Source organism: Solenopsis invicta, chromosome 13 (assembly GCF_016802725.1).
Source record: "Solenopsis invicta isolate M01_SB chromosome 13, UNIL_Sinv_3.0, whole genome shotgun sequence".
Classification (NCBI taxonomy): Eukaryota; Metazoa; Arthropoda; class Insecta; order Hymenoptera; family Formicidae; genus Solenopsis; species Solenopsis invicta.
The window spans coordinates 7,204,160-7,318,418 of NC_052676.1; the positions used below are offsets into that span (position 1 = coordinate 7,204,160).

At 30.1% G+C, this 114,259-nt stretch overlaps 7 protein-coding genes, 1 long non-coding RNA gene, 1 other non-coding gene and 1 pseudogene across 18 annotated transcripts; 6 read left to right on the forward strand and 4 right to left on the reverse strand.

Moving 5' to 3' along the window:
* Window positions 1-25,928: 25,928 nt before the first annotated feature.
* On the forward strand, window positions 25,929-27,947 carry LOC120359459 (3,4-dihydroxyphenylacetaldehyde synthase-like). Its single transcript, XM_039456949.1, has 3 exons — window positions 25,929-26,138; window positions 27,020-27,272; window positions 27,602-27,947. Exons 2-3 carry the CDS (start codon window positions 27,183-27,185, stop codon window positions 27,767-27,769), a joined length of 258 nt encoding a protein of 85 aa, XP_039312883.1. The 5' UTR covers window positions 25,929-26,138; window positions 27,020-27,182; the 3' UTR covers window positions 27,770-27,947.
* Window positions 27,948-33,586: 5,639 nt separating this feature from the next.
* On the forward strand, window positions 33,587-36,478 carry LOC105193412 (annotated as a pseudogene).
* On the reverse strand, window positions 34,415-34,486 carry Trnap-agg. The gene has a single exon. It is a non-coding gene; the product is annotated as a tRNA-Pro (tRNA).
* Window positions 36,479-42,018: 5,540 nt separating the features above from the next.
* On the reverse strand, window positions 42,019-45,146 carry LOC105199157. The gene is made up of 5 exons (XM_011166116.3): window positions 45,023-45,146; window positions 42,859-42,940; window positions 42,640-42,731; window positions 42,455-42,557; window positions 42,019-42,318 (listed from the first exon to the last, which is right to left on the reverse strand). Exons 1-5 carry the CDS (start codon window positions 45,137-45,139, stop codon window positions 42,248-42,250), a joined length of 465 nt encoding a protein of 154 aa, XP_011164418.2. The 5' UTR covers window positions 45,140-45,146; the 3' UTR covers window positions 42,019-42,247.
* A 2,888-nt stretch (window positions 45,147-48,034) lies between these two features.
* LOC120359443 lies at window positions 48,035-50,299 on the forward strand. The gene is made up of 5 exons (XM_039456916.1): window positions 48,035-48,055; window positions 48,202-48,446; window positions 49,402-49,723; window positions 49,808-49,954; window positions 50,069-50,299. Exons 1-5 carry the CDS (start codon window positions 48,035-48,037, stop codon window positions 50,297-50,299), a joined length of 966 nt encoding a protein of 321 aa, XP_039312850.1.
* Window positions 50,300-50,387: 88 nt separating this feature from the next.
* On the forward strand, window positions 50,388-50,743 carry LOC120359444 (the record flags this gene model as incomplete). The annotated part of the gene is made up of 2 exons (XM_039456917.1): window positions 50,388-50,544; window positions 50,613-50,743. Coding segments are annotated over 2 exons (288 nt in total), but the record flags the coding sequence as incomplete, so codon positions are not given.
* A 4,090-nt stretch (window positions 50,744-54,833) lies between these two features.
* LOC105199158 lies at window positions 54,834-64,574 on the reverse strand. Of its 9 annotated transcripts, none has more exons than XM_039456570.1 (7): window positions 64,264-64,574; window positions 61,620-62,084; window positions 59,780-60,084; window positions 58,273-58,572; window positions 56,929-57,112; window positions 55,974-56,330; window positions 54,834-55,177 (listed from the first exon to the last, which is right to left on the reverse strand). In XM_039456570.1, exons 2-7 carry the CDS (start codon window positions 61,977-61,979, stop codon window positions 54,977-54,979), a joined length of 1,707 nt encoding a protein of 568 aa, XP_039312504.1. In that variant the 5' UTR covers window positions 61,980-62,084; window positions 64,264-64,574; the 3' UTR covers window positions 54,834-54,976. The 9 variants fall into 9 exon arrangements, with proteins under 9 accessions (XP_039312504.1, XP_039312502.1, XP_011164423.2 ...); XM_039456568.1 differs by having other exon boundaries at window positions 61,620-62,169; XM_011166121.3 differs by having other exon boundaries at window positions 64,152-64,574.
* A 2,364-nt stretch (window positions 64,575-66,938) lies between these two features.
* On the forward strand, window positions 66,939-69,313 carry LOC120359429. Its single transcript, XR_005576201.1, has 3 exons — window positions 66,939-67,197; window positions 67,342-67,662; window positions 68,035-69,313. It is a non-coding gene; the product is annotated as an uncharacterized LOC120359429 (long non-coding RNA).
* Window positions 69,314-70,206: 893 nt separating this feature from the next.
* Window positions 70,207-80,516, forward strand: LOC105199159. Of its 2 annotated transcripts, none has more exons than XM_011166122.3 (8): window positions 70,207-70,443; window positions 73,902-74,171; window positions 75,060-75,244; window positions 76,120-76,382; window positions 76,573-76,623; window positions 77,318-77,439; window positions 77,737-77,924; window positions 78,624-80,516. In XM_011166122.3, the coding sequence occupies exons 2-8, from the start codon at window positions 73,983-73,985 to the stop codon at window positions 78,715-78,717; spliced, it is 1,092 nt and encodes a 363-aa protein (XP_011164424.1). In that variant the 5' UTR covers window positions 70,207-70,443; window positions 73,902-73,982; the 3' UTR covers window positions 78,718-80,516. The 2 variants fall into 2 exon arrangements, with proteins under 2 accessions (XP_011164424.1, XP_011164425.1); XM_011166123.3 differs by having other exon boundaries at window positions 70,209-70,443; window positions 75,060-75,226.
* A 2,337-nt stretch (window positions 80,517-82,853) lies between these two features.
* On the reverse strand, window positions 82,854-106,360 carry LOC105199160 (protein 60A). Its single transcript, XM_011166124.3, has 6 exons — window positions 104,505-106,360; window positions 100,325-100,511; window positions 96,518-96,672; window positions 89,566-89,754; window positions 88,340-88,413; window positions 82,854-88,151 (listed from the first exon to the last, which is right to left on the reverse strand). The coding sequence occupies exons 1-6, from the start codon at window positions 104,908-104,910 to the stop codon at window positions 87,891-87,893; spliced, it is 1,272 nt and encodes a 423-aa protein (XP_011164426.1). The 5' UTR covers window positions 104,911-106,360; the 3' UTR covers window positions 82,854-87,890.
* Between the last annotated feature and the right edge of the window lie 7,899 nt (window positions 106,361-114,259).

Here is a 114,259-nt window from a genome sequence, read left to right on the forward strand (position 1 = left end):
ATAAGAGTACGAACTTTTATCATAATAGATCGAATCGCTAAAGTTCAAGACGAAAGAGTTATATCAGTCAAAGTTCGAAATTTTTGAGTAAAATTGGTTTTTTTCCGAATTTCTCCAATATCTCTGTGTTCTGATAGCCCACAGAAAAGTTGTAACTTTTATCACGATGTATCGAATTGTTGAAGTGAAAAAGGGAAGACTTATATCAGTCAAATTGCGAAATTTTGAGTAAAATTTTTTTTGCGAATTTCCTTAATATCTCTATGTTTTTATAGCCCGCAGAAGAGTTCTAACTTTTATCATAATAGATCGAATCGCTAAAGTGCAAGACGAAAGAGTTATATCAGTCAAATTTCGAAATTTTTGAGTAAAATTGGTTTTTTACCTAATTTCTCCAATATCTCTGTGTTCTGATAGCCCTCAGAAGAGTTGTAACTTTTATCACGATGCATCGAATTGATCAAGTGAAAAAGGGAAGACTTATATCAGTCAAATTGCGAAATTTATGAGTATAATTTTTTTTGCGAATTTCCTTAATATCTCTGTGTTTTTATAGCACCCATAAGAGTACGAACTTTTATCATAATAGATCGAATCGCTAAAGTTCAAGACGAAAGAGTTATATCAGTCAAAGTTCGAAATTTTTGAGTAAAATTGGTTTTTTTCCGAATTTCTCCAATATCTCTGTGTTCTGATAGCCCACAGAAGAGTTGTAACTTTTATCACGATGTATCGAATTGTTGAAGTGAAAAAGGGAAGACTTATATCAGTCAAATTGCGAAATTTTGAGTAAAATTTTTTTTGCGAATTTCCTTAATATCTCTGTGTTTTTATAGCCCCCAGAAGAGTTCTAACTTTTATCATAATAGATCGAATCGCTAAAGTGCAAGACGAAAGAGTTATATCAGTCAAAGTTCGAAATTTTTGAGTAAAATTGGTTTTTTTCCGAATTTCTCCAATATCTCTGTGTTCTGATAGCCCACAGAAGAGTTGTAACTTTTATCACGATGTATCGAATTGTTGAAGTGAAAAAGGGAAGACTTATATCAGTCAAATTGCGAAATTTTTGAGTAAAATTTTTTTTGCGTATTTCCTTAATATCTCTGTGTTTTTATAGCCCCCAGAAGAGTACTAACTTTTATCATAATAGATCGAATCGCTAAAGTTCAATACGAAAGAGTTATATCAGTCAATGTTCGAAATTTTTGAGTAAAATTGGTTTTTTTCCGAATTTCTCCAATATCTCTGTGTTCTGATAGCCCACAGAAGAGTTGTAACTTTTATCACGATGTATCGAATTGTTGAAGTGAAAAAGGGAAGACTTATATCAGTCAAATTGCGAAATTTTTGAGTAAAATTTTTTTTGCGAATTTCCTTAATATCTCTGTGTTTTTATAGCCCCCAGAAGAGTACTAACTTTTATCATAATAGATCGAATCGCTAAAGTTCAATACGAAAGAGTTATATCAGTCAAAATTCGAAATTTTTGAGTAAAATTGGTTTTTTTCCTAATTTCTCCAATATCTCTGTGTTCTGATAGCCCACAGAAGAGTTGTAACTTTTATCACGATGTATCGAATTGTTGAAGTGAAAAAGGGAAGACTTATATCAGTCAAATTGCGAAATTTTTGAGTAAAATTTTTTTTGCGAATTTCCTTAATATCTCTGTGTTTTTATAGCCCCCAGAAGAGTTCTAACTTTTATCATAATAGATCGAATCGCTAAAGTGCAAGACGAAAGAGTTATATCAGTCAAAGTACGAAATTTTTGAGTAAAATTGGTTTTTTTCCGAATTTCTCCAATATCTCTGTGTTCTGATAGCCCACAGAAGAGTTGTAACTTTTATCACGATGTATCGAATTGTTGAAGTGAAAAAGGGAAGACTTATATCAGTCAAATTGCGAAATTTTGAGTAAAATTTTTTTGGCGAATTTCCTTAATATCTCTCTGTTTTTATAGCCCCCAGAAGAGTTCTAACTTTTATCATAATAGATCGAATCGCTAAAGTGCAAGACGAAAGAGTTATATCAGTCAAAGTTCGAAATTTTTGAGTAAAATTGGTTTTTTTCCGAATTTCTCCAATATCTCTGTGTTCTGATAGCCCACAGAAGAGTTGTAACTTTTATCACGATGTATCGAATTGTTGAAGTGAAAAAGGGAAGACTTATATCAGTCAAATTGCGAAATTTTTGAGTAAAATTCTTTTTGCGAATTTCCTTAATATATCTGTGTTTTTAAAACCCCCATAAGAGTACTAACTTTTATCATAATAGATCGAATCGCTAAAGTTCAAGACGAAAGAGTTATATCAGTCAAAGTTCGAAATTTTTTAGTAAAATTGGTTTTTTTCCTAATTTCTCCAATATCTCTGTGTTCTGATAGCCCACAGAAGAGTTGTAACTTTTATCACGATGTATCGAATTGTTGAAGTGAAAAAGGGAAGACTTATATCAGTCAAATTGCGAAATTTTTGAGTAAAATTTTTTTTGCGAATTTCCTCAATATCTCTGTGTTTTTATAGCCCCCAGAAGAGTTATAACTTTTATCATATTAGATCGAATCGCTAAAGTGCAAGACGAAAGAGTTATATCAGTCAAAGTTCGAAATTTTTGATTAAAATAGGTTTTTTTCCGAATTTCTCCAATATCTCTGTGTTCTGATAGCCCACAGAAGAGTTGTAACTTTTATCACGATGTATCGAATTGTTGAAGTGAAAAAGGGAAGACTTATATCAGTCAAATTGCGAAATTTTTGAGTAAAATTTTTTTTGCGAATTTCCTCAATATCTCTGTGTTTTTATAGCCCCCAGAAGAGTTCTAACTTTTATCATAATAGATCGAATCGCTAAAGTGCAAGACGAAAGAGTTATATCAGTCAAAGTTCGAAATTTTTGAGTAAAATTGGTTTTTTTCCGAATTTCTCCAATATCTCTGTGTTCTGATAGCCCACAGAAGAGTTGTAACTTTTATCACGATGTATCGAATTGTTGAAGTGAAAAAGGGAAGACTTATATCAGTCAAATTGCGAAATTTTTGAGTAAAATTCTTTTTGCGAATTTCCTTAATATCTCTGTGTTTTTATAGCCCCCAGAAGAGTTCTAACTTTTATCATAATAGATCGAATCGCTAAAGTGCAAGACGAAAGAGTTATATCAGTAAAGTTCGAAATTTTTGAGTAAAATTGGTTTTTTTCCTAATTTCTCCAATATCTCTGTGTTCTGATAGCCCACAGAAGAGTTGTAACTTTTATCACGATGTTTCGAGTTGTTGAAGTGAAAAAGGGAAGACTTATATCAGTCAAATTGCGAAATATTTGAGTAAAATTTTTTTTGCGAATTTCCTTAATATCTCTGTGTTTTTATAGCCCCCAGAAGAGTTCTAACTTTTATCATAATAGATCGAATCGCTAAAGGGCAAGACGAAAGATTTATATCAGTCAAAGTTCGAAATTTTTGAGTAAAATTAGTTTTTTTCCGTATTTCTCCAATATCTCTGTGTTCTGATAGCCCACAGAAGAGTTGTAACTTTTATCACGATGTATCGAATTGTTGAAGTGAAAAAGGGAAGACTTATATCAGTCAAATTGCTAAATTTTTGAGTAAAATTTTTTTTGCGAATTTCCTTAATATCTCTGTGTTTTTATAGCCCCCAGAAGAGTTCTAACTTTTATCATAATACATCGAATCGCTAAAGTGCAAGACGAAAAAGTTATATCAGTCAAAGTTCGAAATTTTTGAATAAAATTGGTTTTTTTCCGAATTTCTCCAATCTCTCTCTGTTCTGATAGCCCACAGAAGAGTTGTAACTTTTATCACGATGTATCGAATTATTGAAGTGAAAAAGGGAAGACTTATATCAGTCAAATTGCGAAATTTTTGAGTAAAATTTTTTTTGCGAATTTCCTTAATATCTCTGTGTTTTTATAGCCCCCAGAAGAGTTCTAACTTTTATCATAATAGATCGAATCGCTAAAGTGCAAGACGAAAGAGTTATATCAGTCAAAGTTCGAAATTTTTGAGTAAAATTGGTTTTTTTCCGAATTTCTCCAATATCTCTGTGTTCTGATAGCCCACAGAAGAGTTGTAACTTTTATCACGATGTATCGAATTGTTGAAGTGAAAAAGGGAAGACTTATATCAGTCAAATTGCGAAATATTTGAGTAAAATTTTTTTGCGAATTTCCTTAATATCTCTGTGTTTTTATAGCCCCCAGAAGAGTACTAACTTTTATCATAATAGATCGAATCGCTAAAGTTCAAGACGAAAGAGTTATATCAGTCAAAGTTCGAAATTTTTGAGTAAAATTGGTTTTTTTCCTAATTTCTCCAATATCTCTGTGTTCTGATAGCCCACAGAAGAGTTGTATCTTTTATCACGATGTATCGAATTGTTGAAGTGAAAAAGGAAAGACTTATATCAGTCAAATTGCGAAATTTTTGAGTAAAATTTTTTTTGCGAATTTCCTTAATATCTCTGTGTTTTTATAGCCCCCAGAAGAGTTCTAACTTTTATCATAATAGATCGAATCGCTAAAGTGCAAGACGAAAGAGTTATATCAGTCAAAGTTCGAAATTTTTGAGTAAAATTGGTTTTTTTCCTAATTTCTCCAATATCTCTGTGTTCTGATAGCCCACAGAAGAGTTGTAACTTTTATCACGATGTATCGAATTGTTGAAGTGAAAAAGGGAAGACTTATATCAGTCAAATTGCGAAATATTTGAGTAAAATTTTTTTTGCGAATTTCCTTATTATCTCTGTGTTTTTATAGCCCCCAGAAGAGTTCTAACTTTTATCATAATAGATCGAATCGCTAAAGTGCAAGACGAATTATTTATATCAGTCAAAGTTCGAAATTTTTGAGTAAAATTGGTTTTTTTCCGAATTTCTCCAATATCTCTGTGTTCTGATAGCCCACAGAAGAGTTGTAACTTTTATCACGATGTATCGAATTGTTGAAGTGAAAAAGGGAAGACTTATATCAGTCAAATTGCGAAATTTTTGAGTAAAATTTTTTTTGCGAATTTCCTTAATATCTCTGTGTTTTTATAGCCCCCAGAAGAGTACTAACTTTTATCATAATAGATCGAATCGCTAAAGTGCAAGACGAAAGAGTTATATCAGTCAAAGTACGAAATTTTTGAGTAAAATTGGTTTTTTTCCGAATTTTTCCAATATCTCTGTGTTCTGATAGACCACAGAAGAGTTGTAACTTTTATCACGATGTATCGAATTGTTGAAGTGAAAAAGGGAAGACTTATATCAGTCAAATTGCGAAATATTTGAGTAAAATTTTTTTGCGAATTTCCTTAATATCTCTGTGTTTTTATAGCACCCAGAAGAGTACTAACTTTTATCATAATAGATCGAATCGCTAAAGTTCAAGACGAAAGAGTTATATCAGTCAAAGTTCGAAATTTTTGAGTAAAATTGGTTTTTTTCCTAATTTCTCCAATATCTCTGTGTTCTGATAGCCCACAGAAGAGTTGTAACTTTTATCACGATGTATCGAATTGTTGAAGTGAAAAAGGGAAGACTTATATCAGTCAAATTGCGAAATTTTTGAGTAAAATTTTTTTTGCGAATTTCCTTAATATCTCTGTGTTTTTATAGCCCCCAGAAGAGTTCTAACTTTTATCATAATAGATCGAATCGCTAAAGTGCAAGACGAAAGAGTTATATCAGTCAAAGTTCGAAATTTTTGAGTAAAATTGGTTTTTTTCCGAATTTCTCCAATATCTCTGTGTTCTGATAGCCCACAGAAGAGTTGTAACTTTTATCACGATGTATCGAATTGTTGAAGTGAAAAAGGGAAGACTTATATCAGTCAAATTGCGAAATTTTTGAGTAAAATTTTTTTTGCGAATTTCCTTAATATCTCTGTGTTTTTATAGCACCCAGAAGAGTACTAACTTTTATCATAATAGATCGAATCGCTAAAGTTCAAGACGAAAGAGTTATATCAGTCAAAGTTCGAAATTTTTGAGTAAAATTGGTTTTTTCCTAATTTCTCCAATATCTCTGTGTTCTGATAGCCCACAGAAGAGTTGTAACTTTTATCACGATGTATCGAATTGTTGAAGTGAAAAAGGGAAGACTTATATCAGTCAAATTGCGAAATTTTTGAGTAAAATTTTTTTTGCGAATTTCCTTAATATCTCTGTGTTTTTATAGCCCCCAGAAGAGTTCTAACTTTTATCATAATAGATCGAATCGCTAAAGTGCAAGACGAAAGAGTTATATCAGTCAAATTGCGAAATTTTTGAGTAAAATTGGTTTTTTTCCGAATTTCTCCAATATCTCTGTGTTCTGATAGCCCACAGAAGAGTTGTAACTTTTATCACGATGTATCGAATTGTTGAAGTGAAAAAGGGAAGACTTATATCAGTCAAATTGCGAAATTTTTGAGTAAAATTTTTTTTGCGAATTTCCTTAATATCTCTGTGTTTTTATAGCACCCATAAGAGTACGAACTTTTATCATAATAGATCGAATCGCTAAAGTTCAAGACGAAAGAGTTATCTCAGTCAAAGTTCGAAATTTTTGAGTAAAATTGGTTTTTTTCCGAATTTCTCCAATATCTGTGTTCTGATAGCCCACAGAAGAGTTGTAACTTTTATCACGATGTATCGAATTGTTGAAGTGAAAAAGGGAAGACTTATATCAGTCAAATTGCGAAATTTTGAGTAAAATTTTTTTGGCGAATTTCCTTAATATCTCTCTGTTTTTATAGCCCCCAGAAGAGTTCTAACTTTTATCATAATAGATCGAATCGCTAAAGTGCAAGACGAAAGAGTTATATCAGTCAAAGTTCGAAATTTTTGAGTAAAATTGGTTTTTTTCCGAATTTCTCCAATATCTCTGTGTTCTGATAGCCCACAGAAGAGTTGTAACTTTTATCACGATGTATCGAATTGTTGAAGTGAAAAAGGGAAGACTTATATCAGTCAAATTGCGAAATTTTTGAGTAAAATTTTTTTTGCGAATTTCCTTAATATCTCTGTGTTTTTATAGCCCCCAGAAGAGTACTAACTTTTATCATAATAGATCGAATCGCTAAAGTTCAAGACGAAAGAGTTATATCAGTCAAAGTTCGAAATTTTTGAGTAAAATTGGTTTTTTTCCTAATTTCTCCAATATCTCTGTGTTCTGATAGCCCACAGAAGAGTTGTAACTTTTATCACGATGTATCGAATTGTTGAAGTGAAAAAGGGAAGACTTATATCAGTCAAATTGCGAAATTTTTGAGTAAAATTTTTTTTGCGAATTTCCTTAATATCTCTGTGTTTTTATAGCACCCAGAAGAGTACTAACTTTTATCATAATAGATCGAATCGCTAAAGTTCAAGACGAAAGAGTTATATCATTCAAAGTTCGAAATTTTTGAGTAAAATTGTTTTTTTCCTAATTTCTCCAATATCTCTGTGTTCTGATAGCCCACAGAAGAGTTGTAACTTTTATCACGATGTATCGAATTGTTGAAGTGAAAAAGGGAAGACTTATATCAGTCAAATTGCGAAATTTTTGAGTAAAATTTTTTTTGCGAATTTCCTTAATATCTCTGTGTTTTTATAGCCCCCAGAAGAGTTCTAACTTTTATCATAATAGATCGAATCGCTAAAGTGCAAGACGAAAGAGTTATATCAGTCAAAGTTCGAAATTTTTGAGTAAAATTGGTTTTTTTCCGAATTTCTCCAATATCTCTGTGTTCTGATAGCCCACAGAAGAGTTGTAACTTTTATCACGATGTATCGAATTGTTGAAGTGAAAAAGGGAAGACTTATATCAGTCAAATTGCGAAATTTTTGAGTAAAATTTTTTTTGCGAATTTCCTTAATATCTCTGTGTTTTTATAGCCCCCATAAGAGTACTAACTTTTATCATAATAGATCGAATCGCTAAAGTTCAAGACGAAAGAGTTATATCAGTCAAAGTTCGAAATTTTTGAGTAAAATTGGTTTTTTTCCTAATTTCTCCAATATCTCTGTGTTCTGATAGCCCACAGAAGAGTTGTAACTTTTATCACGATGTATCGAATTGTTGAAGTGAAAAAGGGAAGACTTATATCAGTCAAATTGCGAAATTTTTGAGTAAAATTTTTTTTGCGAATTTACTTAATATCTCTGTGTTTTTATAGCCCCCAGAAGAGTTCTAACTTTTATCATAATAGATCGAATCGCTAAAGTGCAAGACGAAAGAGTTATATCAGTCAAAGTTCGAAATTTTTGAGTAAAATTGGTTTTTTTCCGAATTTCTCCAATATCTCTGTGTTCTGATAGCCCACAGAAGAGTTGTAACTTTTATCACGATGTATCGAATTGTTGAAGTGAAAAAGGGAAGACTTATATCAGTCAAATTGCGAAATTTTTGAGTAAAATTTTTTTGCGAATTTCCTTAATATCTCTGTGTTTTTATAGCCCCCAGAAGAGTTCTAACTTTTATCATAATAGATCGAATCGCTAAAGTGCAAGACGAAAGGGTTATATCAGTCAAAGTTCGAAATTTTTGAGTAAAATTGGTTTTTTTCCGAATTTCTCCAATATCTCTGTGTTCTGATAGCCCACAGAAGAGTTGTAACTTTTATCACGTTGTATCGAATTGTTGAAGTGAAAAAGGGAAGACTTATATCAGTCAAATTGCGAAATTTTTGAGTAAAATTTTTTTTGCGAATTTTCTTAATATCTCTGTGTTTTTATAGCCCCCAGAAGAGTTCTAACTTTTATCATAATAGATCGAATCGCTAAAGTGCAAGACGAAAGAGTTATATCAGTCAAAGTTTGAAATTTTTGAGTAAAATTGGTTTTTTTCCGAATTTCTCCAATATCTCTGTGTTCTGATAGCCCACAGAAGAGTTGTAACTTTTATCACGATGTATCGAATTGTTGAAGTGAAAAAGGGAAGACTTATATCAGTCAAATTGCGAAATTTTGAGTAAAATTTTTTTTGCGAATTTCCTTAATATCTCTGTGTTTTTATAGCCCCCAGAAGAGTTCTAACTTTTATCATAATAGATCGAATCGCTAAAGTGCAAGACGAAAGAGTTATATCAGTCAAAGTTCGAAATTTTTGAGTAAAATTGGTTTTTTTCCGAATTTCTCCAATATCTCTGTGTTCTGATAGCCCACAGAAGAGTTGTAACTTTTATCACGATGTATCGAATTGTTGAAGTGAAAAAGGGAAGACTTATATCAGTCAAATTGCGAAATTTTTGAGTAAAATTTTTTTTGCGAATTTCCTTAATATCTCTGTGTTTTTATAGCACCCATAAGAGTACGAACTTTTATCATAATAGATCGAATCGCTAAAGTTCAAGACGAAAGAGTTATATCAGTCAAAGTTCGAAATTTTTGAGTAAAATTGGTTTTTTTCCTAATTTCTCCAATATCTCTGTGTTCTGATAGCCCACAGAAGAGTTGTAACTTTTATCACGATGTATCGAATTGTTGAAGTGAAAAAGGGAAGACTTATATCAGTCAAATTGCGAAATTTTTGAGTAAAATTTTTTTTGCGAATTTCCTTAATATCTCTGTGTTTTTATAGCCCCCAGAAGAGTTCTAACTTTTATCATAATAGATCGAATCGCTAAAGTGCAAGACGAAAGAGTTATATCAGTCAAATTTCGAAATTTTTGAGTAAAATTGGTTTTTTTCCGAATTTCTCCAATATCTCTGTGTTCTGATAGCCCACAGAAGAGTTGTAACTTTTATCACGATGTATCGAATTGCTGAAGTGAAAAAGGGAAGACTTATATCAGTCAAATTGCGAAATTTTTGAGTAAAATTTTTTTTGCGAATTTCCTTAATATCTCTGTGTTTTTATAGCTCCCATAAGAGTACTAACTTTTATCATAATAGATCGAATCGCTAAAGTTCAAGACGAAAGAGTTATATCAGTCAAGGTTCGAAATTTTTGAGTAAAATTGGTTTTTTTCCGAATTTCTCCAATATCTCTGTGTTCTGATAGCCCACAGAAGAGTTGTAACTTTTATCACGATGTATCGAATTGTTGAAGTGAAAAAGGGAAGACTTATATCAGTCAAATTGCGAAACTTTTGAGTAAAATTTTTTTTGCGAATTTCCTTAATATCTCTGTGTTTTTATAGCCCCCAGAAGAGTTCTAACTTTTATCATAATAGATCGAATCGCTAAAGTGCAAGACGAAAGAGTTATATCAGTCAAAGTTCGAAATTTTTGAGTAAAATTGGTTTTTTTCCGAATTTCTCCAATATCTCTGTGTTCTGATAGCCCACAGAAGAGTTGTAATTTTTATCACGATGTATCGAATTGTTGAAGTGAAAAAGGGAAGACTTATATCAGTCAAATTGCGAAAGTTTTGAGTAAAATTTTTTTTGCGAATTTCCTTAATATCTCTGTGTTTTTATAGCACCCAGAAGAGTACTAACTTTTATCATAATAGATCGAATCGCTAAAGTTCAATACGAAAGAGTTATATCAGTCAAAGTTCGAAATTTTTGAGTAAAATTGGTTTTTTTCCGAATTTCTCCAATATCTCTGTGTTCTGATAGCCCACAGAAGAGTTGTAACTTTTATCACGATGTATCGAATTGTTGAAGTGAAAAAGGGAAGACTTATATCAGTCAAATTGCGAAATTTTTGAGTAAAATTTTTTTTGCGAATTTCCTTAATATCTCTGTGTTTTTATAGCCCCCAGAAGAGTACTAACTTTTATCATAATAGATCGAATCGCTAAAGTTCAAGACGAAAGAGTTATATCAGTCAAAGTTCGAAATTTTTGAGTAAAATTGTTTTTTTTCCTAATTTCTCCAATATCTCTGTGTTCTGATAGCCCACAGAAGAGTTGTAACTTTTATCACGATGTATCGAATTGTTGAAGTGAAAAAGGGAAGACTTATATCAGTCAAATTGCGAAATTTTTGAGTAAAATTTTTTTTGCGAATTTCCTTAATATCTCTGTGTTTTTATAGCCCCCAGAAGAGTTCTAACTTTTATCATAATAGATCGAATCGCTAAAGTGCAAGACGAAAGAGTTATATCAGTCAAAGTTCGAAATTTTTGAGTAAAATTGGTTTTTTTCCGAATTTCTCCAATATCTCTGTGTTCTGATAGCCCACAGAAGAGTTGTAACTTTTATCACGATGTATCGAATTGTTGAAGTGAAAAAGGGAAGACTTATATCAGTAAAATTGCGAAATTTTTGAGTAAAATTTTTTTTGCGAATTTCCTTAATATCTCTGTGTTTTTATAGCCCCCAGAAGAGTTCTAACTTTTATCATAATAGATCGAATCGCTAAAGTGCAAGACGAAAGAGTTATATCAGTCAAAGTTCGAAATTTTTGAGTAAAATTGGTTTTTTTCCGAATTTCTCCAATATCTCTGTGTTCTGATAGCCCACAGAAGAGTTGTAACTTTTATCACGATGTATCGAATTGTTGAAGTGAAAAAGGGAAGACTTATATCAGTCAAATTGCGAAATTTTTGAGTAAAATTTTTATTGCGAATTTCCTTAATATCTCTGTGTTTTTATAGCACCCAGAAGAGTACGAACTTTTATCATAATAGATCGAATCGCTAAAGTTCAAGACGAAAGAGTTATATCGGTCAAAGTTCGAAATTTTTTAGTAAAATTGGTTTTTTTCCTAATTTCTCCAATATCTCTGTGTTCTGATAGCCCACAGAAGAGTTGTAACTTTTATCACGATGTATCGAATTGTTGAAATGAAAAAGGGAAGACTTATATCAGTCAAATTGCGAAATTTTTGAGTAAAATTTTTTTGCGAATTTCCTCAATATCTCTGTGTTTTTATAGCCCCCAGAAGAGTTCTAACTTTTATCATAATAGATCGAATCGCTAAAGTGCAAGACGAAAGAGTTATATCAGTCAAAGTTCGAAATTTTTGAGTAAAATTGGTTTTTTTCCGAATTTCTCCAATATCTCTGTGTTCTGATAGCCCACAGAAGAGTTGTAACTTTTATCACGATGTATCGAATTGTTGAAGTGAAAAAGGGAAGACTTATATCAGTCAAATTGCGAAATTTTTGAGTAAAATTTTTTTGCGAATTTCCTTAATATCTCTGTGTTTTTATAGCCCCCAGAAGAGTTCTAACTTTTATCATAATAGATCGAATCGCTAAAGTGCAAGACGAAAGAGTTATATCAGTCAAAGATCGAAATTTTTGAGTAAAATTGGTTTTTTTCCGAATTTCTCCAATATCTCTGTGTTCTGATAGCCCACAGAAGAGTTGTAACTTTTATCACGATGTATCGAATTGTTGAAGTGAAAAAGGGAAGACTTATATCAGTCAAATTGCGAAATTTTTGAGTAAAATTTTTTTGCGAATTTCCTTAATATCTCTGTGTTTTTATAGCCCCCAGAAGAGTTCTAACTTTTATCATAATAGATCGAATCGCTAAAGTGCAAGACGAAAGATTTATATCAGTCAAAGTACGAAATTTTTGAGTAAAATTGGTTTTTTTCCTAATTTCTCCAATATCTCTGTGTTCTGATAGCCCACAGAAGAGTTGTAACTTTTATCACGATGTATCGAATTGTTGAAGTGAAAAAGGGAAGACTTATATCAGTCAAATTGCGAAATATTTGAGTATAATTTTTTTGCGAATTTCCTTAATATCTCTGTGTTTTTATAGCCCCCAGAAGAGTTCTAACTTTTATCATAATAGATCGAATCGCTAAAGTGCAAGACGAAAGATTTATATCAGTCAAAGTTCGAAATTTTTGAGTAAAATTAGTTTTTTTCCGTATTTCTCCAATATCTCTGTGTTCTGATAGCCCACAGAAGAGTTGTAACTTTTATCACGATGTATCGAATTGTTGAAGTGAAAAAGGGAAGACTTATATCAGTCAAATTGCTAAATTTTTGAGTAAAATTTTTTTTGCGAATTTCCTTAATATCTCTGTGTTTTTATAGCCCCCAGAAGAGTTCTAACTTTTATCATAATAGATCGAATCGCTAAAGTGCAAGACGAAAGAGTTATATCAGTCAAAGTTAAAAATTTTTGTGTAAAATTGGTTTTTTTCCGAATTTCTCCAATATCTCTGTGTTCTGATAGCCCACAGAAGAGTTATAACTTTTATCATGATGTATCGAATCGCTGAAGTGAAAAAGGAAAAACTTATATCAGTCAAAGCTCGAAATATTTGAGTAAAATTTTTTTTCGAATTTCCCCAATATCTCTGTGTTCTGATAGCCCCGAGGATAGTTCTAACTTTTATCAAAATGGATCAAATCGTTAAAGTGAAAAACGAAAGAGTTATATCTGTCAAAGTACGAAATTTTTGAGCAAAACTTTTTTTGCGAATTTCTCAAATATCTCTGCGTTTTGATAGTCCCAGAAGAATTCTAACTATTATCATAATGGATAGAATCGCTAAATTTAAAGACGAAAAAGTTATATTAGTAAAAGTTCGAAATTTTTGAGTAAAATTGGTTTTTTCCGAATTTCTCCAATATCTCTGTGTTCTGATAGCCCACAGAAGAGTTATAACTTTCATCATGATGTATCGAATCGCTGAAGTGAAAAAGGAAAGTCTTGTATCAGTCAAAGTTCGAAATTTTTGAGTAAAATCTTTTTGCGAATTTTCCCAATATCTCTGTGTTCTGATAGCCCCGAGAAGAATTCTAACTTTTATCATAATAGATCAAATCGTTAAAGTGAAAAACGAAAGAGTTATATCAAAGTACGAAATTTTTGAGTAAAACTTTTTTTGCGAATTTCTCAAATATCTCTGCGTTTTGATATCCCCCAGAAGAGTTCTAACTTTTATCGTAATGGATCGAATCGCTAAAGTGAAAACGAAAGAGTTATATCAGTCAAAGTTCGAAATTTTTGGGTAAAATTAATTTTTTTCCGAATTTCTCCAATATCTCTTTTTTCTGATAGCCCACAGAAGAGTTATAACTTTTATCATGATGTATCGAATCGCTGAAGTGAAAAAGGAAAGACTTATATCAGTCAAATTGCGAAATTTTTGAGTAAAATTTTTTTTGCGAATTTCCTCAATATCTCTGTGTTTTTATAGCCCCCAGAAGAGTTCTAACTTTTATAATAATAGATCGAATAGCTAAAGTGCAAGACGAAAGATTTATATCAGTCAAAGTTCGAAATTTTTGAGTAAAATTGGTTTTTTTCCGAATTTCTCCAATATTTCTGTGTTCTGATAACCCACAGAAGAGTTGTAACTTTTATCACGATGTATCGAATTGTTGAAATGAAAAAGGGAAGACTTATATCAGTCAAATTGCGAAATTTTAAAGTAAAATTTGTTTTGCGAATTTCCTTAATATCTCTGTGTTTTTATAGCCCCCAGAAGAGTACTAACTTTTATCATAATAGATCGAATCGCTAAAGTGCAAGACGAAAGAGTTATATCAGTCAAAGTTAAAAATTTTTGTGTAAAATTGGTTTTTTTCCGAATTTCTCCAATATCTCTGTGTTCTGATAGCCCACAGAAGAGTTGTAACTTTTATCACGATGTATCGAATTGTTGAAGTGAAAATGGGAAGACTTATATCAGTCAAATTGCGAAATTTTTGAGTAAAATTTTTTTTGCGAATTTCCTTAATATCTCTGTGTTTTTATAGCCCCCAGAAGAGTTCCAACTTTTATCATAAAAGATCGAATCGCTAAAGTGCAAGACGAAAGAGTCATATCAGTCAAAGTTCGAAATTTTTGAGTAAAATTGGTTTTTTCCGAATTTCTCCAATATCTCTGTGTTCTGATAGCCCACAGAAGAGTTATAACTTTTATCATGATGTATCGAATCGCTGAAGTGAAAAAGGAAAAACTTATATCAGTCAAAGCTCGAAATATTTGAGTAAAATTTTTTTTCGAATTTCCCCAATATCTCTGTGTTCTGATAGCCCCGAGGATAGTTCTAACTTTTATCAAAATGGATCAAATCGTTAAAGTGAAAAACGAAAGAGTTATATCTGTCAAAGTACGAAATTTTTGAGCAAAACTTTTTTTGCGAATTTCTCAAATATCTCTGCGTTTTGATAGTCCCAGAAGAATTCTAACTATTATCATAATGGATAGAATCGCTAAATTTAAAGACGAAAAAGTTATATTAGTAAAAGTTCGAAATTTTTGAGTAAAATTGGTTTTTTCCGAATTTCTCCAATATCTCTGTGTTCTGATAGCCCACAGAAGAGTTATAACTTTCATCATGATGTATCGAATCGCTGAAGTGAAAAAGGAAAGTCTTGTATCAGTCAAAGTTCGAAATTTTTGAGTAAAATCTTTTTGCGAATTTTCCCAATATCTCTGTGTTCTGATAGCCCCGAGAAGAATTCTAACTTTTATCATAATAGATCAAATCGTTAAAGTGAAAAACGAAAGAGTTATATCAAAGTACGAAATTTTTGAGTAAAACTTTTTTTGCGAATTTCTCAAATATCTCTGCGTTTTGATATCCCCCAGAAGAGTTCTAACTTTTATCGTAATGGATCGAATCGCTAAAGTGAAAACGAAAGAGTTATATCAGTCAAAGTTCGAAATTTTTGGGTAAAATTAATTTTTTTCCGAATTTCTCCAATATCTCTTTTTTCTGATAGCCCACAGAAGAGTTATAACTTTTATCATGATGTATCGAATCGCTGAAGTGAAAAAGGAAAGACTTATATCAGTCAAAGTTCGAAATTTCTGAGTAAAATTTTTTTTGCGAATTTCCCCAATATCTCTGTGTTCTGATAGCCCCGAGAAGAGTTCTAACTTTTATCATAATGTATCAAATCGTTAAAGTGAAAAACGAAAGAGTTATATCAGTCAAAGTACGAAATTTTTGAGTAAAACTTTTTTGCGAATTTCTCAAATATCTCTCCGTTTTGATAGTCCCCAGAAGAGTTCTAACTATTATCATAATGGATAGAATCGCTAAAGTGAAAGACGAAAAAGTTATATTAGTCAAAGTTCGAAATTTTTGAGTAAAATTGGTTTTTTCCGAATTTCTCCAATATCTCTGTGTTCTGATAGCCCACAGAAGGGTTATAACTTTTATCATGATGTATCGAATCGCTGAAGTGAAAAAGGAAAGACTTATATCAGTCAAAGTTCGAAATTTTTGAATAAAATTTTTTTTGCGAATTTCCCCAATATCTCTGTGTTCTGATAGCCCCGAGAATAGTTCTAACTTTTATCATATTGGATCAAATCGTTAAAGTGAAAATCGAAAGTGTTATATCAGTTAAAGTTCGAAATTTTTGATTAAAATTGGTTTTTTTCCTAATTTCTCCAATATCTCTGTGTTCTGATAGCCCACAGAAGAGTTCTAACTTTTATCATAATGGATCAAATCGCTAAAGTGAAAGACGAAAGTGTTATATCAGTTAAAGTTCGAAATTTTTGATTAAAATTGGTTTTTTTCCAAATTTCTCCAATATCTCTGTGTTCTGATAGCCCACAGAAGAGTTATAACTTTAATGATAATAGATCGAATCCCTAAAGTGAAAGACAAAAGACTTATATCAGTCAAAGTTCGAAATTTTTGAATAAAATTTTTTTTGCGATTTTCTCCAATATTTCTATGTTCTGATAGCCCCCAGAAAATTTCTAACTTTTATCATGATGGATCGAATCGCTAAAGTGAAAAACGAAAGACTCATATCAGTCAAAGTTCGAAATTTTTGAATAAAATTTTTTTTGCGACTTTCTCCAATATTTCTGTGTTCTGATAGCCCCCAGAAGAGTTCTAACTTTTATCATAATGGATCGAATAGCTAAAGTGAAGAACGTAAGACTTATATCAGTCAAAGTTCGAAATTTTTCAGTAAAATTTTTTTTGCCAATTTCCCCAATATTTCTGTATTCTGATAGCCCCCAGAAGAGTTCTAATTTTTATCATGATTTATCGAATCGCTAAAGTGAAATCGAAAGACTTATATCAGTCAAAGTTACAAATTTTTGAGTAAATCATTTTTTGCGACTTTCTCCAATATCTCTGTGTTTTGATATCCCCCAGAATAGTTCTAACTTTTATCATAATGGATCGAATCGCAAAAGTGAATAACGAAAGTGTTATATCAGTCAAAGTTCCAAATTTTTGAGTAAAATTTTTTTTGTGAATTTCTCCTATATTTCTGTGTTCTGATAGCCCCCGAAGAGTTCTAACTTTTATTATAATGGACCAAATCGCTAAAGTGAAAAACAAAGACTTATATCAGTCAAAGTTCGGAATCTTTGATTAAAATTTTTTTTGTGAATTTCTCCAATATCTCTGCGTTCTGATAGCCACCCGATGAGTTTTAACTTTTATGATAATGGATCGAACCGCTAAAGTGAAAAACGGAAGTGTTATATCAGTCAAAGTACGAAATTTTTGAGAAAAACTATTTTTGCGAATTTCTCTAATATCTCTGTTCTGATAGTCCACCGAAGAGTTCTAACTTTTATCATAATGGATCTGTTGGGTTTAAGTGTTTGTAGAAGGCGATGATAAGTAGTTTTTTGTTAGTTCGTGAGACTATCTAGCGTACTGTTTTGTCTCTATGCACTATGTGTACGGCCGTTCTTCTTCTTCTTTGTCTAACCGTAATCCTGAAAAATCAAAATTTTATACGTGCAAGTGCATAGCAGGTAATATTCTTTTACTTACTAAGTTGCAATATTTTTAGTTTAGTTTGCGAGAAATGAATTACTTGTATTTTTGTTGCAGGCTCTAGCCCATTGAGTGTACATTGAGTATAATTTTAATAAAAGTTCAAGTTGCATTTCTATCTCAATTGGTCCGATTCAAGATTCCCTGATTTTTGCATGGTTCCCTGCACATCAATTGTGTCTCACTATAACGACAGATGGCGATGATGGCGATGATGGTGCTGATGGCGATGATGGAGATGACGGCGATTATGGCGATTATGGCGATGATGGCGATGATGATGGTGATGATGGCGATGATGGAGATGATGGCGATTATGGCGATTGTGGCGATGATGGCGATTATGGCTATGTTGGCGATGATGGCGATGATGGCGATGATGATCGGGCAATCGTATTGTCACTATTATGCCGGCAATGGAAATGGCAATGATAGAAATGGTAACAATAGTGGGAATGGCAACTGTGGCGTTAGTGATAGTCCACTAAATTTCTGCAAAATTAAAAGGAACTTGAAAAAAGATTCACTTCTGACATCTATTCTTGTCAAAAAATTGACCAAAGTTGGACTATCTCTCACCGTTTTTCCGCTGAAGGTTATTCATGTCATTATAGTGGCAAAATATCGGTCACGACGTACGCAAGACTTACGAGCGTTTAATGGGTATCGGAAAATCTCGAGCAAGCCTATCAAAAACATGTTATGTATAATCAGCGTCGGCGTGGTACAGTTTTTGTAGTGGGAGCTCGTTTTGAAGAAATACCACTTCCTATCAAAGTATTACGGCAAAATTGTTACCGAAATTTTATGGACCATTCCGCGTTTTAATAGCCCTTTCGCTTGTCGTATACGAAATGTCAGAAGTTAATTTTTTCCAAGGTTTTTTTTAATTTTGAAAAAATTCATCATTTTTCGTCAAGTTTTTGTCAAAAAATCGACTAAAAGTCTCTGGTCGATTTTCTCACCATTTGTCCGCACTTACTGTTCCACTTAATCCCAAGCAGAACAGTAAGTGAAAATGACATCAAATCTTAATTGATCGAAAAGTAACTTTTAATGATCATTTTGATATTATTTTGATGTAGTGGTGACTCCCTGTTCTGCAGGGTCGACATTTTCGACATTTTCAACATTGCTACCATTTCCATCGTTTCTACTATTGTCATCATTGCCATCATTGTCAACTATGCCATGGCGAAAATGGCGTCATTGCCAATAATGGCAATGATTGTAATGGGATGCCAATGATGGCAAAAATGTCAACGATGACAATGATAGCAATGGTGGAAATAGTGACAATGATGGCGATGTTGGCAAAGATGGCAATTCATCATTTCTGTTCAAGTTTTTCACAAAAAATTGACTAAAATTGGACTATCTCTTACCATTTGGCCGCTAGAGATTAATATAGATGTCAGAAGAATTTTGTCCAAGTTTTTTGTTAATTTTGAAGAAATTTAACATTTTTGGTCAAGTTTTTGTCAAAAAATTGACCAAAGTTGGACTATTTCTCACCGTTTGTCCGCTGAGATTAATCCCAAGCAGAACAGTAAGTCAAAGTGACATCAAATCGTAATTGATCAAAAAGTGACTTAATGATCATTTTGTTATCATTTTGATGTAGTGATGATTCACTGTTCTGCTTGGGATATAGATGTCAGAAGTCAGTTTTTTTCCAATTTTTTTGTTAACTTTGCGGAAATTCATCATTTTTGTTCAAGTTTTTTGCAAAAAATTGACCAAAATTGGACTATGTCAGAAGTGAATTTTTTCCAAGTTTTTTTTAATTTTGCAGAAATTTATTGGACTATCTCCTCACCATTAACAGCAATCCCATTATTGTCATCATTGCCATCATTATCACTAATGCCACTATTGCCATCATTCCCACTATTGCCATCATTTCTATCATTGCCATTTCCATTGCCGTCATTGTCACCATAGCATTCATTACATCATATCCATCCCATTGCCATTACATTTCCATTATTTCCACAATTCCCATCATTGCCAGCAGTCCCATTATTGCCATCATTGCATTCATTTCAATATTGCCATTTCATTGCCATCATTTTCATCATTGCATTTTCTTTGCTACCATTTCCATCATTACTATTAATGCCATTATTGCAATAATTGTTATAATTGCCGTCATTGTCACTTTTATTATTTCCATTTTTGCCATTCCATTGCCATTCTTACACTATCATTGCATTTATTCCATTACTGTCATTGTCACAAATACCACCATTTCCGCCACTGCTATCATTGCCATCTAATTGATATAATTTCCATCATTGCATTCTTTCCATAATTGCATTCTTTCCATCAATGCCATCCAATGGGATGGCCTATTTTTCATCTTTTCCATCATTGTCATTATTGCCATCGTTGCCATCATTGTCATCCCATTTTCATCATTGCCATTATTATTACGCCATTGCCGCCACTGCCAACATTGCTACCATTTTTATTATTGCCATCATTGCCATTCTTTTGATAACATTTCCATCATTGCATTCATTTCATTATGCGATTTTATTTCCATATTGCCATTCCATTGCCATCATTAACATCGAGAACATTGTCATAATTGCCATCATTTCCACCATTGCCGTCATTGCCGTCAGGCTATATATATTGTCATTGTCATCATTTTCATTATTGCCATTCCATTAACATCATTGCATTCATTCCAATATTTCCATCCCATTGCCATCCCATTTCCATCATTTCCACAATTGCCATCGATTAATATCGAGAAGAATTTGATTAAAATCCGTTACTTTACTGATTAACACTTTAATACCTTATATCGTATATTATTATATAATTCTTAATTAATTTTTTTTTGTAAAGTTTTGATTAATCTTTACGTGATATTTCGTAAAAACTGTTGAAAGGTTGTATTAAAATCAGATCAATAATCTTCACGTTTGTAAGTTAGAGAATAAAAATAATACTCAAGTATAGATATATTTCATTGATTTTTATTACATTATTATAATTATTATTATTATGATTATTTATTGTGCCATATTAATCGCGCGTATTGTCATTTGTAAATCATGCGTATGCATGTATATGCCATTGTAACATAATAAAAAAAGAGTGGGCGCTTTCTAGTCTCTCTACGTCCCTGCGCAGAAATCGTCCGAAATCCTCTTTCTGAATTTTACGGCCTAAACGTAGCACGGAAAACGTGTTTGACCGAGAGGGGAGTGAAGAGGAGGGTATCCATAGAGGGCTCCGGAAGCATGCTGGCTCCGGAAGCATGCTGCACGCGTTCCCGGAGCCCCTCAGTCACGGATCAGGGCAGGACACCCGGAGAGGTTTTAGTGGGTATGTCCCCGCCGACACGTCGTCGGCGGGGAAGAGCCCCACATAACCACCAGGCCTCCCCCCGGGGCCTGGGGTATGCGGTAACGCGTTTCCTCTCCGTAAAAAAAAAAAAAAGTATCCATAGAGATAACATCGCCGCTTGCTTCATGTCTATCACCGCGATGCTTTCTCTCTCTAACTGAAGGCCTAAACAATTAAAGGACAATCACGTTAAAAGAAAAAGAGAGAAAGAGTGAGAGAGAGAGAGAGAGAGAGAGAGTTGCGTCAAGATTTAAAAAAATTAAGAAAGCTAATTTTTTCAAAAGCATAATTTGAAAACATTTAAATAATAAAAAATTATGTAAAAATAAAAAGATGGTATATTTATTCCTGGAAAGACATTTATTTCTTCTTCATCATATGATGCGATGTTAATTACAATTATTTTTTAAGTTTTGCGTAAAATGAATGTTTCTTTATTAAAGAACCAAATTCTCTCTGTTACTATTAAACATCTTTTTTAAGTAAAATATGATTGTGCAAAATATGGGCATAAACGTATTGATATGTATTAATATCAATGTTAATGTAAATATTTCAGACTATAATAAATAAAAATTACGCGAAAGTAGACGTAATTATTCATTTGTGCACATTCTCGACCCCTGTTCTGGATGCAACATACGTGATACGCGTCAGATTTTATTTGCAGCAAAATGGATGTTAGCACGGACAACAACCTACATCCATTTCTCGAGAGATGGATGTGGGTTGTTGTCCGTGCTAACATCCACACTGTTTTTAACGGCGGGTTGCAAAATGGATGTGACACGTAGTCTCAGGTTCCTCTCTGGCTTCGATAAGAAGCAATCGATATTGCAGGAATATCGATTTTTTTATCGACTCAACCAACTGTCAACTATATCGATGTCAAATCAACCTTGAATCAAGGTTACCATTTTGACTGGGATACTTTTGACTTGCTTAAAAGCATTAATTTACAAAATAAATACAACTATTAAATAATCAAAATATGAATTTAACTTTTACATTAAAAATGATATACGTAAAGATCAATTGGAAATTATGTGACAAAGCACAAGTATGAGTAATCAATAATAAAAAGATAAACAACAAAAGGCCATGAAACAAATTAAAATGATAAGATTAAAACAATATATAATTGATTTTAAGAAACTCAGCATAATTTTAAACAAAATAAATAAAAAATAGCGTAAAACAATTAATATAAAAGCATAACTCTTAGCTATAATACACTGAGCTTTCATCAGCAATAACTAAAATACATCAGGAACAATTAAAATACAATTGTTAACCAGAATTTAAGATTGTGTAAGACATGTTTAGATTTAAAGTGATATCTCAATTATCACCGCGAATTAGCAGAGTTTACAAGAGCAAGAGTCTAAAGAACAAAGTGATACAAATAAAAAAATAAAAAGTTAAATAAATAAATATATTAATAAAATCTATGTTGTTAAACAATAAAAATAAAAATAGAAATAAATAGATGTTAATTGAAGTCCATAAAAATAAAAAATGATCGGAAAGCTATGATCTTCATTATTCTTTGTTTCTTACCGAAAATGAGTGGAAGTCAAATGGTAAAAAGTCAAGCCGTTATAACGAGATAAAGGTCAAGGAATAGCAGAGATCATGGCCTTCCGATCACTTTCTATTTTTATGGACTTCAATTAACATCTATATCTATTTATTTTTATTTTTTTTTTATTGATTGCCAACATGGATTTTATTAGTAAATTTATTTATTGAATTATTTATTTTTGTATTTGTGTGTCACTTTGTTTCATGGACTCTTGCTCTTGTTTTAACTCTGTAAATTTGCGGTGATAATTGAAATGTCACTTTAAATCTAAACACATAATTTTATCTTTTGTTGCTCTCTCGATCTCTTCTTTGTTTAAAAACAAAGTTATTATTTTATTTTTTATGCAATCTGCGCGTTTCATGCGTGACTCGGAACGCTATTTCAGAGAGCACAGTGATAAAATATTCTTTTCAAATTGTCTTCTTTCTTAAATTATAATTCTTTAGGAATTTATAAACGAATAATCATACAGTACCAAAATTTTTCGAAGATGTCTCAGAAATACTCCAACTAAAAACTGAAACATTTCTGGCCGGAAAAATTCTAACGAAAAATAAAAATACAATATAAAATATTACAAAACAACTTAGAAACAATATTAATGTCAGGCGCGCTCGTATAATAAAAGCGCGAATCCGCTACAGTAGATTCGCAGTTCGTATTTTATGGTCACCATGAGACAATGCGCGCTCGGGCACGTCGCGCGAAAAATGTTATAATTATTACAATTTCTGTTATTTTTATTCGTAAAAAATTTTAATTGACAACAAAATATAGATAAATATAAGTGCAAAATTTCAAATTAATCGTTCATATAGTTTCCGTTAAAAAAATTTATAAAAATAGACATTTTTATGACTCTACAAAAGGTCCTGCCTTTTTAAGTTATTTATGTTTTAGGAAAATGGAAAAATTATTCTACAAATTTGTTTTTTGTAATTTCTAGGTAGTAGTATTGCTAATCAAGCACTTTGAAGAAAAGTGTACTTATTATAATAAAAAATAATAAACTAAAATTTAAAAGAAATATTACATGTAAAAATTTTTATCGCTTTGAAAAAAATGTTGTAACTAGATGTAATCTTACCCAAACAAAAATGGTGGTAAATGACAGTACAAACATAGAGATACTAATTGCACCACGATTCATTTTCTATTTTATGTGTTACACGATGATGTTCTCATTACTGTGACAAATATGTGGTTGACTTTTAGCGTGAGAGTTTCGATTTTTTAAATGAATCTCTGACCCCTGACATTATCAGGAATTCATGTTCCGAAGCCTGTTCCTTCATAAATATGTATAAAATGTTCTATCTTAAAAACAATTTAGTCTCAATTTTCTCTGAATTGTTGAAAATAATCAGTAATAATTAAAGTACAATTGTTAACTGGAATTTAAAATTGTATATAAGACATGTTTAGATTTAGAGTGACATATCAATTATTACCGTGAATTTGCAAAATTTACAAGAGCAAGAGTCCAAGGAATAAAAGACTATTCCTCGTTTCTTGGCGAGAATGGGAGAAAGTCACATGGTAAAAAAGATGTTCGTCAAGCCGTTATAACGAGATAAAGATCAAGGAATAGCAGAAATTATAGCTTCCCGATCACTTTTTATTCTTATGGACTTCAATTAACATTTATACCTATTTATTTCTATTTTTATTTTTATTGATTGATAACATGGATTTTATTAATATATTTATTTACTTAATTATTTATTTTTGTATTTGTGTGTCACTTAATTTAGTTAATTTGTTCCTTGGACTCTTGCTCTTGTAAATTCTGTAAATTCGCGGTGATAATTGAGATGTCACTCTAAATCTAAAACCACAATTTTATCTTTTGTTGCTCTCTCCATCTTTTTTTTTGTGTAAAAATAAAGTAATTATTTCATTTTTCTCTTCAGTGAAAACAGAAAATTCAAATAATTGATTCATTGTGTCCGACTCTACCATGGTTCGTCCGGTATGTAATCGGTAATAAGCGCGTTTCGAATTACGCAACAAACGCAAAGATTGCATCAACGCATGAAACCACACACAAAATACCTCAAGTCAAAAAAGAAGTAGTCCATGCGCTGCTGGGAAAAGTGCTAAGAATTCAGAACGATTAATACAGCCTACGGAATCTTCAGCACTATTAAAGCGCTTTTAATGCGCGCATTAATTAAATCGGACGGACTTTCCATGCAATTTATGCGCTTCATGCGTGACACGGGACACACCCAAATCTAAAGATAAAGGCCATCAATCGAAAAGAATTTCAGTAGAAATCAAAACCGGTTTTGTAGCTTTTATATAAAATTATTTTTATTTTAAAATTTTATTTTGTATGTGTACAGCCACGTTTTAAACGACCGAATAGATACTATCTCAGACAGCACAGTAATAAAATATTCTTTTCAAGTTGTTTCCTTTCCTAAATTACAATTCTTTAGGAATTTATAAAAGAATAATCATGTAGTACTAATATTTTTCGAAGATATTTCAGAAATATTTCAACTAAAAACTGAAACATTTCAGGGGGAAAAAATTTTAAAAAAGAAAATAGAAATATAATATAAAAGATTACAAAATAACTTACAAACGATATTAACGTCAGACTCGTGTAATAAAAGCACGAATCTGCTACAGTAGATTCGCCCGTTTGTATATATGTATTAATAATCAGCGAGCAATCAGTTGACTATTTCTAACAACTGGACTACATAAATGTGCACTGCTGCAAATTAAAGTTGATCAGTTACAAACTGATTTATCAGCCTGTTATCAACCTTTTATCAATTTAGGTCCATTCAAGGCTACATGCTTCGAAACGCTTAATTGACCAATTAAAATAAAGAATTTTACGAATTAACCAATTAAAAAATGCTGGATATTAATTACATTTAATGTTTTTCTTTTTATTAATCTACGCAATTTAATTACCTGATTCTTATTGCTAATATATTCAAAGACTATCACTCATACAATTTTAAATTAAACAAATAACAACAAGGATTCATATTCTTAATTAATTTTTATCGATAAACATGCATACAGTTTACGTTACACAAAATCTCAGAAATAAATGTACTCACTATTGAAAAGTGAGTTGAGAATATAGGCCTGTGTATTTAAAAAATTCATTATGATCGTAAACAATTAGTTAATTATTTTATTTAAAAATTACTTTATTTTATTTATTATTTTTATGTATCATTCGATTAAAATTAAAGAATTTAACAGTTGTTCGATTAAAAGAAGATGTCAGTTAAAGCAAAAGAATGTTTTCAGACCATCAGAAAAGAATTGCTTCCGCGACCATCAAATTTAATGTGATTTCAGAGAAAACAAGTGGAAGGAGTGATGGTATTTAACGTTGGAAAACGGTATTCGACTGAAAAGATTTCCGAATCGTCCATCGGTACGCGCGTCTATCTCGAGTCATACAGATCAGTCAATTAAATTTTTTTCGCATACCATATTGTGCACGATTCAATGGTGACAGCGAAATACGAGTGAAGAATCGTTGGCATATAACGATATTTGTAGTGCATACAAAGTGACATTTTTGCTGTTCCGTGAAGAACACGACTCGTAGCTGATAAAGGTACAGATTCGATAATAGATAAATATTGCATAAATAAAAATAAAATAAAAATAAGTATTTGTCTTGCAAATAGAAAAAAAAACACGAAGCACGATTTTATCGGGATTTATTCTTGTGTTTTGTATGTAGGAAAATCTTTTTCTCTCGCTATCAAGCATTTGCGCGCCTATCTCTTAACAGTTAAATAATTGCTGTTGTAAGAGTATTGCTCATGATATAATAGTGCAGAGCATTTTGTATGCTTGTGTAATATGATAATTTTATTTAAAAATATAAAAATAAAAATTTGTGTATCATACACTCGCGATACTGCATTTCCTTGTAAAGTTCTTGCAATTTAGGATTAAAAGAAATGCTAATGTAATATTAAGTATTCAAGGAATTATTTTGTGTTCAGCAAATTAATAAGTACGAAGTTTAAATCAAGATCATTAATTATAATAATCTTGATAGAATAAAATTTATGTAACGTCCCACACAGCTTTATACAAATACTACTGACTCTTGTTCGAGTGTATATAGTTGTGTTATGACCGAAAGTAACAGCGCGCAGTTTGAGTTGAATCTGAGAAAGAGAGTACCTATATAAAATTACACGAATAAATATAAAGCACTGAGATCTAGCTACAACCGTGGAAGGCCTTCTTGTTTAAATTTATATGTTACATTAATATATTAAATTTGTATGTTAAATTTGTATGTTACGGTCGAATATCTTTCTACTTTAAAATGTTTTTTAATTGTCGAGCAAATAAAACAGTACAATAAATACGTTTATTATATTGATTTTACTTCTCGCAAATTAACTACTTACATCTTTAGGTTGATTCTATTGGATATATGGGATATTTATATAAACATATATTTTTACCAATTTTCAGATCAGTTCAATTCTTCAATGGAGAAGGAATTTTAGGATCAATGCCAATGCGGTTACTATCAGTGGATGATAAGTTCTCTCTACGCGGAGAAACTTTGAAGAAAGCGGTACAGCAAGATTTGGAGAAAGACCTTATACCGTCTTATCGCTACCTTAGGAACTAAATGGCAATCGTGCTTTTGACAATGTCGACAAGATGGGACCAATATGCAAAGAATATAACGTATGGTTGCACATTGACGTTGCTTACGCAGGTGCATATGCTATAATTTATTTCTTCTTTATTAATTTTGCATATCTTAATGGATGTAAAATACATTACTTCAAATAATCGTTATTTATTAATTAGAAAAAAATTAGATTCGTGCTATTTATCTTAATTATGGATTTCTTATCTTTTATCCTTCTATTTATAGATTTCTATTTTAATTAAATAAATTTGTATTTATCTTAAATAATTAAATTATCATTTTTTTATAGAAAATATTAGGCACTTTTTTTATGTTACAATTTTAGTTATAAATTAACTGTATTATATTTTAATGTTTTTAGAATAACAAATTTAATAAATTTCTTTTTTTAGGGTGATAACAGTTTGATAAAGGAACTGTTAGACCGTCTGCAGGCTACAAAACAAATTTATTTCATCGTCAGCAGGTATCAGCATAAACTTGTCGCTAGATTCGTCGTATGCAGGCGATTATGTCGTGAAGAAGATATTGCTTTTTCGTGGAATGAAATAAGGAGTTAGATGACAGAAATTTTGCGGGAAAATTTTCATAAAGAATTGGTCCAAAAGATCATAAAATCAACAGATGATATTGCAACAAGTATAGAAAATTTAAACTGAGAAACAAAGAAAATTTCGCAGAAAATAACATAATTTTTATCTTGATCTGTAAAATTTGCGCGATTGACTTGTGTTAGATGCTCGCATTTCTTTTCGGAACAAAAATTGTAAAACTTTTTATCAAACAGCAAAAATTTTTTAAACTTTGCATATTTAGTTTTACATTAAAATTTTAAATCATACTCATTATTGTGCACTGATGCACATTAAAATCGTCGTATACAAATGGTATACAAATCGTTTAGCTTCAAAATTGCGTAACTCGGTAAAAAAAAATCGTAGAAAAATTTTAAGAAAAGCATTTTGTAGGTAAAATATTGTAGTTTATGATGCTTTACTTGAATTATTCGAAAAAAATTCATTTGTCGAGCTGCAAAGTGCCAAAAATACGAAATTTTAAGGAACAAGACAAGGTGTGCTTTTTTACTGCATAAGACAAGGAAGTTAAAAGAACTTTAAAAATCTGTCGATTCAGCGTTAAAGTTGAAATTTCAAGCTTCAAAATGATTTTTTTATTTTTTGTGTGCGATAATTTTTCGCCGAGCTACAGCCATTTGAAAATAGCCTAATTTTTGATGCTTGGAAAGTGTTTTCTATTTTTTGTTGACAAGTGTATATTATTTTGGAATTGGAACAAATTCGAATCATCTGATTGTGAAGCGCGAAATCAAAAATGTTGAAATAAATTTATTTTTTACCCATTTTAATTCATTTTTGTTTGCTCGGGACTTCTAAGAATTCTCTATACATTAATTTATATTTTGTACAGATGATTCTATGAAAGGAAAAGAAATATGAAGGCTACAATGCTTACTATATTTTGTAAAATGCTCATTTCTGCTTATCTTATAAAATATGAAAGAGTTAATTACTGCAGAACTTAAAACGATATTACACTGTGTTTATACTTTGTTATAACATTTAAGAGAAGACACTTTCTAATTTGTATTTGTTTCTATAGTTTTATTTTTATTAAGAATTATAGTCCAAAAAACAAAGTAAAAGTACGTTGATATTGGTAATCTTCCTCTACTATTAAGGGAAAAGGATAGAAATACTATAATTATATTTCTTAAGTAATAAAATCGATTTTTTTGTGAGTAGCATATTTATGGAGAGTTTACAAGGAAAAAGAGATTTTATTTGGTGCTAAAACAATATGTATATATTTATTTTATTTATTGTCATTTACAAATGTTATTTACAATAGATCTAATTACATTGATTTATTATATTAATCGAGTTTAATAGATATAATAGATGTACAATTAGATTTTTATTATTTTATATATATAAAATATTAATGCCGTTTTGCTCAAAGCATTTAAGTAATTTGTACCTTTCTTCGTAACTCGTACCAGCTGAAACAATATTTTAATATTTTATATTATACTTTTAATGAGAAAAATGTTTGAGAGAATAAAAATTATATAACAGTTCTGTACACGGATTCTGTATACGGATAAAAATCTATCTTTCTTCAACTCTGAGTAATTGAAAATGCGAAGAAAATGCATGGAAAGATAACTGATGATAATGACGAAAACCTTACTTCTTATGACATTTGCCCATTTAAAAAAATGGGATTTGTAAATGACTCGTCCTATTCTAATAATTATATTAAGAAAATATATTAATATATTTTCTTAATATAATCATTAGAATAGGACGAATCACTTACAAATCCCATGTTTTTATATAGACAAATGCCATAAGAAGTAAGGTTTTCGTCATTATCATCAGTTATCTCTCCATGCATTTCCTTCGCATTTTCAATTACTCAGAGTTAAAAAAAGATAGTTTTTTATCCGTATACAGAACTCTGTTATATAATTTTTATTCTCTCAAACATTTTTCTCATTAAAAGTATAATATGAAATATTAAAATATTGTTTCAGCTGGTACGAGTTACGAAAAAAATACAAATTACTTAAATGCTTTGAGCAAAACGGCGTAAATATTTTATATTTATAAAATAATAAAAATCTAATTGTACATCTATTATATCTATTAAACTCGATTAATATAATAGATCAATGTAATCAGATCTATTGTAAATAACATTTGTAAATAAAAATGAATGAAATAAATATATACATATTGTTTTAGCACCAAATAAAATCTCTTTTGATCAGTTATGTTTCCATGCATTTCCTTCGCATTTTCAATTATTCACAGTTGAAGAAAGATAGATTTTTATCCGTATACAGATCTCTGTTTTATATAATTTTTATTCTCTTAAACATTTTTCTCATTAAAAATATAATATGAAATGTTAAAATATTGTTTCAACTGGTACGAGTTATGAAAAAAAAATACGAATTGTTCAAATGCTTCTTGCAAAACAACGTGGATCTTTTATAAAATATATGTGACTTGGAGCTGCAATTAAATATTATAATATTGAGATATTATTAGTATCACACTGTAACGTTATACTTAATAATTAATAAATTAACGCATTTTGAAATATTTGGAATACATATATGTGTGGAACCAGAATGACGATGAAATACATATTAAGCATTTCATATTGCACACAGGACGCGTGCAGGATGCATTCGCGAGAATGCCAAATTTCGTTTAAGCACGAACGTGGCGTTGTGACGAGTTTCAGTTGTTAAGTCGATTGATTGCTATCTAATGTTTAATCAATATTAACTTATTCGTTGCGGACAATTTAAATCTCTTTTAATTATATTTTTGGGTATGCATCAGAATCTTCTCTTGGATTGCCAACATATTTTTTAATCGAAAAAATGTTTTAATATATTCTGTCAAAATTAAATATATCGCAAGAAAAGCAATATGCAAAGAGGAGAGTTCAAACTTTTTTTACATTCTGGTCCGAACCTTTTATCTTATTCCATCTTCGTTTTTTGAACAATCATTAGTCATAATGCACGAATATTTAGAAAAGAGTGGGCGTCTTAAACTTGTCTCGATATTCGTGCAAATTCATGGTTAGGCATTTTTGTCTTATGCACCGGCATAAGTTGACGAAAGGCGAAGAAAAAATAATCCTAATGCAAGCATATTTAGTGTTGAACGGGCGCAAACAACTATTATTTAAATGAAGTAAAATCTGTTTTCCACTACTAAGAGTATCTTTTAATTTTGTTTTAAGAGTAATTTATTTTTTAACGGAGATTATTTATTCTTGGCGCTATTTTAAGCACAAAATATTCTTGAATTAAAGCATATTTGCATTTCTTTAAGAATTTATTTTTTTGTATGCTTAATATTTGTATAATATTTATTGTGTCAATCTTTAATGTGCCTTACTACGTTTACTTTTAACTTTAATTTTACTTTTATGGTTTTTACTTTTACTTTCCTAAAAATGTTTTTATGAACTTCATATTGTATTGTCACTTTCATTTAATTTCATATCGCTAAAGTTATCTAATTAATATAGAGGTAAATTTAAATTATTGTTAAATTTTGTTAAGGATGATTAAGTAAAACTGAAATGTAAATAAACGTTGAATAAACTATTAATTAAGTATGTATAAATATCTGTTGTACGCTCGTTAATTGACCTTTTTTAAATTTTACTTTTGTTACAAAATGTTAGAATCTATCTAAAATTCAAATTTAAAAAATGCTATAATCTACACGAAAATGATAGAATTAGCAAACTTTTGTGAATTTTTGTATTTTCAATTTAGTATTTTTAATTAGGTTTTTTCTTCAAATTTTTTAATAAAATTACATTACATTACAATCAACACCCTGATAAAAAAAAGCAACTTGACTACGGTGAACTACAATCAACATGTATGTACAACTAACATATACTTTCTTCTCAAAAGTGATCATTCATTCAATTATTATATTAGATCAGTATATAACAGCTTTAATTTACACCAGTGCGCACTAACGTACTCCAATTCTTAAAAGTAAAAAAATAGTCAATTGATTGTTTGCTGATTATTAATAATATTATATATATATTTATTAAATTAATTAATAAATTTTATAATATTATTAATAATCAGCGAGCAATCAGTTGACTATTTTTTTTACTTTCTAACAATTGGATTACGCTAATGCGCACTGCTGCAAATTAAAGCTGTTATAAACTGATTTATCAGCTTGTTACCAACCCTTTATCAATTTAGGTCCACTTGACGCTATATGCTTCAAAACATTTAATTGACCAATTAGAATAAAGAATTTTACGAATTTACCAATTGAAAAATGTTGGATATTAATTACATTTAATGTTTTTTTTTATTAATCTTCGCAATTTAATTAACTGATTTTTATTGCTAATATATTTCTTCTTGATTAGATATATCAAAGAGTCTATCACACATACAATTTTAAATTAAGCCAATAACAACAAGAATTCATATTCTTAATTTGTATCTTTAATATTTATCTTTATCGGTAAATATGCATACAGTTTAATTACACAATATCTCAGAAATAAATATACTTACTATTGAAAAGTGAATTGAGAATATGGGCCTATGTATTTAAAAATTCATTATGATTGTAAACAATTAGTTAATTAATTTAATTAAAAATTACTTTATTGTATTTATTATTTTTATGTATCATTTGATTAAAAATAAAAGTTTAATAGTTGTCCGATTAAAAGAAGATGTCAGTTAAAGCAAAGGAATGTTTTAGACCAGAAAAGAATTGCTTCCGCGATCGTCAAATTTAATGTAATTCAGAAAAAACAGGTAAAAGTTGTCTGATGATGGTAATTAACGTAGGTTTTTGGTGGTGGTAATTAATATTTAACAGAGAACGGTATTCGACTGAAAACACTTCCGAATCGTCCATCGGTACGCGCGTTTATCTCGAGTCGTACAGATCAGTCAGTTAAATTTTTTCGCATACCGTATTGTGCACGATTCGATGACAACGAAATACGAGTTGCAGATTTGAGTGAAAGATCGTTGGCATATAATAATGTTTGTAGTGCATACAAAGTGAAATTTTTGCTGTTCCGTGAAGAACACGACTCGTAGCTGATAAAGGTACAGATTCGATAATAGATAAATATTGCATAAATAAAAACAAAATAAAAAGAAGTATTCGTCTTGCAAATAGAAAGAAAAACACGATTTTATCGGGATTTATTCTTGCGTTTTGTATGTAGGAAAATCTTTTTCTTTTGCTATCAAGCATTTTTGCGCTATCTTTTAACAGTTAAATAATTGCTGTTTTAATAGTATCGCTCATGATATAATAATGCAGAGAATTTTATGTGCTTGTGTAAATATGATAATTTTATTTAAAAATATAAAAATAAAAATATGTGTATCATATATAAATATCATATACTTGCAATACTGCATTTTTTTGTAAAGTACTTGCAATTAATAAGTACGAAGTTTAAGTCAAGATTATTAATTATAATAATCATGATACAAAAAAATTTATGTAATGTTCTACACAGCACAGCTTTATCCAAATAATGTTCTACGGATGTTCTTAGAACATACAAATGTCCTTGGAACATCTCATAGACGTTTCTATAGAAAGTCATAGGAAGTCTGTGCTGTGAAGATACAGTTCTATAATTTTTCATGAGATATTTGCAGCAATAAAATTATAGCATAAAATTATTTTTATTGGTAAATTAAAAGCCACAGTTCATGGCTTTGCTCCACTATTTTCATATTATAAAAAAATTTTAATTAAAACGAATTTTTTCAATTCGTCGTTAGTGCGATTGCGTCGCGTATGTACCTTATTATGCCAGGGGTAAATTTTTTAAACCCTTAGCTATAAAAGATATTATCACATTAAGATTATTACGTAATAGTAAATTTTAATACTTAGAATTAAGAAAAATAGAAAGTACTGCAGAGAGGAAAATCTATTTTTCTGATATTAAAAAATAAAAAAAGACACACACATACGTTTAATAACTTAAATAAGTTTAATAAATTTAATAAAAATAAATTAAAAATTAAGAACTGTAGCCTGTACAGTATTGTGCAAAGTTAATATTCTATTTTTGTTTCTTTTCTTATACAATTTATTTATTTTTTTGTTTTTTAACTTGCTCATATTAAATAAATTTTTAATACTTTTAAATTTGTACGAAAAATTTCCTTTTTCTATATCATGTTATTATGATAAAAAAAGTGAGTTATTTCTATTAATATGTATAGATAACACATTGGAACTCGCCACATTTTCACGCGTATTTCCCAACGGCTAACTCTTACCCGGCTATTGTCGCTGAAATTTTAAGCTGCGCTGTCTGGTGTATCGTTTAGCTGGATAACATCTCCGGCTTGCACCGAATTACATGTAATTGGCTTGCAAACTGTTAGGGCTATCAAACAAATTTTTGAATTCGACTAACTGGAACAAGTGAAGGAGTAACTCAGGTAATTGCTATATACGAATAATCATTGAGCATAATGAGACTATTCTACAGTTTTTTAGCAAAATATGTATAACTGCAATAATAATTTTGATTTAACATGAAATAATATTTTTGAGCTTCAAAGGGTGATTAAGATGATATTACCACATTTATATAAAATATAAAAGTTATGAAAAAAAAATAACGGGCTCGTCCGGGATTTGAACCCGGGACCTCTCGCACCCTAAGCGAGAATCATACCCCTAGACCAACGAGCCACTGTTGATTTACATTGTTATAAACATCCACAGACAAAATTAATAAATTTTACTCACTATAAGAAGCTATTCTATTTGTTTCGAATAAATATCGTAATCATAAATATAAAAGATATTATAAATTAAATATAATTTAAATAACATGTAATCAGGATTGGCAAATAACGCGTTACTTGTAACGTCGTTACCGTTACAATTACTTTTTTTTGGTAATAAATGAGTAACAGCGTTACATTTCATAATTTGTAACGGTAATGGTAATAAGTTACATTTTGTCGGTAATTGTAACTTAAATAGTTACTTTTCTTATTATTGTGTATAGATAGATAATTCCACTCTTTTAGATAAAATTCCACTCCAAAAATTTTAGAAAGTATATTTATCTCAAAAATTTGTATACATTTTATTAATGTAAAAAAAGTAATAATTAAAATAGTAACAATTCGTTAATTTTTGAGTAATGATAACGATAACAAGTTACTTTTTAAAATCAGTAACTAGTAATGGTAATAAGTTACTTTTTAGAGAGGAGAATGGTAACGGTAACAAGTGATTTTTATAAAGTAACTTTGCAAACCCTGCATGTAATATATTTTTGTATTATGTTTGCATACAATTTATATTATACAATTATATTATACAATTTTTTTTGTCACAAGAATTATTGTTTATACATGTTTCAACTAATTTAATTTTTCATTTAAATTTTTTATAAGGTTTAATTTTTTTACTATTATTACAATAATTAATGTTTTTTTAAATATATTTAATATTGTGATATTTAAAATTATAAAATTGTTAATAAAAAATTTAGACATATTTTACTTAATTTATTCATTTCAATAATTAGTTTATGAATTCCAGGGATCTGCAAGTGAAAGTACATTTCTATGTCTGTTAGCTGCGAAAGGCTACACAACGCGTCGAGTAAAACGTCTTCATTCCGAGATGGATGAAGATCATATTAAATTAGTTGCATATATCTCCAGTAAGTACAAATAAAAAAAAAGAATAATATAATTTGCCATTTATGCAATAAAATAAAGTTATTTAATTGTTGAGCAAATAAAACAGTACAATAAATACATTTATTATATTGATTTTACTTCTCGCAAATTAACTACTTACATCTTTAAGTCGATTCTATATGGGATATTTACATAAACATATATTTTTACCAATTTTCAGATCAGTTCAATTCTTCAGTGGAGAAGGCAGGAATTTTAGGATCAATGCCAATGCGGTTACTACCAGTGAATGATAAATTCTCTCTACGCGAAGAAACTTTGAAGAAAGTGGTACAGCAAGATTTGGAGAAAGGCCTTATACCGTCTTATGTCGTCGCTACTTTAGGAACTAAATGGCACTCGTGCTTTTGATAATGTCGACGAGATGGGGCCAATATGCAAAGAATATAACGTATGGTTGCACATTGACTTGCTTATGCAGGTGCATATGCTACAATTTATTTCTTCTTTATTAATTTTGCATATTTTAATGCATGTAAAATACATTACTTCAAATAATAGTTATTTATTAATTAGAAAAAAATTAGATTTGTGCTATTTATCTTAATTATGGATTTTTTATCTTTTATTCTTCTATTTGTAGATTTCTATTTTAATTAAATAAATTTGTATTTATCTCAAATAATTAAAATATTATTTTTCAATAGAAAATATTAGGCACTTTTTTTATGTTACAATTTTAATTATAAATTAACTGTATTATATTTTAATGTTTTTAGAATAAGAAATTTAATAAATTTCTCTTTTTAGGGTGATAACAGTTTGGCAAAGGAGCTTAGACCGTCTGCAGGCTACAAAACAAATTTATCTCATCGTCAGCAGGTATCAACATAAACTTGTCGCTAGATTCATCGTATGCAGGCGATTATGTCGTGAAGAAGATATTGCTTTTTCGTGGAATGAAATAAGGAGTTAGATGACAGAAATTTTGCGGGAAAATTTTCATAAAGAATTAGTATCCCAAAAGATCATAAAATCGACAGATAATATTGCAACAAATATAAAAAATTTAAACTGAGAAACGAAGAAAATTTCGCAGAAAATAACGTAATTTTTATCTTGATCTGTAAAATTTGTGCGATCGACTTGTGTTAGATGCTTGCATTTCTTTTCGGAACAAAAATTGTAAAACTTTTCATGAAACAGTCCAAAAAACAAAGTGAAAGTACGTTGATATTGGTAATCTTTCTCTACTATTAAAAGAATAGGGTAAAAATACTATAATTACTTTTCTTAAGTAATAAAATCGATTTTTTTGTGAGTAGCATATTTATGGAGAGTTTATAAGGGAAAAAAGATTTTATTTGATGTTAAAACAGCATGTATATTTATTTTTTTATTGATACATCTTTACATAAGCTTATAAATGTAAAATGTCATATTTTAATTTGTTTTACAATAGATCTGATTACAATAGATCTATTTTATTAATCAAAATAAATAGATAGATGTATTTGACTTTTATGTGCAAACATATAAATAAGCATAACATAATTTTAAGAACGACCAAGATAAATTTTTATCCGTATACAGAACTCTGTAATTATATAATCTTTATTCTCTTAAAGATTTTTCTCATAAAATATATACTACAATATAATATATTGTTTCAGCTGAAAAAGGGAGTAAAATAGCAGAAAAAATATTTAAATGGACAACGACATTAACCTTGCATATTTATAAAATATTTTTATTTTATAAATGTTTATATAATTATAGAGTTCTGTATATGGATAAAAATTTATCTTGATTGTTCTTAAAATTATGTTATGCTTACTAATACGATTACATGCACTTTGTATTTCATTGAATTTCTTTTGGTACATCTCACAACGTAGAACGAGCTACTTCAAAGTCCATGTTTCCATGTACATTTATCTGGAACACACATAAAGAAATTAATTTGTTCATAATATATTTTTTTAATAGAATCATTAGAATGTGATGATTGTCGCTTACAATTCTGGTTTTCCTGAGTAAACAGTTTGCGAAATAGACAAACTTTTTGTCTTTTTCAATTGTCGTACCTGCCTTTACACTTTCCATTACGGCTAAAATTTCAATTATATAATGTAATTATTTATTTTACTAGTTTAATCATACACACACACACACACACACACACACACACACACACATGTGCGCGCGCGTATATACAATGCAGTTAATTTATTCTTCACTTACTCGTATCAGCACCAGATTTGTTCATAAAGAATTCTTTGTACTTTCTCAATTTTGCTTTTCGTTTCTCTGTTAGTTGACCTTACAATTAAATAATATTTAAATATTTAATTGTACGGTCAACTCACAGATGAATAAAAAGCAAAATAGAGAGAGTACAGAGAATTCTGTATGAACGAATCTGGTGCTGATACGAGTAAGTGAAGAATATATTAACTGCACATACATGCGCGCTTATGATTTTGGCTTTCTTTAATAAACAGTTAGCGAAACAAGCAAGTTTTTCGTCATTTTTTGCTATCTTTCCTTTTTTTGCATTTTTAATTATGGCTAAAATTCAAATTACATTATATAATTTTTATTTGAGTTATAATTAAAAGTGCAAAGCATAAAAATATAACTGAAAATGACAAAAAGCGTGAGTTTTACGGTATCTGTTTACTAAAGAAAATGGAATTTGTAAGCGACTTGTCTCATTCTAATGATTCTATTAAAAATATATATTGATACCAAATTAATTTTGTTATATGTGTTTTAGATAAATGCAGATGGAGACATTGACGAAAACTAGCTCATTCTGAATTGTCAAAAATGCCACAAAACGAATTGACGAAATATATAATGCATGCAGTCATACTACTAAATATAACATAATTTTAGGAAAGACAAAGATAGATTTTTTTGTTCGTATACGAAACTCTGTAATTATATAATCTTTATTCTCAAAAGCATTTTTGTTATAAAAAATATAATATAAAGTATTGAAATATTGTTTTAGCTGGAACAGGTTGTAAAAAGGAAGGCAAACTGTTTAAATGTTTCATGGAATACAACATTAATTTTTTATAAAAGAATAAAAATCTAATTAGTACATTTGGGTAAATGTACTAAATAGATTTTTATTCTTTTATAAAAACTTAATGTTGTATTCCGTGAAACATTTGAATAATTTTCTTCTCTTTTTACAACCTGTTTCAGCTGAAACAATGTTTCAATACTTTATATTATATTTTTTATGACAAAAATGCTTTTGAGAATAAAGATTATATAATTATAGAGTTCTGTATACAAATAAAAATCTATCTTAGTCTTTCTTAAAATTATTTTATACTTAGTAGCAATATGATTGCATGCATTATATAGATCATTTATTCGTTTTGTGGCATTTTTGACAATTCAAAATAAGCTAGTTTCTAGTCCATGTCTCCATTTTCATTTATCTGGAGCATACATAGAAAAATTAATTTGTTATCAATATATTTTTTTAATAGAATTATTAGAATGGGACAAGTCACTTATAAATCCTATTTTCTTTAGTAAACAGATACCGTAAAATTCAAGCTTTTTGTCATTTTCAGTTATATTTTTATGCTTTGCCCTTTCAATTATAGTTCAAATACAAATTATATAATGTAATTTGAATTTTAGCCATAATTGAAAATGCAAAGAAAGAAAAGATAGCTGAAAATAACGAAAAGCTTGCTTGTTTCGCTACCTGTTTATTAAAGAAAGCCGAAATTGTAAGCGCGCATGTATGTGCAGTTAATTTATTCTTCACTTACTCGTATCAATACCATATTTGTTCATACATGATTCTCTGTACTCTCTCAGTTTTGCTTTTTGTTCTTCTGTAAGTTGACCCTACAATTAAATAATATTTAAATATTATTAATCACACTGTAATGTTATACTTAACAATTAATAAATTAACATATTTTTAAATGTTTGAAATACATATATGTTTTTATTAATTAAAAAATGTTCCCATACCTTTTGTGAAAATTAAATATACGAAAGAAACAATACGCAATTTTAAATTTTAAAAATTAAGAATAAATTTGCACCATTAGCAAACTATTTACAATTATTAATGTAAGTTGTACCACTTTGTTTTATATTGTGATTTGTAGTTTATTACAATTCATTATTCCAAAGTTATATTTTGGTATGTGTTTAATATTTAATTTATTTATTTTCTAATTTATTTAATTTAATTTATTCATTTTAATTTAATTAGTTTAATTTATTTAACTTTTTAATTCATTGACATACATGTATATAAAAAAATGTTTTAAAAGTCTTTTATTGGCGAACACAATTATTGATGTCTGGGTCAAATAACTGATCGGAGTCATGTCGTTGGTGACTACATTGTCACTTGCCACAGAATAATGGAATCTAGATCTTACAAAATCCACTAAAAAAGAAAGGTTTGAACATCTGAGTAACGCTACTAATCACGTTTTCACATAATTGTATTGTCAGATGACAGCAAATGTACTCCACTTAAACTCTATGTAATATTATTTGCCAGTTTTAAGAGGACCAAGTTAGGTCGAAACATGTCCTGTAATTGATATTTATTCATTATTATAAACGCAAGATCCATTAAAGTTAAATTTGCTCGTTAATTTGACCCTTTTCATTTTAATAAATTAGAGTTTTGACAAATAGTTTTAGGCGTAGAATAAAGTTAGTAAAACAATAAGTAGTTTAACCGAAGTCTCTGGGTATATTTCAAATATTAATTTGGGGTTTTTTTTTAATATTGACAGCCCTAAACTATGTTATATAAGAAATATATGAGTACAACATCGGTGGACAGTTAAATCTGAATTTTGATTTGTTGTTCAAAAAGTAATGTAAATTGATCAACTATATAATCATATATAGTTTTCTAACTACATTTAAAATTAAATTGGGTTTAACACTCTTAATCCGAGATGTAATAGATCTTGTCTAAGATATAACTATTTTTACTCATTAGTTGACTACAAAAATTTATATTAATTTTAAGAAAGCCGTGAACAGTTATAAACATTTTAATAATTAGCATTTTTAACTATTTGACAATGATTTACTTACAGTTTTATAGAAATTTAGCATAAACTCTTTGAAAGCAGAAATATAAACAAACCGAAATAAATAATGAAGACTGTTTAGATAAAAAATAAATAACATAATTTTGTAGAATATTTTGTAGAAAAATAAACAAATAAAAAAATAAACAAATTATTCGATGTAATCTTATTCAAACGATGATGAATGAAAGTACTAACATAAAGATACTAATTGCACGAAGATTTATTTTCTCTTTTATCAAGATGAAGTTCTCAAGGCTATGACGAAAAAGTCACCGACTGGTCGCGTAATAGTTTTGGCTATAAAAGTGAATTTTTGACCTCCTGACATTATGCCTGACATGAGGAATGCATGTTTCAAAGCATGTTCTTTTAAAGATGAAGAAAAAAATAAAGGTGTAAAAAATGTTCTATCTTAATCAATCTAGTCAATTTTCTCTGTAATTATTAACAATAAAAACCATTTTTTTAAATACTTTGAAAAATTGTTTTTTTTTGCGAAAAATTGCTGTTTTGCTTGTTATATACATGACTTGCTACCTAATTTTTAATGTCCATGATATTAATGTGATCCAATATGTTACGTAATCTTATTTTTGTTAAAATTTTATTTTTCCTTCTATTATACTAATTTTTATTTTTATTTCTATTTTTGGTCCGTCTCTGTTGTGCGACTAACTATGGAAATCGAAATACTCGAAAATAAATATGGTGAACTAGTATTAAAAAATGTATAAAACAGAATAGTTTAGTACTGATAAGAGTGAGAAGATGACTATGGTACAATACTTTTCAATTTTAAATTTTATAGCAAATAACTTCATTAATATTGATACACATCTAGACACTGTAAAATGTACAGAAATTACACGCATACAAATGCATAAAAATAATAAAGAATTTTACGAATTGATTAATCAAAAAGTGCTTCCAAGTGTAATGACAAATAGACCGTAGTCTGAGACAACAGTAGAGAATCAAAATAAGCGAATTTGTTTGTTTGTGAATAAGACGTTTTTCTCATAACAACCCACTTCTAAATTATACATGGTTCAATTTACGAATAATTAAAAATCAACTTTTACAATTAATAATCAAAAGAAGCAAAAAGAGAATATGAAGTCTACTATATATATTATATTTTGTAAAATGCTAATTCCTGCTTATCTTACGTAAAAGTTAATTACTGCAAACCTTAAAACGACATTATGAAAACACTTTAGTATAACATCTATTAATAGAAGACATTTTCTAGTTTATATTTGTTTCTATAGTTTTAGTTTTAATTTTTATTAAAAAATATAATCCAAAAAACAAAGTAAAAGTATGTTGATATCGGTAATCTTTTTCTATTTTTAAAGGGAAAAGGTAAAGTATAATTACTTTTCTTAAGTAATAAAATTGATTTTTCTGTGTAGCATATATTTGTGGAGAGTTTAGGAATAATAGATTTATTTTATACTGAAACAACATACGTATATTTATTTTTTATTAATACATTTTTATTAATACATTTTTATATTAGCTTATTGTGCTTTAATTAGATTTATTAATCAGATCAATTATTTACTAAGTAGCTGACACAACAGATTAAAATATACAACATTATATTTTGATCTGTTGTGTCAGCTAGTAGACGATTGATCTGATTAATCTAATTAAATTTTTATGCAAAGTTTAGTTTCATTTTCTTATAAAATATTAATGTTGTTGTCGATGAAACATTTAAACAGTTTGCCTCCCTTTTCACAACCTGTTCCAGCTGAAACAATATTTCAATATTTTATATTACATCTTTATGAGAAAAATGTTTAAGAGAATAAAGATTATATAATTACAGAGTTCTGTATACGTATAGAAATTTATCTTGGTCTTTCTTAAAATTATGTTATACTTACTAATGTGTTTGCATGCATCATAAATTTCATCAAGTCGTTCTTGTGGTATACTTGAAAATATAAAACGAGCTCGGTCCCAGTCAACGTCTCCATCTGCATTCATCTGGAACACACAGAGAGAAATTAATTTGTTATCAATATATTTTATATAATAGAATCATTAGAATGTGATAAGTGTCACTTACAATTCTGGCTTTATTTAGCAAACAGGTAGCAAAACAAGCAAACTTTTTGTCATTTTCAGCTATTTTTCCTTTCTTTGCATTTTCAATTACGGCTGAAATTCAAATTATATAAGTATTTATTTTAGTATTTTAATTATATATAATACGCACACACACACACACACTAAACGCATATAGACATACGCGTATATATATGCAGTTAATTTATTTTTTACTCACTAATATCGACACCAGATTCGTTAATACAGGATTCTTTGTACCCTCTCAATTTTACTTTTTGTTCATCTCTGAGTTGATCTCCCTACAATTAAATAACATTTAAATATTATTAGTTACACTGTAATGTTATACTTAATAATTAATAAATTAACAAATTTTTAATTATTTGGAATACATATATGTTTTAATCGATTAAAAAATATTTTCATACATTCTGTGAAAATAAAATATATCGCGAAGAAAGCAATATGCAACTTAAATTTTAAAAATTAAGAAGAAATTGAAGTTTTGGCAAGTAGTTTCAAGCGTAGAATAAAATATAATAAAACAATAGTGTAATCAAAGACTCTGGTTATAATCCAACCAATATTAATTTGGTTTTTTTCTAGATATTGGCAGCCTTTTAACTAAACCGAGAAGTATTCTGAACCCATATGTCATATATTATAGTCAGTAATAACCTATAAATAACTCAATCATTCCTTTGTGAAAATTTTTCCAAAAGATTTATGCAAATTCGAATACTTTTTAGATATATTAAGAAAATCTACATCTTTTTTTCAGAATTTTTCATATAAATTCTCAAATATTCTGTAATAAAAAAAATTTGTTTAATTTTCTAAAAAGTTAAAAAATTGCATAGAAATTTTGAAAAATTCTAAAATTTATGTAGAAATTTTTAAAATTACTTTAGAAGTGACACATTTGATATTCTTTTTCACATATTTTTTTTAATTTTACTATCCACACAGTATCTGTACAAACCTGGTAAAAATTTTTCTGAAAATTTTTATACAAATTTTGAACATTTCCAGAAATACTGAGAAAATTTACAATCTCTTTTTCATATTCATTTTGTTTAAAAATTCTGAAAAAATTTTTCTCAGGAAAAATGGATAAGTTATTTATAAGTTATTACTGATTGATATACGATACGTTTAAAACTTTTCGGTTTAGTTAACGAGTTGCGCCAACATCTAAAAGAAATAAGCTAAACTAACATCATTCGCAATATACCCTATAAATTAAACATTAAATAAATATGAAAGGCATACGAGGCACTTTTTGAGATTTCTGGTATACAATTTTTGTAACTCTAATTAATTGAAAAACACGTTTTCCTTAAAATAAATGTTTAATACAATTATATACGTTATTTAGGGGATTATTATTTATATACTCATACTTGTTACATAACTGTTCTCAATTAACAATGTATGTGTCATATCTAAAAATATTATCAAAAATGTAAAAGTTTTATAGATTGTTCTAATATTACGTTTAAATATTTGTGTAAAAGCACAATTCTCTTATTAATTTAAAAGTTATTTAATTTATTGTTCATTCTTGATTTTTATGTAAAATCCATGTATGAAATACATATGTAGCATTATGAATTAAAACAAAACTTTTACATACACTTATATATTAATAAAATTCTAATAAATATTTGTATAAAAATTTATTTAAATTTACGACTAAAAAGTCGTTTAAAAATAATTTTTTTAAAACTACGCAAAATATGATACCATTTTTCCTGCAAAAACTATTATAAAATCAAATTTTTTGTTGTTTTCTTCTTTGCAACTGGTTTCAGGGCTAATATTCGGGTATTTGCGACCAAAATTTTTTGTTGTTGATTATAAAAGAAAAAGAATAAATCTAAAAAGCCTCCAGTTTATAAACATTAAATTTTAGCTCGTATTACATAGTCAAAACATCCTTAAAGTATAATATTGGTTGACAGTTGTATCTGAATTCAGATTTATCGTTCAAAAAGTTATGTAAATTGATCAACTAATCATATATATTTTAGTTTTCTAACTACATTTGAAATTAATTTGAGTTTAATAATATAATAGATCTTGTAATGTCTGAGACATATTTGACTATTTTTACTCTTCAATTGATTACAAAAATTTATATTTATTTTAAGAATGCTGTGAACAACTGTAAATATTTTAATAATTAACACTCTTAACGATTTGACAATAAATTATTTACATCAATTCTACAGTTTTGCATTAAATTTTTGAAATAATAAATATGAACGCACCAAAATAAATAATAAAGGCTGTTTAGATAAAACTTAAATTACATAATTTTGTAGAATATTTTATAGAAAAATAAATTAAACAAATTATTAGTGGAGATATAACCTTACCAAAACGGCGATGAAAGAAATGGTGAGCACGATAATGATTGCTTTCATGTTTGATCTCTCTTTCAGGCACGATGGAGTCAAGTCTGTGATCAAAGAGTTACTGGCTGGTCGTAACATAATATTTTGAGTTTTTATAGTTTGTGATACAACAAGTTTCCTGGTATTATAAGTGGGGGAATATTCAAAACATGTTTGTTATTCCTCCGAGGACGAAAGAAGCAATAAATCTCGGCAATAACAGCAAAAAAAACGTTTCAGGTTTTAAAATTTTGCTATTAATATTTGGCGACGAATATTAATAGCGTTTAAGAGGCGTATCAAGTAAACACATTAATAAAGGCTCAGAGAGAAGATCTCGCGCTCCGTGAAACAGCAAGATTCTTGACTTTTAGATCATCATGAGAGGGTCACGTAAAAAGTCCCGAAATTCACGGAAATCACCGATCGATTCGTATTTATAACGTTGACGTAATAATCTTGGGATGATTAAATAAAACATAATACAAGACGATCGAAACGGTCTCCGTATAAACACGGACTTGTCAATATAATTTAAAGCGAAAGAAAGCAATACGAAGCAAAAATAAATATGATGAGCTAGAATTAAAAAATCATATAGCGTGAGACTTTGGTACTGATAAGAGTGATAAAATCGTGATACAACACTTTTTAATTTTAAATTTTATGCCGTATAATTTAATACTCATACACATCTAGGCATGTAAAAATTTACAAAAATTATACACATACAAATGCATAAAGAGTGACTACGTGGTTTTATGCACTTAAGTGTGTAAAAATTATACACTTGAATTTGTAGTATATTCATATTTATTGTAATTACGAGAAACCGTGATCTGAAGTCAATAAATCACATATGATTTTCAAAAATATCAATCTGTTATAAAATTCTAAAATTCTGAAAAGTGTTGTATCGCCCTTTTTACGGGGTATTTGTGTAACATTATATCCCTATCCATAATTTATTCATTGTAATTTTTGGAAGCTAACATCTCTGACAGCACAAAAGTTTAAAAGACGTTATAAAGGTATTCTTTAGACGTTTTTACAACATCTTTCAGACCTTTGTACTGAAGTATAACATATGAAGATAATGCTGGAATCGTCTGTATACGTGAATATTTTTGGATAAACAAATCTTTTTATTGAAGACACGGATTGAAAAATTCTCTTACAGAATGAAAGTACAGACAATAACGAAGGGTACAGCGGGCTACAATTTGATATAAAAAACGAAAAAAATGCAGGTATAATTTAACAAAATAGAAGCGTTTATCTATTATTCATGTCAAATTATTCAAAGTAATTCAAAAATAAATTGCAATTGAAACAAACATCGAATTTTTTACTCTTGCCAGCATTATTAAGCTAATTTTGGCAAACGTCATTTCAATATTCGGTACGATATTAATCTTTTCGCTGGGGACCTTCAATTTGACGTTTTTATCGTTAACGTCATCGGTCACTCATTATACAATCTTTAGTCGATGTTATTGACGTTTCTCTTCCAGACCGACAAAATGACGAAAACAGCACCTTACTGCGTATCATTCTATCCTTTAAAAGACGCGGACAACTCCTTTCACAGAACGCTGGATCTATTTATATATAAAAGTTATATCCATTTTGCAACGCGCCGTTAAAAACAGCGTCTCGTGAAATGGATGTGGATGTTGTACGTGCTAATCCATTGCTGTCGATAAATCATCTGTCGTAAAATACACGATTTTACATATATTTAAAATATTATTTACTGGCAATGGGAATAAATTTACACAATGTTTTGAAACTCGACATATAGAATATGAAAAGGATAGTTAAGAAACACGTTCTACTTGTAGAAAATTTTATTTAGGAACAACAGGGAGATTGGTCTAAATTAAAACCTTAATTACGTTACACAAACTCAAAAGAATTAAAGAATCTTTAATTGTATCACAGTTATACAGCATATAAACAAATCCAACTTGCTCCTGTTGTAATCAATATGTTTTATTTTTTGTTTTATATTTTAAAATGTTTCTATGTTTTGATATTTCCTAAATCTTTTTTACCTTTTATTTATTTACATGTTTTTTACATTTTTTTATTTTTAATATTTTTAAATTTTGTTTTTCTTATGATTGCGTAATAATAAAAAGGAATTAATTGTTTATGAAACAACAGTCGTACGTTATTCGAAATAATTTTCACAAATGTGACCAGATAGAAAAATATTGTAAGTTCCACACATTGATAAAGGTTGCAATCTATCAAAATTAAGTTGATTAACAGGCTGTTGTATTTCTTAAAGAATTAATACATTTTATAAAAGAATTACATTCACAAGAAAAAAAAGACTAAAAATATTAAAAATAAAAAAAATAAAAAAAATATATAAAAATATTTAAAAAAAACTATGCAAGAAAGACAGTAAAAAAAAACAGACTTGTCAACTCGGAATCGGGGTCGAGTCAGCAAATATGCTATAACTTTAAAAAACGTTTTTTTTTTCAAATATTTTAAATACTTAGAAAACATTTAAAAAACATTGTCTGCTGATTAGGTTAATTCAAACCGAGATCAAGGTTAATAACTGTTAGTGTATAGACATTACTGATGAATGTCCATTAACTATAATTGTAATTAATTGTAACTATAATTATAATTGTAAATAAAATGATAACTATACTTATTGTTAGTAAAAAATAATTTAATTAAATTAAATTTAAATAAACAAAAATCTGAATAATTTTTAAGTATATGTATATGTATGTCTTTTTAATTCACTTTTAACAGTCTTCATATGAAATGCGAAACACAAAAATCGATTTTATTATTATTAATTGTTGGCTACGTTCATACGAATATAAAAGAAAATTAAAATACAAAATAACATTAGTAAATTTTGATAACTAAATCTTATCTTCTTATATTGGATAGTTAGTTCAATTTAATTAATTATTTTAGATACTTAATTGTCAAAATATGTAATTATAATTAAATGACATAATGCAACAAGACAATTTGAAGGTAATATTTGACTATTTCTCTCTGGCTTTTTCTTATTATTTGAATTAAAAAAATGAAATTATACACTCATGCAATCTTCTGAAACAATTAAGCTGAGTTTTGTTATACGAAATAACATTTTCATTATAAAAAACTTATGTAAGAAGAATAGTGAACAAGATAAAAGAGCAGCATCCTTGAAATACAGTCCATTCCGTGTGTCTGAAGTTAAAGATGCAGAAGCAGCAGTATTGCTGTTACAATCTACAGATAAGTCTACTTTATTAGGAATTGTTGAGGCTCTGTCAAAATATGCTAGTACATCAAAAGACAATGTAAAAATACTTTTTCACTTCAACGCTGTAAATAATGTTCTTCCTATTATTGAACATGAAGATATATTTATTCGAAGGTTTGTTCAGAATTAAAAGATAACTTACAGAAACTAGTACTAAAGTTAGCTTTTTAATATTAAATTTACAATAACTACATGATAAGAACAGATGTAATCAATGTACTTATCAAGTGGATTATCCAGATAAAATCTACATAAAAATCTAATCAATATTTCTAATCAAATTTTTTTATAGTTATATCTACGAAGAGTTTTTACGTAAAAGAGAATTGAGGTAAAATTTTATGTATTCTATTTTGTCTACAGCTATTATAAATAGAATAATTGTTTATGCAATTTACTCACAATATCCCAAATTATAGCTAGTAGTAATCCTGTATCAAATATTATTTGAATTTATTAATTATATTGTATAGAAAATTGTATTCTAATTTTATTTAAATTTAAAAAAATTCTATTTATTGTTAGAACATTTTGTTAAAAATAAAACTTTAATCTTCTAATTAAAAAAAATTAAATTGGAAATGTTTTGATTTTCGTTCTAATGATATTTATTTTTACTGAAAAGAAATGTAAGAAAACACAAATGCGCAAAAAGTAAGTAATTTTAATATAAAATTAATCAACTTATGATTAATGAGTAATTTCTTAAATCTTTTTAAATTTTATAAGTGTTTTTTCGGAAATATAACAATTGTAAAATAAAAAATTTTATATTATTTCAGAATTTACACACACATATAATTCAAGATAAAAATTTAGACTTTCTCAGCGCATTTTTAAAAAGTTTTTTAATTTTTCAAAGAATTTAAAAATTTTTTTAAATTATAAAATGACGCTTGTAATATTTAAAGTTTAATTAAAGTATTTTTTAGAAACCTTCATAAATTTAAAATATAGAAAATTCTTAAATGATTTTTATTATAAGTTTAGAACAGAAATTAAGGTATAAAAGCTAACTTTTTTAGTAAATTTGGTATAACCGTTCGCTCATACATTTGCTATAATACAGATTTGCCGGCAAACTATTGGCAGAAATGACAGTAGTACCAAACGTGACAAACTCTTTGATAGAATCCAATTGTATAGAATATTTTCTTAAATTGTTAACAAACGAAAAAGACACTTTCATGCAAGAATACCTTTCTGCAATACTCGCAAAGGTGTCCGAAGATCCATGTGGTAATGGTCTTTTAGCAAAACATGGCTCAAAGGTGAACTTATTTTTTGAAGGATTACAATCACCAGACCCGGACGTAAAGAAACATTATTTCGAGATTCTGCATAATATAATGCAGGATCCTGTAGCTGCGCGTGAAATTTCGAGAAGCGAGGTTCATTGCATATTATACGATGCTAATGAAGAATTTGATCAATTCATAATTGATTAATCAATTCATAATTTCCATTATCTTTAGAAATTTAGTTTCCCTTTGTTGTATCAACATTTTGAATCGAAATATCCAGAGATTCAAAATCTCGCGCTAAATGTAGTTGCCGATGTCATTAGTAGAAACAAAGATAAAGATACACAATCTTTATTTCTTAAAACAAACGGAGTTAAAGTACTACTAGATTTTTTAAAAGTAAACTATATTTTATGTAGACAATTATATTCTCTGTAAGCACATTATTTTAAGCACATTTAATTTTATTTATTAATGTTAATTGTTATTCAGAATGATGAGTGGAATGATTTGCACATTAAAGCTCTAGAAATATTACGTTTTGCAACCGAGAATCCAGTTATCGTAGATGAACTTATTGACAGCGAAAGTATTCCGCAGATATTAAATTACATAAAATGTGCAAAAGATCCGACATTTGCAGAAGCGCTCAGAATTGTTGTGCATGTCGCAAACACCTCCAGAGGAAGAAAAGTAATTTTGTATAATATAAAACGCACATAGAATGCAATTCATTTTTCTAAAATTAATAAAGTATTATTATAATAAATTGTATCATACATACTTTATAATTATATTTTAATAGATTTTACATTTCTACAAGATTATTGAATATTTAATAGACACTTTACAACAATCGGTGCAATCTGATATTGTTGAAGCTTCTTGTTACATCATTGGAGAGATGACACTTTTTAGCCCTGCCGCAAGTGAACTCGCAAACGCGAAATCTGTTGGAACTATTTTAGGTTGCGTAGATAAGTAACGAAGAACTTTTTGTAAAAAGTGTAGTTGAGAAATATGATGCGTGTTTCAGATTTATTGAAAAAAGAGGACTTAGAGTGGTCTGCTAGATACGCCGCAAGTTTTGCAATTAAGCGATTATTGATGAACGATATTAAAAATTGCATTGTTTTTTTAAACATCCATGGACCAGTAATTTTATAAATTACAACTATATTTTATAAAGTTTTTTAAACATATAAATATTTTAGAAATACTTATTCACAATAGCTTCTAAATAGACCCTAAAGTAGAAATTATATAAAATATTTCTATAAAATTTTCGAAAATATAACAAATATTTGATTCGTCAAATTTGCATAACATGTGCGTTGTGCGTTTCTGTTACCTCTAAATAGATAAATAATAATAATTTTACTTTTTTTAAGGATTATCTATGGCAATTGTTAAAACACTTCGTAGAACAAGTACCCGTAGAAACTTGTATTGTTGCTCTTGAAGCTCTGCTTGCTATAGCACGACATCTTACACTCAGAGAAACCTTAATTAATTTTAAAACTATTGATACAATTTGCTTATTTTTAGAGGTAAAAAAATAAATATTGTATTATCTTATAATTAAAACTTTAAATGTTGTATTCAATTTCAACTATTGGTTAATAGTCCAACTAAGATTATACTTTTAACGACATTTTGATGAAAAAGTCTCATTATGTCTTAAAATTCTAATAATTTTTTATGTTTACAAACAATTTTATAAACAATATTTTAAGGAAATTTTTAATTGTTATAAAAAAAAGTGTTTAAAAAGTTTTCTGAGACTTAATAACGTTTTTTATCACTATTACATTGTTAAAAATATAATTAAATATAGTTAGGTGTTTTATTTTTTACTTTTAAAAAATTTTGACAAAGGTATTTGGCTTATTTAGATATTTTAAGTACTTTTTTTTGTAAAGTAAACGTAAGTTTTGAAACAAATATGTATGTGTCTTTTAAATTTAATTTATAAGTTGCACATAATATAGAGACATTTATTATTATAACATCGATTTAACGATTACAGCATTCAAAACACATTTAAAGTATTTATATAAAATTTTCAAATTTTCAAATTGATTAAAAAGTATTTATGTTTTAGTCAACCCATCAATTTATCGACGAATTAAAAATCGCATGCTGCAATATGCTTTCTACACTATGCATAGAACAAAGTGGAAGACATTATTTTCTCAAAGTCAATGGACCTCGAAGAATGTTCACTCTTATTACTGATGCCTATTCAATTTTAGTAAGGAACGCTGCGTTACAGCTCGTGCATGTAATTTCTATGGATTTAATTGCTGCGAAGGCCTTCGTAGAAAACAACTACCTTTCATAGTAAGTTTAATAATTTCTTCTAAAAATTTATAACGCTTTTTGAGAAAGAGAGAAGATTTTTATAATAAGGAATAAACAGCTTATATTTCCAAAGCAATCAAGGCAAATTAAAAGTTAAAAAACGAGCAAACTAACAATAAGATGTAAAACGTTTCAGAAATGTATAATGTTCTATATGCAACTATAACAAATGCTCATAGAACATCATTACTTAATTACATTTGACAATTTCGTTGACTATTTTTATTAATCTGAATTCAAATTATAATATCTAATTTATTTAATTTTAACATTCTCAGAATTTTGTTTAGAAGCTATAAAATCATACAGAAAATCATTCTAAAAAATTCTAAAATTTATATAGAAGTTTGGACAAATTATATGAATTTTGTGAAAACTCATTACCAGAAATATAATCACATATTTTGCAGTATGTTGAATAATCGTTCATTTTCAAGAGCAATTCCTTTATGGGACACATGCACTGAAATTCTTCTTAAATCGCATTTACCAATCAAATTTGCTCTTACGGGACGTTTATCTTTACACGATCTTACCCAGGATGGATTTTATGTCACAAGAACAAACGTCTGCCCGTATGTGAATTTTCGTTACTACATTGAGAAAAAAATTATTTCAGCTAGACTAAATCATTTAACTCGAACAAATTTCTTTAGTTATAGAATTTATATATTTAACTTAGTCTTAGATACATAAAATGCTTGTATTTAAGTTACTATTTTAATGTATTTAAGTTAAATATACAAATTCTTGAACTGAAAAAAATTGCAAAATTTAGTCAAGTTAACTTTTTTTCAATGTGCATAACTCATATGAACATTTTATTCAATTTAGTCGAAATTGTTTAACTATTTGTATTGTTTCCATAATTATTTTGACTAGGTTTCCTGTGTTAGATGATATCTTCCGATTTAAATTTTGCCCATTAGAGCCTGTTTACGTGATAAATTGCGTGCATACTGAAACATCAAGCAGTTATCAAAACGAGGAAACTTTGAAAAGTAATAAAATTTTGTGTTTTTTTATTACTAATGCAGTATACCAGTTAATTTATTAAGGTTTATGGCTAAGGATCTGCAAGGATTGCAAATCTTGCAACTTTGTAAAAAAAATAATTGGAAGAAATAAGACTGAAAGATGAAGAAACATTTTTGATCTAAAAAGCATTTTGCAAAATCAATTTTGCAACTACTTAATGTTATAGTTATAAATAAATTATTAAAGATTTACTACGAGAAACTACTAATACTACGAGGAAATTTATTAAAGGAAATTGACGTATAATAATTTTTTCTTAAATTATTCTCAGTTTATGCAAAAAAAATAATTTGTTGATAATAATTAGCAGTAAAATTGATTTTTAATGTTCTTTTATGTTAGAAATATCTTTTGGGTTCGGTCCCATTTTTATATTGTTTTCTTTTTTTACTCGATAATCTTGTTGGTTCTTTATATAGCTATGGGTCTTAATTAGTTAAAAAAAGATATCATTTCAGAAAGGTGATATTTCTGTTTACAGAAGACGCAAACGCATGGATTGAATCAAAATTTGATCGATTGCAGTGCGATCCACATTTAGCCGAATACGTGGAACTCTTCAAACGTATGCTTTCAGAAACGGAATCGAAACACGCGTTAGTACAATTTCCAAAAATCTGGTTTAAAGTATTTAATTCATACGTCTCTTTACGGTTTGTATAAACAAGTTCAAATATAATATTTAGCCCGACGGAGAGAAATACAGATATCGAATCGATAAATATCCAATACGTTCCCTCACGTGCAAAGATGTTAGCTCGTTTCGTGGCGCGTCAAATGTCCGGTGTCGAACCAACGGGAACTAAATGCGTCGATCGGCAGCTTGAAGTTCATTTGAAGCAGATCAAAGAATGCTTAGAAACGAGCGTGATACCGCTCGGGCAACTTCGCGTAGGCTCTTATCTCGAACGAGCTTTGCTTTTCAAGGCGATAGCCGATAGAATATGTCTTCCAGCAGCTCTTGTACGCGGAGAATACGGTGTCTCGTGGATAGAAATAGCTATACCTCAAGTAATACATGTATTACTTGTGTTCTTTTATTGATTACATTATTATGATCCAATACGTGTTTTGTAGATGAAAGACTCGAATGAGGAATCATTTAACGCTTATTTGAATGGACACAATAAATATTATGAAAAAAGAATTACGACGGAACTGTTAGACAAGTCGAATTCTCTTATATATCAGAATGAATGTAACGGAGAAAAAGTATCTCTCTTAGAAGATTCTCGTTCGACAGTTTATCCAATCAAACTTATGAAACCGAATTTCATCGTTGATTTAATGGATACACCGGGAGACTTGATTCCAATTGGAAGTCCTCGCTCAAAGTTATATTGCATTAAAAAGATAACTTATAATAAAACATGTTGTTATTAAAAAAGTTTTACTATTACAAATCTTATCATTATATTTTCATATTGTAATAATGTTGATAATAAAATATATTATACAAAATTGGATTACTATTGTAAATTTTATAAAATTTTCACATTTAAAATTTTTATGTATCTACTGTTATAATCTTATAATAATGTTTTAATAAGAAAGTTATAAAAATGTTTTGGAGTTGATTGGTATAATTTACAAAACCTTCGTCTTTATTTTGTACATATAAAAGAATATATTTTTCATTGTTTTCTTATATATAAATATTTTATACATATAGTATCTGTCTACGCGTATGTAATATATTAAAAATGAATAAAATATTTATATCATTAATTCTCTGTGTAAACGAAAATAATGCATACTAAAAATTAAAATGATTATACATAACAGTAAAGTATAAAAAAATCCTACGGTAAAAATCATGCAAAATCTACGGAAACAAAATTATTATGAAATAGTATGACTTGCGAGAGATAAAAATGTATTATATCACATAGGTACAAATTATGTGAATTACAACTAACTTTTAAAAATTGGGGAAGTCTATGACTAATCGAATATCACTTTTTTTTTAGCGCTGATACGTAATTCTAACGTTTAAAATTACTGATGTGTCGATGGATGTCTCTGCTGCTGTCTCGGTTCACCAACTTTCACTAAGCCAAAGAAACTTTTATCGTGCTGGAAGAGAGTGTATCTTGCTGATCCAATATCTTTCAAGACTAGGTGATCACCTGTCTGAAGGAAGGTCACTTGGGCAGAGAAACATGAGCGACTTTTGTGTTCTCTGCCTGGACTGTACACCTGAAAATTGTATTTATTATTTTGTGCTCGCTGGAAGAAATAATATAAAATTTAAAAAATTTACTCGAATTTAAAAAATATTACAAAAATCTACATGAAAGTGCTAGAATTGAAACATTTTTCTAAACTTTTGTAAATTTTTGTATTTTTGTAGTGCGTCATATAGGGGGTAACCATTCTTGTATTATAGCGTACAAACCGTTAGAAATCCGCTTCTTTGAAGTCGGATAAAGTCCGATGAAGTTTAGTAAAGTCTAATAAAGTCTTAAAGTCCACAGTCCAGTATACATTTATTTTCTAAGTGGTTACCCCCTTGATTTTTTTACGTAATTTATGTATGAATTTCTATGAAATTCTCTGTGAAACTATTACGTCAAACTATAACATTCTACACATTTCTAAGTATCTTACTTTGACAAAAAACTTTCTATGAATAAGTACAAAGAACAACAATATAGATCTAATGTAACTGATGTATCAATGACTAGATATACACAATTTTTCACTTTTACCTCATTTTATGATTATTTAATGAGGTATACAGATCAAAGAGTGAAACTTATAAGGGTATTTCTTTTTTAGAATCTTATTCTTCATCTTTAAAATGAAAGAGGAAATGTCGTTATCTTTATTCTTTTAGAGAATCGGAATTTTTGAAAGATTGTATTGCGTATACGTCTCATCAGCCATAAAAAGTTAAAGATGTTAACGTAAATGTCTAAAATCGTGTCAAAAAGATGTTTTAAAGACTTCTTTTACATATGTACTGTCTTGGACTTCATTTTTCATTCTTTACCATGCACTGTAGTATAGGCCTTCCGTTCACCAGCATGTGGAAGCCGTTTTCGTCGTGCTCGTCCAGATAATGGATCTGTGCGTAAACCAAGTACAATCCTGGCTCATGCACGGTGAGTTTGCCGTCGCCGGCAAGCGTAAAATGCCTGTTCATGCCGAGATTGGTGACCCACTCGCTTGGTTGCCACGCTTTGAAGACACCGTTGTAGTGTCGCGCTCTGCCGTTACCAGTGTGCTCGTCCTGCGTTGTGAAGAGGGTGCTGTCAGCCCCGTAGTGGATCGCGTAAACCTGCCGTGGTGCACGCAAATGCCTTCGAGTCAATCTCCGGCGAAATTCCCTTGCAGCCACTTCGTGATTCTAATTCAATCACATCGCTACATGTTGTTCACTTGACTACCGTGAGAAATTTGATACGTCCCAGCAAACACTAAGTTACATGTGATACAAATGTTAGTTGTAATTTTCCATTTAATAATGTAACTGTTATGTAACATATTTGTTGCATAACCGTTACATTATTGAATAGGAAATTACAACCAACATTTGTCTTACATGTAACTTGGTGTTTGCTAGGATGGATCCCAAGAAGAACAACAAGTCACGGTAATGTCAAAATGACATTAAAATAAATTGTGATTGATCGAAAAGTTTTAATTATCATTTTGGACTCATTTTGATGTTATAATATGATTTTTTGTTTTATTTCTAGTTATATTTTCAAATTTACCGTACGCCATATATTTTAGAAACATTTCTCTATTGCAACATTTCTCATGAAACTTTGCAGAATTCTTTTAGAATTATTGCACATAAAACTGAGAAAGGTTGAAACTTATTTAAACATCTTTTCACAACAAACGGTGCTGTATAAATTTCTATGCCATAATGTCTTGTTATTCTGCTTGGAATTTTATCTGCGCGGTGCAATGTACACCCCTTAGCAACTACTACCCACCTGAATGGGTCGACGAATCTCAGTTCTGTTTCCGTCGCGGTTTCGCCAACTGATCCTTCTATCGCTTGTAATTTCTGTGCTTTCGTTCTCATATCTCTCAGGCTGCGTGATCTCCTCGCTTAATCGGTCATGACGAGAAGAAACCGTCTCCAGTGCATGGGCGTGATACTTCTTCGGGGGATGTCTGTCTCAGAAGATAGTCGATTTAACACGGGATAAAAAAATATAATAAATAAATCTAAAATATCAAATGTATTTCTCTCGTGTCACGTCTCGCTCTTTATAACGATTGTTTGATAAATTTTGAGCCTGAACATGGTAACGTTACTGATCGGAAATTGTTGCAAGGCGTAAAAACTGCAACTTTTTAATGGCTGCTCCCAAATTTTCAATCATAATGCTACGCTTAGTTTTATTTTGACAATCAGTTGTATAATAGTACGCGTGCTAGTATAATTTTCAGCCATGGAAAAAATCAAATATCGTTCTGTAATTAAATACTTAAACCTAAAAAGAAAAAATTCAAAGAAAATTAAAACCGAGTTGGTTTACGGTGACTCTGCTTTTTCGTTTTCAGCAGTTTAAGTTTGAGTTACCAAGTTTAAACTGTACAGTTTGATAATGAGCGTTCCAGTCGTTCAAAAAGTGTAACGACTGAAGTAGCCGAAGTGCCAAATCGTATTGAGTGATCGGAGACTAAAGATCAGGAAGGTCGTCGCAAGTATATCTTCCGAATGTGTATTCAAAATATTATATGAATATTTAGAATGAGAAAGCTGACCGCACAATTGCTGATAATGGATCAAAAATGCATTCTAAATAGTACGATTTCACTGCATGATTTACACTATCAATTGTTTTCCCACTCAAGGATCCTCATATTCATCTAATCTAACCTCCTGCAGCCTTTTTATTCTTGAACATGAAGCAATAAGAGAAAAAATTCGCAACCAATGTTAAAGTTATTACCGCCGACTATTTTGCAGTATTTTGCAGAACCAACTTAATTACTTTACTAATAAAGATACTAGAAAACAAATAGTCAAAGTATATCAAACTGAAAGGAAACTGAAAGGTAAACTAAGTTTTGTCCAAAATAGAGTGATCCATAAGGTTGGAACAACTCTTTACCATGAAAGATGACTTACTGACTTCACTTCATATAAATTACATGGAGTGCAGTCGGTAAGTCATCTCTTATGGTAAATAGTTGTCCCAACCATTATGGATCACCCTGTATACAGGGTGGTTATTAATGGTTGTACCTACTTTTTACTATAGGAGCATGATTTCCCGACGCATTTGTAATTTCTAATATAATATTATATTAATATTAATACTTACGGTGTTGGATCTAACCCAGAATTATTATTCACGTCGCTCTCGCCGTTTATATAAGAACGTGCTCTAGACACAACAATCCTCCTAGTATTGTGTCGTTTGTCGTTTATTGTATCTCTCATAGAGTCGTCAAGCAAACCATCGTTTACGGATCGCTTCGATTTGATACTCTCTTCGATGTGTTCCGAAATTGTAGCCGTTCTGGCAATGATATCGGATTTGGTGCTGTTGGCGTCATTCGTTTTTTCTTCGTGATTCAATTCCTCTATGTGTCCTCCTTTAAGATGCTCTCGTTCGATATTTCTACATAATAAACGCAATTCAAAGCAGACAGTCAATACTTTAAAAAATTTTAGAATATATTAGATTTTACATATATGTATAATGAATTCTAGGACTTTCTCAATACTTCTAAAAAGTGTTTTAATTCGTACAAAAAATCTGCAAAATATTTTTAAAAAAAGTTGTAAAATTATTAAAAATTTATTTTTAATTTAAAAAAAATTTTTAAGTATATATATATATATATATATATATATATATATACAACCTAAAAAATTATAAAGAGTTCTAGTTCTAATTTTCACTTTGACATATATAATAAAACATTGTTCAATATAATTAAATAAGATTACATCCTTCCAGAGAGTCAAAAAGAATTACAAAAAGAAGTCAGACTTATGTTATCAATTCAGAGTGTTGAGATGCAAAAAAAATTCTTTTTTAGAAAAGAGTTCTTTCTGCATCTAAAAATGAATTCTGAATTGATGACACAAGCTTAAATTAGTAGTATTTGATGAATGCGTAGAATGCGTAATTGGACAATGAATTTATTCATTCATAATTTTCGCATTGAAAAAGTCTAATAGGTCTAAACTAAAAAGGTCTAATAAGAAATTTTTTAATATGTTGTTTAGTTATCCGGTAAAAACATTAAATTTATTTTCTCCTTCGTATATATAATCATATTTCACAAACTTTAACCAAGCTCAAAAGCAAAATATTTTACGTACTGCATCAGCAGTTAAACGATTACGCTTGCTTACAAGTCGAATTGTTACAATGACCCAGAGAGGAATCTTTCCTACGTCGTATTTGATTTCCGTGTGAGTGTCCTAACAGTGGGTAGAGTAGAAGTAAATGCAAAATCGAAAATATTTGTAATCATATTTGTAAATGTGATTATTTAAATCAAATAAAAAAAGTATTTATTTGTTTTCTACAAATAAAAAAAAACTTGTATTACATACTCAATATTTATTCATTTCTTCAAATATTAAACGTATTCATCAGGCACGCTAGCCTAAATTTTTTCTGAACTTTCCGCACTATCTAGGAAATCAGACGTTGATTGCGAATAACAAGCATCGCCGTCGACGTATTATTATTAGACTTGCAGAAATTGTGAATTCATAGAAAAATTGCAAAGCTGCAAATGCAAAGCGTTTTTCTTCACTTTCTCAAATCGTTTTATTAAAATACTAATAAGTATGAATTACCAGCGACTTACTTGCGATTCTCTTGTACGTTCTTCTCGAAATCCTGCTCGTGTTTCGCTTCGACCTTGCGCAAGGCTGCCAGCAGCTCGACCATGTCCTCATTAACGCCAGGATCCTGGGACGTGGGTATCGGTATCGACGTGGACGTGACGTCGCGAAAATCGGACGATCTGGAGCCGTAAATCAAGGGACTACGATAGTCGCCGGAATAATCGTGCGATGCGGAACCATCATCGTCGTAATTAGAGTCATAATCGGCGTTATCAATGTCCGTTTCGCTTGAATCATTATCCTCGGTAGACTCTTCGGCGTACAGCTGCAATGGGATGCATTCGCATATAAAATGTTTCGCGATATAGAATTACGCGGTCTGGTCTACAGATAACAAAATTTTCCATCGAATTATGCAATTATACGATCATAAAGTTAAATCGGTATTGTTGATTAGTGACGAATGCCCGATCCGAGGAAATACATCGGAAATAAGCAATTACGATATAATTTCCTTTTGGATGACGATTCCAGTAATTGCTGCGTTTAAAAGTGGCATCAACGGTGTTCTGTGTAACAGGGAAATTCCAGTAAAGATAAAAATGTTGTTGCTTTGTTATTGAATGAAACAATATCAACTACAAACTTTCTTTATAGCTGAAGAGTGACAGAAACAAACCTTTAAGAAGAGAAAATTTTGACAGCCATATAACACAGATCTTCCAGAGATATCCATGGAACGTCCATAGGACGTCCTAAGGATGTCTTCGAGGCATTCTTTATTCTGTTTATTTTTATCTGTTTATTTTTTTTAATTTAAGAAAAAGGCAAAGTTATCGCGGAAGATGGATGGCGGTAAAGATTGAAAAGAGTAAAATCACACGTGACTTACATGGATTCATATAATATAGAGAGTTCAACATCTCGTATTTATTGCTTCTTCCTTTATGCATATGAGGTGCATTTTTACCAAAAAATCTCAAATTATAAATAGAATAAAAAAGACAGCAATTTACTCTTTTTTTTTCTCAAATAATGCAAGAGAAAATAGATTTAGTGATTAAGACTGCCAATGTCAGTTTACTTATTGTCACTTTACTTATTGTCCAGGTAGAACATAACATCATAATATAATCGTGACATTAAATAGAAGTCATTAAAAAAAAATCATTATATTCTCACTCGATACATTTTTAATAATAATTTTATGATGAATTGTTTATATGGCAACGACTCTAAAATGATTTTTTAAATCAAAAGTCACTTGAAAGTAATAAGATTAAAATATTATAAAGATTAATTACTGCACGCCATTATAGTAGTTCTCTTTCATTTTTCCTCGTTGTTATGTTTATACATAATAATAAAAACGTAATAATAAAAACAAAATATAAAAGGTCTCCTTTCTTATCACTTCCCTTTTCTCTCTATCAGACATAGAATCCATCTTTATGTTTTTATTACTTTTCCCTCTTGTATTTATGGTATTCCGTTTATTACTTCGATCATTAGTAAAATGGATTAACCGACATTTAATTTTACATAAACATAAATAAAAGCATTATTTAGTCAGTTATTATTTTATATTAACATATACGATAAATTGCATAGCGTGAAATAGCAAAACTGAGATCGCATTACTATAAATTATCATTGAGTTCCGTTCGATCGCGTTGCCCTACAACTCTGGCGTTCAGCTCAGCCGCTAAAAGATTAAAAAATAATTTTAAAGCTATTACCATATCAAGGATACATTATAGAATTATTGTCAAAAGTGTACCAATTAAGATTATAATGATTCTTTTAAAAATAATTTCTATTTATGATGATTTTGTGTTCCATCTGGGTGGATAAACCCACCTGTTCCTCGAAGGCCTTGAGCTCGTCTATGAGATCCGGCTCCAGAAACCGATGCTTCAGGATATAGACATCTCTTCTCAGCTGCTCGATTTCGCGCGTGTTCGACAGCAGCTTCCAGCTCTGAAGGCTGAGGCAGATAATGATGGTCATAAGGGCGGCCACGCTGAGGATCGTGTTCCTGCTCGGTCTCGCGAACCGGGATCGGTTGAATCCTTGCTCAAGGTCGGAGTGCGAGATGCTCAGGTTCTCTCGCGAGAAGTTCAGGAAAGACCTAGTGTCCTCCTTCGCAGGTGCGCTTCTCATCAGCTTTTGCTTCATTCTCGTCGCGCTGCTCTCCTCACCGGATAGCATAGACGTCATCGCAGAAATCGAACTGTTCTCGGCGGAATCACTGCGCGCTTCGTCCGTGTGTAAGTTCGATGTAAATGTACGATTTATACATTCGTATGCATGTCCGTGATTTGACTAAACGACATGGGAAGAGTACAATTCATCTCGCATCGATCTCGCGATACGTTAGGAAATCCTCCCGCAAGAGCCATTTCTATCCCTACGAATTTTTTACTCTCTAATTTATCAACATTTTCACTCTTGAGCAAATCGTTTTCTTTTACTAAAGACAGGTAATCTAAAAATTACATCTATGTGTATCATTTGTTTATTCATAGAAGAGCAAGTAAAAAGTTTGGGGTATTTGTGACTATAAGAGCAAGAGCACATGACTGTTGTGTTGTTTCTGGAAAGTCTTTAGTAATGGATATTACACGACGCGAAACAATTGTCTTTTCATAAACAATGTAACCAATACAGTTTGTTATGTACTCCTTGCTTTAAATGTTAAAATAATGATTAGAAGCTCTATTTTTATGGTTACTATTCATAAAATTAATGTAGTTACATTAAAAGTTACATGAGTGAAAAAAGTAACTCAAATATAAGGTGACATTAAAATTAAATTAGGTTAAATTAAAAGTTAGTTCTAAAAATTATTATTTATATTAAACTAGAAAGTTGTAATTTTATAAAGATCTTTATAAGATCTTTATAAAAAGAATACTTTTTGGTGCCAATTATAATTAAATTTGTGTAATTCAATTATTTATTTGTTAATATAACATATATTATAATTACTAACATATAGTAATAACTATAAAAATGGACCTCCTAATTATTTTAACATACAATTATAACTACAAATATTAAATGTCTTTCTCTCAGTAGTCACGATTTTAAAGTTAGAAGTACTAGCTTTTTTCACACTTATCTGAACTTATCTAACTTTTATGTCATCAGTACACATGTTCCTTAAAAAGTATTACGTTTACAGTTTCAAAGACAGAGACAGGAAAAAAAAGAGAAAGAGAGAAAAAGAAACAGAAAATGTATATCTATTTTAACTAAACAATATTTCAATAGTATTTTAATAATCACAATTTTATTGTGATCAATTGGCAAAGCTCAAGATCTTTTTATTAATATGTTACGGCGTATTTATATAGATAAACACTTTAATCATCGCAGAGGATGCTAATCATATTTCAGTCAATTGGACACTAATAGGAGACAATAGCACGGAGATACGCTTTATATCTTTCGTTTTGTACAAGTGACTGTTTTTGCTTACGATGTGACGTAACACAAGAAAGAGCAAGAGTCTGTCTAAATAATCGATACACCCGTGAGAAAAGAATCGAGCGCTGAAAGAAAGCCGTGAGAAGCTTTCCGCATTCGCGGAATAGACCCGGTTCGCCTAATTGTACATTTTTAAAGATTTACAATGTACGGAGACGTTAAATATCCCACACCGGTCCTCTGTTCCGCTTTGAAACCTGTCCGGCGAGTTTTTTTCCCCCCTAAAGGCAGAGACCTACAAGAGGATCTCCACTATCCTCACTCTTTCTCTCTCGCTCTTTTTGTCTCCGAGCCCCATCATTTTTCCGCAGTCTTGTCCCGCGGCAAGAGTGGCCACAACGAGCAGATTGTTTTATTTTAAAATTAAAATAGAAGGGTCAAAAGGAAACCTTGATTCAGTCCAGAAAGAAGCTCTGAGATCTCAATCTTCAAAGAGAATCCCAAATTTCAATGAAACATATGTTTGACTAACTTGATATATTTGGGATTAAAAATTGATAATCAAATCTGATCTCTAATCTATTTTTTATTTCTATTTAAGACAAAATCTAATTTTATCAGATTGTTTTCTATTATTTGATTTACACTTACATGAGTTTCAGTGAATAAGCGTAATGTGAGAACAACAGACATTTATTTTATAATCAATGTTGGTTAAGAAAATTTTGAATTTATCCTTCTTAATAATTTTTTACTTAAAGTTCCCTCAAATTTACTTAAAAATTTGTCTTGTTTGTCTTTTGTAAACTCTGTGGCATAAGCGCACTAATTGTTCATTAATTACACAGTTTTCAAAATACATTTAATATAATTTAACATAACTTCTAAAACCTTTAAAATTTCATAAAAACACGCGTTTATTATCGTCATTTTGTTTATATTTTGAAAAAAAAAACATACTTCATCCTCTGACTTGGGTAAACCTTGCTTCACAATTTAACTTTCAAACACAACTAAAATTTTATAAAAATTATATTATAATTTAACATATTATTTTATCAATTTAAATTACACTTTGGCCTAGCGATTAACGCTTTTGTGTAAACATTTCGTATATGCATTCTATAAACTTCACTCTTTTTTTTATAAATTTCGATTATTGACGTAAGACATTACTATAATTTATTCTTCACAAGATTAATAAAGATAATTTATTTCGGAAGTGACATTTTTTATTCGTCTCTCTTTCTCTCTTTCTTCTAATGTATTTTGATCTTCGTAGTTCGTTATTAATATTTCCGGAGCACTCGCAGAGTTCAGAAGAACACGCGCGCGACAATGTACATCCGTCGCCTACGATCGACACTAGCATACTGAAGAACAGAATGAAGCACGTACACGTTTATCACCGTGACGCCTTCATCTCTTGTCAGTCGGCACGATATTATGCTGCAGATATATACTTTGTTGCGGCGTGTTAAACTTTAAATAAACTTGTATGTGCGTTGATGGTAAACTTATGTGGATAATAACGATCTTTACAGTATTATAGATGTATTGAATTTTGACCATAGTAAGTCTGTCTAAGTCTAAGAATTAAAATAAAGAAGCTCTATGTATTACAAAGTACTATTTAATTACGAATGCAAAATAATGCGAAATAAAGCTTAAAGATTAATAAAAGAACGAATATAGTACATACAACAGAAAATGTAAGTGCGCAAGCAAACCAAGAGTGACCGCAAAGTGAAGAAACAAACACGTATATATGACAGCCATAATTAAGAACTTCGCACTGATCACGTCTACAGGCTTCCAGTTACGCTTACACCGCTTGAATTAAACTTGAAAAGCACGACACAACTGCGAGTTATAACAGAGACTCACCTGCAGCAATATTTTTAATGTAAAACTACATAATTTCCATATATAATCATAACAAAAAAATTTATTTAATTAAGTAATATATCCCATAATTACATTCGTGGAATATTTTCTTTCTTCAATTATAAATGTACCTTTTTCTTTTTCTACATTTATTTTATACTAAATCTCAGTTAGATCTCAAGTTAACTTTAACTTTGTTAAAATTTATTTGGAAACATCAATAGAATAAGAATAATAATAAAAAAAAGAAAAAAAAGTAATAATTTTGTATTTGCTTGCGTTTTTGAAATGTATCTATCAAGAGGTTATTTCTAATCCATGTCTAATAATAGGAAACACTTTGTTTGCTTTAAAAATCTTGGTGGAATAGATTTCAAAAATATTTTGCTAAAGAAAAATTTCCAAACGTTTGATAGAATATAGTTCGAAAAGTATTGATATATGATACCATTATCGTCATTAAATAATGCTAGTAAATATGTAGTCCACTAATTTTCAAATCTTTTCTTTCTTTCTTCTTTGGTATTCAGTGACATCATAATAGCTGATAAAACTCCACGATGAAAGAATCATTCCTGGAACATACACGGCTGTCTGTCTTCTGTGTGCATTGTACTGAGAAATTAAATAATTCAGGCATGACATCACACAGGCGTCTGCACTTAAAACTTAGTCGGGGCTTACCAACTAAAGGATAAATTAAGATGATAAAATAAAAGCTTCTTAGAATTAATGCTACTCTCGTGATCTAAACGTGACTCTTGCTTTTTATTATTGTTGATTAATGCAGCTATTGAACTGTCGTATTTATATATTACGAAATATGGGTATTAATCAATCTCGAAGTACTAATAACGACATTTTTGTGCAGATAAATAAACATTCGATTAAATAATATATGCATAATTGAACATTTGGTTAAACCAAATAATTTTCTTTCAGTAGGCAAATAATCAAAAAAATGATAAGTAATAGCGTTGAAATCGCAACATGTTCGAATATAATCGCATGTTATCAACTTGGAAATCCTATGACTAACCAGCAGTCATCTAATAAGCGTGCGGCAGTTACTAACGTAATTGTATCTAATCGTCGTTATCATCTCTCTCTACTCTTCCCATCACAGTTAATTCTATAAAAGTATCAAATATGCCATGAACTCTTCGTTTCGCTTGTAAAATACAATTTATACCGCATTTTAAAAATCAAAGCTTTCTTTTAATAAAATATAATTATATCTTTGTTTTCATTTCGGAAAAAGAAAAGTGAAAAAAATATCTTAAACAAATAATTTAATTTTTTGTTTGTAACCATTAAAATACAAAACTATAGAAGAAAATAATATAAATCCTTTTTTTAATATAAAAAATAAAAATTAAATAATATTTTTATGCCACCGCGCATGTTTGGTCATGTAAATTGATGAAAAAAACTCTCTATTTTGTTTGTTAGCTGCAATTTGAATGCTGTAATAACATATGAAATATTTTGTACAATTAAACAAATTTGTAATTAAATACTTAAGAAAATATAAAAAAACAGAGGAAAAATAAATAACACATATTTTTTTTAATATTGACATCAAAATAAAATAATTTTTTAATTATTTATTATTTATTTTTAAATGTTTAGTAAATTGAATAAAGATAAAATATACTAAAACCTTTATTTTTAATTCATTAATTTGATAAAAATTTATTTTTTTGTTACAATTTTGTTGGAAATAAAAGATGCAAATTAAAATTTACAATAAAGAATATAAACAAGGAAATTTCAATGTATTTGAAAATGACGTGGAGTAATTACGATATTTATGACGCACAGAAATTTACGCCGCAAAAGTCAGAAAAAATAGAAAGAGTGGAGATAAATTACTTGCAATCGCTCTATTATATGCTTTAATGTTATAATTAATATTAGTATTGTGTGTGCTCTCTCTGTAGGAAATATAGAAGCTTCAATATTTTATGATATATAAGAGAGATAATAAAGGATGGCAAACAGACAAATATTCCAATATGTCTCAGGCAACTAATAATAAGAAAATGTACCAAAGTATATAAACAATATTTTTGCAGAAATTGAACATTGGATTAAACAGAAGTCTTTGGTTAAGGCTGTGAGTATAGAATACGTAAATTGTAGTCATAAAATGTGTTATTAAAAATGGCATCGATTTTTCTTTCAACCGATTTACACGATATTGTCTATTTGAGAAATTTAAACACACTTATGTAACTTTTGTTTATAATTATTTTTTCAGCAATTTATTGTACGAAGTTATTGAACACTTTCATGACCAAAAGTAAAAGATGTTACTATAGCATAATTATGTATTTCATACATATAAAATAGAATTGTTAGCAAATACGTAAGGTGTGCTGAAAACTTTTGAATAATGTACTATAAAAAATTTATTTCGATGTATATTGTGAGGAAAGAATTTATGTCTTTGACGTCATAATTTGACACGGTGGCTGTGAGGAAACAGAAGCCTTAATATGTGTTCAGAGCATCGCATGTAATGACTAATTAGAATTGTCATTATAGAATTTTTTCTAACGACATTATTAATGAGACTTACGTGAGTATCTGAGTCTTTAAGTATAAAAACGTGATAAAATGTATCTTTGCAAAAGCTATGATGAAATTTATTACACATGAGAGAGAAATAGAGATACATTTGACTTATATATTTGTTTATTTTTATTTGCTTGCGTAAATACTCAGTTTAATGCTGGATATTTATTGACAATTTATTTATCTATTTCTTGCTTAAAAAATCCGATAAGAAATTATAGAAACCTGATAGAATTCTTATATAATTTTATTTAAATCTATCTACCTATCAAATATAAACTATCAGATAGCAAACTTAAATTTTTGTTTTTAAATCTTATTATAACTTATTTAAACAATAAAATACTTATATGAGTAAATTAAATTAACATTGTAGATGTATGGAAGTTCTTATAAAACAAATTACATTGAGTAGAAGGGCGAAAAGATGCTTTTGTGAGCCGACATCGGATATGTAATTATTTGTATATATTTTCTTCAAAGAAAACAAACATTTCAACTCGTGATTGAGTCCTCTTCAATAAAATGAAGATTCGTAAGTAATGGAATGCCTGTTACAAACATTTTTGTTTATTAGAAAAATAGTTTACCAATATTATATTAAAAAAAAAATTTTTTTTAACTTAAATCGCTGAAAAAACTTTGGCTTTAATGCACCAATCTAAAATAAATGCAGTATAGATAAATAAACGCGAAGAATTTTGAATTATTAAATAAAAGTGAAGAATAATAATTCTTGTATGCAGGTAAATTAATTACATTTTTTTGTTTCTTTTTTATAACTAAATAACTAACACATTATTCAGTGTATTTTTATATTTTTATAAATCACGTTCTAAATAATAAATATTTTATAATTTGGAGTCTAGAAATTATTAAACAACGTTTTGAATATAATCATTTAGTTTTAGTATAAGATATTGGTTATTAACAAAGTTATTGAATAAAATATAAATAGCTAGGTATCTATATTATTATCTTCTCCTCTTTCTGCGATTCATAAAATTACTCATAAAATATAACGAAGGTAAAAATGGGAAATAGCAATATGGAATTTATGTGAATAAATTTACATTGATTTTTATCTTGTGCAATCTATGCTGTATTAGTACTTACGCCCGTCGATAGATGGACATATCGGAGCTGTATTTCTCAAAATAAAAATCCATATAAAATAGAACATTACACTATTGTTATTATGCTATTAAAATATAAACCGTATGAAAGGTGCACATTATGAGATTTTTTGTCCATGTTTAAACGAAAAGATTCCTTGAAAATAAATTCCAAAAATTAGACTCTAAGATATTTTGTGTTTCATAAGAAATGTAATAAATGTATTATATATAGGTGGAATATAATACATAAAAATTTCTTTAAATTTCCGTGAAAAATCCACGCGGAATGAAAAATATGGTATGAGGAAAATCGATTAGAAATATTAATAAGATTCCACGTGGAGTCTATTTATTGAGCGGACTGTCCACTCAATAATGGTAATGCGAATTCTTGAATGTGATAAAACATTGATTCCACATATTTGTTTTCTACTTTAGACGAAACTAAAAGACAGATTAAAAGTTCTATTTTTTTTTCTTAAAAATGTATTTAGAAAGTTTCTTTACGATTCTTTTAAACGAGATGCTTAAATTTTCAAACCGTCGAGTTTTCAAAAAAATCTCAAGTCAAAATTTTTATGCATTGTTTATATAGTTTATGTAGTATGTTTATGTAGTATTATATGTACAATTTGTGTATATACAAAACCACTGTAAATTATAATGTAAAAAGTATGTATTTTTAAATGATGTATATTGTTACATTTTTGTACCATATATTATATGAAACATAATTTATATTGTTCATTAAAATTGCCAGTATCTCGCAAAATTAGCAAATATTGCTAAGTCAGATGTTTCACTAATTGACTATTAGTGGGTGGCGTTGCTATCACATTGCTAAACTTAGCGGAAGACTATCCAGTGTCCATCAGCGTTGGGAGATTGTGAGAGAAATCGCATAACAGATCATTTATAGTGCGCATGCGTTGACCACGTGATCAGTCAGGCAGTCTCGTACTTTGAGTGCTGTCCACAATAATTTCTTAAAAACTTTTTGTAATTTATTTAAGTGTTTTTTACTATCATTTTTTTATATCAATATTATGTTCAACATATATATGTGCAGTTAATTTTATATATTAATATTATATATCTAATTTTAAATATATTAATTTTCATACATAACACACACCGTAAATTGTTAATAAAATATTTATTAAATTAATACTTGTATCTATGAAACATTTATAATTTATATAATTTTATAATACTTTATATCATTTATTTGCATGTTACTAAAATTTTCTGCAATTTCTTTAACTCTCCGTATTAAATGTATATTTTGTGTGACAAGTCAGCTATATTATAGTCGAAATAGATTAATAAAGTTAACTGTTTCTTTTTATGAACTGGCATATATTTTATAGAAGTAATTTTTTATTAACATTTTTATCATTTTCAATTTTTTTCTTGAAAAGTCTAACTATACTCCTTACATTATAACTAAATATGTACGAGACTGAAGTTTAACGGCGTCTGCTAATGCTTATTTCACTGCGCATGTGCGTCACCTAACTTTGCGAGGGACAGCCACAGTAAACAAAAGATCTGGAGGCCTCACTCGGGCGGGTCGGCTCCCAGGGAACTAGTAACTGCTGATCGATGATCTATCGCTAATCAGTTATCCATCGACAAAGTAAAACAAAAACGGTCTTCATACTCAGGTGAGCATACGTATCATTTGCAGTTATTCGAATTATTGAATTCTTATGAATTTCTAAGTAAATTGTTTAATAAGTTGTAGATATTTAAAAAAAATTTTTTTTAATTAAAGAAAAATGTCATGTATGTTCTTTTAGTTGAAAAACCATTTATTTGATAACTTAACAATTTTATAAGATAAGAAATAAACTTACATGATAATGATTAAACAGTTATTTTTTAAACTAATGTCAGATTCAATAAAATAATTATTATTGTTACTACATACAAATATAATATTTATTATTAGTTATTAAGTAATTATTAAATTGTACGGTTAAATACATAGTCTGGGCATATTGTAGAATTTGTAAAAATTATTTCAGTACACGAATACATCGAGACTTATTTTATAAAAGAAATTATGCATATTTTATAAAAGAAATTATGCATCTCTTATATAGAACAAAAGAGATGTGTGAAAACTGTATCTTATTATAGTTTGATCTTTACATATAAATTAAGAGGCGTATTTATACATATATGGCAAAAGAGCGGGAAAAATGTGTCACACAGCTGTGAGAGAACCACGTGTTCTCCACAGCATTGTCTGTATCCAGTTGGGCGTTTCAAGTGAATTATAATAAAACTCGTATCAGACTGTATACGTAAAAAATTAGAAATTGAGAATTACGAATTGGAGATTAGAATTTAACCAATAAGCAATTAGAACAAGACAGATTAAAATTAAAACTATTTGATTGGTTGAATTCTAAACTTTTCAATTCGTAATCTTCAACCTCCAAATCTTCCAATGTATAGTCTGATAAAGGGCTTAAGAGTTCCTAGTTCTCTTATGGGGGGGTCTACAATGCAGTCGTTAAGATGTTACGACTCTGTAACGGACCAATCAAAGAAGAAAAAAAATCATATATTCTCTTCTTTGATTGGTCCGTTGCAACGTCGTAACATCATAACGACTGTATTGTAGACGACGCTTTAAATATCCAAGCTACCTGTTATAACGGAGTTGCAGCTGTGTTTAAGTAACACTATCATGTCAGTGCGCCGCTTATCAATACTACTGAATGCCGATGCTCAGCGTAAACTCAGCCGATTTCGTAGAACAGTATGTACAGTGGTGGACAGAATAGTTATGACACTTTTCTTCGATGGATTTTAGAACACCGCCTTGCTCATCGAACGGCGAATTGCTTGGAACCACAGGTAAGGGTTTGCGCACAATAGAGATATATAAGATATTAGGAATGAGAATTAAAATTTTAATATCAGTTTTGTCAATGAATATTAAATGTATAATTAATGGACACGAGTAAAACGTAAGACATGAATGTGTTGTACAACATAACTTATTATTTATCTATAGTATTCATTGAAGAAACTAATCATAAAATTTTAATTCCTATTTCTAATATCTAATATTTCTTTGTTGTACGCAAGCCCTATAAGAACCAATTATGTTCAATCATTCAGTGAGCAAACTACATTCTGAAAACCATCGAAAAAAAAGTATTGCAACTATTCTGTCCACCACTGTACATACATACACGTGATAATAGAAGAGATAATCTGCAATCACAAAGGAACGACGCCAAATGTAAATCTCAACATAATGCAAAATCTATATAGTTTTGTTATTTGTATAATTACTTTTTATGTGTAAAACAGTTTTCAGCTTATTTCATTATATCTCAAGAATTATTCAAGATATCTAAAAATGTACTAAAAATTTTACAATAAAATTATCTCAAATCTTTCATGTCAATAACATTTTTGAAAAAGAATTATTCTTCCAAAAGATTACTGACTGGATGAATCAAGGTAATTTTATTGTAAGACTTTTGTCTAAAATAAAACATTTTTTGATATCTTAAATATTATTGAGACATAACAAAAGTAACTGAAAACCGTTTTACATATGGAAGAAAGATTTGATACATAAAAGATTACACCTATTATGTTGTTCTTTTTGAGACTCAATTACCAAGAAACTTTATGTCTTCTTAAAAATAATTATAAAAAAAATAGTAAATTAAAATTTTAAAATGAATGCTGAAAAAGCAGTCATGTTTAATTCACAATTGCAATACACAATTATGTGTATAATATTTAATTTCTTTTTTACACAAAATCAAAATCTTTAAAATTATTGTTATTTTTTTATAGTACCCTAAAAATTTTGTCTTTAAATAATAACAATTTTCAAATAATACTGAAAATAAAATTGAAAACATTTCCTCTACTTCTCGCGCAAAATAAATTTTTAGTAATCCATAGATTACTCGTTTTTTTACATAAATAACACGTAAACATAGTTTACATTGTTTTATACGTAAATGAGTAGGTTATTATATTTTATATGCAAATGCCTAACCTTGCTATGTCCTTTTAATAAGAATTAATAGGTAGAACTAGTAGATAGAATGTCACATTTTAGTTACATTTTCTACTGAAAAGATTTTTTCTTTTTTCCGCTCTTTATCTTTCTTTTAAGGGATCTTTGATGCTATTGAAACAAAATCTGAAGGATTTTCTTTTATGTCATGCTGTAACAATGTAATAGTATATACCTAAGAATCTACTTTTTCTTTCTCAGGTATGTGCGAAAAAAAGTATAAAAGAGACGACAATTTAAAGATACAGTTTTTTTTTAGGTATAATATTCTTAGGGATGTTTTCTTTATGTTCAAATTACTTTTTCTACTACTTTCTAAACCATTTAAAAACAAACAATAAGAGAATAAGTGCGTTTAATCAACGTACAATAAAATATTAATTATCGAATAATAATAAAATAATATGCTGAATGCTTTAATAATCTAAAAGAAATTCTCTGTAATGTTTACAAAATATATTTTATGATTAAATATATTTTTTATAAAATAATTACGTGATATTTAATTATTTTTATCTCACAAGAAGAATAAAAGAATGGAAAGAATTAAAACATCCTTATAAAATATGTGGTAAATATATATACTTAAGTATATATTATTATATTCAAAATCCGCAGATGCAAATCTTATTTAGTCGTTAGTCTTTATGTTACAAAATTTATCCATATTTTGCAAAATCCGGTAAATTTAACTAATTGTAATATATAGTAATATTATAACAAAATAATAAAAACAACGTACAAGGAGTGTTCCGCAATAGAAAATTTAAGAAGTAATTCCAAAATGAAATTTGAGCATAACAGATTGCGATTAAAGCTTTGCTTTTTGATTGTATGTGTTTAAATATTCACGTGAAAAAATGCTTAAAACACGTAAATATTTAGACATTTTAAGTAAAAAACAAAACGTTTATCGCAATTTTATTTCTGATTTTATTTTATTTTATTTTATTTAGTACTTTTTAATGAGAGAAAATTGTATTTCTACGCGTGAAAATTGCGTTAATTAATTAATTGGTTGTCGGTTAATCGTTAACGCAACTTTTGTATTCAAATGTATTTCAGACACGTCTTAACATGATTTCTGAGTAATCGATAAGAAGATTTCTTTATGAGTAAAAGGGATTAAATGATTAGAAGGAAAAGATGCCACAGATAAATATCCCTATGCCAGTAGATAAAATAAGAAATGATACACAGTTTCAAAAGATTGTCCTGAATATCAACATAAAGAAGTCCAAGGTTTTGTTAAAATGTTTTTGGAACTTCCTTTTTCTTTCATTAATCATATCGATGATAGTAACGACGTTACTAATTCATCAACTACAAGCACAGGTGAGATGCATTATCTTCTGTAATAAGATATTGACTCTTTTTGGATGTCCTTGTTTAAAATTGTCTGTTATTTCTTTGTCTCTATAATCCCTCTGCGTCACTTACAATGCGTATTTACTACTTAAATGAAACGCGTATGAAACCTAACAATTCTGAATAAGCATGACATAGTAACATGCTCTGACAGTTAATCATCCGTTCCTTTTATCGCGAAATGTGCATACGATGAATGCTACGTGTACAATTTTTTTGTAGCTTGCTCTACATACGATCATGTATCAGATAACAATCATGTAAACATAAAAGTATATTTGACGTCATCTTTCCGTGCGATCCCCGATTTTTATCTTTCATAGTATTAAATTTTTTTTTAATTTCCTGATTTTGAGATATTTGATTGACAAAGATAGTGAGACACTTAGTTTGTACACGTACGCTATGAACAGCTAAGGGACCTTCTAAATCTTTTGCACGGCCATCCATATAATAACAAAATATTATAAAACTATAAAACTAACTTGGAAATAATACATTAAATAACACATTTTTTATCTTAAATAATTATCTGTTTAAATCATTCTATAGTTTGTAAATAAATAACAAATTTATTTTTTATTTTTTAATCTTTTTACATTGTCACCGGTAACTGTCAGGCTAAATTAAACAAATGAGTTGTCATTCAAGTATTGTATTAATTTATTGTGGTAGAAATTATGCGCTCTTTTGTTATTAGGATATTATTTCGGTAATACTTATAAATTTTTTAAATGTATCTTACATTAGATTTATTTCTATTCTTTCGGAAGGTACAATTTCTCTTAAGCTTTAAAAAGCGCAAACATTCAATATTCAACATAATATCTGTATCAAATCTGTTTCATATTTCAGATGAATTTCCTCATATCAATGTATCAAGACAGCAATGAGAATAATCGTGTTAATTCGTCAAATTCATCAGTAAATTATAACGATCCTGTTAGACCAGTTATATCTTCTACTCTTGAATTTTCTAATCAAATGGAAGTCAGGAATGATAAAAATTCCCGCATCACTAGGTTAAAGCCTTATAATCAGTTAGTTTCGACAGAGCATGAAAATAATACACTTAACTCCTTAAACAAGGTACCTTATTAACCTAATCATGGATATCTCGTATTTGACTACTTTTTTATTTATTTAAATATCAAAAATCTAAAAATAAATATAATTTTCAAGTTTCTATACAGATGTACTCTATTTTAGAAAAAAATAAAATATATACTCTGTCCATCACAAGAGAATGTCCACGGTCCACACACAGAGCGAGCAAAGCTCTGATTATACTCTGGCATTAATAAGCTGCACTATAGCGGTAGGAAAGGTGGTTTTCTAAGCGTTCGCAGATTTTATGGAAAAATACTATCGGACTCGCAAAAACACTGTTAAAACTAGTGAACAATGTTGGAATGCGAATGGGTTATCAATCATTTCCAAAAATTTTCAATATTTTTCTAATAATTTCCAATAGTTTCTTTGCGAGTTCAATAGTATTTTTCTATAAAGGAGGAAATGCGTTTAAATTCCTCACCAGAGAACTTTTAGGTATTATTTTATTCTTGTCTAATATTCAGTAAATAATGCAGATAAAATGACACTTGGAATACGGAAGAGGGAAGGGGGAATTTGACCGTACCCCTCTGTGAACAAAAACTTGCGCGAGGTAGACGATTTTCGTCTGATTCGTGGATATTCTCTCGCTGGACGAAGTGTAGTATTGTATAATTTAATTATCTTTGTAATTACCTTTGAAATTTTGAGAAACTTTCATGGATAGAACTTGATCAAACATGAAACCCATGATTAGGCCTTAAGGGCTTAAAAAAAAATTCCAATAGCCTTAGATGTAAGATTGTAGTAAATTAATGTAACTAAGTAAATTAATGATCAATTTGTTTTTCAATTTTAACAGGCAAAATTTTCTACGCTCCGAAACGCAATATAACACGACATTGGAAGATAAAACAAGTCATGATCACAAATTAATCTCACAGAGTGAATTGCGAATGAGAAGAATGCGAAGGGATCACAAAGAAAGTGAAAAAGGACAAAACAAGATAGAAAATAAAAGACAACATATCAAGGACAAAGATGAAAAACGACGACAGAGCAAGAAAAAGAAACGGCAACAAAAACGCCAACAGAACAGAAGAGGACGCAAACACAAGCGATCAAGTATACCTACATTTTTTATCAATTAATTTTTATATTTTATATTCGTGATTTTATGTTCATGGTTAAGAAATGAACTAAACTATGGATTACTGTTAATTGATTTGTTAGCGTTTAGTTAATGCAATGCAATTTATTTATACGAAACAGATTAAAGTTATTTGAAGAGAAATAATTTTAATATATTTTATAGGACCGTTAATGGCTACGTTCATTGGTCAAGTACCTGAAAGTGTAAATGCAGGTATGTATTGTATCTAACAAGCAAAATAATAACAGATTGGAAGAAAATCATGCCATCAGTTAAATGCGTTTGCCTTAAGAGGATTTTAAAATAAATTATCGATATCTTTATTAAATGACATCTTTGAATTGGTTTTCTTACAAAAAGTTCCAAATTCTTTTATACGATTAAAGAACATACAAAAATGAAAAGAGCAAAGGCTGATTTCATTCTGATAACAACCCTTTTTTAATTTATAAAATTTTTTAATGTGTTTTAAAAGATTTTTTTGTTATAAACACAAAATTGTACAAAATTGCTAAATCTCTCTAAATGTATACCCTCTTAAGTTCATTTGTTTAATCAGCATAATCTAACAATAAATAGAAAAACGTCGAAAATCGAGCAGTCTGTAATTTTTTCACTGGATCATTTCTCGCTTAGTATTCAATTGTATTTCTATATTGGCAGACAAAATTTATAGTAGACGCTTTACAAAATCTGTTTAACAGGTTTATTTATTTGAATTAGCAATGACAACACAATTTGATTATTTCAATATTTCTAGAGCTTCTATATGTGACAATTAAAATTTTTTTTTTTATACACATTTTTTCTTTTATACTCTCTAATAAAGTAAGATACCATGCCTACAGAGTGCCAAAAAAGTCTATGAAGTTTTTTGAATAATTTTTTAAAGGTTAATTTTTTTTAGTTATTGGACGTTGGATGAAAAGCAATGCAAATCATCAATATGATTTCACAGAGTTTCATTTGGTGAATAATAATATGGAAATCGAAATTGGCATAAGTGGTTTATATATAATCTCTGTACAGGTAAAAACCTGGCTACTGGACTATAATAATACTGAGAAGAACATTAGCCAAATATACGAGGTGCGGACAAATAATTAATCTGAGGACGTTCTCAGGATGTTTGAAAAAGTGTGTTATGTGGGCACATTGTTACTTGAAAGATCTCTTTTTCTATCGATTAGAAATTCGTATTAGTAATTCGTTAGTATTATTTCCAATATTATTATAGTTCAGTGCATCTGTGTAAATAATATCTATTGAAGATTATACGAGTATTCTCTTCACTGTCACGAATAAGAAAATGTATTATAATTACAGATATTTTATGTTTCAAATGCAACAAATTCCTATTGGCTGTTGTTAAATTCTAAGGGTGCATCGACAACACGAAAGTTGATTACATGTGCTACCGCTCCTTCAGATATGGAAGTATCATGTTATACGAGTTTAATTATATATTTACAAGAACGTGATAGATTGTCTCTGCAGCAGGTGCAGAAAGAAAGGTAAATATAAAGACGTCGTGTGCTAATATTTTTTCAGAAGCAATATAAAAAGTAAATTTTGAAAATATTACAATGTCATTTAAACAACTTAATGATGTTTACTTGTAATATATCTTATTAATATTTCTTGATCTATTGTAAAAGTAATATTTATCTATATGTTTTTGTATATGTACATAAGGTGTTGGGTGCAACAAGTGGCAGAAAATGATTGTAGATGATAAAATAAGACGAAAATCAAGAATAATAAAATGCGATTAAGACTTTATTTTTTAATTACGTTATGACATTATAAACCAATGTTTAAGTTTGAATTGTTGAAAATATTTAAACTGAATGCTTATTTTTTTATTCCAATTTATTTGAAGATAATAAACAATATATTTGGATCTTTTATCTAACCCTAATATTTTATACAAATATTTAAACACTTAGAAAAATAAAAAACAATGCTTAATTACAATTTTGTTATTTTGAGTTTGATCTTATTTTATCACTTAGACTATTATTTTTTAATATTACTTCCATCTATTGCCTCCCCCCCGTCTTCTGAAAATACATAATAATTATAAACATTTCAAAGATTTTTGCGAACTTTTTTTATTTCAATAATGATTAGATCTGGATAGTCGTTTTGTCTGCACAAAACGTGCGACACTTTCAAAATGCGAAATAAATTTCAAAATATTTTGCTTTTAGATTGATCAAATTGAAAGAGGGATATAGTCAAATACAAATTATGCTGCTTGACAATGATAGAAGGCATACAATGGTAGAAGACGTACAAACCTGAAGTTCATGCGAAATTATAAAATAGATAGGCTAACTCTCTTTCTCTTTCTCTCTCTCCGGTATTTATATGCCACGTGAGAATCTATGAGGGTAACTTTAGTATATCCCTTACAAAAAAAATCACTGGCTAGATATTATAATGTATGTGGTTGTAATTCCGCTGTAATTCCGCTCGAAATTATTATATATGACACATCACATACATGTTAGTTACTGCAATACTGCAAATACTACAGGTAACAAATTTTTATAGTATTTTGCAGTAGAATTTTACATCATGTCAAAAAACAAACACTAACGAGAAGACTGCGTCTTATTGGCGTGCTGACAAGCGTATTGCAAGCTAAAAAGTACTGATTCAGATGAAAATGCTGTAATTTTTTAAAATGTAAAAAGTACAATGTGATTTCTTTTGTTAACTCGTTTTTTCATAAATTAAGTGAACAAATTGAATTGTATAACATGTTGTGAGAATTTTTATTTTATTTGTATTTTTATATAAAAAGAATTTTTTCCTAAAAAATTTGTTTCCTAGAAGAATATATGTATAAATCACATGTATTTCGTTTTAGAAATCGACTATTGTATAGATGTGATGTTAGTATTACTATTCAGTAAACATCAATGGTAACGTAACGTCATTATTATAATTTCCTACTCAATAAAACGTAATTATTATTTCTTACTCAATAAAATATGATTACGTACATGAATTACATAGACCTTTGAAATTGAGACTCATAAATACTTTGTTCACAATTTTAATTGTTTTTAATGTATTATTTTTTGCTGAATACAAATTCGTTATCCAAATTTGGTTACCGCGTCAAGATTTTCAGAAACATGGCATCAAAATACTTAATTGTTTATGGCCACTTTGACATGGTTATTCTCAAAACCACACGATAACTCTTGTCATGATAATTTTTGCTGAATACGAATTCGTTATCCAAATTTGGTTACCGCGTCAAGATTTTAAGAAACATGGCATCAAAATACTTAATTGTTTATGGCCACTTTGACATGGTTATTCTCAAAACCACGTGATAACTCCTGCCATGAACTTTTTTGCGTATTTAAGTAATATATATGTATTGATTAGAGTATTATACTCTAAATAATATAAAATAACAATTTTAACAATTATTGTGAATTTAATTATAATATTGATGTTATAGGGGAGACTGGGGCTATTCGTAAAACCTTTTTTTTCTTTTGCGTCTCGTGAGTTTTATATTCATTAAAAAAAAGACATGAGACGGTTTGAAAAGTTGAACCTTATTCCCCTTCCTCTTCCTCTTCACAAATGGAAATGTACTTGCTTTGAAGTACATATAAAAATGTCGACCAATGCCAAGTATTTCGAATAGCCTCAAACCCGGGGTAATTCGAAAATAGTCCGGGAATATTCTGAAATTTGTGTTTTAAAATAAAAAAATGTAAAAAAGCTGTTGTGAAGACTTTTTTTATTAAGAAAAGGAATATATAGTGTTATAAAGAAATGTTACATACAAAAAAAAAAAAAAAGTACAAACACACAATAGAGAAATTTATTGCTTTAACGTTTTCGAAACAAGTCAGAGACTATTCGTATTTTGTGTAATTACATTTGTTAAGTATTAAATTGTGTATTTTGGAACATAGAACGCGAATATGAAAGAAAAAAATCGTCCGAATCGATTCGACGTTTGGTTTTTCGAATAGCCCCGACGTCAACTGTGCGCATTATTACGTATGATCTACAAAAATAGACATCACACAGCAAAAAGTAAACACGAAATGTTTCAAATACATTCAACTGGACACGATACATTCAAAGTTTTCAAAAAGAATTTTATTTATCATACTTAAATTTTAAAGAAATGCTGGCTATCAGAAATTACTTTGACTGTCACAAAACACATTTTTCACTTCTACGACTTTAATATAACGCCGTTGCTAACAAAACTTTGTTAGCAATATCGTTATATTAGGATGTGTTTATAGTATTTAAATTTTTATTATATGTACCCATAAAAAGATATTTCCATTTTTCGAATTACCACGTCTGCCTAATTGCCCCGGTCTCCCCTATATAATATTTCTAGTAGAGTATTACATTAACTAGGTAATTAGTGAGATTTGCGAATTTGCTCATGTTACTTTAGGTATTTAATTACCACTCGTTTTTTACACTTTTGTAAATGATATGAGATAAGAAGAATTTTATATATTGCGGCTAAATATAAGATTTAGCATTATACCAATGTAATAAATGTATGAAAAGTTATAAAGAATTCTAATAAAATATCAAAAGAATCTCTCTTTGTTCTATTTTTATATGACCCTTATATGACCCTTTATATGACCCTTACGGAAATGAACTATTGGAAAGCCAATAATCACTATTGACTTACAATAGTGATTATTCATTCTCTAATAGTGATTATGTAGCATCTAATGATTGGATTATTCGCCATAATCATTTCCTAATAGTTTTTGAATGAGTGATTATTGATTTCATAATGAGATTATTTGCAATAATAATTCCCCAATAGTTCTTTTATGGAATGATTATTGATTTCATAATCAGGTTATTTGGAATAATCACCACTTTTAATAGTTAATATATAAATGACTATTAGTCGACTATTCACAATAAACCCAATAAGAACTGGATTATTTTATACGTTTATTAAACGCAAGTATGGTATAAAACAGGTATAGGTATGTGCCAGATATGTATATAGTTAAAACGGTTTTTATACGTTAGTGCAATATACGTTTATAATAATCGTTCTTATTACGTGTATATAATAATGGAACGTATTTTATACGTTGAAAAATGGTTTATAAAATGCTAGAAATGTATTTACGTTTATAACACATATAAAAATACTATAAAATACTATCATATACTAATTAAACGTTTCTTAAATACGTTTATGATTTGTAAAAGTTGTCCCTTTAAATAACGTATCAAAAATAGAATTTAATATCCAGGTATGATATATTTTTTAAATATGTTAATAAAAGTTTAAGCGTAAATTATATTTATACGTTTTTATTGCAGCAATATTTAAACGAATAAATATATTTTATACACATTCGGTATAGCTAATTAAAGATTTATTGAAAACGTATATTATTTATGAAATAAATAACATTTATAAATCATTTCAGAAACACCGAATACGGTTAAAATCCAAGACATTCAATTATTAATAGTTATTTTACACGTAAAAACATGTTACGGTGCTCTCAAAAATCGAGTGATTTGCTTTGGTTTTGAGTATCAAACATAGACTTTGTACTATGTCTATGGTCTTAAAGCTTTTTCGCGACGCCAGTCTTCGCGCCTTCGCGGCTTCCACTAGGTGGCTATGCCGCGGAAGATTTTCTCGTGAGTTGAATGCGGCCACAGGCATTATATCTAGGCGCCACCGTGGCCGTTTTTTCAAATCGCACTTCACTGAAACTCTTGTGAACTAATTGTTGTAATCTCGAGATAAATTTCGCTTCGAGACGAATGATCCAATAGTTTTTATTAATAGCTTTACTAATAGTTACAATAGTCTATTTCCATAAGGAGAGTAATTGTGTTTTGCTATTTATAATCTAATTTATAGAATATGTGTAAATTATATACTCATTAAATTTTATTTTGAATAGTAAAACATATTTTGTATTTGTGTTAAAATCGACTTTTATTATAATTTTTGAATACTTCGTTGATCTTTTTAACATATCTAAGAACGTTAATTTACCAATGTGATTATGCTATTTGAATATTTTGTGAAATTTACATTTGACATTTCTTAGTGTTAAAATAATAAAATTAATAAATAAATAACATAAAAATAATGTAATTCTAAAATGTAAATTCTATGTAAGGTTAAGGAATAAAATGTATTATAAATGTTGATTTTATTGAAAAAATATGCTTTTACAATTGTTCTCCAAATTCTATTAGTATTATACCTTTTGTATTATTTTTTTTATATAATACTTATGTTACTTTCTAAGTCTAGATATTCATGTGTTATAATGAATTAACATAAAAATTCATGTGGAATATATAAACTGTGTTAAATTTAACTTGAAACTTTTTACTGTGTAGTTTGATTAAAAGGTAAGATATAAAAAATACGTATTTCATTTAATGTTTCCACATTTTTAAAATTTATTTGTCTTTATGCATAGAATATAATTAAAGTACAGAAACATAGGAAGTATATACAAGAGAATATATTTACAATGGTGATATACAAAACTTACAAATTACAGGAGTAATTATTCGTTTTTATACATGCTTACATGACTAATACGCGCTAACGAGTTTCTTTATTAATAACTTACGCCACTTACGTTTGAATACACCTACGCGCTCACAGCTTATATGCTATAAATACAAAACTATTTGGTAATTGTTCGTACTACCAAGAAAGTACTGATTTCTTTTTAGCAAAAATTAAATCAATTTACCTATAAAATCTTAATACAGAAACAGCTTTTTTGTACTATTTCTGTGTTAATTTGCGAAGTCTGACATCTGTCAAACTCATAATTATGATTGAATATCCATACACTGAAATATCTTATTGTTATAACGAAGTAGACTGCACTAGTACGTACTGGTCCACATTAAAACCGTTGTACATGTAAATGTAAAAGTAAAATGTAAATATCTCAAATATATACTTTATCAAGCAGTACAGAAAAGCATAATGAGAATTTCGCAGTTTAACCCTTTTGCATTTATATTAAACTGATATCTTCACGATTTATATACGACGGGTTTAATGTGCACCAACGTGTGCTGGTGCATCCAATTGAATTCCTTTGCTAACTGCGATCTCATCTCTTGCACGCTGCTCTCTTACAGGGTATTGCACACTTCAAAAAGAAGTGTTTCCTTTTTGAGTGTAGTCTAAAGACTTGTTTTTGAAGTCAAATTTTGGGAAAATAAATAAAGACATAAAAATATATTTCAGAAACATACAATATCAACATTTCATCGAAATATTTCAGCAATGTTGTAGATAAAGATTATAAAATTTTCAGGATTTTACATATATTACACTGGCATATATTAAAACACGTTTAAAATATAAACATGAAGTTACATGCATATCAGAGCATACTCAACGCGCTTTTTAATACATGTAAATATTGATATTATTTGTCTCTGAAATGTTACATTGCAACTTACAATGCTACAATGCTTCTGAAATGTTAATGGAAGCTGTATTCAATGCTATGTGGATAGTAATTTACATATCCCAGACAGCACATAAACATCCTTTTTTATTGAACATTCTTAGAATACTCTTCATTACAAAAACACTGAACGTATTAGTAAACAGTTATATGCAATATCTTACGTAACAGCTGCTGCAACTGGTATATAATTAATGAACGCATACGTGTTTATTTATACTTTAAGTAATTTCTTAAGTAATTTGTTCAAATATTTTAAAGTGATTTGCGTCAATGTAAGAGTTACAGATCACTGCGCACAATCGTGTTGTACCTGCAACATAAATTATGTCGATCCTAGACATTTGAAATAAACGATCCAATTTGTTTTTTATCTGAAAAACTGCTGCAAAACTGTTAATATTCCGTATAAAATTAAGAAGAGAAAATAATTTTTAAGAAATGACCTTTGAAAATTTGAAATACGAACTTTGCTTAAATTTTGCAATTTTGATAAAAAAAGATATTGCATGTATCGACTAATTTTGATAAAAAAATTTGTTGAATTATACATATGTATTTAAAGTACAAATAAATACATGCTCTAAATCCCAACATTATTTGCTTTTTATTATTTTAATTCCCAAAAATCGATCCAAAAAACATCTCCAGACTAGAATACTCTACTAATAATAATCATTAATAATAATTAATACTCAGACGTCATTGCCATGTGACGTCTACGTGAAAAAGCGAGCAAGGAAAAGAATCACAATATTTTCATTTTATGCCACATTAAAATAAGATTGATGACAGAGCTTTACAATAAAAATACTGTTGGAACTGTTATTTCTAACGATTTCACAATACAGACGTTTGATTATTGTATCTGTGACGAAGAAATTATGGAATAGCGAATATAACATCAATACAATATAGCTGAATACTTAGATTCAAACATATTTAAAAAAATTCGAGTTTTTAATGTTTTTATTACTTTCCAAATAACACAGTCTGGCTACATTCGCTGCAACAGCAAAAATATTGCTGACACAACGTTTTGCCAATCTTAATTACAGCTATTTGACAGTAAAGACTACCAAATAGCATTTACTATCAAATAGGACTTTTAATTTCAAAAGCACTATAACAGCTAATAAAAAGTTAAAAAGCAGCCACAACAATTTTAGTTCTTTAATAGCTGTACAATTGCTACAACGGCTAATAAAAAAAAATAAATAAAAGCTATAGCTATTTTTGCTGTATTAATAACTACACAGCTGCTGTGACAGTGGATGAAAAAGTGTGAATGCAGCCACTGTTATTTCAGCTGTATTAACAGCTATACAACCGCTGTGACAGCTAATAAAAAAGTCAAAATGTAACCATAGCTATTTCAGCTTTACAAGTCGCTGTAGCAGCTATCAAAAGAACCAAAACTAATCGCAGTCTGCAATTATAAACATTTTAATTTCTGTTTTTTTTCACCACACAGCACGAAACGATAATCAATTTATTGCGTTCCAGATTATCATGTCGTGATCAACATATTGTATTACATATGTATATACGCGCCATGCATCAGGGGAAGTTTATCATCATATCATACACGTGCACGTAAATCATTATAGCATATGTATAGAAATTAAAATATAACCAGAACAGCTGTAATCTGACTGTAATTTCTATGTCACAGCAAAAACATATCTGTTAGTTTTATATTAAATTTAGCACGTATCAGTTATGATCAAGTGGATTTATGTGTTAATTTATGCGACTTTAAAATTATTACTTATGGCTCTGTAGCGGTTCCTGTAATTCTTGACGATAGTATCGGTATCAGTATTATAGCGCAGTTTTTTTACCATATCTGAGCAATGACAACACAACAATACCAATACTGTCGTTAAGAGTTACAGAATCCCGCTGCTACGTGTAGTAATCAGTGTACTTATAAATTTGCGCTAATATATATACTTATATAATATGTACAATGAATTGTAATAATGCATTGTAATAATTTGCAATGATTAGTTTATCCTTAATTTTGATCTAAGTTTCGTGAGGCAAAGTTCTCAGGCTCAGGAATTTAATCTCAGTTGAAGCAAAACAACTTTTTAAATTCTCTTTTTAATATTTTTACGTAACTTTAAAATTAAAATTTAACTTTTATTATATATTAATTAAAACTTTAGTCTATGCTTATTAAGTCGTTTATTCAAACTGCCATTGTTGTGACATGGTATAATAACTTTTTTCACAGCAAAATTGTTGTGCAGTGAAATGGTAGCGATGTTTTCAAAGCCTAAAAATATTGACCCACTTTGGTGCTACAACTTTCTCAAAACGTCACAATAATGTTTGTGGTAGTAGCTGTGCTACACAAAAATGCTGTGGTTTGAGCTACGACAACGTTATGGTAAACGTTTTAAAGCTTTATTTATTACTGGACTGAATTCACGTTACTTATTTCGCGTGTTGTAATTAACTCTAGAATTTGTTTGACTGATTCCATCATTCTAAGTGCTAAAATCATTATAACTAATACTTTATATAAATGAAATAGAATTAAATATACAAGGTGGTTCATAAAGATCATAACAACGCTTGAATATAGATTTCTGAGATTATTTTGCAAAACTCCTAATATCAAAACATTAAAACTATAAAAATTTCTGAATTATGAGTTAAACATTTAACATTAACGAATCAGATCATCTAAAGTCCGCACACTCTCGTGTAGTATACAAAATGCTGATTCCTTTCCACTCGAAGTTGATTTCCTCCAATCAGATATATCGTATCTAAATATCCATATTGCAAAATTGTCAAATTGCAAGATTTTCTTCCAAATTTGAGTTTTGTTATCACGTGGGATTCATTTTTTTTTGAAAAAAATTTAGAGGTGAAAAATATAAACATTTATAGTCTTTTTTATCCAGATAGTCAAATGAGTTCAAGATACTGTCATGATGCTATCAGCCATTTATCGACATCTGTTGCTATCAGCAACAAATGTCGACAAACTATAATAGAGACAAGTTGCTTTCTAATTATGTGTGAAATGCTGCTCTCACGTAAATTATAAACTTGATGATAAGTTGACAGCGTCTTAATAGTATCGCTTCGTGATACTCAATGAATGTTCGAATGATAGCAAACATAATAGCAACTGTTTTCATCAATTTGCTGCCTGTATTTGACAGCATGTTGATAAAGTTTTTATGACAATATGACAGGAGCTTGGCACGATGTGGTATCCGTGATAAAAATATCTATAATGGTAATATTTGCAAGCATATGAATGCATTTCATGTTAACGTTATATCCCTGTTAAAAAAGATCTTATTTATTTGCATAAGAACCCATATAATTGTACGCTGAGGGTTAATAATAAATAAATTTTTGCAAACTATTCAAACAAAATTCATTTTTATATTAAGAGGATATTCGCTTTCGACTTACACAAACCACTTTTGTATCTTTTAGTAAATTGTTTTAAACACTTTTAAAAAATATTATAATAGTTCGAAAATGTTAGAGAGTATCCAAACTCTTACTCAAGAAACTCCAGTGGAAAGGCATCAATAATACCGTTTGTACAATACATAGTATAAAAATTTTCAATATCGATATAAAGAATATATATATACAGCCCAGGTAGCAAGCTGACGTTATTTATTATCATTTTGACATGTAAAAATGATAAAACTCCAATACATATAATATTTTTTCATGTTTCGTCAATACTTATTGATTTTTTAAAGAATATTTCCTTCAACATTACCTTCATCCCAGCTTCTCTGCTTCAGTTCTTCAAAAATTATAACTTTATAGTTTTGACAGATCCTAAATCTGAATAATAGAATTCAGAAAGCAGTGAGAAAATATTGTTTATTCAATTATTAAATTGTTGCCTGGCTCAGTTGGTCTCGGGACCAAAGAGTGCTGTTTTTCTTTTTTTCATTCCATCATCAGTTGAACGGGAAGAACAGTCTAATGACAGCCGCAACTCTTAACAACCATATTCTTGTATTTCTTCAAGATGACATTGCTCTCATCCAAGAAATACAAGACCGAAATGGCTGAAAGCTTAGTGGGCGCGCAGCACGGCTTGGGCACTTTTCCAGGACTCACTAAATGCACTAGAGTTTGGACTATCGCATGATTAGTCGCATTCATATGAGCGTTCAACGGAAAGTTGCACTCCCCGCTGCAGTAATACGCGTCATATCCATCCGGTGCGATAATCCAATCCTGTATAACAAAATAAATTATGAGATGCGACACACGGTATGAACTGAGACGCCTCTGGTCCCTCAAAGCATACGTAGTCGGATTCGTAGAAAACATACGATTCCTCTCGCCTGTGACACCGTAATCTGATACGACCGCCGCGCGTTATGAGGAACCACAGGCAAGCTTTAAGACGATTAATAACTCACCTGCCACTGCAAATCGCGAAAACTGACATATAATGTTTGAATCTTGCAAGTTCGTGAATACTGCGCTCCAGGATCTGCGGAAACATATCTTTTGTCATTGCACATATGTTGTCTTTTTTTCTTTTTTTTTGAATTTTGCCGATTCATGGCTGCGTTTGCTTTGACGCTCACTGTAGCATTATTTCATTCTTGTCGTTTATTGTCAAATATTAAAGAAGGGCAAATAACACTTACAAGTGTGTGAGCACTGTGAGCTTTAAAACGAACACAGCCATTGAGAGAAGAAACAGAAAAGAAAGAAAAAAAAGAAGAAATAAAGTTTTATATTTTATTTGACTAAAACACATATTCTCTCCTTTTCTCTTCTGTTTCTTTTATATTTAAATTAATTATAGGCGGTCTTTAAATGTTTTCTGAAAGATTTTATGAGTTTTGACATTAACTCAAGACCAAAAGTTTATATTCAAAACCACTCGAATTATTAAAAGATCCTTTTTGTGCTGATTTAACCCATAACAAATTTTCAAATTTACAAAAATCGATAGCCTATCTTTTCTTTGTAAAAAAGTACCCGCTTATCTAGGTTTATCTTTGAATAAATAAAAAAATAATGTGTGGCCCGAAAAGATGAATTTTCAGCGTCCTTGAAACTTGAATGCATAAAGTTTTATGAAAATAACTACAGTAGTTTTTAAAACGTTTGACAAAAAGAAAAAAAGTTCTTCCTTTAAGTTTAACATTTTTTTTATGAAGCCGTTTTGATATACGGTAATATGAAGTTTTCGTCCGTGAATTAATATGAGGAATCATATTCCTTAAAATCGTTCAGAATACTTAGGGATCATCTTGGATTAAAATATAGATATACAAGGTGTATTAGACTATATCAACCGTAAAGATAACGCATTGATCAACAAAAAAAAATGTTAAAGAATAAATGCGAGTTTACATACACACGAGCATATGTTTAAAGTATTTTTGAAAGACCAGTTTAATGACACCCTATTCCAATTAAAAATTTCAAGCTTTATACAGATTTACCATACTTCCAGTAATTTCCAGAAAACCAAAATGCCATTAGATAATTCAGAAAAGTTTCGATAATAAAAATATCTTTCCCAATTCTCGATAATCATTTATTCACGAGAAAAAAAATGATACGGATGGTTTAATACATCCTGCATATAATTTAAATTGAGATTGCGATATCATATGTGCGGACTTACCAGTGTAAGGATTATTTCGGTAATCGTAACTAAGGGCATCGCTCTTCTTCTTCCTCTTGGCGTCGCGTTTCTGTCGGACCTTGGACTCCCTTACGCCCGAACTCTTGAAATAGCCCACTATGAAGGGTTGCTTATCTGGATCACCCCGGAATCCTACAATGCCGATATCCTCCGGTCTCACTTCGTGCGCTACAATACGTCAATCAAGAATGAACGGTTAACGCTAACTAGTTCTCAACTGATAGCAGCAATAGTAGGAACATTTTTTCAAATCAAAGTATAATATAGAGACGCGATCAAATAAAACAATACGGACTAATAAAATAACAAAGTACGCAAGAGCCACATATAACATGGAGGAAGAAACAATAGAGAATGCAAAAGAAGAAAAATACGTCGAAATCCGCTAGAAATATCGATGCATCGTTACTCTTGACGCGCTAGAGACGTTCCGCGAAAATCGTGTTGCGAAAACAGGAGACTCCCGCTTACATATTTTGAATCTCTGTTCCGTAAGTAGAATGTATCGGGTATACGTGTTTATTAGAATGGTCTACGTCTCTCGGGATTATTAATAGTCAACCTTCATGAATATTGAACGCTCAAGAATCTCGGCGCAAAGTCAAGCCGGCTTATCTCAGACATTCACTTCCAACGCGCGTTTCAGTCGCCTCGTTTTTAATTACTCTGGAAAATTCCAGGACCGCGCTGAGAGAATTTGGAGATGTTCACGAAATTTTTATCCGTTCAAGCGATTTGAGTTTATCAAACAAACGCGCATACTCATCCGTTACTTTCGATTTCACGATCGAAATTTCGAATCCTTTAATTTCTTCATTGCAATTTTATTACATCAATTGTTAAAGAGTTTATCACACTCGCATTTATCCAAATTTTCTTCCCACAATTACAGTTACTGAAGAAGTGTTTAATTTGAACATATTAAAACGTTTTATTTGTTATCTCTTTTTTTTAAGCGCTTAAAAATGTTTCAGTTTTAAATTAAATTTAAAACACTACACTGAGAGAAAAGTGTTTAGTACTTCTGATTATAATTGCATGGTAAAAGAATTATAATTAGGAGCAACATTTTTATAGTAATTAACTGCCACAGTGTTAGTAATAATAACTTCTTGTTTATAGTTTTATCGGTTATGATAAAAATTTACTACAAATTGTAATAATTTTAAACATCAATATAATAAAATATCAAATGGATGATAAAAGCAAAATAAACATTTTTACATAGTACACGCAATTATAGTAAATATAACTATTTTTTAAATATATGCTTACTTACCTATAGCAATTTATTTGGTAATAATAACTAACAGCTTTAATTTTCATGGTTAAAATCATAATAAATATACAGTTTGCACTGAAAATGACTATAAATTACAGCTAAATTATGGTAATTGCGACCATCTTTTCTCTCAGTATAATATCCGTTTCCATCAATGTATATAACTTTGCAGAATAATTTTTTGATCTTGGTTTATAATTTATTCTTTATCTTGACTAGAGAGTTACTACGAATTTTCTAGTTATTTTTCTGTTATAAAAAATAAAACAGTGAAGAGAATAAGTTACCGAGATTAAAATAAATATGCATTTATGGAAATCGATATAAAACGTTTTTAATATAGCTTTAAATGTTTCAGATCCACTTACATCGATATTAATTTTAAACTTGATTAATTTATTTTCTATTTCTTCTGGTTCTAGGAATAAGAAAAGTCCATCTATAATATATTGGTGTAAACAAATTTTAGCTTAAAACGAAACACACTTAAAACTAAAATAATTATTATAGGAAAAAAACGAAAGCAAGAACACATTTAAATATCTTAAAATTTAATACTTTTGTCATGAGTGTATATCACTCGCGATCTTTTAATCTCTTTCGAAGAATGGAAACTTGAGAGAGGAAAGGATAGAGTTTCGCGATAAATCTCGATCGGGATCGCGAGTGAGATTGGGAATGCAAATCGGCGATCTCGAGGCTTAGGAGAGGCCTCGTCGCGGCGCGCGATCGTATGCAAATAATCCAGGCGCTCGCGCACGAAGTGTCCGTGCGCGGCAGCGTAAGCGCACACCGTGTGCGCGAGTCCGAGAAAGCTAGTAAATTGACCGGAATGCGCATTTGCCGTGATTGCGGCGGACACCTGCCGCCGCAGTTGTTGCACTTTGCGCTGCTCCTGAGGAATGCGCCAGGCTCGCGGCACAACCACTCGCGCACAGTGCACGCCTCTACGTGAGGCGACGTATTCAAGTTCTGTGTCAAGTAATTCTGTCATCCTCCCCATTCGTTCCGGCATCGGAGCTGGAGACGCGGACCAGGTGGCTGGTGCGACGATGGCAGGATGTATTACGCATATTTTAAAATAATGAAAAAAATAATAAAAAAATTTTATGTTACAATTGAAAACTAATACAAAAATTTTGGCGGCGATTTTCTATCTGGGTAAAAAATTATTTCAATAAAAAGTAGAAATCTGCTCTAATAGAAATAACGATAAAAATATGATTTTTTAAATATTTATTAAGCACTTTAATTAAATTAATTTTAATCTCGATTTAATTTACTCTTTATTTTTTCTAATTTTAGAAAAAATGGACATAGATCTTCAAAGTGATTTATGTAAAATTTTTATTACAATGCAGAGATAGTTGTTTCATAAATAAATAAAATTTATTTTTTAATTTATTTACAGAACAACTATTGTAAGCTTAGAATCGCAATAAAATTTTACACGATTCATCTTGAATACTTAAAGTACTTGTACAAACAATTAAGATTTGTGTCAATGTTTTTAAGTAATCATATTTTTAATAACAAGTAAAGTAAATAAATTAGAAAGTGTGTTATTAAATATAAATGTTATGTTTTTCACACAACTTTTATATGGTTTGTTTAAAGTATATTAACACATTTCCAGTTTCAATATTATTTATTTTGTAGGGATTATATGGGTGATACATCCTTAAATCTACGCTTATATACCTTCATACACACGTATAACCGCATAAGGGAACGTAATTATGGTTTTCGAAAGCGGACACGCGATCTGCCGCCGATCTGTTCGCAGCTGTAAATTAAAAGCGATTACATTCAGTGAACGTCGTCGGGATCACTCGCGATCTCCTTTCGTAATATGAATTCAGTGAGATAGCAGACTTGAGCAGAATACCAGTACAACACAAAATATTACATCATATTCCAGCAATGTTGCAGCAACGTTTGCAATATTCTACAATATTTCTATATATTGTTGCAATATTTAATGCTCTCTTTATGGGATAAAACAGAAGAGAAAAAGAAGAAAAGATGAGAAGACTCGGGTTCGATTTCATTGTTGCGATAGTAAACTACAGAACTAGAACTATAAAACTGTATGGATGTAAAGGAGTAACAAAATTTTTCAATGATAGAGACTTTTTTGACTTGTCTGAATGTGGAGTGTCTCATCCAAGTGGAAGGGGGAGGATAATTGTATTTCATTAATACAAATATTTTATCTTTTGCTGTACGTGTTGTAGCTTGTAACACTAATTAATCAAATTAATTTTTTTTGGTCAAATCACTCAAAATTTCTTGAAATTTGACAAAAATTGAATTTTTTAAAAATAACACCCCGAATTCTGAGTGTGGAATTCCACCCCTTGAGTGTGGAAAGCTCATTCATACCCTCCATTAAAGAAGTATCCGTCCATATTCGTTTAGCTTCGCACATGTTCTTCGCGCAAAATGAATTAGACACGAAAACTGAAGAGAGATTTATTATTTGATACTTGCAAAACTGCGATGAGATGAACATCACTTTTAATTAGTACTACAAATGTGTCGAAAATAAACTTTTAAGCTCACAATTTTGCCGAAATAATCAAGTACAATATTATATTGTTGATGTCTCATCTCTTAAAACGCAGCTCTCAATTATATTTTTGTTTCCATGTATTATATGTCATATCATTCACACTTCAATAAAGAACTACCTCCGAAGTGCTGGCTCTTTTATTCGTGTGCTTGAAGAAACTGATGTGATTAAAGAATGTATAATTATTGTCGATTTATATATTTAAGAATAGTTTATATTTAGATACATGGGCGGGGTATCCTTGGAGTTTCTCACAGAAGAAACAAGCGGCGAGAGAAAAAAGAGAAAGACAGATAGATTGATAGATAGATAGAAAGAGAGGAGAGAGAGAGAGAGAGAGAGAGAAAGAGAGAGAGAGGCAAGAATCAGGCGTAAAGATTCGTGAGAGGCATGTGACTCTCTGATCTTGCGTTTTATATTGAACGATCAAAGGTAAACCGGTTGCGCGTTCTGAAGAGCGAGACAGAGGAAAGAAGAGAGAAGTCAGATGAGAGAGAAAGAAAGCAAGTAATGAAATAATCTAGGCGCGGCGAACAACAAACCACACATGTACTATATATGTATAGACATGCTTGAACGCACACATTATTTGTACGTTTGAAATGACATTTATATTGATATTTTTATTGATATTCAATTACTCATCACAACATTGTATTATAATTATTATACAGAATGTGCCTTTAAAAACAGATCGTATTAATATGCTTTAACCGAGATGAAGATGTTTTAATAATTTGAATAATTTAAAAACAAAAAAGCCCCTTTTCAAAAATAAAGATTTGTCTTATTTCCACATTCAAATACTTTCACATTACATCTAAGCAATCACTGTCTTATGACTTCCCAGGTAGAACGCAGAAATCGTAATAATATCAAAAGTCACTCATTTGTTATTCTATGACATCATAATGATGTCACAAGAGTAAGATTTATTGACTTATAAGCGACAAATAAAGTTATAATGACGTCATTATGATGTTCTTATGACTCTGTATTCTACCTGGGTTGCTCGATTATAATCCTCGATATGACAGCTATGTTTGTATTACCAAATCAATCAAGAATTCCGATCTTGATAATCTAGCAACCAGAAGAATTCTACTATTGATCATTCCGTTTAGAAATTCAATGATAAAATCTAATCTTATATTCTTCGTATTTCTTTTTCTTCCCGGCAAAAAAATTTGTAAATACATATATAATTAAATAAAAATATATAATTTATATTTATGTCCATATAGGTTTGCTTTCTTTTGTGATAATTTCTTTTTATTAGATAAAAAAATAATGAAAATTAAAAAATAATTAGAAAAATAATTTATGTATTGTTTTCCTTTACAAAAAGTAAAATTATGATACAATATTTTCATACATAAATACATATAATTTTATACAACTTTATACATTGTTATATATGATTATATTATAATCAATATTTTCTCATTTTCTCAAACTTAATTTTTATGAAAAAAACAATGTAAGAATTATTTTTCTAATTACTTCCTGTATATACAAAGAGAAAGAAAACATATGGACATATTTTATATGTAATTATATATACATATATATTTACATTTCATTAAAATAAAAGAACTCTTGTTTGGTCTTCACCACTCTTTCTGTCTTTCTCTTTCTTGTCCTACTCAAGAGTGTTATCTTCTTGAATATAACGTAAGCACATCTCGCATTCATAAGTATATTTCAGCGTGGGAAGACAAGGCGACGCCATCGCAGATGATGTAGCCCGAATGATAATAAGATATGACAGTTAATCATGAACAAAATTAAGGGAACGAAAAAATATAATTTAAAAGCAATAGATTTTTTGCGTTTTTTCAATATAATGGTAATTGCATGAATTTGTAAAAAAAAAGACATAAAAAAATGTTAAGAAAAATCTCGTAAAAGTTAGATACTAAACTTAAAACGCGACAAAATCAACGTGCAGGTAAAATTTCTAAGAAACCTTCAAGTTGTTATTTTGAAATTTGTATCTAATAATTTTGACGTCTCATTTCTAAACCTTGTAAACTTGTAATATTGATTTCAATGTATAAAGTCTTTGACTAATGACTTCAATTAGTAAAAAATTTAATTTTACAATATATTAAGGAAATACCTTGATCTTCGATTCCACGAAATGTAATTTTTCGTTAGTTTAAATTGCGTTAAGATGTTGAGCCATCTATCTCTCTATAAATCACAAACACAGAAAAAGTAGGAAGAGATTCGAGATTCGAGAACTGTTAACTTGCTACTAATCTTTCGTGTCACGCACACACGCTTTAACACAAAGGTATGGCGGTGAGAGCGCTGAACAGGTGTAGCACATTGAAGAAACAAATACACGTAACACCCAGGCAGTCAATGGAACCAAAGATACGCTCCTCTAATCAAAATAAAGTATTGGAAATCTACTAATTTTTAAAAAATATTATGTGGCTCTTTCGCAAGCCAAATTGATCGATTCTATAAATAAAAGGTAGAGAAAATCGATAAAAATTTAAATTTAATTACACGTTCCAATATTAAAATTAAGAAATTTAAAGCGGATTTCATCAGATTTGGCTTCTCGTATATAGTCGATGGAGAATCGCAATTGTTTCAATTATTATCTCTTTCGTTGCCTCAGAAGATAGAATAGACGTAGAAGCGCTTTCGGATAACCAAGAATTAAAGTTTTAGTTCCCTCATACTTTGCCCGCGACCCGATTTCGATAAACATCGAATGTGTTTATTATCAAACTGGAAGCCGCTCTATATTTAGCATGCTATTCCTAAGAAGTCGGGCCGAGAAGTTTGGATGAATATGAGAGATTGCGATTTAACTCGCAAATGTTTAAAGTTCTTGCTTTGATCGTTCTGTCTTTTCTTCTTTTTATGACAATGTTTTCTTTTTACATTTCAATAATGTTTCAGAAGCTACGATGCTCATTTTTGTGCAGGACTAACACGATTCAAAGTAAAACTCTATTCAAACATTGAATGAATAAGTAGCAGCTGTTCTTTTTGCTGCTGTGTCCTTAGAGACGAAAACAATGGAAGAAAAGTAGAAAAGATAAAGCGCTTACCTGAACGATCAGCAGGATGCACAGAGAGATACAGCCCTCGATTTCCGTCCGGGTTGTTCACCCAGTGATCAAGAGCCTTGCTGATGTTCAATGTCAGCCAGCCTTCTTTGCTGCTCGTAACATTTATGGCATCAACGTACTGTAATTCCCGAGTCCTGAAATTGAAATGAGAGAGAGAGAGAGAGAAAGAAAGAGTTGTAACTCTGCAATTACATTTCCAGATGCGACAAACAATATAGAAATAAGTACGAATTTATCGATCATTGTCATTAATTTTCTAATTCGTGGTTCACTTGAATTCATGCCTTTCGAATGTTATTTTAAGACGTGATCGCAAAAAATATTTAACCTTCAATTAAAAAATTACGATAATTAGTAGCTTCTTTTGAAAATTAGCTTGATTGAAATTTCCTTTCTTTAAATCATTCGAAGAGGCAATTCGACGAAGATTGATTTCGTCACAAAAATGGAAATAAATGGCTCGAAAAAACTGTTTCTTCAAACGCAGATATCCATATGTAACAGAAATTCCTTAAATTGAAAATACGTTTGAAAATAAATTTGTCTAAAATATGTCCTAGAACATCTTTTAAGCAACATAGGTGGGAGAAAATTTAAGGCTATAATAAGAAAATCAAGCATAATAAATATAAATACTTTGTTTTCTAATTATAAATATTTCAATGCATACTTTAAACATTGATAATTAAAAACAAAGTTCCCATTGCAAGTTTTGTTATTTTATTCTCTTATTTTATCATCTAGAATCACTTTCTAAATTTTCTTCCATCTATTGCTGAACACTCAGAAAAAGTAATAAAAAAAATTAAAAAATAATAAAAATAATTTTAGTATTATATATTTTATATAAAATAATAACCGAGAAAATGAAACAAAATTGCCTACATTAAATTATATATAAATATCATAGTTAAATATAAATTTATATAAATAGTTATATGTATATAAATCTTTGTAGAATCTGATTGCAATATTTTTCTCGCAACAAAACCAAATAAAATCAATAAAAAAACAATTAACATTTTTATTTGTTTTACTTGGTTTTTTACAAGAAATAAAATTGCAATTAAATTCTACAAAATTTTTATAATATACATATATAAATATATATAATTATATACTATATATTAATATGTTGTATAATTATATATATTTATACATATTATAAAATTTCTTTAACATATTTGTTTAAGAAATGCATATTTTGTTCTCGATTATACTATAAAATCGTCACATACACGAGCACGCATTATACACATGACGGTGCAACAACAGGTATTCTTGTTTAGTATGAAATAATAGATTGTGCACGCAAACACGGAAAGCTAGTGCTGTACGCTCAACAACACCGATCGTCACGCACGACGTGTTGTATGACATGAATGCTTTGTCGTGATTCTTCGTATTGTAATTTCTAATTAATCGCGAAGCCGCGCGTGCCGCGTATCAATAGAAGCCTCGACGGAGGAAACACGCCGATCATTGTTCATTAAGAAAATGATCTTTGCAGCATCTGACTCTTATCGTTTTTCCGCAAACCGATTATCGTAATTGAACGGGCTGTGAGATTCCTGTGTTCCTCCGAAGGGAGCGAGCGTCGATGGTTTCCTGCCCGATGAAACCGAGATCAAACGAAATCGATTTGCTAATTTGGCGAACACAAAATTCGATTAAATTAGCTACACAACGTATTGGGTTGGAACAAAAGTTTGTAGTGTTTGAATATTTCTTAGATTAGTCAGATGTTTAGATGTTTGCATAAAATTTTTGTGCCAGCCTAATATTTTAGTGGATAAAATAATCAAAATTTTGACTAATAAAAAAAAAGTTATCCATTTGCATCTTAGAAAAATGTATATATTAATATTTGTTTTTTTAAGTTTTTACTGGAAATTTGAATATACAAATAATTATTAAATATAAATGTTTATTAAAAAAACAATTACTATAAATGAGAACAGAAGGATTCTATTTCTAAATCAAAAGTACTTTAAAAATGTTTAGAATTCTCGAAACTGCTTTAATTTCATGCGCTCAATCCTATCGTTTCAACCGCAAATGCAACTTTTCTCACTTCAAGAATACTTGTCAACGTTTACTATTGGAATTCCGTATTCATATTCATAACGATGTACCGCGAAGAGGTTTTATTACGAAAGCAACGAGTCGCCAGCTTGTCTCGCGACGAAGAAGAGGCAGGGGGAGAGAAAGAAGGAGGTGGAGGATGCGTCATGCATAGTTTGACTTTGATGGAAAGAGTCGAAAGAACCGGCAAGAAGGGTGAGAAGAGAGACGCAGAGACTAAGCGCAACTGCGTAGGCAGCAGAGACGAAGAAACACGCGAGGAGAGCCTGTTAGCCCGTCTCCATGGCTAATTTACCTCAATTTACGGAATAGCGTTTCCTGTCGGGGCCTGTATATCGGTCAGGCTCAGGTCGCCAGTGCCAAAAGTCTCGGGAGGGGGAGGATGGGGGAGAGGGGGAGAAGAAACACGCAGGGACGATGCGAAACGCGCAGTCGGCTGTCATTCCTCAATCGCCCGGTAGTAAATCAGAAGGCTAAAGAGCACCCATACTAGGTGGCCGAACTTGCAAAAGATCTAAACTTCGGATAACTGAAATGACTGAACCTCTTCGTATCTGATGTGTTAGAAGTCCAGTGTGTGCCTGAGGCTGATTACACTAAGCTTCCTCAGAAGCGGATGTCTCTCTTTAAATCTTCGAAGCGAAATTTCAGAGAAGGATTAGTTTGTAGTCTTACAAATTTATCGTTTAATCATTTTTGAGCCCAACGCTGTCCGAAAAAGCAGTTGACTGGAATCTAAGAAATTTTCGGTCACGGATTATTCACTCTTCAGGCATTCGAACTTGAGAGACAATTAGGGGCCCGAATGATTCGAGTATTGAGGAATGCCGGATGAAGCAACGATCTGTAAAAACGGGAAATTCTTTTCGAATTAACAGAATGGGCGTTTAAAAGTGTACTTAAAAGCACAGTTACGACAGCCATTAGCGGCGACGGTGCGTCTCGTGACTCACGGTTTGTAGGACGAAGCGGCACGTTCATTAGATAGAGCGTCTCTAGACAGACCGTCGCCATTTACCGCCGGCGTGGAAGAGGTTTGCCCTCGGATTAACTCACCACGCTTTCCTTTTTACGATTCAGTTCCCACCGGGAGCGAGATGGTCCTTGCCGGTGGCTCTGTGACTAACGGTTATATCTGTATCGCAATATATTTTGGATTATTCGTTTATCCGCTCCGCATATTATTCGTGCACCATTGTTTTCAAAAACCGACGGATTGATAAATCTTGCAACACAACAATGAAAAGGAGCTAAATGTTTCTTGTTCTCTCAACAAGGATATACGAACGAGAAAGATGGAATAGTCGAAGGTATACGAAAGAGAGCGTTTGGCAGAATATTCGGTTTTTCTCCCTATGTTCCAGGTAGAACAAATGCCTGAGACTCTTTCGGCGAAGGATTAAGGATCTCCTAATTAGGGGTACGATGACGATGTCAAAAACCGCGAAGGATGCCCGAAGAAACATGAAATTGGTCTAATCTAGGCGTCCTTGGCACAAAAACAGGCGAAGAACGAGTACCGTCTTTCGTTTCGACCTTATTATCGCAACGCAAAGGTGTTCTATAATTCTCACTCTCTATATTTTCCAGATTTTTGCGTTATCTAACAATTCTTAAATTCGTCTAAATACACCAACGCGTGTTTACTTACAAGTATAGAAACAGGTTATTCTAAAATAGAAAATAAATCACTATCCTTACCCATTCTCAATATTCAATACTCTGTATGCCGTGATCGTATGGGAGCCATGGTTTTTCCGATTCTTCACGTGTGTGCTGTGATACAGTCTAAGCTCAGCGCCGATCATATATTCTTCAGGTGGTATGTCAGACACGTCGAACCAGAGTCTCTTCCCACGTTCGTGTCTCACCCCGGGGACGTGATGATCTATTTTAAATTACAAGTTTGCGATCAGTTCGAGCATCATTCTGAGTGGCCGTTCATAATAATAATGCAGCAAAAACTATATATCCCATGTAACCATGTTCGATTTTAGGATTTTAAGTTTCATTAAACGTAAGTATTCTAAAATCTTTTGGACTATTATACTGAAATAGGTATGATCATACTATTGTTTGCTTAAGATAACTAGATAGAGATAACGATCCAAAAAAGATTCAATGCAGGGCAAATGCAAAGTCTCAAGAGAGGTATATTTAGCATGTTTAACAATTTTTTATACATGCATCTTGAAAAATTGTTTGTTCTGACAGGAGAATTCTACTTAATACAGTTTATTTCTAAAATAATTGTATGAATGGTCAACTTAGATTATCGGCGTAAGTTTTAAAACCTATGACTCAGAGTTCGAACCATTCTATGAGATCTACGACGGCAGGCCAATTAGTCCTTTTCTTCAACGAAAAGATAACGTGTTCCGTTATCGCAAAACGAAATTTCTCTCAAGAACCCGAGTCGATAATGGGACCCTTGGTGAACCCACTTGAATTCTCCAAGGAGGCCTTTAGAAATGAACCGTGGACAATTCGCAGCGTGAAATCGAGCTCTTTCTTACCGTCAAAGTGATCGCCGCCTTGCGAGCGAAAGAAGGGCGGTAGGGGAGACGTACCCTTCCTTCGCAGTAGACTCAGGGGGGCTCTAAGTAATGCCTAATGCCTCCACTGAAGTGGGCGGCTTTAGATCTGAGCAAGGACGCGAGGTGAGGGGTGGTGGGGAGGGGAGACATAAAAATTTGTTTTGTTTTTTCGTTCCGACGGTCGCATTCCAACGGTACCAGATTGCCGGGCCTCCTCGGCTCTCGGGGTGGTCCCAAATAGCTTTTGGGACCGTCCGTGGAGCGTTCTGTGGCGAGCCGCGTTTTTGTTTTTTACGCCGCCGCCGCCGCGCTGTACCTTCCCATCGCCTCCCTCTTCGCGTCTTCTTTACACGTATGTATGCGTGCGTTGGTACACGCACGACGAGAAAAGGGTAGGATAAGTCTTACCGTGCATTTTCTGAATTCTTGAGATACAGCAAAATTACGATTACATTTTAAATACGGTTCTTAGTAAAAAGGAAAAAGAAAAAATATGTAATCTTTTATAAGAATGTGCCATCATGTATCCAGCAATCAGACGCGACATGATGTCAATTAAGACTCAATATCTTAACAGAGAAATAGAGAGAGAGAGATAGAGAGAGAGGAGGAGGAGGAGTGTGAGAAGAATTGATACACATTCACATATTACGAATGAATGGAAAGACGGAGCGGAAAGTTCAGATGGGCATCGACATCATGCAAAAGAAATCGCCCCGGTCACATGGATCCGTTACATTCAGTTCCGCCGCGGATCCATCCATCTCCACGATCCAGCATCCTAATCTTCATAATTCGTAGCCGCGCGTCTCCCTTCGGGCAACCGGCCGTCCCGCTGTCCGCGTGAAGAAGGAGCAGAGAGGAAAAAAAGGCAAAAGGACGGAGGGGGACGAGCCCGGGCCCCCAAGTTGAGACATTTTAACCTGCCCGTGGCTTCGCGCGCGAGGAAAGAGAGATGCTTATTGACTCGTCTTTCCCAGGGGGGTATCCCATGAAACATGGCGATAGGAGGACATCGGGGAGAGAGGAAGAGAAAGAGAAAGAATGAAAGAGAGCACACTTTGTATATAAGATGTATAGCCTAAGCCAGGTCCATGCGAGTATATAACCCGTAGCGATTGAAACACACAGAATCAACCCTTCTGTTCTTGTTTGTCTGATCTCAATCCTACGTTTCCGTCCTGTTTCTACGTTTCTTCAATCCTTGTCTTCGTTTTGCACTCTCATTGTCACACACCTATAGCGGATGTCACTTGTAGTTATAACTATCAATTTATATGCACGCCGCATTTCGCGTCGAACAGCCTAGAACATTCCTCACCGTTCCCTCGACGCGAGGACAGCAAAATAGAAAACCGAACACGCAGAGAAAACGAGAAATAGAGAGGGGAAAGAAGAAGGCAGTAACGGGTTTCCGATGAGCAAAGAAGAAAGAAGGAAGAATGGGGATTCTTAGATTTTTCATCGAATTTAGCGAATTTTTTAATTCAAATTACAGATTCCTCGATACGACGATGACACGGTAGTATTGAACTCATATCTTGCGATTTTCGAGAATTCGTTACGTATGCTTCACATTCCATCTCGTGATTTCACACCTTAGGAACGTGCTCAAGAAGGAAAAGTATTTCTGTGCTTTAGTTTTTCTTGTCAAAAGACTGCCGCTAGAAAATTTCTTAAGACTACTTGGCACGAGGAATTCGGAGATCGCAAAGAGAGATGCGCTGTGTTTTAGCGTTTGGAAAACTAACGGAGCGTTGAAAAGACCTCTTGCGGAAGATAAATCGCTAAATCAACCGAACGTCCGTCGCAGATGCAATCATATTTATTTTTCTAAAAAAAAGGAAGATAATTCAAGAGCTTTCCTTTTTTTATACTTTCACATTGAATTTGCACAACTTTTCATGAATATTCATATTAGATGCAATAACACTTTTCCCGAAACAGTATTCACATACTACACAAGCATTGAATAAATTACTTTATACTTTACATCTTGATCTAAATAGAGATTAAAAGAAGATATTTATTTAAATTAAATATGTATCCTATAAAAGATTTCTTAATCAATGCTTCGATTTTTCGATTAATTTAGCGCTGATTTTATTTCGATCTGATTTGATCTTTTTTCCAATATCTTGCAATATCTTGGTAAATTTTGGAGTGCACTTAAACTTCAAAGTAAAATGCGGAAAAGATAAAATTTAATTTAAAATTAAACAATGTCATTATAAATTTTAGCGTCTTGAAATAATGTTATTCTCTGCTTACATGAAGTATTAATTTAATTCACATAAAAGCCGCGACTATATAATTATATAATATAAATATATAAAAACAAGATAAGATATATTAGATAATTATATAATAAAATAACATAAATATATAAACTAATGATTTAGATAAGGTTCTGAGGAGTCAAGTAAAAGAATTATTAAAAATGCTGATAAGAGCCAGGATAGTCGCGAGTAATTACACATATAATTTTATTAATTTAAATAACGTTGTCATTTAAATTAATAAAGCAAAAATTTATAAAGAAAAACTTTCTATAAGATTTAAATAATTTTTGAACACATTATTTTCGCCAAACGTAAACACAGCACATAGATCTAGGATGCTTGTGCAACTTTGAGAAATTATAACTTTGGTTCCAATTCAATATTTTTCAACAATTTTTTTTAAATAACAGTTTAGAGTCTCAGAAATGTAACAGTATAAACGACATTACCGAAAAATGATCTATTTGTAAAGTTAATTAGGAAAAACCATTAAGTGATCTGTAAAAAATCTATTTTTTAAATTAAATTATGTGTTTACATCAAAGAAAGTTTTAAGGAGGGAACGTGTTTAGAGTGATACTTTTAAAAACAAATTATGACATTGCCATTTCCTTTAAAAAGTATTATTATTTAACAAGGAGAATATGACAAAAAGTTTATTTCTGTGCTATTTGAATTCTAATTAAGTTCTGAAGCTGCTCAACGTTCCTAACAGCACAGATCTCCAAGGACGCTCGTAGGACATTCAAAGAACGTCCCTGGGACGTCCCCTGGATGAAGTGTGCTATTAGAGGTCGTGATCGTGGAGACTTTTCCCTTCTAACTCGATCGAGTTGGAGGGGACCTTTTATCATTCTTTTTACATAACAAGTGTGAAATTTTGTACAAGATCTTTCAGACCCATTGATGCGTTTAAGTTAAGAAACAAAGGGTTAAGAAACAATTGACATTCAAGCTACGAAAAAGAATGCCTTTAAATTGATCGATGACTCTATCAGTTTCGTTCTGCGTTACTTTCAGTATATAAATATTGAATTTTATGTGATTTTTTTTCAAACTCACTGTGGGCAGCAAAAGTCATGATGACATCGCTTTGATCAATCGCTCTCAGATCTTGACCACTAAGATCGAATTCTCCGGCTTTGTGACGATGCATCACGGGCTTCTCATCCTCGTCCTCGCCCTCGCCGAGGGCGTTCTTGTAGATATCCAGCAGGAACTTGGGCGCCGATCTTTTAACTTGAGGGGGCCTGTTGATAGTGTTCCGCGGACGATCCGGCAGTCCCAGTAAATTCAGGATCTCGTGTTCCACCTCGCGTTTCTCACGCTGGCTGACTACACGGTGGACCACCGTCTGATCGAAGCCGTTGTCTACGTATAAACCGCTCATCCTCTCGGCGCTACTGATGATGAAATCGCCGAGGATCGCTACAAGGATCAATAGGCTGAAGAGGGGTTGAGCCATCATGATAATGTCGAAGAGGGGACCGGTATCTTTTAATCGCAACGTCCTTTTCTTCTCTATTTCCCTTTTCGATACCCCGCCCTTCTTCCTGTCGGCTTCTCTTTTCCTCTCTCCCCTTTAACTCAGCAAGATACTTCGACTCGTGCCGTAATCACTGAACAGACTTCTCTTCCTCGTCTCGCAAATTTTTTCTTCTTTTCTTCTCCTCGCTTTCTTCTACTCATTTACCTGCAAAAGAAGGGAGGCTCTTCACCTTTCTCCTCTGCCGCATTCGATTCTTCAACGCCACAGACGCGCGTGTATCTTCGTTATTACTTGAGCGACAGCTCGAAAGTTCTGGAACTATTCAGGTGTCATCGATTCGAGGGTCACTTTCAAGTCGATTGAAAGTATCCAAGTTTAATAGCTGGACATTCAGAAGTTTCTTGCAGTCTAAGCGTTTGAAAATCTAAGGACTTGATGAGCCCATCGCAAAGCGACGGTCGAGATTCTTGAATAACGGTGAACCTGATCGATGCGGATCCTGGTGAACGGTGATCTGGATCAACGATGCTCCCGGCACGGCAATTGCGCGCGTTGCAGTTTCGTCGTCACGAATGGACATCGCGTGCGTGCGCGAGCGCACATACGCACACACATATAACTACGGACAGCGCTCTTCGTCCTCGAGTGTCCTTAACTTGGTGACCTCGTGCTGTGACTTGCTCCGCTGTTTCGCCTGCAGGTACCATGAAAATCTTGGTGGCAACGATCGTCGTACCTCTCGGCGCGTGCCAAAGATTCTATATCGCTACGATTGTGCCGGGATTCAACGACTTCGATGAGGGAAGTGGAAAATTTGCCGTGCATCGCGTTCTCTCTGTTAATACGCCGCGCGTTTCTGTCGATCACACTCTTACGGTACCGTCACTTTTTTTTCAAAAACAGCTCGAGTTTACGTCGCAAATCAATTCCACCAAGTTCAGTTTTAAGTATAACTATTAAGTATAACTCTAATCATCATACTTTAACGTATTTATGACGATTTTTTTTCTCTTCACTCGCGACACAAGACACAGTGTCAAATGCTACAACTACTCCAACTCTTTATTTAAAAAATCAATTGTTAATCTGTAATAAAAAATAAAATGAGGAAAGTTTTTCAGACTATTTCGATCAAACACTTTTTCGAAAACTTTGTCACTACTCATCACTTTAAAATATTCTCCATCGCCGGAGCACGATGCTCGCAGAACTGATAAACGTCAGGATTGACTGCCAATTGTTGACGCGATGAGGAATCGCGCTTGTCAGGATCGGAGACTCCAAGATCGCGATCCGGATGATCTTGCTAGATGTAATTGAGCGTCTGTCAACGCTGCTGTACAGCTGGGGAACCAGCGCGAACGTCTGTCGTCGGTGGCCGTAAGTGACCATGGGTCACCGCGGGTGACTCCTGGCGACTCTCGCGATGCCAGTGCCAGTCTGTTTGTCTGGCCCATACCAGTCGTCGTCCCGAGTCGTCTCTCTAGCGAGCTCACCGCCTCCCAGGCCCGTAACGAGCTCGATCCCACTCCCCGCGTCTCAATATCCAACGTCGACTCTTTCTCTCTTTTCATCTGACATCGATTTCTTCCTCTTCATTTGCAGTACGTAAATATGTATAATTTTGTTGTTGTCTTAGTGATCTCTCTGTGACAATTCCGCAAAAACGGAATCGCAAGATTGAACGAAAGTTATTTACCAATCTTTATAATTTTTAAATATTAATCTGAGAATATTAAGAAAAATATAATAGTAACAAATGACAATAACTATGCAAAGAAATAACGTTAAATTAATAAAAATGAGCAAGAGAAGATATACATACAAATAAATAATGTTTTTAGGATATTTTATAAAAGAAAAACTTATGTGTGCTGTAAGAATCAAAGAGATTCTTTATAATTTTTCTTTTCCTTCTCTTTTCTTTTTAATATAATTTGTCTTTATTTGAAAATCAAATTTATTTTCTAATACATTAATTAATTATCATAATATTAAATTAATTAAGTTAAAACGTAAAATATTGAATTAAATACAATATTACAATTTTATAATATTTATTTACCATACTCTATTATGTACAGTATAAAAAATAGTTTAATACATATCTTTGTATGTGTATATATATATATTTACATATTGTGTAATATCATAATTATGTAAAATATATATACAAATTAATTTCCATAGCGTAGTAGAGTTTTTAATTTGTTATTTGTACGTTCCTGGATCATAGAGGTAGGACCGCCCCTGACGAACGAGTAGGCGGTTAGTATTGGCAACCAGGACTGGTCGCCGATAACTCGACTCTTTAACGAGTGGTATCGTGGATCAGGACTAGAGGACGCGATGGCGGCCTCCAAAGCTGTAAAAGATTTTTCTACATGAATAACTAATACTTTGATTCACAGATCATGTTTCTTTTATCAATAATTTAAGAGACATATAAATGCAATCAAACTTAAAGAGTATTCGGCAAAAAATAAAATACGTAAGATCATCAATATGTTGCCACTGAATATTAATTACATTACATTTATGTTAAAATTTTACACTATAACACATATTGTTACATTACATTTACATTACTGAGTGTAAAATTTTAACATTGATATAATGTAACTGATGCTCAATGTCGACTGGGAAATGGTGATTTCACAATGACTTTTACGAGACGTCTCTTCGAAAATGTCTGTTATTAGTATTTTTTGCAGCTATTACGTTAAATTAAAATAATAATAAAAAAAGAACAGTATTTTTATAGTTCAATCTTATATTCAAGAGTTTTCTTGAACACAATTTGTAATTGTTATACAATTTGAGAATAATACTTTATATAACAAATATTTCGTGATGTTTGTATCATAAACATCTATATCATAATAGTAGAATCTGTTGCTTTTTTATGTAATATAAATATGTAAATGCTACACATTATTTACATAACAAGTGTTGTGATGCTTCAATATATATAGAAACTATATAAACGTTATAAAAAAGTAGTTAATTATAAAATGACATAAATATATCATAGTCGTTACTTTTAAAAAAGAGCAAAATTATAATATAACTACAATATTGCTGCAATTTTCACGTTATATAAAATGTGATACTGAAACTTACAGCTATTATATATTATAGCGAATGCATAATTGTATTGACTGAGTCAAGTTTAATTATAAATGATCTTAAGATTCCATCTAGTTAATGACATTTTATCCAAAGAACATCGTTAAAACTTTTTTTTAGAATATACTAACGTTTTCCGAACATTCTAGAAATATTTTTAAAAAATCTGAATAAAGAAATGATCATACAGCTTCTTAAAATCGTACTTAAAACAATCTCATAATCAAGATCATCATAAGATGTCATCCAATCAAAATGAAATGATTGTATAAAGTTTCGAGATTTTGTATTTATGACGATCTTAAGTATGAGATCTACGAATATCAGCTTAAAATACCGAACATGCAAATCGAGGTACATTATCGATATATTTATAAAACGTGATTAGTGAATCGTGTGTATACGGTATGTGCACGGGTAGAGAGCTATCCCGTAAAATGTAAAAGGAACGGTGAAGCTGAGATTAGTGGCCGGTGGTGAAAGTGAATTCGAGCCGCAAATATCAAATGAAGGCGATATGAACGGCGTGAATAAAAATATCGATTCCCGTTAACTTCTGCCAGCTTTCTCGACGTCTATTCAAATCGGACTAAGTTATCCCTTCGAAATGAGTCTGATACATTCGTGTCATCCTCGGCGTTTCCTGTTGAAGATTTTGAAATCTTCACCAGGAAAAATGTTTTGTAATAACAAACAATTTGTTTAAAATGTATCAAACAAAATTATTTAGTTAATATAAACAAATTTTTTATTTTTTCAAACCGCAATTTTGTTCTTTATTTTAACAGCAGTACGGGAACTTATTTTCTAATTGTGTTCTAATGTCTAATGTCACAGTAATAACCGTTTACAGAAACATTCGATTTTAGTTTCATTAATTTGTTTTAACTTTTGTTAAATATACTTTTTAATTTTTTAAATTAAAGTTTTATCCCAATTCAATCTATATTCATTTTTTATTATTTCAAATCTATTTTAGCTTTAAACCAAGAATTTGTTTCAATACAATCAAACCAATTTTAAATTAGGTATCATACAGAATCTTATTTTGGTATATTATAGTGTTACAACAAATTTTGTAATGTGCAGTTTACAGTTACAAACAAACTTCAAAGTTTCTTGAAACAAAGTTCTAAAATTTTCCGGTTTGTCTATTATTTTCTCTAAGAAATGGTAACCTTTCATTATTATTATTTTTAAATATGGTAAAATATCATAATTATACAGGTTGATTAGCAATTTTGGAAAAAAATTTAAGAAGTGACTCTATTACAAAATTCTAAATAAGACAAAAGAAAATAACAAAATTACGAATTAATGTTTTGTTTTTTTTTTAATTATAAAAATGTTTAAATATTTACGTAAAAAGTGCAATAGGCGAATATTTTGATATTATAATTAAAAAATGAAACTTGCGTCAAAATTTTGTTATTTTTGATGTTGTAATTCTGAATATTTAAATAATTCGTATAAAATAATTTTCAATTAATTTTAAAATAACGACCTTGTAAACAAAAAAGTATGATTTTTGTGTAAAAAGTGCGAAAATGTTTATATGCCTCGCGATTTCTTTAATTGATAAATATGTTGTTTATTAGATAGTATAAAACTAGCTTCGATCAATTTCTATGCTGTATGATAAAATCATGATCAAATTAAATTGAAAAATGTTAGTGCGCTTTTTTATTATTCTATTCTTGTTTTACATTTAATAAAGAATATCAAAAGATAGAATAAAAAGTGTGTTAATATCTTTATAAGCCTGTTCTGAATGGGCTTATATAAGATATTGTATATTACATTTATCCCTACTTGCCGATATATTTTATTTATTTAAAAAATCATAAACTTTTTAATACGTTTTAAAATCATAAATTTGAAAATTAACTACATAGTTTAATAAAAGTAAAACATGCTTCATATTTTATTGTGATAAAATATAAAAGATGTATAATGGACATCAATAAATCACATAAAGTCAAATAAAATTCTTCAAAATATAATGCCGTCAAACGACAACCAAGATTTTCAGGATAAATTTTATAAAAAAATTCTTTTTAGATAGTATCTTTAGCTCGCAGATCGTACCTACACTTTCTATTCTTTAATTTTCATCTTTTGATGTTGAATTTAAATTTTAAATCTTATGTATTATTTGACGACACGAAAAAATCGCATATGATTTTGATAAGTATGGAAATGTTCACAATTCACCTTTCCGCACTTATGAGAAACTTACGTAATCGAAATTCCAGTCTCTTCGAAAAGTGATATTTTCATTAGATTCCCGTACATTCTTTGTGCTTCATAGAACGATGTGGAAAGGCATAGATAAAAAAGGTATACAATAGGTAAGAATGCAAACAATAAAGTGAATTGTTGCTTTATTAGACGCGCATTAGCTACAGGAAGTGAATTTAAAAAGAAAATCATTTACGCTTTTTCTATCGTATCATGTTTATCTCTTTGACTATGAAAACAATCAAAGATTTATCTAATTCTCAGGAAGTAGAAAAAATTCTGAATCAGTAAAAAATATCTTCAACCTGACAAACTGGTTATCTTGATCAAGTTTACATTTCAGAATTTCTTCTCTTCTGCTAATGTTTTTATCTTGCTGACTCTTCTTCGCTTTGTTATTACGAGTACAATAAATGGTTTTTATTACTTGAAGCAAATTGTGCAATTGAAAGATTACGGCTATGAATAATTAAAAGACACAAAGGAGAATCTTATTAACAATATTCCTTTCAAAAAATATGCAACTGCAGAGTAAGTTTTTGTAGTTCTTTATTGCATAAGTTCAATTTAAGAAACCCCAAAAAACTATCCGCAAATTTGCAAAATTAAATTTTTAAGTTTTAAAATTATTTTTATTTAATTTTATTTCAGAATTAATTTCATCTTTTTGATAAAAACTTTTCCCGTAATTTTCTATAAAAGTTCTTATATTAACAATTTATAAATAATTATTTGCAAAATTATGAGAAATTCTTCAGATTTTCTAATATACTTTCATATTTTTTTTGAATATATAAAATAAGAAGATTCATAATTTCTTAATACGATTGCATGAGAAATTATGTAAAATTCTTCAGATTTCCTAATATTTTCTCACATTTTTGTTCAATAATAGGAAATAAGAAAATTCATGATTTTTCGGAACAATTCCATAAAAAATTATAACAAATTTTTTAAATTTTCAAATAATTTCTCACATTTTTTCAAAAAAACAAGAAATCTCATAATTTTTCAGAATGATTGCATGATGTAAAATTCTTTGGATTTTAAAAATTTTTTATATTTTTTTCAACAATAAGAAATAAAAAAATTTATCATTTCTCGGAACAATTTTATAAAAAATTATTCAAATTTTATATTTTTTTTCGAAAACATGAAATAAGGAGACTCATCTCTGATAAAAAATTTTCTCATAGCTTTTTATAAAATTTCTTATAATTTGTCAGAAAGTATCTTATAATTTCTTAACATGTCATATTTATTTGTAGAATATTCGCTTTCTTAAAATGCAATGAAAAAATATGAGTTTTTTTTACAGTTTTTTCTGTTATTTATTAGATTTTCTCTTTTTATATACATCACGTTTTTAAATATTTTATCATGCACAGTATTAGCACTTTCTCAGGAGGTCTTATACAATATACTGCACATTTTCTCAGATTTTCTATTTACAAGAAAGAAAGATTATTTTTTTTCTTCATCTCTCCAGCTCTGTAATTTCACGGTCTTTGCAGATTTAAAATCTCATAAAATGGCAATAATGGATAAGAAGTAATTAGTTTGCTCTCTTAGCAAAAATTTGCGTTCAAATCCAGAACAATATAACTCTAAATCGGTTTTTAATCAATTTAGAAATCGATTGCCACCTCTGGAAAGGAAAAGGCAAACTAGAGAATAACTTTGCTCAGGAATCTCTTCTAATAGGCCGTTCAAAACTAGTTAAATTGTAGGTTCTATATATCTACGAGTATATGCAGAAGAGATCACCTACGCGCTGACAAGCGTATGGCACACGAAGAAGAGATGAGAAAATATTGTAAAAAACATGATATATTTGTTCTTTAAAAAAATTTAATTTTTCGAAATTGGACTTGTTTTAATTTTGTAAGAAATTCTTTCCGATTATAAATATAAAAATTTATTACTGAAAACTAGAAAACTATAAAAAAAAAAAAAAAAAAATTAAAACCCTAAAACCCATTTTAAAATCCATCAATTTTTAGGATAAATTTGAATCTATTGTAAGTATACATGTCATATATTTTAATATAGAAATATTTACATTTTATATAATATACATATATTTTATTATACATATTTATCCAAAAAAATGTTCTTATTACACACTAAATAAAGCAATAAATAGAATTCTAGCACGCGTCACAACAATTACAAGTCGTCCAAGGGTTGTGCTTCCGATTTTTACGGACGATTAGGTGTTCCGCGGAGCGAAGTACCCGCGTCGAACTGCGTTAATTTCGGATACGCTCATCGGGCTGCGTCGTCTCTTTGTAGAATGGCTGGGCGCGTCAAGTTGGTTGGGGCCATGTCTGTGTCAAGTTGGTGCCAAGAAGTCTACCGGCGCGCGTGATAACCAGCTGCACCAGTAGACTGCCTGCTGCCCGCGCGCACAGGCCGCCCCGCGGCCCCGCAGGGCCCCCGGGACCGGTTATACTTGACCCAGCGCGCGATTCGTTGCGCGCTGCGCTCGAGACCGGATTGCGCTGTCCGCTACCGAAAAACATACGCGCGTACGCAACAAGCGCGGTTGGAAGGCTCACGGATCGCAGACACGAGTCACGAGAACGATAAGACGAGTGGATGTCGACTCGTGCGGCACAGGAAGAGAGAGACAAAGAGAGAGGGGAGGGAGTAGATTGGCAGGAATTTACATCTGAGGATATATGAAACTCGCGGGATCAGAAACGGACATTTGTATGCAGATGAACCACCGAGAAGATATGATCGTTGTCTTATTTTTAATTTATTATCCAACCGTACGTGCCGCGTGAGCGCCTCTCGAAAAGTTATGGAACCAAGGATCTACGGAAGCAAAGATTCTATTTTTTTTCTCTCCTAGTCTCTTTTAGTTTATTCATACAAAACGGATTATTCATGATTTTATGTAGATCAAAGTTAATGAGTCGACATAAAAACAGAAATTAGTTTTAATAAAAATAACATATGTTAATTTTGATAATTTTGCAAGATTATATCGTTCTTTATGTTTTTATAACACTTTATAATATAAATAATAACACAATTTCTATAGTAAAATATTGATATCTATAATATCAGTATAAAAAAGAAAAGCGAATAAAATTTTACAGTATTTCTGCAAAACAAAGAAAATAATATACTCATAATTTTTTATTTATTTATGAAAGAGACGCTATAACATATTATTTACAAGAAAAAGAATACTTAAAAAAAATAAATAAGAAATTAGTCTTATAATGAGTTATTTTCTAATATTTCGAGCATCATTTATATATTTCGCTTTAATTTGTTGACCATAGACCTTTTTGATGTTTTTTTTAGATTAAATTATATTCATCTCGTCTCGGAAAAATTGAGAATTTGTTAATTTGTTATTGTATTGGCTTATAAAAGCCTAAATAAATTTAACAGAATTATAAAAATCCATAAAGATTAAATACTTCCACATTTATAGTCTAATGTAGTTTATAAAGTAAATTGTTCTGATTGTAAAGTTTCTTTTGTAGACTAAACGAATAGAGTATTAAAGACAAAAATTACACATAAAATGACAATCTTATAGACTTAATTAGACTGACAGGAATTATTGGATGTTGCATATGACATAATTATTAACGAATTAGATAAGATTTGATGCTTTTCTCTTTTATTACTCTCTTCCTTCCTTTTCTTCCTCCTCTTTCTTTTCTTTCTTCCACATCCTTTAAACAACGTGGTTTATATATATAAGACGCGATACCTGATTGCTCACATTTGTAACGTACCGTTGACAAATAACCGAATTTGAATCGTTACTCGTTATTGTCTTTTTAAATGTAAGTTTTGCTTTTAATATATATTATATTAATTTTGCTTATATTGATCTAATTTATAAAAAAATTTTGTAATTAGATTCAGTTACATGTGCTTATCATGATTATGCTTTTCACTTTTAAATGTAACAGTCATAAGAGATTAT

What these genes read in the sequence shown, in the direction of transcription:
- LOC120359459 (XM_039456949.1), top strand. Translation starts at nt 27,183, where the DNA reads ATGGCAATCGTGCTTTTGACAATGTCGACAAGATGGGACCAATATGCA. An exon ending in CATTGACGTTGCTTACGCAG is followed by an intron (nt 27,273 to 27,601) that starts GTGCATATGCTA and finishes TTCTTTTTTTAG; the next exon opens with GGTGATAACAGTTTGATAAA.
- LOC105199158 (XM_011166117.3), bottom strand. Translation starts at nt 63,884, where the DNA reads ATGTCTGTTGTTCTCACATTACGCTTATTCACTGAAACTCAT. An exon ending in AACGTACAAGAGAATCGCAA is followed by an intron (nt 58,573 to 59,779) that starts GTAAGTCGCTGG and finishes TTTATTATGTAG; the next exon opens with AAATATCGAACGAGAGCATC. An exon ending in GGCCTATACTACAGTGCATG is followed by an intron (nt 55,178 to 55,973) that starts GTAAAGAATGAA and finishes TACAATTTTCAG; the next exon opens with GTGTACAGTCCAGGCAGAGA.
- LOC105199157 (XM_011166116.3), bottom strand. Translation starts at nt 45,139, where the DNA reads ATGTTACGACCAGCCAGTAACTCTTTGATCACAGACTTGACTCCATCG. An exon ending in TTTCTTTCATCGCCGTTTTG is followed by an intron (nt 42,941 to 45,022) that starts GTAAGGTTATAT and finishes ATTTAATTGTAG; the next exon opens with GGAGATCAACTCAGAGATGA. An exon ending in TGATGCATGCAAACACATTA is followed by an intron (nt 42,319 to 42,454) that starts GTAAGTATAACA and finishes ATATTGTTTCAG; the next exon opens with CTGGAACAGGTTGTGAAAAG.
- LOC105199160 (XM_011166124.3), bottom strand. Translation starts at nt 104,910, where the DNA reads ATGATGGCTCAACCCCTCTTCAGCCTATTGATCCTTGTAGCGATCCTC. An exon ending in CATGACTTTTGCTGCCCACA is followed by an intron (nt 100,512 to 104,504) that starts GTGAGTTTGAAA and finishes AATTTAAAATAG; the next exon opens with ATCATCACGTCCCCGGGGTG. An exon ending in CCGAAATAATCCTTACACTG is followed by an intron (nt 88,414 to 89,565) that starts GTAAGTCCGCAC and finishes ATGTTTCCGCAG; the next exon opens with ATCCTGGAGCGCAGTATTCA.
- LOC120359443 (XM_039456916.1), top strand. Translation starts at nt 48,035, where the DNA reads ATGCAACAAGACAATTTGAAG. An exon ending in GAAGATATATTTATTCGAAG is followed by an intron (nt 48,447 to 49,401) that starts GTTTGTTCAGAA and finishes GCTATAATACAG; the next exon opens with ATTTGCCGGCAAACTATTGG. An exon ending in TTAAAACAAACGGAGTTAAA is followed by an intron (nt 49,955 to 50,068) that starts GTACTACTAGAT and finishes ATTGTTATTCAG; the next exon opens with AATGATGAGTGGAATGATTT.
- LOC105199159 (XM_011166122.3), top strand. Translation starts at nt 73,983, where the DNA reads ATGCCACAGATAAATATCCCTATGCCAGTAGATAAAATAAGAAATGAT. An exon ending in ACGCAAACACAAGCGATCAA is followed by an intron (nt 76,383 to 76,572) that starts GTATACCTACAT and finishes TATATTTTATAG; the next exon opens with GACCGTTAATGGCTACGTTC. An exon ending in TATATATAATCTCTGTACAG is followed by an intron (nt 77,440 to 77,736) that starts GTAAAAACCTGG and finishes TTATAATTACAG; the next exon opens with ATATTTTATGTTTCAAATGC.